Here is a 123882-nt window from a genome sequence, read left to right on the forward strand (position 1 = left end):
TGCCTCCTCCCCCCAGACTATCTTGCTGTTAATTGCCCATCATTGTCCTGCCGCCTGACTCAGAGATAACTCCCTCCGGACTATCTTCTGTTAATGAGCCTCATCAACACTTGGCCTCATGACTCATTACCCCATTGTGAGATGCTCCACCCAGAGGGAGGAACCAAGCATCCCATCGTGGATATAATCTGAGACTCTGAACACCAGAGACAACCTTCCCACTGGATTTCTAGAGGACAGGAGTTACACAGCTCCCACTGGACCTTCTGAGGGGGAACAGATCCTTTTTCTACAGGATCGCAGCTTCGGGAGGACTGCAGCCACCATTCTACCAGACTGCTACCACCACCCTGCCTAACAGGGTGCCAGGTTGTATCCTAACTCTGTCAGTTTAACCCAGTGTTATCCGCCTTTATTTTTTCTTCCCCGCTCCTTTTATTTCCCTATTAAATTGTTATTCTGACTTGGTGTCTCCCACTAGTTTGTTTTCAAACTAGTACAATAGGAAATGAAGACATAACAGGGATGGATGGATGAAGAGAAGGTGTCAGCTGAGGGCAGAACCAGGAGACACAAGATCAGATAACAGGCATAATCAGGTTATCAGCTTGATGGATTCAGGAGTGCCAGGAGGACTAATACACGAATTGAAAACTGCTGCTTGCAATGGTGAGAATGGTGGTTTTGCTTATGAGGGAGGAACCAGTTCCCCTTTTCTGTCTTCCCAAAAGATGTGACAACAAAGGTCACAGTCGTCTCCCCGCAAAATAGCATACGTTCGTCTCTCTGTGGCGAAGTGTATGTGAGAATTGACAGTCCTCCCCTGAATCAATACTCACCTTTGTGAAGGAGAAAATGCTTTCTGTTGAAGTAATGGCTATTTCAGCCAACTGTAAACCATAACAGATGGGTTTCTTCAAACCTCTATGCATTTTTAGATTCTATTTACACTCACTAATCAAGTCTTCTGTCTAAGAGGGGGGGAAAAAAATAACATTCTCCCTCTTTTACATTTTCTCCCTCCCCCTGGTGCTGTGCTTCCCCAGGGCTGCTGGCTGGGTCCTACTCAGCTTCTTTATTGCCTTCTGACTGAGCTGCTTCTGCTTGGAAAGCAGTTATCTCACAGTGTCTCCATTTGGAGGTGGGAGTTCTGGCTCCTTTGGGTTCAGAAGTATAGACTCTGTTACATGGAGTCAAGTACCACATTGGGAAGCAGAAAAGAGTACAGCTGTCCCTCATTTCTCCAGACATAAAATGAGAGTGATGCTGTTACCAACACATGCCACCTCACATAGTAAAAGTGAAGGGGGGGGGAGGTGTTTTAAAGAAAGATGAAACACACTAATTAGTTATCAGTATTATCACTGCTTCTACGACAGGCATCTGCACTCCCGCTATTCTAGCAAAATTTCAGTCAGCAGAGGGTATTTAGTCAAAATGAAACTTCAGTCTGTATGTCTAATAAACGTTGCTGCTGCCTAGCCTTCCTTTTTTGCCAGCAAATAGCTCTGCTACTCTCTCATGTAGCAGCCATGTCCTACCCTGAAGACAGATGCATTTCAGTGGTGTTGCTTTTTTTTTAAATACAAGATAGCAGTGTTTCATAAAAAGCTTTCTTGGTCAGAACAAGAGTTGTCATGCATATGTAACATCATGATTAGCATCTTACAATGAACTGGCTGGCATGCACAAAGTGCTGTCCCCAGGTAGATCACACAGCCGGCTTTTCCTCAGCTGCTTTAGCACAAAGCTAGTGTTTGAGTAGGAAGCCCCAAGGACAATCTGAACGACACAAGAACAGAATCAATTAGGTTGGAAAAGACCTCTGAGACCATTTGAGTCCAACCTGATGGAACACCACCATGTCAACGAGACCATGACACTGTGTTCCACGTCGTCTTTTCCTAAACACCTCCAGGGATAGTGACTTCACCACCTCCCTGTCCAATGTTGGACAACACTTTCTGTGAAGAAATTCCTCCTGATGTCCAAAAAAATTCTGTTATCCTAACACTCTGTAAAGCAGCCGTCCTGGGTTTGCCTTGTGTTTCCGAGGCTGCCTTCTGCCTGAGAGATTCCCCACTACCCAGCACTACACGACCTGGTCTGGAGGGGCCAGGAATGCGCTGGCTCTGCTTGTGGGAAAACTAACTGACCACTTCGGATCTGCCCAGACTGACAGCACCCGAGGGAGCCGGGGTCTTTGAGGGGTGGAGAGGCAAGACCAGGCATGACCAAGAAGTCCCACCTCAGCTCCCCAGCCTGCTGGCTCCCCCAGCCATCCCTCATCCGATACCACTAGACAGGGCAGAGCAGGATGCGGGCAGCACTGGCACAACGCGGGAGGCACCGCTCTGGCTGCAGCTCGCCCTCGGCTGTGTCGGAACCACGCCGAGAGGGCTCGCAGGGCCAGACCCAGGGCGGGGGCCGGTGGCCCCGTCGGAGCGGGCGGGCAGCAGCACCCTCCCTAACATGGCACCCGCCCGCCCCACAGCGCGGCTCCGCACCAGGGCGGTGGTGCGCGGGGCGGCCCTGCGCATGCGCGGCCGGGCGGGGCTGGACCATGGGCAGGCGGCGAGCGGGGCCGAGCGTGGCCTGGGAGGTGAGGGGGTGGGCGGTGGCCGCTGTCGCGGCCGGGCTAGTGGGGGGCTTGGAGCCGCATCCTTAATGTCGGCCTTGAACGATGGCACGTGGTGTCCTTGCTCCCGCCGAGCCCTTGAGCCAGTGCCGGGAGGGGCGGTGGGTGTGTGTGGCCGTGGGGGTGCTACGGCCGGCCGTGGCCCCCAGCCCGGTGTGTGTGTGCGGCGCTGGAAGTCAGCCGTGTGCTGCTGCTTCTTGAGAGGAGCCCAGTGGTGAACCAGCGTGTGAGGGGTCTGTGAACCACAGCGAGGAGAAAGGGGAAAGGCTGGGTTTTAAGAGCATGCCTCCCTTCTAAAGCTGCCTTTTTATTGTTGTGCTTGAGTGTTTTGTCTTTCTCTCCCTCACTGGAGATTCCACCTGTGCCATGTGCTCAAGAATGACTCTTCTTGAGCAGGGAGGTTGGAGCAGATGACCCACTGTGGTCCCTCCAAACCTTACCCATTCTATGATCTCCTGGGTGGCAGGAGGGCTGCTGGTAAGCTCTGTTGAAAATTTGTATTTCTGTTAACAATCTGAGTCGTGTTAGTTAAGGTCTCTGAAGCATACATCTTTCTGGCTCCTGCACTGAACAGTGCTGTCTGGACTGACTTGGAGGAGGCAGTGGAGAGCCCATAGTTCAAGTCCATGGGTTGTGGATCATGTGGGGACAGTAAATCCTGAACGTTCCTCACAAATAGCTGAAATGGGGCAGAATTGATTCAGTGAATCTCACTGGTCACCTCTCTGTCCTGAAGCCTTTTCATGCACAACAGACCAAGGTAACCAGACTAGAAAGGCCAGGGAAATGGCAGGGCTTGTCATATATGTGTCATCAGCTAGTAATATAAAGGTGAGTGTCACAGAATCCTTTGGGCTGGAAGGGACCTCTGGGTATCATCTCATCTAAGCCCCTTGCCAAGGCAGGGTCACCTAGAGCAGGTCACACAGGAACATAACCAGGTATATTTTGAATGTCTCCAGAGGGAGACCCCACAGCCTTCCTGAGCAGCCTGTTCCAGTGCTCTGCCACCTTCAGTGGAAAGAAGTTCTTCCTTGTGTTGATGTGGAACTTCCTGTGTTTTAGTTTATGGCTCCTCATCCTGTCTCTGGGCACCACTGAAAAGAGTCTGGCACCATCCTCTTGACGCCCACCTTTAAGATATGAAATGATGAGATCCCCTCTCATCCTGCTGTGTGGAGTGGAAGTTCCGTTTATAGTTTTCTGGTCTGTTTCATTGGTTAGACTTTCATTAGGCAAACAGTTCTGGGCACTCTAACCCAAATATAACCACCAAAGGGAGTCCAGAGGGGTGTGCTGACTGTCCAAGCTTCCTTTGGTGAGCCTAGCAGGGAGAGTTGAATAGCAATTTTTTTTGTGGTTGTGGTTTGAGAGGTGGCAGACAAGAAGAGTAGAGATGGTAGGGTCTACCTTACAAAAAGAGAGGTGGCAAAAAGGCTCAGCCTGTAGGAACCTGCTGTTCACAGAATGAAAAGGGACTGATTTTTAGGTGCCACAGAAAATTCTTGCAAAGTGTTTGAGGAATTGTAGTAACTTTCGATTAGTTTTGGGGGTTTTTTTTAGAAGTTTTCATCATGGAACATACTAGTTTTGAAAGGATTGTAGAACTACGCTTTTTTGGTGTGTTACAGGTGAAAATTTCTTAGTGCAAAGACACTACTACAAGATAAAATTCTTTCCACTTGCAATGATGAGAACAGTACTGAAGAGGAATTATGGAGGAAGAAAGAAAAATCTCCCTTTAAGCCACAGGAAGAGAGGGCTGTGTTTCAGTTTGCATGAGGACCAAGATACTTGTTTCATAATTTAAACTTTTATTCTGTTCAGTACTACCTTCTGAGCTGTTAGGATTGTAAGGAAAACTTTTCAAATGAGTCCTAATATGACGTGATGCATGACTAGCTTTGAAAGGCCTCATCTAGGCAGAGTCATGCTTGTTTAACTGAAGTCATGATGCTAAATGAATGCAATTTTCTAGATGGACACTTATCAGATTTGCTTGCACTTACAAATTGCAGATGTAATTGATATAATCTGGTTTAAACAGATGTAAATGTGTCTCCATAATGTTGTGGTGGTTCAAGTTCATGCCACTTCTCCTTTCACATAGCTGTAGCCTTTTGATAGGCAGCCCTATTGACAATGCTGAGCTGCATAGGACTTTCTTGAGGACACTCAGCAGGAAAATGAAACTGGCAAGACTGGTCCATTTTGTACCAAAATAGTGAAAATGGAATTAACTCAAGAGAGTGACATGGATGACCAAAGGTGTGGAAAACTTCTATTCAAGAAACTACCAAGCATTCCAGGTCCTTTTAAGTTGGAAAACATGACTGCAAGGGACCCAATATAGGTCTATATCCTCTGCATGCTATTTGTGGCTTTAAACAAACATATGCTATCAATACAAAGTTAGGGCTATCAAATGAAACCAGCAGCTGACAAGCTCAGAACAAACAGGAGGGGTTGGTTTTTCCCATAATCTGCTGTGAGACTTCTTGCCAGAGGATGTTGTAGCCATTAAAAATATACTTGGGGCTCAGGCAACAACTGAAAAAAAATCACTGAGGCAGAAAAGGGCATTAAATGCAAGGAGAACACCTGCACTCGGGCAGTACCTGGGCTGCAAAATGTCAGGTGTGTGTTTGTAGAAACTATTGTTACATGCGTTGCTGCTTCTGACAGGGCAATGGCTGATCAGTGTCTATGACAGAGCATAAAGAGTAGGGGAAAGGCCAACACAGTTTTTACTCACATTCAAAAATCTGTGGGTCAGGTCTGTGTGCTGTCCTGCTCTGGGCTCAGGCAGGACCCTGGTTAACGAGATGGTCCCTGCAAGGCTGAAGGAGGAGGTGCAGGTAGGATCCAGCCTTTTCTCCTTTAGCAACACACAGGGTTGTTCTGCAGGAGTCATCTTGGACTTTGCTGGTGGATCATCCTCTGCTGTTACTAGCTTATCTGGTAAATATTTCCAAGCATGCTGTGGGCGGAATGTCTGTGAAATGATTTTCCAGCATGCAAAATTATTCCAAGAGCATGGAGAAAATGGAAGCGTGTCCATGAACTGCAAGTTAGCTCTTGAATTTAAACAAAATTTGTCTCTGCTGGACTGATTTTAATAATCTAGCCAAATTTGTGGATGCAGGAACCATTAATTCTTCCATGAAAGAACAGCTCAAGTGTGCTGGCAGGTGACAAGGCATGTAAAGACTGCTCAGGAAAGGGTTTTTTCTTTGCCCCCACCTCTTCAGTTGGCTTTGATCTGTTTTATGAGGGTCAGAAGACAAAAACCTCATTACCTAATGCTGTTGGATGTCGACGAATGTGTGATATGGCTCTTTGCCAGTATCTTAATTAGGGAATTCATAAAAACAGAGGGTGGAGGCCAGTTCTTGAAAAGCGCTTTTAGCCTTTCTGCTGGAAAGAAAGCTTTCATTAATTCATTACAAAATGTATTAAATGGGATTCAGCTCAATTCTATAAGCAAAGCTGCTTCTTTTTCACTTCTTTGTCTCTGCCTTTATGTGAGGCATTTTGGGCTCCCTGCCCAAGATGGTCCCAACAAATGGAATCTGTAATAAGCATGTAAGTCAGTTTGGGTTGAAATCCATTCCAGGTCTCTCTGGTTTAAAAAGGTTTCCAGATCACGAGCAAGCGTTGCCAGACTTCAATAAAAATACCTGAATGCCTTGTCATACCTGTGGAGCCAAGGAGGCATCTGGTCTTAGATCCCTGAGTGCATCCAAAGCTGCTGGGACTTGACTTTCTGGAGCGTCTCCTGAGGAGCTTCAGAAGGGCAGCTCTGTGTGCTCAGATCTGCTGCCTGGATGTGAAGCACATTTCACTCCCCATTTTTAACTGGAACTACTTAAAGCTGTTGCTGTGAATGAAGTCCTGTGTCCCTGCTACCATCTGTGTGAACCCGAGGAGTTGTCATGTGAGCTTTCTGCTTGCTGCATTTCAGCTCAGTCCCCGAGGATCCCCTTCAAGGAAAGGAGAGCTGAAAGGAGGAAGGGTTCATCTTTGCAACTTAGGAGGCACTGTGCTGAGATTGCCACTAAAAAGATAAGGCAGTGTGAAGTGCAGGGGTGGTTCAGCTAAGCGAGCTTGGCTCTTTGTTTTCCTGCAGGCTTCCAGTGTGCCCAGGTACATACACCTACTAACCTCGTGTTATTTAGTAGGAGGGGGAGAGCTTTCCATCCACAGCAAGCTCAGATAGAAGCATCTGCTTCTAGGATGGCTGTCCTGGAGAGCTAGCTGCAGCAGGGAATGATGCCAAAGCTCTACAGATTTTCTTGTGCTACAGTTTTACAGACTATGGCCCCCCAAGGAGTTTCCTCAGCAGCCCAGAGAGTAATCAGTAGTTCCCAGGCATTACTCTGATTTTTCCCTGTGCTTATTTTCTGTTTCTGTCTTCCGTCCTGCAGTGAAGAGTTACCTGGATGGCTGAGTTGGCAAGAGACTCCTGGCTTCCAGGAGCAGATCCTAAATGCCAAGCAAGGCAATGGCACTGACATACCAAGATAGTGCTCTGCCCATAGTTTGGGTCGATGTCTGAGGCTTCTTACTCAAATGAGCTGCCTTCAGGAAGCAGATTATATTGTCTTAATTTATAAGTAGGAAAACTGGGGCACAGTGAATGGACAGCATCTGTGAATCCTCACTCTTGTCCTTTCTTAGAACCCCTAATAACCCAGACTAGCCAGAAGAAAAGAAGCAGTGAGATTCTGAAAGAAAAGTATTTTGTTCATTCAGCAATCTGTTCCTCCTTCCTTGCCTTTTTTTTTTTCTGATTATTTTTTTGTCCCTTGTGCCCCCAGCTCAGCACAGCTGATGGTGCAGTTTCAGGGCATGTGTTTTATTAGCAAATTATTGCTCTCCAGCAGGGGACCCAAACCTGGGTTTTGATTTAAGAGCAGTAAAACCAGTTGAAACTTTAAAGTATTATGTGGAATCTGGAGATTTTTAGTCAGCAGAAAGTCAAAGCACTGACAAAGTTGAGCAGAATATACTCTTGTTAAGTCTTATGAATGAGGGAAGTATGGGCAGAGAATGTACAGTGACAGCAACTGCAAACTGAGCAGGAGGAGCAGTTCTGGAGGAGAGGATAGGAGTGCAGTGGCATGGATAATTTAGTGGTGGTGTTGGCAGCTGACTAACTAATTAATTCATTAACATATTATTTAGCAGTATTTTTAAATGTATATCCAGAGCAGCCATGGTGCACTGTAATAAGTTAACTGGCTAAGGAGGAGCCAGCTAACACACCCTGAAGCATCTTTTGCTGTGTGTGCATGGAAGGGCTTCCAACAGCTAAGGGAGCAGAAACAGCCATTTGCAAATGATAGGAACTGGTGAGGGAGATGGTAATTCTTAAATTTGACTGGACCAACACCCCACCTCTGCTCTACTGCACTCTGCTATTAAATTAACTTGCTGATAAGTGTGGTCAGAGCTGGCCTGGGTGAAGTCCTTCCTTGGCCCTGAAGCAGACTGGGGCAATGCATCATGCTGACTGAGTTGTAGTGGATGACATAGCAATGAGCAGCTGGAGTTAACATTCTTAACTGGCGCAGCTGGGAATGGAGGAGGACAACTACCCTCATCCAGGCAAACCCAAGCATTGTCAAACACAGAAGTGCTATTCCCTGAGCTTTGGGATCAGGTGATATGCCTTGGTGCTCCCCTTGGGCTCAGGAAGCTGTGCATGTGCCTCTGGGGAGTTTGGCATCTCAACAGCACTGGCAGAGTTTCCTAATAACCCAGGACTTTGAAATTACTATCTGATAAATCAAAGATTTATTTGAGCTTTCCAATATGTGTCCCCCTCCCCAGCTCTGCTGTGCTCCTTCCAGCCTATTTAACTGACTGGTTAAACTTCTTTTCATGGTCTGCTTTATGTCAAGCCTCTTCTCTCTCGTCCTGCTTAGTTATAATGCTTGCCTGCCTTTCCTGAGCAGAAGGTGTGAGATTGTTAATGAGCTCATTAACAGGAGCTGATCAGAACAGAGCTGATCCCAAAGCAGCAATAATTAGGGATCGCTACCTTTGATTTTGTTTTCCTTATTACTGTTTATGAGTGTGTTTGTGCTCTGGGCTGTCTCTGAGGCTGGAGTCCAGGCAGCTCATTCCACCTTTAACCAGGACTCTGCTCCCTCTTAGCGTCTGGAGAACACTCCCACCACAAAGAGGCCATGCTGCCAGCTTTGGCCTTCCCTGGAGAACCAGGCACAGCAGGAGTGTTGCACTAAGTAGCTCAAAAGAGAGGTCACTGCCACCTCAGTGCACCAAGGCTGTTTTCTTTCAGGTAGGTTGTTGTGTTCATGTTACCTGATTAGTCCCATTGGTTCCCTGCTGGAAGCAAGGTTGAAAGATAAAGTTTTCCTCAAGATGTCTAGGCTGTGGTTGCCAGGCAGAAGAGAGGAATAATTCCCAGAACTGCTGCCCATGGTGGGATTCCCTCCTGGGCAGTCTGTTTGCACACAAGGAAATCAACCCTCTGTGGTTACGCCCCTCCACAGGAAGACTCAGGCTGTTGGGATACTTGATGAAGAGACACAATGAGCTAACCAACGTTTTTCTGCACAGAAATATGTTGCTGCCAACACTTGGTACAGGTTGAAGGAGGCAGTGGCAAATGCTCTCGAGCATACTGTGCAGATTCCTGTGCTGTTGTAGATGCAGTTGGGTAAGAGACTGTAGGTATCCTTTTGTTCCCTCTTCACCCAACCAGACAGCTTTGTAGTCACATCCCATGAATTTCTACATCCATTCACAGGGCTAAATGAAGACCTTGTCCTTCAGGCTTTGGTTTAGGCCAGTGTCTCTCTTTTATCCTCTAATTGTGGACCTACACGCAAAGAAACTAGAACAGCCTGGAACAGGATCAGATCCTAGCAAAAGAGTGCTGGCCAGCCACACAATAGGCAGTGTCAGGGCTGGCTTGGGTGTGTCTGGGATGATGATGTTACCGTTGTCTGGGCTAGAATACAGGCTGATCTGGGAGATGATGAGCTCTCTGTGCTGTGATCTCTACAGAGATACGGGGTTCTTCCCTTGATTTGGGGAGGAAGAAGGTGGAGTGGCTGAGCTGCCACCATCTGAGTGGGAATGGTTCCTTGTAAGCTGGGAGAAGAAATGACAGTGACTGGTGTGTGTTTTTCAGATTGATGGATTGGAGGAGAAGCTGGCACGCTGCAGACAGAGCATGGAAGAGGTGGATCTTAAGCTGCGCAGGGAGAAGCTCAGCCCCGAAGGAAGGTACTGCTGACCAGCTCCTTTCACAGCTCTGTCTGTGCACTTCAGCTAGCTGCCATCCTGCTGTAGGACCAAGCAAGGGCTCTTGAAGGGGTCAGAATGTGTGATTTCCCCATGACAAGACTCTTTTCCCCCAGCTTGGAGCTTTCTTGGGGAACTTGCCCCTGTGAGAAATGCAATAATATAGAGAGCGAGCTGTAATTTATTAACAGCCTGACTCCAGCCTGTGCCACAACCAGACAAGTAGTGCCTCAAACTTGCCAGTTCATTTGCAGACCTGGCTCCTGGCCTGTTACCAACCTGCTCTGTGAGTCTGGCAAAGGTTTTCTGCACACTGCTGCTCAAGCCTTGCTGAAGGCACCCAAATTCAATCAGAGAGATGTGCAGCAACTACTACTGAGGGCCAAACCAGGCTGGGATCCAGCTGCAGAAGCAGCTGAGGGAAAATATCTGTGCCTGCGTTGCTAATGTGTCTGGATGTATTGACACACTGGCTTTTCTTGGGAAAGCTAAGAGGGACAATTCCCCTGAAACCTGTGGCTGCTGTAGAGGCAGCAACTGTTGGCTTCTAGAGCTGGGACTCAAGCAAGGACTTTGGCCTGGATTTTTTGTAGCAAACACAGGCAGAACCTGCTATTCTCTTGAGTATGAAGCAAGAGATCTTTGGTCTCCCACTTGATTCTCAAATCTCTCTGCTTGAGGACATTTTTTCAGTCACTAGCATCCTACTGCTCTGCTCCTCGCAAAAAAAGGCTGGGAAGCTCAATCATAGGCCCAGGGAGTACTACTGATGATCCTGGTGCTTGCTCTACAATACTGTCCTCTAGAACCCCATTAGAAATGATCATAGCAATAGTGATGTCTCCATCCCCTGATACTTACCAGGCTCACTTTAACTTCTTTGTTAAACTCTCCTTTGCACTCCCCTGTCCTCCTTTACAGGAGTTTTATATCCCCCTCCATATTTAGACAGGGTCCTGTCTCCTCCTGCCTCTCATCTCAGCAATCCTTTTCTGGCCTAAATTCTCCTTGTTTACTGTCTGTATTCTTTATCTGGTACTTAGGTGGCCAACAACTAAACCTACAGTTATGATAACTTGACAGGATGGGATATTTAATGGTTTCTGCCTGAAATATAGGGCCTAGAGCAAAGAATTATGAATTGGGATTCTTGGGGCCTCCTATGAATTTTACAGCTTCTATGGAAATAGAAACAGAACTTCCATTGTCCTATCCCAGACCCTTTGAAAAACCCTGGAGGGAAGGTACCGTGATCAAAATTATCAATTCAGTGCATAGCACACAAAGAGGAGCTCTGCTTTCCCACTTTGAAGTTCAGTTGTCATGGTTTCTTCATGTCTCATTCTCAAAGCTGCTTCCCTTGACTCTCTTCACAAGGCAAGTTTCTAAGTAGCAGCTCAGTCATGTTGGTAAATCTATCTTCTCACTTCCTCCTGGCTGCTCTCCACCTTGCCTTTCCCCAGTTTTCTTTAAGAGCCCTTTCCTGCTGCTCCTGACATAGCTTGCTTTCTTGCCCTCCCTTAACTAGCTGTATACATAGATTTGGATCTCTTTCCTCCTACAGGTTGTTCTTGCTGTGCCCCAAGGGGAACAACAAACTCTGGTACACTTGCTGCCTTCTCTGAATGAGGAGATAATTTGTTAGTGCATGTTTATTTATGTGCACAGTCTGAAAAGACTGACTGTGTCCTCACTGCCATAATGGAAACACTGCTGCTTTCAGGAATTTTGTTTTGGGTTTATATTTTATACTGTATATCAATTAATTATCTTGTGCAGTTTAAGACAAGGGCTGGGTTGGCCTGACTTCGTCTTTACTGTTATTATGAGTCTTAAGTCTAATAACTGGTTGGTACTGGGCTTGGATTCAGCTTGTTTTTTTGAGTTCGCCAATTTCTGTAAATTGGATACCTCTGACAAAGGGATCCCAGCTTCAAATGGTGAGAAGAATTACTGTTCCAGCACTAAGCCAGATGTGGTGGAGGGGCAGGATCCTCCAGAGAGCATATAGGGACCCCACCTCATCCCACAGCTGTGTGAGAACTTCCTGCCTCACCTGGGGGGAACTAGAGTAGGGGACTGATCCAAGAGCCCTTTCTAGCTGTTTGCCTACACTGCTCTCCTGAAAGGAGAGATAGGAAGCAGTTTGGGGGAAGGAAAAAATAATCTAAAATGCTGCATCTCTTCTCTTGCACAACTGGGTACTTCTAAACTGTCACCCTTCCACAGGGAGGGGTGAGGGGCTCATTCTGTGAGCAGATATCCCCAGCAGTGGGGACAGTCTCTCTTCCATCATGTAAGCAAAGAAATAGGCTGTGTTGTGCCTCGCAGGTAATGAACTCCTCTTCTCATTACAGAAAGTCACTGGAGAGAGAGAGAAACTTACTAATGACCAAAGCTGACAACTATGGTAAGAGCTTCATTAAAAATGGTCCCTCTGGGCAGGATGGGATCAGTGCTGCAGCTTAGCTTTGTCTTCAAGCTCCTGCCACCTCTGACTTCTGCCTTTGAATTTAGATTCAACCAAAGGGAGCTAGACTAATGGAGATGTAGTCAGCATACTATAACAGGAGGCTGCATCCTCCTACTTGAGCTGTACTACCATAGGGAAAAAAAATAAGCATCAGCTAATGAAGGGGAGAAAATGCCCCTTCCACAGACCCCAAATTACCAGTCTTTAGATAATCATAGCTAACAGATTGGCTCAAGTAGCTTTTAACATCCCTACCCCCAACCTTTTTTTTTTTCCCTAATAGAGGCTTGCTAGGCAAGAAGGTAAGTGCTATCAGGAATGTAGTAAAGCATACCTTCCTTGGGGAAGGTTCTTACTGCATCAATTTATGGGGCCACTCAGCACAAGAGCATAGCAATTCACACTGATGTGCTACCTGCAGTTCTAGAGAGCCAGGGTCTTTCCTTGATGCAAGTCCTGCTGTAGACAGTTAGAGTCCCTCTGAGATACCACACTTGACAGCCACTAGAGATGCTGCTTGGGACATCATCAGGCTCCTGGTATTGATCAGTGTGTTATCTGCTTGGCAGTACTCTGCAGCTGTGCAGGCACCAGAGCTCACACAAGGGGAAGAGGCACAAGTATTCTTTTAGCTCTAGAGCATTGAAACCTGGGGTATGGCCAGCAAATTTGTAATTATAACTCATGTTAGAGGACTGTTTCCAGAAGACTAACATTTACTTTAAACAGCCTGAAAGCTGTTCCCTAAGGGCCTACCACTAGAGACAGCAGAAGACTGAAAATTGCTGCCATCCTTTTACCAGCCAGCAGTCAGCCATCGGTGATGGCAGCAGCAGAGCAGTCTGACAGCAGCTCAGACAGCAGCAACAGCCTCACCTAATGGTGACATCACTGCTATGAGCTCTGATTAAATCTTTCCTTATTCCAGCTGATGCACTGGAGGCCATGAACTGCAGCTGCTGACAATGGCATTGCCAGCATCAGTTTAAGCTGGCACTGCTGTGCATGAGTTTATGTGACCCTGTAATCTCCTTTGTGGCCTTGCAGATTCAAGCAGATTGCTCTGTGGTTGCATGAGAATGCTTGTATTAGGTGAAGAACGGGGGCAGAAAGAACAGCTGAAAGTCTCTTTTTATTACCAACACCACTTGGGGAACTGCTGGAGGCTGCTTGTGCAAACTATAGAGGCAGTAACCTGTGCAGTCACTGCCGATGAACTCCGCAACAAAAGCAGTCTCTCTGGAGACAGTCCACACCCAACCCTGCCTGCCAAACACTTACTGCTGTTTGGCCATGCAGTGTGTAAGGCTGGAGGCCTCACTGCTTGCCTGTACCAGCCAGCAAAGTTTTGTGGAACAGAACTAGCAAGAGTGGGGTTCTCATCTTTGGTAAAGGGAACCAGACAGAAATGGAGATTGGCAAGACTCCACACTTGAAGTAGCCACTGTCTTCCTCTCTCTGCATCTGTGGTTCTTATGTAAAGCAGGGTGAGGGAAAGCAACCTATCTCTAAAAAGCTTCAGACCCCAAGAGAATAAGAGTGTCCAGGTTCAGACCTTTTCCACACTGATCCTTCTGAGGTGTAAGCAACAGAGTCTGTGACATTCAAAGGTGGCCACAGTTGTATTTAAATTTTAGCACTAGAAGGAGCTACCACGCTGTTACATGTAGAAGATAGCAGAAATAGCTCTCTGCCCTCCTGTGTCCTTCATTCTCTTAGGGGACAAACAATTATTCTAGTGACAGTCTGTCCTTAGTAGATGCCTACAGCAATGTTATTTGCCAACAGGAACTGGTCTGGCACTGAAGTATTCCCAAGCACAGCTATGACGAGTGCCAGGATGAGAGCAAATGAAAGGGTTCCTGCTAGTTTGGGTAGTTAATTCCCATTCAGCATATCCCATAATTGGCAGCTTTGCATACTGCTCCCAAAATTTTTGCCTGTGGCCAAGGTAGCTTTGTGCTTCTAAGAGAGTTTTGAAAGGAGATGTAGCTGCAACATGAAGAACCTTCACAGGCAAGTCTTCTGTTTGTTTCCCAGAGAAAGAACTGAGTGTGCTTCGTAAGGAAAATCGCAAGAATGCTGCCCTTGCTGTGGCCATGGCATTGCTGATTGCTCTTATTTACGCCTGCTGGACAATGTGATCGCACTCAAGAATTCTCCCTGCTGCACAAATGACTCCTGCAAGGAGCTCTTCCTCCTCTCACCTTTGTGCCTCCCCCAAGGGTGAGGATCAGCATTTCAAATTACTGTTCTTGTTTGTTGTCTCCAAACCTTGTGGTAGGGAAGATTTTTCTCTGCAAATCGAGGACAGGAGACAAACCAGAAATCACAGCACACTTGGCTTGGAAATCAGGTCAAGCAGAGCTCAAGGTGGTGCCATCTTGCTCAAAACACAGTCAGGACCATCCAGCCTGATCCAGGAAGGCAATACATTCTCCCTTTTGAAGAGGATCTTTGTAATAGCAGACAGGTGCGCTTTCTGCCCAGCCCAGGTGGAATACCCACCATCTTCTTGGCTCCTGTGACACAGCCATAAACTGAAGGGACCAAGCCCTTGATTCAAAGGGTAATCTGTAAGTACTGTGATTTTATATGTTCCCAGAGCTGAGCTAAAGATGCTTCCTCCTCCACCCTGACTTCCAGGATCAAAGGAATCCTACCTCCACAAAAGCAGATAGCATGTAGGTATCTCTGCAAGCAGGTAGCATCCACATTGAGATCTGGGTGCCTGGGCTGTGAGAAGATCTGCCTACCTCTCCAGTGTGTAAGAGCTTGGCAGCCATTTCGTGCCTTTGAGAATCAGTGCTTGCAGAAGAGAATTTACTATCAACCCCCAGAGATAGAAGTGCTTCTGTAGAGCTTTAAATAAAATAAATTTATTTTGACTTTTGGCCTTTTAATTTCCTGATTTGTTTTTTTGGTTGGTTTTCTTTTCTCTGTTGTGTCCTGTTTCTCAGTCACTGCTTTATTCTCATCCAGCTATCTCCCTACTGGCACACGTTGCACCATGGTAAGCCTAGACTGGGTTAGGCACTTAACCCCCTGGTCAGTGAGGTCTCAACAGTGGGTTACTGGTCTGTTGTGGCCTGGAATGTACTTCCTTTGAGTGGAACAGGATCCTAGCATGCTGCAGGAGTGCTAGAAACTGTCCCCTGTAGTGCCCACTCATTCCAATGCTCTAACTTGCCACAAAAACCTTTAAAAGGGACTGCCTTGAAAATTTAACTCTGCCGGGCATTTCTCTGTTGCCGCAATGGCACACACTGCTGGCCAGAATTTTGTGGGAAACAAAGGAAAGAAGCACTGCTGTCAACCAAAGGGCCTGTATTGGTAATAGAACATGAAAGCATAGAATTCAACACAAAATGATACAAAGCCTAATAACAATACATTGTGCAATTAACATACATAAACACACTCCCTTCAGCAAGACCTTCCTCACCTCCCCTTCCCTCTTCCCTTAGCAGGGAAGCAAGTAGCTGGGTGGCTCATGCTTGCCTTCTTGAAGGGAGATTCAGAATCAAGGTTCAGTGCATCAAAAATAAAAGCAAATTAAAATGAGGAACTAGAGACAACTGAGTAAATAAAGTATCCATTCATAAAAGCTAGCCTGCAGACTGACCAGGTTTTTTTGTACCCTCCAAGGTCTACACTGATCCTAGCTTACTTCCTATCACACTTCTGTCTGCCAGCCACCAGGAGTCAAAGCCCTGAGCTGAGGACACAACACTCCACAAAGGAGCCTGGCAGAGGGAGCAGCATGCGTTGCTGGCACTGGAACAGCCTCAAGGCAGTCCACAGAGGTCCTCAAAACTCAAACTGCTGGTTGGCTTAAAAAGCCAACTGTACACACAGGCCTGGACACCAGAGGTTGAGGTACTTTATTGCCCACTGGGAGAGATTCCTCCTCATCCCTCATGGAAGTGCCTTTGTCAAGACAAAACTACCAGTGACACACCTCTTGTTGTTTAGTGGGAAGAGCCACCATTTCTTTCATACACGTTTTACCAATGTTTGAGAACAGAGAGGGTCTACAGATCAGCTAGGAGGATGCATTAGCCTGCAGTCCTTCCACTGCTTCAACAGACCTGTGTCTAAGTGAAAATTTCTGTTTTGCTGCACAGGCTTGTTCAAATCATTCATATGGATGTGGAGAAAAAGACACAGTCTAAACATCTGCTATAGATCTAGAACTATAGCTTTCCTTAAGGCACAGTTCAGACAAACCCCTAAATCACTTTTCTCCCTACTGCCAGTCAGTGTTTAAAAACAAGCCAAGAACAAACAAAAAACGAAACAAAAACAAAGGGGGCTATTTTGCTGCTTGTCCAAAAGCATTCAACTACGTGTTATCTTCTGATTTGTGCGGAAGACTTGGCAAAGTGCCATGGAAGCCAGAAGTGAAGGTAAAACATACAACAGAAGCCAACTTTGAGCCTGGCACAGAAGCGCGTGGAGAAGTCTTGACACAAATGCCATAGTGAGAGTTTCCTGGCTCTGTGCCTTCACCCCAAATGCAGTTCCAGAGCCAAATGAGATACAGAGGATTTCAAAGCCACTCTGATTTTTATAAAGGGAAGTCTGGTAACTTTTCCAGTGGGCACAGTCAGGGGACTGGATTTCTTCTGATTAACCAACATGGTTAAAATCAAGATACCTTTCTACCGAAGCCCTGGGTCTTTTTAACTAAGTTAGACATTCCCATAATTTATTTCTTCCAGAAACTTCAGCATCCTAGCTTTTCTGTGTCTTTCCTCCCACATCCACTTTCCTTCCTGAAGGTTTAGGTAATAATGTTGAGTACCAAGAACCAAAGCACCTTGGTCTCAGAAGTACCATGAAGCACGTACAACAACCATGGTACCTTTTCACAAATTAGTCCCAGGCTGCTGGCTTGGCATCAGTCACTAACCTGGAGAGGGGAAATCCTTGTCACAGCAGCTTGCAGAGGTGTAAGCACATCAGATCTGTGCCAGGAACTCTACTCATCACCTGCATTGGCCTTTGCCCATCACATAAGAACTGCCAGTGGCTAGCTGAGTGCCATGATAAACAGAAGTGTTGGAGACACCGACAAGAATATATAACTTTTGCCCACAGCTCGACAAAGACTTAACACCCTCCACTGGATTGTGTAGCCTTTGACAAGGCCAAGGAGACAGCTGCCAGGAACAATGCAGGGCTGCTTCAATGTGCTGTTGACCAGCTCTGCCATCAGAACATCTCTGCTCCATCCCACACTGCAAGAGAAGCAGAAGCCTGGGGAGTTCTGGCACACACAGAGCTCCACAAACCTTACTGAACGTTTGAACAGGAGCAAAGAAAGCTGCCAGCCCCTTGGCCTCATGCAGTAGGTCAGGACAAAAGGACATTAGGCCTCGGCTCCAGGAGTCACCTTGGGTACCCTGGCACCAGGTGCTACCTGGGCTGTATTCTTATATACACTACCAGGGTAAAGCCTCATCCTGTGCCTTCTGCATACCACCCTCTGGGTTCTATCATCTCCAGGAAATCAGCTCTGGAGAATACCAGGACAGAAGTTGTGGAGCTTTCCCAGTCCCATCAGTCCCCAAAGAATCCAAGCTGGGCTCAGCCCCTCCCTGCACCCTCAAGAGAGCAGGGTTAGGGGTGGTGTGCTTGGATGAAAGACAGGACAGTCTCCTTTGATAGCTTCTCTGGATCTTGTCTTTTCTGAGAGTCGTGCACTTTGACACCTTCCCCCCATTCCCAGAAGAGGCGGCTGTAATGGCAAACACTGTGGGCAGAGAGGAGAGCAAGATTAGTTTGGCAGGGAAGGGAAAGGAAAACACTTTCATCCCAGCCAGAGACAGCTGCCCTTGCAATGGGAGCCACGCAGAAATACTCAAACAGGTGCCTTAGAAAGGACCAGGGCGTTCATTCATTCACCTTACAAACTCTACAGCCCTCAAAGTACAGCAACAGCCAAGCCTAAGAGATTTCCATGGAAACAAACTTGTTAATTCTACCTTCACTCAAATTCAGTTCAGTATTTGCTGGAAGGAGTCAGGTCAGTAGGGAAAAGAACCTACCTCCCCCCAAGTTTCTCAGAGGATGAAACTGTCATTGCAGGCAATGGAAAGGCCTTAATGAAGAATTTAGAAAATCTGCCAGAAGCAGCAACCTAATCACTCACCACATACCTACTATAATCAGTAACAGCTGTCCTATGGAGCTTTGCAAACAAACAGCACTTCCCACTGTACAAAAGCAGCTACAAACATTCCCTCCTTCCCCTCGTGTGAAATAACTGAGCTCTGCTTGGCTGCTGAGAGTTCTGGTCCTACAATACCATCTCCCAACTCCATCCATCAAGGACAGCCCTCCCTAACTGCATCAACACAGTCCCAGCTATAATGAAATCAGAGCTGCTAATTACTTCCAACACAGCAGCCTTTAGTTTTGTACAATTACTGACACTTAATATTCATAGCTTATTTAGTGCTTCTGTTCTAACAAAGCAGTACTAGCACAGCAACAAGAGCACATGTCAGTGGCTAATTATAGACATATTAGTACTCACTAACCACAACACATCCCTTCTGGAGTCCCACACAAGCACTCCCTCCACCTCCTCAGCCATTCCTGTAGGTTCATCCTGGCCTATTTCAGAGTACATAGGCAGAAGTAACCACATCCTGACACATGGAGGGAAAAAGCATCACGTGCCTCTCTTTTTAAGCCTGTTCTGCCATTCACCACATGAAGAAAGCTTAAGGATTCTTGAAAGTGCTGCTCTAAGACAGGTAAGGAGGTTCAAAGTGAGAAAATCAGGAGTGCTATTTCATATCAAGTTCTCACTCAGAAGCACAGTCCTGGGTAATGGTGGTAGTGCAGAACATCTCTACCCAGGAGCCCTGAAGCATCAGACTCAGGATTTGCTGCACTTGGGTAATGCCCTCAGCCTAGCACTCAGTAGATACAGATGGTTTTCAGCAGCCACAATGCTAATGACTGTCCAATGACAAGCCTCTATCCTTTCCCAAGGAGCCACTGTTTTTCACTCTCTTAAAAAAAAGCTCCCAGCTTCCCACAGGTTATTGCAGAGCCTGGGCTAAATGAACTGGAATTTGCTTTTAAATGAGCAACTTCTAACCAAACATGTTAAATACAGAGATGCAGCAAACTACAGCTGCCGGGCTCAATTTCTACTTCCCCATATGGAGAAGGTTCAGTAACTCGTACTCTGCTGCAGACAGCAGAACAAAGTTGTGGGATGTTTGTTATTCATAGCCATTAATTGCAAAATCCATGATTCCACATCAGCAGTTTCCTGAGAACCTGAGAAGGTGCCGGCTCCTGCAGCACACCCTGCTGGCGACCAGCTGCGCTTGCACTGCAAACGACTGCAAGGACACAGCACTCCGGAGCTCCCTTCCCAATACCCAGGCACACACACATACACTCGCACACAGATACCCTTCCATAGCCTCAGCTCGGCTCATACTCACTGAAAGGGTGCAATGGCTTCAGGAAGGAGGTTGTATGTCGCTACATTGGTCATTTTGTTGAAGAAGAATTTCTTCTTGAAATTTTTGCTGTATGCCATTGTCCAGGGATCTAGCAGAAGGGTTACAGGGATCACACAGATAATAAAAGGGGGGAAAAAATCACAGAAGAAATACAGTGCAACTAGGGAGGAGAAATCTATAAGAATAATTGTGATCCTTCCATTACTCCTTTTTCCTTCCTTCCCCCAGGACAACCTGCTTCCCAAGCTGTTCTCTATTCACTGAGAAAAATCCCTTCTCCCTGCATTTAGAAGTTGACATTTGAAATAGGGTATTTCCATGTCCTATTAATCTGGAAAACATCTTGATGAAAAATTATTATCTCATTAAAAAAGAAGGTTAATCAGTCATGTAAAGAAATGGAATTACCCACACAATAGCTAATCAACCCACAACAGAAAAATCTATTATATTAAACACCCTAAACCTTACCCAAATCCAAGCTACATTACGTGCAAACACTTAAGTCTCTAGCCACTGGAATATTGCCATTAATTTTTTACCAAGTTACAAGGTGAGCAAGCCTGGTCAATACTTTTCACTTGGAGAGACAAAGAAAAGCTGAGAGGGAGTGGGGACTCTCTCTTCCTACCGTTCATAGTCCGTACGATGTAGAGTCCTGTGGGCACAAAGTGCCGGTCATCTCGGCCAGTGTAGGACAGCCGCGGCATTCCCCCTGAACTCTTGATGACTTTCATCTCTAACCTAAATATTGAGAGAAGGCAGTGATGGAGATTGGCTCTTCCTTTACCATGTGTGTGCACACATCGCACCACCTGCACCCCTTCTCCAGAGTGTCACAGCGAGAACTGAAAGCACTGCACAGGACAGGACCAAATCATCACATCCTGAAGAATTTGGGTTTTTGCCTTCCCACAAAGGACAAGAGAAACCAGTCAGACCTGTCTAGATCAGGCTGCAAATTGAGTGTTGTGGTGAAAAACCTGTGATGAGCTACCATAATTAATCCAAATGGTATTCCTATTTCAAGTGTGAATTCTTGACCATTCAAGCCACTGAGAAGCCACTGATACTTCTGCACCCAATCTCAAGCACTGTTGCTGCTCCAGCTGTTATGAAGTGCATTGGCCACATCTATGGCATCAGAATGCAGCAGAATGATGCTCTGAGTCAGCAGCATCTCAGGAGCAGCAGCCACCACAAGCTCTCACAGCTCTTTCTTCATGACTTCTCTAGCACAGATCAGAACATCCCTCCCATTCCTGTGCACCAGTGACTGATAACCTCAGTAGGCCCTGATGCTTTATTTGCACCAATTGCTTACCTCACAAAAATCTTGTCCATTTCTTCCAATCTGTATACTTCCTTCACTCTGGGAAGAAAAGTTAAAAACATTATTTCAAAAAAGTTTAAACTGTGCTTTTTTTTCTGCCCAGCTACAGGGAGCAGCCAAATGGTTGATTTTATACAGCATGAGGTAGCCAGGCACAACCCTTCTCTTCTATCGTATGCTTCAGTGCCTAGTTTTTCCTGGCTTGAGAAAACCTGACACCTGCATCCTTATGGTTGGATTGCTGTAAGCAGCAGATAAGCATCCTTGCTACTAAGGAAGCTGTGCATTTTTATCTCAGATTGACTACACAGAAAAGTAAAACCAGTGAAAGTCAAATGCTTTTGTTTTCCCATCAGATAAATTGACCAAGGTCAGTCCAAGGCAGGTTCTGGCCTCAGCATGCTGGCCTCACAGTAAAATTAAACAACCTGATCTTCACCATTATCCTCAGAGATGGCACAAACTTGTTAGTTACCCTGAGGCAAAAAGAACTTCCTTTTTTTTTAATCAGGGAAGATTCTTTTGAGTCATAATTCTGTCATTACATCAAACTGGTTTTGTTGTTCTGAGACACAGAAAAACAATCAGTAAGTTGAAAAAGCACTGCCTCTGATCAGACACCCTAACCACTCATTTCCCACATACTGCTACAAGCATTAGGCTTCAAAGAGCACAGCAGGAACACTTTAACACCTTTCCACAGGAGCAGCAAATGACCCCTCTACAATCCATTTCCCCAGCTCTCCTTCTCACTTCACCTCAGCTTTCCCCAACATTTTGGGCTCCTCCAATTATTACAACTGTCTGTTGTCATTAGGCTGAGATTCCACTTATTATCTTTCATCAGGCCATCAAGGAGAACATCCTCTTTCCCTTCCTCCAAATTCTTTCATAATATTGCTGCACTTCAAGCTTCTGTATGAGAAGCTGTTTTGTCCACAATACATATCTGACACCCTCACAGTGGTGCTCTCATGCTCCACTGCAGTAGAATTAATGAAATGGAAGGCCAGGAGACAACCAAAGCTGAAGGCCTTTATCAGGAACTTTCCTGGGAGTTGTAACCAAAGCCTTGTCCTCACAGATGCTGCTTAGTACTGCATTTACTAACAGTCAGCATCACTGTACTGCTGTTGACCCTTCAGGGCAGACAAGGACATAGAATTCTTTGCAATGATTAAGCTCACTGGTGCTAGACCTACAATCATACATATTTGGAATCAACACCAGCCAATCCACCTATGATGAAAATTTTACTGTTTGACGTGTGAAAGGAGGGCACAACTTCTCTGTTAACAGTATTTACCTTAAATATATAAAAAGCTTTTAGCCTCTTTCCAAAGAACATAACACAACTACGAATTTCAGCCTGAAATGTAACTCCCCTTCAGGTCCTCCAACGCACTGACACCAACACATGCCAAGCTGACGGAAGGAGGTGTCACTCACCGGATGGGGTTCATGTCTGGCCGGCTGGGTTTAGAAACAGCTTTGACAAACTTCTCTGCCAGCCGAATCCTGAATGAACATGGAAAGAGAGCCCAGCAATTTAACGAGGCCTTTGGCACAGCGGGTAGGTAACAGTTTCAACAGAGTAACTGATTAGACAACTCAGGACACCCAGACTGCCTCCACTGCTAGCCAAATGGGTCTAGCAAGACTTCTTTTCACCCCACCCTCCCAATTCAGTGCTCAGTGATACTGCCTATTATCCACTAGGAATGAGTCTCCATAGCTTACTCTAAAAGCCCACATGCTGTTGAACACTGATATATTTATTAGGCTAGTAGGACTAGCAGAGACATCATGTCCCTGAGGAAGGAAACGGAGGGGCTGGTTCTTTCTCCCTCAGCCAGTTACCAACTATGCTCATTTATATTTCCCAGAATGGTCAGTTTACCCCAGCCATGCCTAGCTCATCCTACACCAAGAAAGAAGCTAGAGCTGCCCTCATACACAGAGAAGACACAGTTGGAAAAGCCCATATGTACTTCAGTTCAGAGCAGCTTCATTCACAGTTCATCTTTATAGCAGTGTTTCAGCTGAATGCACTTGTCTCCCTGTGCTCAGCATTCTGCTTTTTGTCTAATCACTGTTTCCCAGTCACTCCTACTCACGTACAAGAAAAAAGCTTCTCCAGACCCTACATACCTCTGGTTGAAATGCTGTGTTCGAACATCATTGCCATTCAGCACCAACACATCCAGGATGTGGATGGCACTGATTTTTCGCTGGGCTTTCCCCTAAGGAGGGCAATACAGAGATTTATTATTCAGACTGTTGATATTTCAGCTTGATTTGGAGCCTGTTTTTTGACAGGACATCTCTTCTAGCAAGAAGGCACCTTTCCAGATACTAGAAACACACAAATTCCCTGCTGCCCATTAAACTGTAGCATGGCATCCTCCAAGAACTGGTGTATCTCAAATACCCAGTTGCGTCTTACGGGAGGGAGAGCAGGTGGGACCACAGCTGCCATCACCAGCTATCTGTGCGTTATCAGGTATCACAAAGCCCAGTGCACTACAGTATCCTCATCTGAAGTGCAAGAAGACAGGGGAACTCCCAGGCAGCTGGGATTTTTCACTTTACACTGTGAATATACCACAAAGGTCTTCTCCCCATAGCCTGCAGTCACTACTGAGCAGTTATGTACCCAAAGAGCCACAGACACATTCAGTCATGGTGGCAATGTCATCTGCCGTTCCACATAGAACAGCAACACATCAGGCCCAAAGTGTTTTCAAAACAGTGTTGAAAGTTTATATCTCTAGGACTGGACAGAAAGAAGGAACTTAATCCAAAATAGTTACTCTAAAGATCATATACAAAAAAGAAAAACTTGGACCTGACACAGATGGAACATATATTCTGCAGTATCTTACAGAGATTAGGTGAAACTGCTCTTTGTATTTGCAGCAACATGGTAAGGGAGAGAGTAGGCTCTTACCTCTCCTTTCAGCTCATGAACAATCTCCACAGAGAGAAGAGTATCTCGTGGCAGCTCAGTTTTCAAATCCAGCTTTGTCCAGCGATCTGACTGGCGACCACCCCAGGTGTAGATCTGTGATTTCTGTACATAAAGACAGAGTCAGATTCAGCCAAGGCTTCCTGAGGGCAGGGGTGGAGAAGAGACCTCTAATGAGAGGTTGCAGAGCAACCCTCAGAGAACCTTTTTGTCCTAGGCTGTCACAGGCAGTTTCTTTACCATAAGTTTTAAGGACGAACCTTAACCTCTACAGCAAAGGAACAAAAACACCAATTCTAATCTGCCGGTGACTTTTCACATCCACACAAAGAACCAGAAACAGAACACCTTTAAAAGGACAGCGAAGATAATTAGAGACACTAGCAGGAGTGCAGGTCTCTGTATAGGCTGAGATTACAGAAACAGGGTTAATTAGTGTGAAAAGCAGTGACATCAGGAGAAAGAAACATAAATAACTAGCAGTCTCAGGTACTACTGATGGGGATTCTTTCAGGCCTTTAAGGACAAGAAAGGATGGGATGAAACTGCAAGGCAGAATAGTAGCACTGAAATTAATCAGCAAAACTTTTTAGCACTTACCCCTAACCCCAAGAGGAACTTCTGCTCACTTCCAGACACCATACACCGGTAATCTAACACTTGGCGAATTTTCTCCAGTGTGCTGGAATTCAGAGGAGTGGGTTTGTAACTGAAGGTATCAATGTCTGTGCCCTAAAGAGCAAAATATGGAAAAGGCAAGACAGACACAATACATCAACAGGCAGGTAAACACAACTTCTACACAAAACAATAATCCAGGACTAGCTTCTTCATCTCTTAATTCCAATATGAAAAAAAAGTTGTATTTGTATGAAAGGACTCTAGGCAAGGTCTCACCTGGATCAGCTCAAAAAACTTGGACTTGGGATCTGAAGATGAAGGAGCAACACGAGCCTGATCAGGAATCTGAAAACAAATCCAAACAATTGATACTGAGTGTTATTCTTTGGCACATTCAAAGAAACACTTCTGGTTTCAATATACGACACAACATCCTGCCCCTGAAACTGCTGCTCTTGGGATTAGAGATGAAGAAGAGATGTCATGTGGCAAATATAGTGTGTCGTGAGTTTTCCAAATTTAATGTAGGTATACCACATCTCACACAAACCAACTGGCAACTCCAGAAAGATTTCATCTAAACCTTTGATTTCACATATATTTTGATGAAATACCTTTTCATCAAAAACACACAATCCACCCGTGAAACTGTCATATCTATGGCCCTACTGCAGTCAAAAGCTCAGGAAACAGAATCTGCAGACTCATAAGACCTTTTAGAGAGCTTTGCTGCTTGGGATCTAGGTGCTGAGTTCACTCTGTGTACACTGAAATATTCCCAACTGCAAAGAAGCCTGCTCAGTTAAGCCATACACAATAAATCAGGGACATCCTGTTTGATTACATGAACAGCTTGAAACAGTTTCTGACTTTCCCACAAGACAAGATATTAAACATCTGTCTAGAAAGGCCTATCTGTACTGCAGCTCCACTCTTCTGTCACTGCACAATCTGCCTGCTTGACACCTTACTTACCCCCCACAGCTGGAGACACTCCTTTCGGATTTCAGCCTGCCGGGGCTCACTCAGTGTTCTAAAGAAAGACAGCAGACTGTTAAGATGGTGAAACCTCCTTGATCTTACAGCATTATATATCCCAGCCCTATGGAATTTGGAACTTTCAGCATCTGGCTTGGGAACAACAAATATGAATTGCTCCACAACAGGTTGTACAAAAGAGGATGCTGCCTTCCCTCCCCACCCTCCAGTTCCTGTGTTTAGCTTTGTTTCATGGTCTGCATTTCTGACTATCAGCCATCACTTCATTCCATGAAAGTACCACTGGGTATAAATATTTTCAATAAGTTATGTATTAGTACAAACTTATGCTAATCTCCAAGAGCTGGGTATACAGCCCTACTTAAGAATAACAGTGAAGATCTGCTGAAGGCCATACAAAAAACAGTGTCAAGGTAGAATCGGCTCTAAGACAATTCCTAACTACCATACGCACTCAGCTTTCCACCATGTATTACGTCTGAATAACACCTGAACAGAAGAGTCGTGGCAGGAGAACATTGCAATGGCTTTAGTTTTATGCAAGAAATTAATGTCAAGCTTTAGGTAATTCTAGGTCTATAACTTAGATGCTTTGAACTGCCCCTGGAAAAACGAACAACTGTGAACCACACTCAACTTGGATGGTTACTGTTGAATTGAACATAATAGCTGCAAGTTTTTCTGCTTACATTCCTGCTAAGAAGCAAGCTCACTTATGGTAACTGGAAATCATGCAATGCAAGGAAGCCTTCTCAACAAGGGTGATAACAGACCATCAATTTTCAGGACTCCTCCAGCCACCCACATGTCTCTGCAAATAACTCAGGTAGACACACAAACTGAGCTACCTAAGAGCACTTTTCACTTTCCTGGCCCCAAAGGCCAAGACAAGTACCAGCTCAAATCAAGAACTTATTAAACAAGGGCAAAGCAATTCATTAATAGTAGGTTAATTCAGTCCTCACCAAAAGCCAGAGGAATATACTCACGTGTCTTGAACAAAGGCACGAATTTTGGCTAGTGCCTTTATCTGAACTTTGCAGTGGCTAAAAGAGAAGAAAAGTTTTAGTAAGGGAGCAAATTAATCACCACCAAGATTGTTCTACTGTTCAAAACAAGAAAGAGTGCTGGGACAACAGGGGGAAGCCAGTCTGATTCACAGAGCAATGAGGGATCTTAGCCAACATGATTCAAACTGACAGGATGATCACTGGAATTAATTAGGCAGTACTTTCTTTTCTACACAGTACTCAGAAGCCAGTCACTAACAGTAATACAGCATTTCTGTCTGCACAGAGTCCCCCTGCTCTGCTCAGCCTCTCAGGGAACAAAAGCAGAGCAGTGTGGCAGCATCAACAAGTACTTCCATGACTGCAGGAAGTTACACCTGAAAGCCATGCTAAATGAATCTGCCCACAGCCAGCAGCCCTCATGACCCATAGTAACTCACTTTTCATTGGATTGGACGATGTAATTGTAGAAATCCTGGTTGTCTTTGATCACATTCAGTGGGACAATAAGATTCACATCCACATCAGAATTGCGCAGCTGGTTGAGTCTGATGTTCACTGTGAAGAGGTAATCCCGCACATCATCAATCCCTGACTTCAGGCCTTTGCATACCACGTACCTGCAGAGCAAGGCAGAGATATCAGGTGGGTTCAGTTCTTTCACACAGCCAACTTTTCTGCCACACTCCCATTATAAAGACAGTTTCCCAAATCACAGGAACTCTTTCCTCCTGGATATCCCTAAGAAGATGCAATCTCACCTATCACTGAGTCATCATACATCTTCTATGCTCTGCAAAGACAGGGAAATGCAACCCTATGTAAACCCCCAAGATCTCCCTCAAGTAGTAAATCAATTCTGCTAAACTTGACAGGTACAATGAAAGCACAGATAATATCACAGAATCATAGAATGGTTTGGGTTGGAAGGGATCCTAAAGATCATCCAGTTCCAATCCCCTGCCCTGGGCATGGACACTAAACCAGGTTGCTCACAAGCCCCTATCCTACCTGGCCTTGAACCTCCAGGGATGAGGCATCCACAGCTTCTCTGGGCAACCTGTTCCAGTGCCTCACCACCCTTACAGTAAAGAGCTTCATTCTAATATCTAACCTAAACCTACTCTCTTTTAGTTTGAATCCATTCCCTCTTCTCTTGTCACTATATGTCCTAGGCAAAAGTCCCTCTCCATCTTTCTTGTAGGATCCCTTCAAGTACTGGAAGGCACCAGGTAGGTCACCCCTCAGCCTTCTCTTTTCTAGGCTGAACAATCCCAATTCTCTCAGCCTTTCCTCACAGGAAATGTGCTCCATCCCTCTGATCATGTTGGTGTTCCTCCTCTGGACTATCTCCAGCAGGTCAAAGTCCTTCTTCTGCTGGGGACCCCAGAGCTGGATGCAGCACTGCAGTGGGGTCTCACCAGAGCACAGCAGAGGGGCACAATCCCCTCCCTCATCCTGCTGGCCACACTGCTTTGGATGCAGCCCAGGATACCACTGGCTTTCTGGGCTGTGAGCACACAGTGCCAGCTCATGTCCAACCTCTTATATATCCCCTGGCTTCACTGAAACCATAGTTGTTTTATGCAAAATAGGATTTGTTATATATCCAGTTCCACAGCTTCCTTCCCATAAAGGCAATTTGGCAAATACCATCTTTACCTTGTCCGTAATTCGCTAAACATCTAAAATGTTTCATCCTCCAAGACAGCTGCTAACTGAGGCAGATCACAAAGCTTCCATGAGGCTTACCCAAATCCATCTATCACTGTATTTAGAGGATGGTTTTCTTTAGTAGACCCTCATGCTCAAGCATCTCACCTCTCCGAGTTAGCAGGGCGGCTTGTCACAGGTTTAAAGATGCAAATTCTCTCAAAGCAGCAATACAGCAGATAAACAAGTCCCACACTGAATGGAGTAAATAGGTCAAAGGTTTTGCAGACAAAATGTCCTCCTGGAAAAAAAAGAGGAATTATACCAATGCCAGCAGATTATAAGGAAACAAGGAGATATCAAGCACCTCAATCCTCCTGCAGAACTAGTAACAGGGTTTTTGTGCAATTAAACAGCATCCAGAACACAGTTATGAAGTGGGCCAGCAAGGCTTCATGAAACATCTTCCCGATGTCTCTGCAGCAAAGAGAAAAGCATTCCCTTGACCAGAATCTAGTCTGTATGTAGGCTGTCTCCCAAGCAAACCTTCCAGGCCTAAACTGTGCCCTACAGCAGGGCAGCATGCTATCCCAAAGCCTCCAGGGAAGAGGAGCCCTGATATATGCAACAAGGAACCATAGACTAGAGGAGAAGACTCTTTGATTTTACCTAAAGAGAATAACTTGCCATCTAGAGAGAAAAGAGTCTGTGTTGCCCCTCTCCTTCAAACAAGATTCCCAATTTCCCCAGGCAAAAAGCAGACATTTTTACAGAAATATCATCCACCCATGTAGGAAAGACTTAAAGAAGGCTGCACCTTCTATCATATCACATTTGAGACTACTACTAAGTAGATCATTGCCTCAGGTTCTTCTAAACATAGGGCACAATAAAAAAAAAGATCATTTTGTTGCCATTTGTCTTCTATATCAGCGCCAACGGCTGACTAAACTCAGTGGAAGAGAGGAGCCATCAAAATCAAACACAGCTGCAGCAATGAGGTACAGCTAAGACAGGGTGAGGCATCATTTGTTCTGATCACACAGATGGCAGATTTAAAGGAGAAAAGCCTTCAGAAGTCAGAGGAAAGGAAGAACTGGATAAAGACTACTCTCTGTTCCAATCAGCTGGAATATTCCGGAAGCTGGTCCAGCTACTGCCATAAAACTCAGACAGACTGTCCAGTTATAACACTGCGTGACCCTACCCCAAAACAGCCACATAACCCAACAAATTAAGTGCTTTAAATTAATGCATTTTAGCTCATGCTTTTAATTAAAAGCAAAATAGGTGAATATTATCTTATTTTTCTTACCAGCTCTCTTAGCTTTGTGACAACCATTTCAGGATTTATGCATACACATCCAATTCTGTGCAACCTGGCCTCACAGCAGAGCAGACTTCAAGGCACTAATAAAAACTGTACAGCAACATTACCCAGAGCCACCCATACCTTAGTGAAGGAGGAAGATTAATGGACAAAACATACCTGTCCGGACAACGGACAGTGCTGTAAGGAACTGGCAAAGCATGAGTTGTTTGCTTAGGATTTCTTGCAGATTCTCCTGACCCTCCACTGAGAAACCCTGCAAAGCACATAGCATATGATTAGTATCTCCACACATCTGTTGGTCAAGCAAAGGATTCTGAGGAACTAAATCATGGAATCATGATCATTTCTGTTTCTTTAAGGTAAAAGAACTGACACCAGGAATTTTAATGGCAAGGCTTGCAGAATTTCACATTGTAGCTACAGACACATGTCAAATACCCTGCTGTATGCAGGCCAAGGTGTCAGTTTTGTCACATTTTTTTCATGCAGGAAGAAAAGAAATTGACCAACCCCATCAGCCATTAAGAAATGCACTCCCTTGTGATCAGTATTGTCCAAAACAAAATTCTGGAAAGCAGTAATGTTCTCTGATCGAGTGATGTCTCCGTCTCCATCAATCCCACCCTCTCCTAAAGAAAAAAAGGAGACAATCAATAGCACGTTTGCAAGTACAAACAAAAGATCAGTATGTGCAGATGATCTACAGTATTCAATCAACATTTAGTCAGAAATTACAAAGACCTTGATAGGCGAATAAGCACTAACAAAGTCCCTTGTTCACCACCAAAGATGCTATTTAATTTAGAAAAATTATTCAGATTGTGTGGTCAGGCAAAAACAAGACCATAAAATAACCATGCTCAAAGGATGCGTTGTACATTAGCCTCAGCAAAAGACAAATTAGGATGATACGACAACATAATATTCTCATCCAAGCAGGAATGGCACATAGCTCAACCTACTGAAAATGTAAGATGCAACCTCACTGCACAGCTCACCTGTTAAAAACACGTTATTACAGACAAAGGAGAATTCTTTATATTGTGCATTTGTAACCTCCTACTAAGAATTCAAATCATTCCAAAGAAAACATAATAGTCTATTTTCAAACACAATGTAATTTGGGCTTTAAAAAAGCAACACCCCCAAAAAAACTGTGAAGAAGTTTAGAAAGAGAGTAGGGACAGAGACGTAGGCTTTGTGCAAAAATACTCATACAGTTCTCCCATATGGCTCTTTTTAAAGAGAGCTACATTGCCCCCCAGCTGGTGTTTTAGAAAGCTGACATAAGGTGTATTCTAGAGCTCACCAATTCTGCCTTTAGGAAGCCTGAACTTCTGTTTGGTATTAGTCCCTGTAAATCTTCTACAACTACAGATTCTATTACCTCAACTGGAGGACTAAAAAGCAGAAGAGATCAGGATGCATGATAGTGTTTTGATAACTAAACTCCTCACCAACCATCTTGTCAGTAAGTGAAGTGACACTGGAATTTGTTACCATTCTTCACAACAGAAATATCATGGCAGGCTACTTTATTCCCATCAGTGGAAGAGAATTTGTACAAACCTCACTAGATTTTATAGCAAAACAGAAAAGGATCAAGAAAATGAATCAAAATCATTGGGCTATTAATTTCTCCAGGTATCTCCTCCTCTCCATAATACCAGATTGCAGTGAGCTATGAAGATCCAAACACTGCAACCATTAGAACAAGGTGCTTATCAGCCTTGCTGCCCTTGCCATGAACCTTCACTTTAACTAAGACCTAATCCTTAAGTGCTACTAACCATTCTCTAAGGGCTCATAGTCAGGTGTCAAGAGTGGCAGCCAACAAGAGTCAGTGGTGGAGAGGAAAAAAACCACACCAGGCACAATGGAAAAGCAAACCCTTTTCTCTACAGGACAGTCACTTTCCAGTTTCTTTCATTTTGTCTGAAATAAGCAGCAGGAATACTAGCAATCCTTGGATTTCCCCTCCTGATCCTAAAGGTAAGGCAGACAGGAGGCTCAAACATATCACCAAGATTAACAAGTTACGATGCATGAGAAGAGATGCAGCAATTGTCTGTGTACACCTGTTTAGTCTGTCTGGAAGCAAGGCAGAACATGTTAACATAATAAATATCCTTGGATTAAGCAGATATTTAGTCACAGTGATTCAGATAAAGCCTCTAGCCCCAATCTGTTTTATTTATCTTTGCTAAGAGCCCACAATCAATTATCAGAGCACAGCTAGTAAGCTCTTATATAGAAACATGCTGACAGTCAGGCAAATGAGGTTTCTATCTCTGGCCCTGCTAATAGATCTTTGGGCACATCAGGAGGCTGGAGCACCTCTCCCATGAGGATAGATTGAGAACACTGAGGCTATCTAGCCTAGAGAAAAGAAGGCTCTAGGGAGTCTAGGCACCCTCCAGTACCTAAAGCAGGCTACAGGAAAGATACGGAGGGACTTCTTATGAGGGAGTATAGTGATAGAATATTGGATAATGGCTTTAAACTGAAAGAGGGTACATTTAAAATAGACATTAGCATGAAATTCTTTACTCAGAGTGATGAGTCACTGGGACACATTGCCCAGACAAGTTGTGGATGCCCAGTCTCTGTTCATGGCCAGCTTGGATGGGGCTTTGAGCAACCTGGTCTCCTGGAAGGTGTCCCTGTTCACAGCAGGGGGGGATTAGAGCTAGATGATTTTTAAGGTCCCTTCCAACCCACACAATTCTATGATTCTATGACAAGTCATCTCATTCACTGTGTTTCAGGCTGAGATCAGTGATGTGAGAAAACCATTGCCAAGCAATCTTAAAACACTCTATAATGTTCAGATAAGCAAAGTACTCAAGTATCAACTACTACAATGAAACACATTCCCAGGCCAGACTGGTAGTAAGTGGAGAAAAATGACTTGATATGCAAGCTCACCAATCTCAACCCGTTTCTCCAATGACAGCCCCCTTCTACCTTGCAAAATGGTTCCCTAGGCTTCTCCTAGATCCCCCTGCTGGTATCAATACCAGCCCTGCCACTAATACAGAGGCTGCAGCATAAGCAAAAATATCAGGTAACACTCATGGGTGCACGACATACCATAATAAGGCTCAAAGAGCTCACTGGAAGCAGAATAGAAGTCCTCCAGTTTAAAATCATTTGGTCCTTTCAAGGTCATGCCAAATCCTTTTGCATGCCACTTCCGCCTCCACAAGACATATTCAGAGAAGCCTCCAGGACCAGCACACACATCAGCAAAGTAGAGCAGCTCTGCATCATACTCCTTTATCAAAGGCACCTGCAAAAGGAAACTGAGGAAACTCTACTGACCCGTAACAGCTCCCATCAGTCAAACCACATACACCATAAACTACACTGCTCAGAGGAGTCTTTCAACTAGCTGTTTTCCCAGCTAGCATCCTAAGGATTCTCCTTTCTTCCCACCTTTCACATTCTCTGAGAAAGCACTGCTCTTTGAAAGTTAGAGGCACTCACCCCTTGGTAGTCCTTAGGGTTTGTAAACATGTAGTCAAAGACATGGTCCATATTTGCCATCTTCATCGCAGCCCTGTGAACACATAAACAGGGCCTTGTTAAGTTTCATCCTTGGCTCCCACAGCTGAAAATGAACATAAATGAGAAAAGGACTACACTACCAGACATTCTACAAACCTGTTCAGAAAGAAAGCTCCACGGATCATCTCATAGGGGTTAGACCTTGTTCGGGCTCGACGCATTTCTTCTCCATCCAGCTCATCAAATACACTCTGCACAAACAGAAACAAAGCTCAGCTGGACATGGCACAGGCTGGAGGGATAGGCAGGCATCAGCATTTCCCATCTTCTTGCTTCTCTCTCCTTAGACAGCAAACTCCAAGATTTGGTTCACTGATACAAAATGTTTTCCTGTCTCATAATGATATTTGCTCTTCTTCTAAGCCACCTCAGCTCTTAAGCAAATTTAATAACACTGACAAATTCTGTACTGATAGCTCCAGAGCCTGATAATCTGGTTAGCCACCTCAAAAGCAGTCCCAGCCTAACGTATTTCTTTCACATATATACACACACACTCTACTGCAATATACAAGGGCATGATAAAATCTAGGAGGGAAGACTGAACAGACAAGAAAAGAAGGGGAGCTCATTTCCTTAGCTTATTCAAGCCTTCAGCCTTTCAGTCAGACTAAGGGCGGGTGACTGTTTTCAATCATCTCTGTGCTGGTTTTGGCTGGGGTAGAGTTAATTTGTTTCATAGTAGCTAGCATTGAGATACATTTTGGATTTGTGATGGAAACAGTGTTGATAACATAGAGATGTTTTTGTTATTTCTGAGCAGCGTATGAACAGTATTACGGCCTTTTCTGCTTCTCATACCAGCCTGCCAGCAAGTAGGCTGGGAGTGCACTCTTGTGGAGCTTGGAGGGGACACAGCTGGGACAGGTGACTCCAACTATCCAAACAGATATTCCAAACCATATCCCATCATGCTCAGTATATAAATCTGGGGGAGGAAGGAGGAAGCCGAGGACATTAAGAGTTATGGCTTTTGTCTTCCCAAGTAACCCTTGTACATGATGGAGTCCTGCTCTCCTGGAGATAGATGGCTGAACACCTGCTTGCCCACGGGAAATAGTGAATTAATTTCTTGTTTTGCTTTCCTTCCATTGAGTGGCTTTTGCTTTACTTATTGTCTTTATCTCAGCCTACAACTTTTCTTCACTTTTACCCTTCCCATGCTCTCCCCAGTCCTGCTGGTGGGTGAGTGAGCAAGCAGCTGCAGGGGGCTTAGTTGCCAGCTGGAGTTAAACCAAGACAATCCTTTAGAAGGCTGAGGTTCAAAAAAGGTTGCTGAACAGATAGTAAAAAACAGGATGCTCAGTCATCCCAGTGACATGGAGGTGACAGAGGACATTCTGAACTCTTGTCAATTACCTAACTACTCAATCCTTTTCAATTATTTATTTCACTTGCTTCTCCAAAATTTCAGTTCCTCTCTAAAAAGGGGGCCCACCTTGCACTGCAGGACACTGCGTAAAAGCTCTTCATTACAGAACTCTGTTTCATCTTCAATCATCAACTTCCTCTGCAACAGGACAAGAACACAGCAATTAGCAAACATGATATTGTCATTTCAGGATGCAGCATGTACCAATAATGGATGAAGGCTGTCAATCACATACTAGGCTGTATCAGCAAAAGCGTGGCAATTAGGCTGAGGAATTATTCTCCCCTGTTAGGCATCTTGAGACCACATATGAAATGCTGCATCCAGTTTAGCACTCCCCAGTACAAGAACAGACATACCGGAACAAAAGCATCAAAAGGGCCACTAAAATGACGAGGGTGAAAAAGCACCTGGTGTGTAAGAAAAAGCTGAGAACAGTTTGTTCAGAATGCAGAAAGGGAGATCCTATTGCTGTACCTAACAATGGGACAAGTTCTTAACAACAGGAGACAGAAAGGATTGACCTAGGCTCCTAAAATGTTCAGCGTCGTGACAAGAAACAACGGACAAAAGCCACATAAGAAATGCCAGTTAGCCATATGGAAATTTTCTTTTGTTAAATGGGTCGTCAAACACTGACCAGATGCCCAAACAGGCTGTTAAGTTTCCATCCTTGAAAATACTCAAAATACGACTAAACGAGGCCTTGAGCAACCTGAGCAGATGTAGTTGGACCTGCTTTAAGCAGGAAGCCGAACTAGCAGCCTCAAGAGGTTGTTTGCAGTCTAGGCTATTCTACAACTATTTGACATGGCAACTGATCCAGGCTGAGTACTCCTGCTTTGTCTTAGGCTGGTAAGTAACGAGATATAAAAAATTACCTTCCCCACAGTCATCCACTCCTTCAGCTCCTCGGCATCTGGGATCTCTGTGGTACACTCAGGGCACCAGTCTACCTTCTCATAGGCACTAGGCTGCAAACACAAGTCATGGGAAGAGCCAAAGATGTTTTTACTAGAAAAACACAAAAACAAATTGCTCCCCAAAAGCTTGCCTCCCAATGCTAGCATAAGGGGTTATGCCATGACTTTAGGGTCAACCATACAGTTTTTTCCTCCTGGACTAAAACATGTCGTTCTTTATTTTCAAAATTAAAACGGACTTCAAACGCCACCTCACCACTTTCCCCTTTATTAGAGTCTGATAATCAAGGCAAAACAGAAGTCTAGTACTCAAAGTACAGTTTAGAGACACTGGAAAAGAGACAGTTGCCAAAAAATTCGATGCTTGTTTTACACATTCTTTCTCCAGCTTTTGCTGAACACAACAAGAGAAACGGGACTTAAAACAGGAAGTACTTACCTCTGGTTCATCCTGCCAATCAATATTGAGCTCCCCATCAAATCCTTTGAGGGTCAGGCCAAAGCCTCTCCTTCCCTTCTGATTGGATGCCTCAACAATATCTTTCCTGCCTTGGCCGTATTTTCCCAGACCTTCTCCTTCCCGGAAGCCCATCTTGGCCTATAAAGGGAGCAAAGGGAGCACACTGAGGCAAGTGAACTTGAGGTTTTGTAGTACTGCTAAGGTCAAAGACTAGTGGGGAAAATGGCACATCACCCTGAAGTGACTTGAAGGCACTGAGCATTTTTAATCTCAATTATAGCTTTCAGGACTTTTGAGTGAGTTCACTTCACTGAGGCAAGACACAAAAAAACTAGATCTGAAGAATGATTTTTGAGATGACAGCAAATTCCAAAAGGTTCAGTAATGCGGGAACAGCCTGCTCAGAGGGAAAAAAGTACTGAGGAGCCTGGAGCCATTCATCACAGGGTTCAGTAAGCATGGATGGTTCATAAAAAAAAGATGCTGGTACAGGAAAATATTCACGTTGTGATGATATTCTTTGTTGTCAACATGCATTCACACACATTTCAAGTATCAGTTAAAACTTCATGTAAAACTCAGAGGAGGAATGCAGGACACACTGCTCCTGAAACACATACACATCTCTTAAGGTTAAAAGAACTATGTTCATTAATTGCTAGTTTTTCAGGCTTTTCTCTTAGTGAATTTTAGCAATAAGAGAACAATAACAAAAAGCAGGGATGCAGTCAATTTCACATATGCACAAGACAGTAAGGAAGTAGAAGACTTAATGAGTGTTTCACTTTGAATGTTATCCATATACTCCTTCCTGTGAGAAACAAAAAAAAAATCACTTGTTACCAATCTGTACGAGGAACACCACAAGAATATCTGACAGGTTTTAAACAAAGGTACATGGTGTTTTCCCATTGCCTTTGCTCTGAATCAGACCTTGAAGTATGTACACCAGATGTCACAGCCACCGAATCTGTTTTACACCAGTTTTCTAAGGACAGAATTTTGAAAATCTAGTAATTAAGGACCATTTTCCTTTTACTTACCAAATGCTGCCAAATCTTTAACCAAATCAACTTTAAACACAAATTTATGAGGGCTTATTAAAAAAAGCCTCATAGATTCAGTAGTAAAGCACCTGTATTGGAGCAACTGAAAACACATTTCCTAACAGGCTCAGGAGAAGTCTCCAAGGACAGACAGTCTTACTCTAGAATCAGCAAACTGCTGCCCAGTGCCAAAAATGCACATGGACAGATTCTGAATGATCAGCAACAAGATTTAACTACAGAGAGGCACAATCAGCAACTCTCAGCCTCTGGATTCCACTGAATTTTGAATTCAGCAAGAAAGTTCTTTTTTCATGTAGAGCTATGATCCTGCTCAGCAGCAGCACTGCAACTCCTTGAGAAGCAGTTCCCACTCCCTGTTTCCACTCCTAGCAGCAGCTATCACTTCCCAGCAGAACACTGCACTTCTAACTTGGCAAAGGCAGGTACAAGCTGGTCTACCACCATGGAAAGATAACCAACTCAAGCTCCTGTGAGTACAGCACCAGCACAGAACAAAGCAGGACCCACATTCAGGCCCTCAGTGAGTCCCAAATTACAGCTATACATCTCATCTTCTCTGCTGCCCTTGGAAATAACGTTTTTGTTTCTCTGTTCTTTCATGATTATGAGATACTCACGATACTACAGAGACAAAGTTTGCATCAGGAAACAAGCATGCATCAAAAGAGACTCAACTTCTCTACAGGCTGCTATTGCCTTAAATTCAGGAACAAGTTGCCAAATTTGGGACTACCATGAAACTGCCAACCATTTTCTCAGAACTTTTTAAAAGCACTTTCTTGCCCATGCTAATATTGTGCAGTCAAGGGGTGGCTGATCACTTTCAAAGTTTAGTTGTCACAGCCACTATCCTTCACAACTCCCTGCCTTTCTAAGAAATTTCCAGCCCTACATAAGGCAGAGTGGTATGACTTGAAAGGGAAAGAAATACCTTAATAACTAAGGCAATAATTCCACAAAAGCATACCAGCCAGCCTCCAAGACCAAACAAATTAAGGGCAATCACGTAATTTGCTATGGCCTTTCTTACAAAGCATTTGTTAAGTCAAGCATTGCAAAAATAACACAATAGGACATTTTTTTTCATGCTCAGTAAGCTGACTTACCCAGAGATCCTTTCCTTCTTATTCACCTCCCTGCTCCTAGACCTTGAACTCAACTTTTTTTTTAACAGATCCACTTAAACCAAGATCTCTCAGCCCTCCCGATTGCTGCTAGTATACAGCTCAAAGATGCAGAGAACCTTGCTACGAAGAGGATCAGAATCAAAGCATTTTTTATAACAAACTGGTCTTTTCACTTTGCTCTCATCAGTTCTAAATAGTTTGGTCCAAAACTATTTTGACCTACCATAAGCTTTTGGGAGACACTGTTATACATTGAGTAGCGAGATGAAGTTCCCTCCACAAGAGAGTCTTGTTTGAACTCATTTCTGAAGACTGGTCTTTTTTCATCGCTCTCACTGTCAGACCCACTGGTGCTACTGGAGGACTCTGAAAACAAACAAAAAAGTGAGAATGAAAATAAAAATAAAATGGAAGAAAGACATCTCAGTAACCACATTAGAATACAGTGTGACTCATTAAACCCTCCGAACACACACATAGAGGACACTTCAGTATCTCAAATGTGCTACGGGAAGCCTGCAGGTGTAATATAAAACACCCTGTGCAACCAACACTTGGTTATCTTCCCTGTTGCCTCAGGGACACACACAACCTCTCTGACCCCATGGATTCCAAGCCCCACAAAGGACTGGGCAAACCCCATCACACCAGCAGAGCAGCCACAGCATGACCACAACAGTACTGTGGTGTGCCTGACCTTTGTAATGATCCTGAGGAACTGAGAAGGTCCACAGGGATTCTCTCCTGAGAATAGTGACAATCACACCTTGATGAAACATACTGAATTTCTCTCCACATCCTACCTAACTACAAGTGTAAATCCATCCCTAACTTAACCAAAAACCCACATCAAGTACACAGGCATCTACCAAATGGCCAACACTGCAGAAAGAAAAGTTAAACTTATTATACTTCAATTTGACCCCCACTATCTAGTTAAATAGCAAGGATCCCCAAGTTCACTACAGCAAGCGAGGGAGTTTTTCACATCTAGAGCTTACTGATACGTACAAACTCAAGTGAAAGCTAAGGTCAGAAGACACCAATCTCTTTTAAAATACCTTGAAAGAGGTTTGAGGAAGAACTTAATCAAGTCAACGGGTCAGTCAAGGTAATAAGTATCAACATACATAGCAGGCACTCAAAATAAACCTTTCTCACCAGAAACTGATGCATCAGAACCTTCATGGGCACCAAACAATGAAGCTCTGTCTGTGCCCAGCTCCCCCTTGGAATGTAGTTGGTAAGAACCTAGGCCTGTATGAGCTGTATAGTCCTCACTGCTGCACTCCAGCTGTGAGATGCCCAAACCTACTCGCTCCAGGCAGGATGTAACTGGGATCTGGGCAGGAATCATGGTAGTCTCATTTGTCTCAGCCTGCTCTGTACCAGCTGGGTGCCAAGGGGAGCCCTACAAAATCCAATGAGTCCTTCTGTTTTTCCTGGGGTAATATCACTATGAGGATGAAGCAGTGGCACAAGTTTCTTACTACAGCTAATTTATACAGACTGCAGGAGCAGCAATCCACAGCAAGCACAGCCATGCTCTGTGTTGGCCCTCTGCCTCTTGAACTCCCTTGTTTGCCAAGTGCTAGAAATCACTTTGTGCTGCTTTGTACAACTAGGGGAAGTTGAACTACAAAAGTTGCCCTGAGATAACACAAAAGATAGTTAGCAGAGTTGATTTTTTCCTGCTTATCACTTAAGAAGGGATAATTTAGCTCCACAGAAGTGTTAAAAAAACACGAAAGATATTTCAATACTTAAAAGGAACGATTGAACTTTTCTTACATTTGTCTAAATTAAGAAAAAACAGACTATTTATCTCTCAACTCACAGATCTCTGTATTTTCCTGTTCTGGAAAACTGAGCATCAGTGAAGTAACAGGAAACAACTGAAAAATTAGCAAAAAAAGGCCATTACAAGAAAGTGAAGTAAAAATGAAAGACACCACAGTGAAATATGCAACTGTAGTTAAAACCTTTTCAACGTGTCCTCAGTGCTTGTTGCTGAGCAATCAGACTTTAAGATTCAGGACTTGTGTCCCCACATAACTACTACACTTGAGTTTTACAGTATCAACCTTTGAGGCTTCCAGCTCCAGACAAGGAAGGCTATGATTCAACTTGTGTTTGCAACATTCTATACCCATCTTGATTTTCAAACATCTGTCCCACAAAATCTATTTCTGTTTCTTTCACAGTTTTTAGCTAAGAACACACTCACAAAGGATTTTTGCTTTAGGGTCAGCTACTGCTTTCTGCTTCTTCAGTTAACTTTGCTACCTGCCTTTGAGCTGTGTCTTATTTTCTAGAGACTCATATAGTGCCTTAAACCCAATACCCACTACATAAGTTTCACGGGAGTCCCTTCACAACTCTTCTTGTTTTTAAGACTTGCTAAGCCATGCTCAGCTGACATTAGATCTCAAATCACTTTTTCCCCGACCTCCCCTCTTTCATTAGAAACCACAGCGGGTGTAATAGACTACTAAACAATTAACTCTACCCAAAATGTTGTCCTTGAACTGTATCAACTTGGTTTTTAATCACTACAGCTTAAAGCCTATTTTGAAACATTTATGAACTGAATAATCAAAAGGTTGGGTGGGGAATGAAAAAAACATTTGTTTGATTTTTTTAGTCCAGACCTGAGTGCACAGAGCATTCCCTACCCGAGCTCTCACATTCTGCACCTCTGACCTCCTCACTCACCTTGGGCCTTGCCAGACAGGTACCCACACACACCCTGCAACTACAGCTACTCCCAACCCACTCATCTTCCACACACAACCCCTTCCATTTTCACAAGGGAAGGCTTCTTTATGTGTTCAGGCTCTTGAACACTTCATGACCGTGGGAAATCCTAAGACTCTGATGTAGCAGGCATGACAGTAAGGCAACCTGAAGTACCATCTTGGGAGAGTTTCAAGTGTCCCACAACAGCAATACCAATTACGTAGGGCACGTGCCTCAACTGTTGTATATCCCAATTCCAGGTGAGAAAGCATACTCCAAGAAAAAGCAGGCAATTAGTTAACTCTGATTTTCCTTCTGAAACAAAACACCTGTGAGCTCTCTCAACTCTGTTCTCCCATGGAAAAATCACACGGAGCCAGCATAAGAGATGGGTCCTACAAAGTTGAAGCCCCAACCAACCAGCCCCTCTGTATTCATCTCAATTTCTCCCATCTGCAGAAATTAGATAAGACTACTGATTTCTTTCTTCCTCTTTAAACAAAATTATGATTATGATGCTTCTTTATGGCATAACACCCACAGTGCCTCAGTACCGAGTTTCCAAACCAGAAATAACTGCTGAAACTGAAAAGACCAATATGACAAGAATGTTTAGAGCTTTGGATCATGCACATGTCATCTGCCTCAAATTCAATTTTCTACATCTGAATTCATACAATTCCCAAACAAAAAAGTTTACATAAGATTTTAAAAAAGCCTAAAAGAATTCACACCAATCCAAGGTTGTGAAAAGAAATAATGTAGCTTTTTTCCTAATGAGAGAGTATGCCCCTGAAGTTCAAGCTGTTAATTAGCACTTAGGAGATGTAGGTTCAGTTCCTGGTTATTATTTACATCCCCTGCAGCAGCACATACCAGATCTCCAACCTTACCTTGAGTAGTATGATTACTATATTGATTTTCATCATCTGAAGTAGAACTGAGGGTTAATCCCAAATCTTCCATCCTCTTCTTCTGCTTATTTTGGGGGCTGCTAAATTCGGGTTCTGTCCTTCTCTTCATGTTTTCCTGAAATGCTAAAAGAAGAAGATCACACTTGGCAAACATTACGCAAATTAACTTTCTGTAAGGCACGGCAGCATGGCGGCATAGATCATGTTATGCTGTTCAGTATTAGGCTTCTCAACTTAAAAATATTAGCTTCTTTTGAACCTGCCTTTTTAAACATCTAATTAATTAAACAGGAAACTGATATGGAAGTTTCCCTGTAACTGATGAATTTCAAATCACTTCTACAATCTACTTATCCCCCAAATGCAAGTAGATGAAGTCAACCCAGACACAGACACTTAGATAACTGAAATATATGGCAGTTCACTACTACTACTGAATCAAAGATTCATTTTATCCAAACACAGTGAAAAAATGTAAGATTAATCTAATGGAGAATATGCAAGGTGGAACAAATTTCTCATGAGACTCCAAACAACTCTGACCTCACCTCTGCAATAATTAATAAAGGAGCTTTTCTACATTACTTGTATAACAGAACTTCATTAAATATGTGTGCTCAAGTTGTGTGTGTTGGTTGTGTTTTTCACCAAGAATCACTAGCAATATATCCAGCTTCTGGATGTGGCTGATAAACTTGGCATAAACCCAGAGAAAGGTCTAATTCTTAAGACAGAGTTAACAGAAGCCAGCTTGGAAGACTTGCAGAAGACAAGAAGCAAGGAAAGGGAAAGCAAGTAAAAACTTAAAGGCAAAAATGCTTAGCACACCAACTAAAACCTCCCTGCTATTGAAAAGAAAAAAAAAAAAAAACAAAAGAAACTGAACCTCCATTAGTGTTTATTATTCTACATAAGATTGTTGGGCTACAAAAGATACCCCACGTCACCAATTCAAACCTTCAGTTATCAAACGTATTTCCACAAACACATACAAGGCACCTTAAGGCCAAATCCTTTTTTTATCCCCACAACTCTGACTGCAGAATGATCCCACAACCTCACTGCTCTGTGGCTAAGAAATCTTTTCACTTCCACCAGAAGTTCTGTTGCAGACAACTCACCTTTATCTGCTCTTGCCTCAGTTAAAGGTTTTGGTTTTTTCCCCTTGTTTATCTCTAACAAACCAGCCACTTTATATTTCTTCTGAGATAGCCAAATGAGAGACCAACACACTTTCAGCTCACCCCTGCCAGCTCCCTGTCGAGACCACCACCCTCCGAACCTCACTAAGGGTCCCTCAGCACACCTGCCTTCCCGACAGATTTCAAGCCATGCAAAATTAGGAGCAAGTTAGGGACACCCAGTCTCTCAGGAGCCTCGCAGCTGCGAGGGAAAGCCCCTCCACATCCCCAGCCATGCCCCACAGCCCCCTTGCACCGCACCACCGGCCTCTCACTGAATCATTTAGGTTGGAAAAGACCTCTAAGGTCATCGAATCCAACACACGACTGAACACCACCATGGGAACTAGACCATGGCACTGAGTGCCACGTCCAGTCTTTTCCTGAACACCTGCAGGGATGGTGACTCCGCCACTTCCCTGGGCTGTCCATTCCAATGTCTAATCACCCCTCCTGTGGAGAAATTCTTCCTCATTTTCAACCTGAACCTCCCCTGGCGAAGCTTGAGGCTGTGTCCTCTTGTCCTGGTTGCCTGGGAAGAGGCCGATCCCCACCTGGCTACAGCCTCCTTTCAGGTGGTTGCAGAGAGCGATTCGGTCTCCCCTGAGCCTCATCTCCTCCAGGCTAAACACCCCCAGCTCCCTCAGCCAATCCCCACAGTACTTACCCTCCGGACCCTTCACCAGCTTCGCTGCCCTTCTCCGGCCTCTTAACCCCGTCACACCGCCCGCCGCGCAGCCCCCGGTCCCAAAGGCCAAGCCGAGATCCCCCCGCAGGCGGAGGGCGTGCGGCGGGGAGACCGCGGGAGCCGCCGGCGGCCGCGCTCCGCGCTGACCCGCACACGCCCGGGGTCGGCGGACAGCGCCGCGCTAGAGCGGGCGGCGTTCACGGCGAAAGCGGGGCAGGCGGGTGGCCGCGGCCGGCTCCGAAGGGCTCCGGCTCCGAAGGGCTCCGGCTCCGAAGGGCTCCGGCTCCCAGGGTGCGGCGAGCAGAGGGCGCGAGGCCACCGCCGCCGCTTTCGTTTCCCCGCTCGGACGCGGCGTCGTCACCGCCCCCGCCCCGCCCCTCGCGCGGGGCCTCCCCGGCCGCCGGCGCGCGGCGGTGACGCACCGCCCGCGCGCGCCCCGCCGGGGCCGTTCCCACAGGCGGGCGGCGGGCAGCCCCGGCCGGGCTGAAAACACCGAAATTCTGTGTAAAGCGCTACGCAGAGTTAATAATTTGTAAATATATGGATATAAAAATGTTTATCGATCGTGTATCGTAGCGGAAGGTGGGAGTGTCTAGGCTGGAGAGGAGAAGGCTCAGGGGTGACCTTATTGCTCTCTACAACTCTCTGAAAGGAGGCTGCAGCCAGGTGGGGATCGGCCTCTTCTCCCAGGCAGCCAGCGACAGGACAAGAGGACACAGCCTCAGGCTGCCCCAGGACAGGTTCCGGTTGGACACCAGGAGGAATCACTCTACAGAAAGGGTGAACAGACACTGGGATGTGCCACCCGGGGAGGCGGTGGAGTCACCGGCCCTGGAGGTGTTCAAGGAAGGACTGGACGTGGCACTCAGTGCCATGGTCTAGTTCCCATGGTGGTGTTCAGTCGTGGGTTGGACTCGGTGACTTCAGAGGTCTTTTCCAACCTGATCCTAGGAGCCGTCTTGTACTTTGCATTAAGCTTGAAACATGGGGACATACATCTCAGCACACAGGACTGAATGCTTAGTCTCACAAAACCTAAGCAAACACGGTAGTATCAAGAAACAGGAGGATCCTACTTGGGAAGCGTAGCTCACGGTTATCTAGTTGCTGTAAACTATGTGTCTAAATAGGTCAAGTTATGTCAGGACAGGAGGATGAGGAGGAAGTAAAACATTGACTAGTCAGAGCATACCATTGGAAAAGAAAACCCACACTTCACTTGGGGGAAGAGGCACACAGCTGGATTATTAAATTGCCTGTTACATGTTCTGCAGAGTTAAATTTGACAGTTGTTGCTAAGGCTCTGTAGCAGGATGCTTGCCTGGAATGGGAAAAACAACTCAATGACTACTGGAAAAGCTATCCGTGGTAAGAAGGGGATCATCATGCTGCTTTTGGTGTTCAATAATGCTGAAACCAGTCTGTCTCATCAGTCCTGAAGTTAAGTATCCTGATAGTGAGATGAAGATGTGGTAGCCCTGGTAAAATACCCAGATAAAGGAACAAACAAGTGATACTATTGATAGTTTATCTAAAGTTGCTGAGCTGACACAGCTGGCCTGCAGACATATGATTGACAATCAATAACTTCATACTATAAAAGCCCAGTCCCAAATTTTAAGGGCAGGGTCTTCTAACATACCCCTTCTTGGAGAGTATGTGTGGAGATTTCTCCCTGGGGATGCTGCTCAAGGTTGCTCCCACGTCTAAGCAAAAGAGATTAGTCCACATTCCTATGGGTGAGTAACATCATCTCTACTTAATTGGTTTTTTCCTAGCTTTAATACAATTGCTTTAAAACAGTTGCTTCAATATTGCATCATAGTACACTGTTACAGCTGTTCTACCTCCCTATACTGTGTAGTAAATAATTCTGATTAAGATCTTTTGGTCCAATCATTATCCTAATAAATCATATATATTTATATATCTGGTTTGCCATCCTTAAATCCTCCAGGACAAAGTTGTATAAAGGTTCATTTACACCTATATAATCCTTTACACATAAACCACTGACAGTCTGGGGCTAAGACTGGATCCAGGCTCCTCTCTGAGAAGGATTTTAGAAAGCAAGGAGGCCCTGTCTGCACCTCATGACTCAATGGGAGGGCTTCTTCAATAAACTTTGTCTGAAGCTCCCACTCTACCTGTGACAGGCAAATTTTTCTTGCGCGAGATTGTCAGATTGGTCTCGGACTCCACAGATCTGCATGAGTTAAACATCCCTCTGTGATGGTTCCATTTCACTAGCACCCCTTCCCAACTCTTCCACTGATGATGACAGTGTATTGCTCTTAAAGTGTTTGATTATCACGCTACCTGACAGCTGTCTTCAAGGCAAAACAGCAAGTCTTGAACCTGCCGTGCATCATCTGTGACTAGCTCAGCTGTAACCTGACATCTGGAAGTGCTTGATGCCATCCCAAGACAGGTAACAGTTCAGGGCATGACATCTCCAAGGGCACATCCAAGTACAACCAAGTAGAAGAAAGGATCCAGAGCTTAGAGCAAAGGAGAGCACACTGCTAGATACACAGGTCTGCTTTTGTCAGTGAAAAGCTTTTGTAAGTGAACAATATTAATACTTAACCTCCCTCTGTGGACGTGTACACACTGTGCACCTACCAGTAAGAGTGAAAATAATTTGGTATACACCACTTACATTCTTTGTGTTCTAGTGAAAAGAGGACAAACTCTTTTCAAACTGAAGATTACCACTCTGTTACCGAGGGAAGCATTATTCTTCTCTGCAATATGCAGAGAACATAATAAAATAAATATGTATTTTGCAAAATGAAATGAGAAGAAAAGCACAGCAATATGGAAGAGTTACAGAGTAGAAGAATTTGCAGTCCTATGGAACCAGAGTATTTTCCTTCTACTCCTCTTCATCGGGAATACCTGTTCCACATCAGCCTATTTCATGAGCATTTTGAGGAATGCTCTTCTCTTGCACATTCTAGAAAGCATCTATTCATAAAAGAAACTTCCAAGAGCACATACAGAAAGTGAACATTAAAAGAGAAAGAAGAATACACAAGATGTAGTGTGTCCTTCACAAAAGAAACCTTACACTAAAGTTTTAAGCAAGTTGCCTGGCCCACAGATCAGGCCTCCCCTGTTTAAATCCTACTGACCGAATTTGTCAGAATGCACTACTTCCTTAGGACAGCATCATCATTCATGCACCTTTTTAATGGGATCTTTCTTGGTGGAAGAAGGCAAGAGGTATGATAGCTATTAAATTGGCATTAGAGTAGTCACAGTCCTGAAGGATTGGGTTGTCTTTTATCAGTTCCTGAATACAAAAGTCTTTGAAATAACTTTAAAGTAGTCACACTGCGTACAGCAATCAAAACGTGACACAAAGTTATTAAATGAGATAATCTGTTTTCTCAAAGAAGTCTAAAGACAACTAGAAGACATTCATCTCAGTGGCTGCACCAAAGAAGACTAATGCAGAAATGGATTTATATTTCCGTTCTTAAACAAAATAAACATAGAAACAAGAAAGTATATACGAACAGCCAAAGGTATATTACAGATGACAAGGGCTTCCCCATCCTCTTCTCACAGTATAACAGTTCTTTCCATGTAACAGCTAAGTCAAAAGCATAAGTCACTGGAATGGAACTTGATAGACAAATACATGACAGGATGAGGCAAGACTTGATCAGTCTCTTAGGAACGAGTGATTTGCTGTGAGGGTAGTACAACCCACAGCTCAACAGTGATGTCTTGTAAACAATAAAATGAAGGGCTTCATTCTATGCCTTGTGGTTGTCTACATACACTGCTTTCCTACCCTGCCAACAGGACATATCAGTGATTTGGACAGCAGTGCACCTGAAGAGGTGGAGATTCCTCTCTTGCTGCTGATTATATGTCTTTAAAGTCACTGCTGCTTCCCAGTTCTAAAACCCTTTATGCAAAAAGCCTGAAGAGGGAACAAACCAGAGACACTACATGAGAAGAACACTAGCTAAAGAACTCTGGAAGATTTCATCTCCTCCATCCCTATCTAACGGAAAATGGGCTACATAAACAGAGCAAGCCAATGGCCAGCAGGTAGCTTACGATGCACTTGCGGCCAACAGTGTCTGTGTCCCACCCTTTATTACCTTCAATGCCAAAGGCCTGAGATGACCCTTGCTGCCATATGAAATTCAAGAAGAAAACCCACACTGGCACTTCTTCCTGATATGCCTATCTCCTGCCTGCTGGTGGGGATGGCCAAGTTCTCAAAAGGCTTGGGACATTCCCTCTTCTGCCTGAAATAAGGGAAACTGGTGTACACATGTAAACATGTAATTCACTAAGGAAAGGGCAATGATGCAATACAAACTATTTCATTACACCAAGCAGGTCACAAGCTATCATGGGAGTTTAGGTTTGTATACCAATTAGCCAGCATAACGGCAGTCTGTTCTCTCACAAACCCAATTTTGTTTTAGAGATCAAGCTTCTGTGCATTCATTTGGAAAACAAGATCCTTCTTCCAAATGCTGCCAGTTTCCAGCTCCAGCCTCTTCACAGAGTTCTTCCAGGTGCCCAGTCCATTCCTCCAGCAGCAGTCAACCAAACACCATTAGGTTGGTTCTGGGTAGCACACAGGCAATGAATCTGCAGTTACAGTGTTCAGATAACATAGTAGCTTTCACTATAGGAAGAATCCTCCTCAGAGTCCTCACTCTCACAACTGCTCCTTGACAAGATGGAGTAGGTGGAAGAAGGGACACCGTTGTCATTGTCTGTGGCTGGTTTCGCCATCACATTCTGTTTCTCTGCATTTAAAACACACAGATGCAAAAGTTAGCTGTGACCACTGTACCCACAAGTGTTAAATTACTACCTGTCCTTGAAACTATTCTATGTCTTCTCACTGTCAGTTTGCAATAGGTCTTTCAAGCTGCAGGACATAGGCCTTTTTCTTCTCAGTTTTCAGCATAAAAGAACAAAGGTATGGGGTTTGTTTTCTTGTTTTCTTAAGTGTTCTAAAGTGTTCTGTATGTCTTTTCCTATTAAGGTAACACAGATGAGGAGGAGACATTCTCCACCCCTTCACAGCACACAACTGGCAATGGAAGTGGCTAACTATTACAGTGCCTTGACAGGTAAGAGAGGGAAAGAAAAAATGTGTAAGGGACTCTCAAACAAGTAATGATTGTTCAGGACACTTACAGCCTCATCAAAAGTTTCATCTGTTTAAGACTGCAAGCTGTCCTTCTGGTGCCGGGGCTACTAAGACTCTTAGAAAGGTTTTTGGAAAGCCATGACAGCTTCTGAAGTGCCACTTGCAACATTATTCTTCTTTCAGCAGGTATATTTCTTAAGAATTAATTTTAAATAGACAGGTAGTTATCTTCATTTCAATCAAAATGTTTCCATCACTGAACAAAAAAAGGCAGAGAAATCATTTCAGCTTCCAGCTGAAGCGTGTCACGGTGAATCTAAATGATTTCCTACAGGTAGCTATTTCTGAAGGTAGGTTGTGAACTCATTTGCTTTTTGCTCAAACAAGGATGAAGAGCATGGTTTAGCACACAATGGGCTCCAATGAAGGCACCACTTCAGCTAGTGCCCCTTAGTTACCTGATGAGACACTTCAGGAGCACTGTGGCACTCTGCAGATGCACACATTGCACAAGGGCTGCCTCAGAGGTAAAAGCAATTCTTGTAGCTGAGCTGGGCAGCCTCTGAGCAATGCAGCATTTCCTGAGGGAATCAGACTGAGAGGGTTGCACAGGTAACTAGGCTTGAACTAGCACTGCTTAGTGATGTCATTCTGTGTCACCATGCTGCATCTGAAAGGTTTCAAAAGCACCTTTCTTTTGGTAAAAGGCTTGATACATTGCAAAATTAAGGATCATGCACTCATCTCTATGAACGGAAAACAAGACAATTACTTAAGGGAACACAGCAATAGAAATTTAAGGGGTAGCAGGAAAAGACATCTACATTTCAGCACCTAGATACCAGTGTCAAGTGCTCTAGAAATAAATTTAGAAGAAAGAAGCAGATTAGGAATAACCCATACTGGAGGTTTTATTAAAGCTATCTCCATCATGCACAGTATTTTAGCAACAACTAGACAAGACATTATGCCCATAAGCCACAGTGGCTTTAATTGCACAAAAATAAACATGTCAGAGCAACTGTCAGTTCAGTCATACATTTACGTGATATACCAGTGTCTCTTTCAGAGATTTCCTACATAAATCTAGCACAGAGAAAAGAATTCAGAGCTTCTTGTCAGGTCTGTTGAGTTTCTGTAATTATATACTCCACAGTTTAATCAGAAGTGCCTGGTAAATTTTTCAAGGACCACTCTATGTATTTTTGCTTTTATTTAGTGATCTCTTTGAAAGAGCATAACCTTTAGCGTGGTTAAATTAAGCTGTCCCACCAGACTGTGGAATTCATACTGAAGTCTTTTCCCAAATTTGTATTAATTTTGTTTTACTGTGCAGTAAAGCTAGTTATTCAAGAAATCTCATTATTACTTTTTTAGTGTTTCTGCAGCATTCCCCGAGCATCTTCTTGGTATATAGGTGCGAAAGAAAGTTGTACAAAATAGATGGAATAAGAGATTGTACTCGTCATGCCACATCCACCCACCTCTCACCTTTCCGCTCTCTGATAAGGGTCAGGCGATGCTCTTTCATTTCCACATCCAGGTTTTCTACCATCCTGTCAATGCAGTTATCCAGCACCAGAGAGCGCGTCTTTGATTTGATCTCCTGCCTGCAGATAGGGCACTCCCCTTTACGTTTCGTCCACTCATTGATACAGTAGGAGCAGAAGCTGTGAGCACAGTTCAGAGTGACCGCCTGTGGAATTCAGCACAAGGATACTGGTCACAGCATGCTCGCACAGGCATTGTCAAGCAAAAACACAGGGAAGTGTTAGATGAATATTTTGTATAAGGAAAGGGACTGGAGAGCCTAAAGCCTTTAGGGCCTTCGCAGGAGTCACACACAAACTCTCCCATGCCAGAGGTCAGGCCATTTTACAAGTCAGTTAATGGAGTCGTAGCAAGTCAGAAACAGACAAAAATGCATTAATTTTATTACAAGTTTCCCCAATTTGAAAAGGATAAATTATGCAAAAACTCACATAACTTCAGAATAGCATCTTAATATACTGAGAAACCAGAAATTAAAATTTCAGCTAGCTCTTAAGCTGTTACAACAAGGCTAACACATCAGGTTTCCCACAGTAAAACATAACGTCATGAAACTGAACTTATAGCAAAATAGAACAAAAATAACAGTCTACATGACAAGCATAGCCTATTACTTGTAGAATCAAATGAAAACAGGCCAATTTCTCAAAGAAAGAGTTTATCTGAATATAAACATCTCAGGACTTGATTGAATACCATACTTCCCCTCCTTTACTAACCTCTCCAAATATCTAAACCTCACACAGTCCAACCCTAGTCATCTTAAAGCAAGGCCCACTACAAAATAATTCTTGCCCAAGTAGCTGTCAGCAACAACTCAGAGCACCAGTTTAAAAACCCACGCAAGTGCTCCAAACTTATGTGCATTCAAGGATTAAGCACTCATGTTTATGCAAGTAGAAACATTAAAGCTGAACCTGCTGTCAAGCAAAGAGTCAGGGCAGACAGAATAGATTTCTGGATCGACTCTTTCCCATAACTCACTGTGGGTCTGTTGGGACTGTTAAGTGAAGTAAAGAAAAAAGCTTAAATATTGCTTTAATAGAACTATGGAAAGCTTCTCAAGTCTCTTTTTTACTGCAAACCCATACAGGTTTAAACATACCTCGATAAAGTGCTCAGAACAGATTGTGCACTGCAACTCATTCTCCAACACATCATTCATCTGATTCAACACCTCTTCTTTTTGGGCTCTCACCTTTTCCTTCTCCTCCTAGTGGAAAAGTACATGGGGTTGTGTATCAACAAAGAACAAGGTTTTTCTCAATTGGCAGAAGTATGTGTGTAGGGGAAGAAAATCATACTGCAAATCTCCACATGTCAAGTGGAGTGGAGATCTATTATATACCCAGATCTGTAACCTCTCTCCTCTTTGTAGTCTCAGCAACATTGAGAATATTCCCATCCACTACAGAGAACTTGGAAGAACAGCAGCCATTACCAAAATTCCCTTCAGCCTAAAGGAACTACCACCTGAGCAATCTTTTCAGAATCTTTTTCAACCTGTTCCTGGCAAGAGTTTGGCTTTAATCAACTTATTTTTGATGCCTGATATAAAAAGGAAAACACTCAACAGACAAAACACCTCAAATGTTTAAAAAAGGAAGCACTGAAGTTTAAAACATTTACTTGCATTTAACAACCCAATAATCTTTTTATTTACTTGTTAAGAGTTAAATTAGGCTGATTAGGCTAGGTACCCGCTCCATCTTCTAAAAATAACAGAAAAATTCTTCTAATTGAAGCTATAGTTGAAACAGCAACAAATTTCCAAAGATGACATTAAAAAACCATAGCAAATTGTCAGTGGTGGATAATGTGGTAATTTCCCAAACTAAGACACAGGAAAGGATCTCCTTAATTATTTTCCACTCATCACTTTGTGTCAAGGGCAGGAAGAACTGTGGCTTATCTCATTCATTATTCAAACTCCATGTTGCTTCAGTCCTACACTCCCTTATAGAATTGCTGACACACTGCAGTTTTATTTGAATGCGCTTTAACTGAAAATGAAGAGCCTCACTTTCCAAACACTTTTGGTTTGTCGGTGGGTTTTTTCCTGCTGTTTTTGGTTTGGGGTTTTTTGTTTGTTTTTTAAAGAAAAGGTGCAGTGGGCCCACTTCTCTTCCACAATGCACAGTTCAGGTGCTTTGGGCTTTCTTCATGATCGAGAAAGATCTAGTAACAACTGTTCAACACTAATTTATGAAAAGGGCAAGGTGCCTCCTCCCCCAGTGCTGGAAACCAGAGTCAGCTGCCACCTCAAAACACAGAAATTTTGCACTATAGGAATCCAGGCAGAGCCAAGGCAAATGTTAAACCACTTCATCTACTGCAGCATATCATGTTTCACTTATGAATAAAACTAAGAATGCAGTTATTCCTTACCTTGGTTTCTTCAAGTTCTTTATTCTTGGCTCGAATTATCTCCTCAAAATCTTTTTTATTACGATTCAGTTCTTCCATCAAAGCACGATGCTGTAATAATACCATTCCAGAAGTTATAAGAACGCCATTATAAGCTATCCTGTTAAAAATACATGGCCATAGTCATAAGGTTCAGCATACTCATTTCTCCTAATCTCCTCCTAGAGCAGCAACACATAGGAGTTGAGGTGTTAAGGCAGTTTATCCATAACTTAAAATTGGAATGTACTGCCAGTTATTTAGGACCTTCCCAGTGCCATCACACTTTGTATTCCCTCCTCCAGGTTAGTCTTTCATTTCAGTTAGGTTTTACAGTCACGTAAGGCAAAGTCCTTGTCTTCTACCAAGAGGCCACAGCACTTGGAAAGATTTAAATATCTGAGTTACACAGTTACACCAAACCTAGACCCATAATCACTTGCCTCTTGCAGGACCTGGGCCAGCTGCTCCTTCAGATTCTCTTCCCCTTGTTGCCACTTTTCTCCCTGGGGGGGGGTAAGAAGTGGGACAAAAAAAAAAAAGACTTGAAGAACATAAGAGACAGAAAATTACTGCTCTGCATACTCTCTTTAGAGGATATGCTTAAAGAAACAACACTGATTTTCAACAAATGGTGAGATGTTCTGCTCCAGTGTTACATGTGTACAACAGAAATTAGAGCTATCATTTACTGTGAAGAGTTAAAATGGATATATCATTTACAGTTCCTTATTTGGAATACCTCTGCATTATTCTAGCTCAAAAGGCACCAGCGTATTCATAGAAGCAAAGAGATCATGAACGGTTTAAAAGCTGCAACTCTTATCTTTGCGCACATTCAAAGAGGTCAGAGATACCTAAAGCTCCACGTAAACTTCCTACTATTTCTAAGGACACAACTCCAAAGTTTCTGTATTTCTGATACTGGTATCTTTACATTAAGGAAGACTTTAAGGAAGTAACTGATAAATCATTAAACTCACTCCAAGACAAATCCTTACTTTCTTTAAACCAGATTTTGAGCAGTCTCAAGTTTGAACAGATTTTGGTCTGTTAGCAAAAAAGCAACTCATCACATACACTTACTGCTTAAAGGTACTTACAGATTGCAAGAAAGGGTTTTTTGGAAGTAGGAAAAGAATCTCCCTCCCTCCAAGGATTAAGGCATGCAGTATTTCATTGATTGTAAAGACAGTGCATTTGCCATGCAAACCGGGCATTATTTCAGCCATATACTGAGAGAAATTCACACTTAAAGTTATTACTTTTCAACTTGTCCTCTTCATAACCATGAGAGATCAGGCAAAGACTTTCATTTTTTATTTAAAAACATGCTTCTTTACCAACTGAAATGCTTTATTTTGCACCTTTTTTAAATTCCCCATGCAGCCAAATCTCTTCTGTCTCTGCACTTTCTTTTGGTACGTGCACTGTGTTACATACTAAGTTACAGTACTTCCACAATAATTTTAGCAGAGGTAATTCACACAAACACTATTTATGTTACTGTATAGTTCAAGAGCTATTTTGGATCAATGCCTTATACGAGGCATTCCATAAATGTGAAGACACAGGCCAAAATTATTACCACCACTATACCTCTAGCTTCTGCTGCTCTTTACAGAATGTCCTCTCCAGCTCTTCCACCTGCTGCTGCTGATGCTCTTGTTCCATGCAGAGTTGGTTCTGCAACTCCTGCAGCTCCTGTTCCATTACCAGGATCTCCTTCTGATCACATTTCCTGTGCTTCTGCTTCACATTTAGAACTGCAGTCTGCTTCTCCTGCACTTTGACCTTTAATTTCATTGTATCTACTAGAGATTTCCTCAGCATTTTCAAGCCAGTCCATGACTCTGCAAGACTGGAGCCTTTCTGGTCATTCTGGGGGACAGTCACAGCTTTCTTGGAGTGAACAGGGCTACCAGGCACTGGACCACTATCGCCCTCACTGGGTCCAGGAGAGGGCAGCTTGACATCCATCTTCTCTGTTAGCCGTTTGGCCTCTTCCACCTGTCCCCATGATTTATCCAAAGGTTCATTGTCACAGGACATTCTGTCTCTTTTGCATCTGGAGTTTGAAGGGCCTTCTGATGCAGATGTCTCCAATTCCTCCAAACTAAATTTACGTTTAGTTCTTGAACTCTTAGCTTTCCCCAGGTCACTTCTTTGGGCTAAAAAGGGTCTAATTTTCTCCCATTCGTCTTGAATTACTTCATACTCATATTCAGCAGTCTCTCTGTTTTCCAAAGGCACTCCCAACTGGATACGGTCTCCTTCAGCAATAGGATAGACTTTTGATGGATCCAGGCGCTGTTTGTTAAGCCAGACTCCATTTAGACTCTGCCAATAAACACAGAATCACCAAAATTTAATATGTAGTTACAGAGTCCTCTGCAAGTTATTTCTGGCAACTGTAAATAAACACAGCCAACCTCTTCAGTGCTTCAATCAGAACAAGCCACCTCTTTAAATAAACCTTGTAATATCCAATTTATTGGCTCAGTGTTCCATTTATTACAGTTACTGCATTGTATTATTTACTGCATATTATTCTTGCATTATAGATTTTGTGTACAAGCACCAAGAACATTTTGACACACATGCTTATGCAGAAGGAAAACAATGAACTCTGAGGGGAAAAACCTACACAAAAACTTCAGGAGTAAGAACTAACTAATAAAAAGACTCCACAATAGATCATTGTCAGGAACATGGCATACTGCAGTAATTATTCTTGACAATGAATGCTACCTGAAATTCCAGGGAAAAAAACAGGAAAGAAAAAGAAGCATTGGTTATACTCCTTGAAGGAAACAAAGTTTTCCATAAATACAAGGAGAATATAAGGAAGAAGGAAAATGTTCTTCTAGAGATAATGTTCAAAGCACAAAAAAAGTTTTAATATTAGCTTAAGAAATAGTTTTCAAAAACAGCAAAACTGGTCTGTGATCATGATGAATTGCAGAAACACTAGGAACTGACATATCTCAACGAGATCCAGTGGAACAAGCTGACTGACTGGTCAACAGTGATGATACAGAGGAAGTGTTAATAGTTAATCTATGGTAGATGTTTCCTATCATGCAGTACCATTAAGTTTTCAAGTTTATACATGTACTACAAGAGGCTTTTGTTTAAGAGCAGTGTAATTTTAATAGTAGCCACTCCATTCCTTTCTGACCAATCTGCTGTTGACCCAAACATCCTTCAAATCTGCATGACGTGTTGAACATTTTTGTTCTACCAGTGCTGTTTTAAAGCAAATAATTCATTTTACAGTTTTCACACTGAATGAGAAAGTGGAGAGATCATGACATAAAAAAACAGATCACTGAAGTCAAAGTGAGACCCAGGTGAGGACTTTGACATCCATGTTTTATTCTAATCAGCTGAGAAGAACTTTCAGGAGAAACTTGTTTGAACACAACATGAAACATGGTTTTTCTAACACTAGATTCTTGTTGAAGTTTATTATAATTAAAGAACATTATCCTTTTGAAAAGATAAGATTTTATGTCAAAATTCATGGGGTATTTTTTAAGAAAGTGACACAAAACAGGTTCACAGACTGCAAAGTGCCCTTGGCAGGGCCACAATGGTCTGAAAAATGCTAAACCAAGAGGTGGGTCTACATACAGAAAGTAATACAGTTTGCATCCCAACTGCAGCAGACTGAAATTTCCTGCTGGAAGTGCACAACAGGCAAGACACATTCCCATGGACTTCTATCACACTTATATCATACTATATCATAGCCCATACATTGCTAGATCCCAAACAATGGATTCCATTCAATGAATCTCACAGTACAGGGTCTTCAACTGGTCTCTGTACCTTGTTATCCTTGACAGTCCACTGCCCTTCTGCATTCTGCTGGAAGACACAGTGTTTACGAGAGATCATCAAGGGACAGGTTTTTGACACCAGCTGGTACGTGATATCTAATCCTCGGCCTATGGTTACCTAAAAATAAAGTAGTTTAGTAACTGCAATCAGCAATGACATGGTAAATTCAGTTTATGTCATTTCAATTTAAGTACAGCAAAAATCTAGATCAACATCTTATGGTTATTTCCAAAAATTCTGGCACAGTATGATTTTCTTTCATTTAAGAGTAGATAGAAAATGGAAACTTACAAAGTTTTAAGTATTATCTTTCTCTCCCACTGAGGAAAATTTGATTTCTCTGAGGCACATTACAGCCTTGGTTTCATGGAAATCTTCCTCAGCAGCAAAGCTGCTCAAAGCCACTCACAAACCATCTGTGTCCCACCTCAGTCATTACCTAACCAAACACCATTTCTTCAAACCAGCAGTACTGCGTGTGGGTCTCAAGATTACTTCTTACCCTCTTCTTTTGCTGGTTGCATCTGTTCAACCGTTTGTGATCAGGAAAGATACAGGGAAAAATAGCCCAGAAAAGTGCCATCAAAAAAGTGCACACTCCAAATTGCTTTAAATACATGATACTTTTGTAAATCCCACCATCGATCTCATGGCTCAGAATCTAAGCTACATGCAGGCCATAACCAGTAGTGAAAGTAATCTAAATAACTGGATTAGACTCTAATAGTATCTTCTGGAAGAAGGCACATAACTTAATTGTACCATTGCACAGTATCTTATTAAATCTCATCTAATTTCAGATTGCCATTTAAAGCACACCCCTGCTCTCCCTCTCTCTGCTGCCTCCTCTGCACACTTCTCTCAATTCATCTGTGCACTGCACTACCTGAGCAGGTCTCACCTTGAGTTTAGAGCAAGAACTCAGACTCCCATGTCATAACCAAAGGCAAAGAAGCAAAATAAGATGACAAAAGCAAACTTAACCACGTTGGTGCCTACCACTTAAATGTTTCATATAGACTAGCGTTCTGTCAACATGGATTGCATATATAAGAGGTACAGAGACTTGAATGGATAAAGACTCCTCTCTTCATAGGGATTCAAACATAAAATCAGCTTTGCACTTGTTCCTGCATTGGCATCCTCAGGGCCCAGTCACACACATCTGCAGGGCCTCACACACCAATACGAGTGAGAGAAAGCAGGGCCAGTCACAGAACTCCCTCTTGATCAAGTTCATTTAGCAAACAGGGGTCCAAGATGTTACCACTCGCCTGCTGGAGTTCAGTGCTGCTCACAGCAGTACTGGCAAGTCAGAGCACACCCCCACACCTCAGCAGTGTCCTTCGGCACCAAAGTGGTCACAGCACCAAGCCTGACAGGGTTCAAGAAGTGTTTGGACAACACTTTCAGGCATGTGGTGTGATTCTTAGGGCTGTCCTGTGCAGAGTCAGGAGTTGGACTCAGTGAACCTCGTGAGTCCCTACCAACTCAGGATATTCTACGATTATGATTTAAATCCCCAGCAAAAGCTGTTTGCACTCTCTGGCCTGGCCACACCTACAGCACCAGAATGCCATCAGCCTCCCTGCTGCCTCTGACAACCACTGTGCAGACAATCAGAGCAGTAACATCCCAAACTGGATTCTCTACACAATTATCAGCACCCTAGCTGCAAGTTCTCTAGATGTGTTACCTCCAGTCCTTCACCGAGCATGTCTGCACACCTCAGGGTTTCAAGTCCATGATGGGAGAGTAACAAAAGTATACATTTGCTTAAGGATGGGTGCCTTTTGCAGTGTGTGAGCACAAAGGCATTGGCCACAGCATCACCACACCACCTAACTACCTATCTGGTTTTGACCACCAGAAGAGCAATCCTTTTACATTGCCCCAACCTCACCACATGTCTTTGCCTGCTAGGTTTCAGGGAAGAATACCGGGGCCCGTTTTTCAATTAAAAAACGCGATCGCTGAAAAAACGGCTATTTCTGTACCGCACCAAAACATAACCAAACAATTTAAATGTGACCTCGTTTACACCTGAATGCCTTACGCCTTATGTACTGTTAACCTCGCCAAAGCATCGCCTTGTTATTTAGGCTACAGACTCCCTTCCTTCTCACTTACGTTACCGTCACACGAACAACTCTATCTAAATGCGACACAGTTTAAAGATATAAACAAGCGAAGGCTTGGCCAAGGCGACCCCAGCACCCTCGGGCGTTACCGGGGCGTCACCGGCGGGGAGGCCGGGCGGCCCCTCCGAACGGCCACGAACGGCGGCTGCTCCTTAAGCGGGACGAGGCGGTGCTTCTTCCTCCTGGGAAGCGCTGTAAGAAACAAGGAGACCCCCGAAACTGCGTCCCGAGAGCCGTGCCCACCCGCCCGCTCCGAGGAGCCGGAGCCCGGCGCGGCTCACCTGCGTGCCGGCCTCCAGCAGCAGCCAGTCGCAGCTGGCCCCGACGCGGCGGAGGCACCAGGCCAGGCGCGGCACCCCGCGCACCGCCATGGCGCCCGCCCGCCCACCGCGACCGGCCGGAGCGATCGCTGCTGCTGCGGAGGCGGCGGGGACGGGACGGGACGGGACGGGGCGGCCGCCCCTGACTGAGCCCGGGCCGCGACGGGAGCCCGCGCGTGCGCCGCAGCAGCCCGCTGGGACGATGGCGCGGCGCTCTCCCACTGTCCCGCGGTGCCCCTCCGCAGTCCCGCCGCCCTCCTGCGTGTCCCGCCTTCCACTCGCACCGCCCCTTCCGGGCGTCCCGGCGCTGCCATCCGCCGTGGGCCGCCATGGCTGCGGCCGCCCGGTTGCGGCGGCGGCTGCTGCTGGCGGTGCCGTGGCGCTGGCGCTGCAGCCCCTGCCGCGGCGGTGCCGCCTGCCCGTCGGCGGGGCAGATCCGCGCCGCCTTCCTGCGCTTCTTCGAGGAGCGCCACGGCCACCGCCGCCTGCCCTCGGCCCCCGTGCGGCCCCGCGGCGACCCGCGCCTTCTCTTCGTCAACGCGGGCATGAACCAGGTGCTCTCCCCGCTCCCGCTCCTCCCCTCCTCCGGCTCCCCGGCGCTTCCGCGTCTCCAGAGGAGCGCGGCCCGGCTTGGGGTGTCCTCTACCAAGGAGGTCTCCGGTGGTGCTTTGGGCTCCCCGCGCCGCCGTCCTCCCGGACGCCTCTCGTAGTGCCGTAGTGCTGTGGGAGTCTCCCTCACTGGCTGTAGTTAAGAACTGCCTGAACACAATCCTGTGCCATGTGTTCTGGAACGAACTTGCTTAAGCAGGGAGGTTGGACCAGATGACCCACTGTGGTCCCTTCCAGCGTGACCCATTCTGTGTTTCAGGAGCCCCAGGCGCAGCCCCCTGCGCTGGGTGGCATCTGTCAATAGCGGATGCCTCTCATTTCCAGTTCAAGCCCATTTTCCTGGGCACGGTGCACCCCCGGAGCGAGCTGGCCCAGCACCGGCGGGTGGTGAACAGCCAGAAGTGTGTGCGTGCCGGAGGGAAGCACAACGATCTGGAGGATGTGGGCCGAGATACTTACCATCACACGTTCTTCGAGATGCTGGGGAATTGGTCCTTTGGGGATTACTTTAAGGTGAGGTGATAGGAGTGAACCCTTTCTAGGGGAAAACGCAACCTTTCTTTTGGAGTTGTGCTGTAGTGCCATAGGAATGTGTGCAGAAGGTGTTTTGGTAAGGTCCAAATTACTTCCTGGGAGCTCTGTGGCCTGGAGCAGAGATGGTCAGCTGATGGGCTCTGTCACTAAATGTGCCCTGCAGACTCTCAAAGCACTCAGCCTGTTAAAGCTGTGACCAACACATAAAAATCAAGGTTTTCTGTGAGAATGCCAGTGTTGACCATTTAATATGGTGAAAAGATGTTACCAGTTCATTTGATGCTTATTACTAGTAAGTTTGAAAAGGGAAGAAGAATAAAGGATGCTAGGTTTTTTAGCTGGCGAATGAATACATTTTTTCTGTGAAAAAAAAAAATATCCATGTAACTCTGCTGGTGAGCACATAGATGCACACCATGCTGAAGGTCTCATAACATTTTAGGAATGTCAGTTTTCTGCTGGCAGCAATGATCTGTCTCACTCTCCTGACCCTCATCCTGCTCTTTGAAATACACTTGAAAATTAGAAAAGGAGAGAAACAGCTGAAATTAACGTCTTTGTTGTTTGACTCCCATTCTAAAGACTCTTCCTGAATTACTGTGCTTCGTTTATGTTCCCTACCTGCTCAGGAGGAGGCATGTAGCATGGCCTGGGAGCTCTTGACAGAGGTCTATGAGATCCCCAGAGATCGTCTCTACGTCACCTATTTTGGTGGAGACCCCTCGCTGGGGCTGAGCGCAGATGAGGAGTGCAGGGATGTGTGGCTCCGCCTGGGGTAAGCGTGTTAGAGAAGAGGTTCTGAGCAGCAGGTGCTGACATTTCACTTTCCACAGTTTTGCATTTGCTCTTTAGTTCATCAGCTATAGGGGCCAGAGATTATGTTTTAAACCCATTTTGTTTCTGGTTTCTTTGGGCTGTTAGAAGGCAGCTGGGCTCTGAGCTCACTGGGTCTCTTGAACTTTTGGTTCATTCTCAGATAGTATTGGTGGGGATGGGTATGTGCCTAAAACTGGCTGGCGTGGATGAAGTGCATACAGGATCTCCAGTCCTTTGCTTCCTCTGCATGGTGAGAGTACATTCTCCTCTGAAAGGAGGAGATGAAGCAATGGTTGCTTCAGTGAGAGGGTGCAGCTGTTGCAGAGAGCACTGCTGTGCTTTGGGAGCTTGTTCCAGGCTGCATGTACCCAAGGCTGCTTTGAACCCAAGACAGCCAGCTCTGTGCCACTGATGGTGTTCAGGTCTTGCCTCTGCTCCAAGGAGCAAGGTGCTCCACAGACCTAGTGGGGAGCCTGTCTCGGTCAGCAGGGTCCAGGCTGTGTTTGCCAGTCATTTTAGGCTGAGGCTAGGGTCCTGTCTGCTTTGGCCCACTTAATCTTGCTAAGGAGAGTAATTCTCTGTGAACAGAAGCAGAGGAATTCTAATGTGTTTGCTTATTGAGTCTGTAGTAGGAAGAAAGGATTCCTTTCTTCCAACTTTCTCTGTGATCTAGGCTACTGTGTGATTTGTGTATATGCCTCAGCACTGCCACCTCTGTTGTTTGCCTTTCCAGGGTGCCTGCCAGTCACGTGCTTCCTTTCTCATTGAAGGACAACTTCTGGGAGATGGGGGACACAGGTCCCTGCGGTCCCTGCACAGAGATCCACTATGACCACGTGGGTGGTGGCAGAAATGCTGCAGCACTGGTGAACCAGGGCAACCCCGATGTAGTGGAGATCTGGAACTTGGTCTTCATGCAGTACAGCAGGTACCAGGCATCTCATCTGAACTCCAGAGCCTTTCTCCCTAGCCTGACTCCAAAATCATGTGTATATTCTCAGACTTACCACTGTTTTCCAGGAGCTGGCAATACCAGGAGCAAGAGAGAAGCTATGGGGATTTGAGCATGGCTCTTGGTCCTCTTTGCTTTATTTCCCTGTCTTCTTCAACCTTCACTGCTAGTACTGTATCCTGTAGCTCTAGGGAGGAGGAGAGAGATCCAGCAGGCAGGAATTGTGCAGCAAGATTGATTTATTTAATTATTTTACAAACTCTTTTATAGACTTTTTTCTTCATAGTCTAATTGGTCAAAGGATCAGCCACCCCCTGGGGTGATTGGCTAGAATCCTAAAACATCCATTGTCAAAATATTTTTCTACTGTACCATAAACATAGTCCTACAAGGTTGCAGGTGTTCATGGTTTACAGAACTCTGCAAATATCTTCATGAGAGAGAAAAGTATCCCACGGGCCTAGAAAGAAGCAGGAAAATTTCTTGCTAACAGCATTTTTGTATCCACACACTGCCTATTCTCCCTTAATGCTGCATTCCAGAGATCTCTTGAGGTCTGCAGCAGCCTGGAGGAGGAGGAAAAGGCCTTTGGCCCTATTAGGGAAGGCCTTTTTCCTTAACATTGCAGCCTATCCTGACTATGTGACGGTCAGATCCTGGCTGCCTGATAGGGCCAAGGCAGGCAGTCTTGTCCCTGAGCTTCCTTATGCTGGGTCACCCACTGTTTCCATCCCCTGTCAGTTTCCCATTCTCTTTGATTCACCTGTTCCTTATTTTTGCCCATGAACTGATCCTTGCTTCTCTTTTACCTTTTTTTTTTCCCCTGCCTGGCTGACAGAGAGGTGGAGGGGAATCTCCTTCCCTTGCCGCAGCACCATGTGGATACAGGAATGGGTCTGGAAAGGCTGGTGACAGTTCTGCAGAACAAACGCTCCAACTATGATACAGATCTCTTCACTCCCATCTTGGATGCCATTCACAAGGTGATGGTGCTTCCCTCAGAGTCACCACCCAGCAAAAGCTCCTTGCACACAGACTGTTTGCTGGGTACCATAGTACAGCCTTCTCTGCATGTTACTGAGCAGTGTTTTGAGACAGGAGATTATGTCCTTCCAGGTCCAGTGCAGCGTTCTAGAAAAAAGGGAGAATTCCAGGTTGGAAATCCGCTGGAATATTGGCACTGCTGATTCGTTTTTCCTTCAAAGTGTCTTAAATTTCTCAGTGCCAGGGCATTGGCTGATCTGTGTAAGGTACAGAAGTCTTGGTCTGTAGTGGTGTGGAAGGATTTAAGGAGTACATCTTAGGTTCAGAGGTAGTTGAGAAACATGGTGTCAGGCATGGCTTGTTGCCTCTTGCACTGAAACTTCTTCTGCAGCCATTAATTTCTGCTGATCTGTCTCCCTACTTTCTCTTTTAGGGCTGCAGGGCACCCAGATACCAAGGTTTGGTTGGGGATGCTGATGTTGGGCATGTGAACATGGCCTACCGCGTGGTGGCAGATCATGTGCGCACCCTGTGCGTGTGCATCACTGATGGCATCTACCCAGGCTTCTCTGGAGCAGAGTAAGGACAGAAGGAAATGGCATGGGGTGAAGGGAGTTAGGTCTAGGAAGGAATATGAACAGCCAGGGAGGAGGTTCTGGTGCGGGCCCAAGATAGGGAGCGCATGAGCTTTTGGGGAGGCAGGAAGATGAGAGCCGGGAGGGGGTTCCAATCTGCTGACTTCCCCTTGGATGGGTGTAGAGTGTTGGGAGCAGCTGGCCTGTGTTGATAAATCAGACCAGAGGAGCTGGGAGATGCTGGATGTGGGAGCTGGACAGGGATGCTCACAAGGCTGTCTGAGGAATCCTGCCCTGTTTTCAGACTGGTGCTGCGTCGGATCCTGCGCAGGGCTGTACGCTTTTGCTCTGAAGTTCTGCAGGCTCCACCTGGGCTCCTGGCCTCCCTGGTGCCTACTGTAGTGGAAGTGCTGGTGAGTAAAACTGCTGTCTTGGGGAAAAAGGTCATCACACGTCCTATTCAGTCCCATGTCCCTTGTCTGCACACTGTCAGGAGTCAGTCAGGAAGGTGTACCTGATGATGTGCATTCCAGCATTAAAAACCTCTTGTCCCCGTATCACTTGGGAGGGAGGGAGCCTAGTGTCATCAATGGTACAGTCAGCACAAGCATGTGTAAGTGTATGCAAGTAACCTCTATAATGTTTGTGACATGCTGTGAGATCCCCTGAGGAAGATGCTGAGGATGTTATCACTAACTGAGGCTCACTTTCACAGGGAGATGCTTATCCAGAGCTGACGAGGAATGCCAACCAGGTGAGCAATGTGGAATCCCCCCTCTCATTATCTTTGTGAGGCACTGCTCTCAGGGCCAGAAATCAGCTCGCCCTTGGGACTTAGCTGGAGGAGTTTGCATCGCCTCCTCTGTAACCACATTCTCGTGGGTGGGCTGAGATGTGCTGGGCACAAGAAGTATCTGTGGCAGATTTCCATGTGGGAGCTCCACTAGATCCTTACCAGGGACTGCATGTCCTGTGTAAGCTGTTGCTCTAAAAAAGCTCCAGTAGCTTTTTTTGTTGAGTGCAAGTACAGCCTGTCCTTGCCTGCATATTCTTTGTCTAAAGTGGAGTGATGATTTAAGGCTAGTCCCTGCTTGGTTCCACTGACAGCAACTTCTCTGGCTGTTCCAGACATACAGTTGTAATTGGGTCACAGATAAGAATGCCCAATAGGGAACATTTGTCAGCTTAAAGCCTCCCCCACGTGGATGGTCAATATTTCCTTGACAGGAATGGTGACAGGAGGCACAATGACTTTGGCACTGTTCAATAATGCATCAGAGCCATGTTGTGATGGATACTTGCAGAACACAAAGGGCAGTTGATATGCTTTGAGCTGACTGAGCAGGGCTGAGCTGAGCTGGGGAACTCCCTGAAATGTTGTGGCTAACCCTTCTTCTGATCCTTGGGCAGATCAAGGATATCATCAATGAGAACGAGGCCGCGTTTCTGTCCTCCCTGGAGCGTGGGAGGCGAATCATCGAGCGGACAGTGCAGCAGATGGAGCCCTCCACAAATTTCCCAGGTGAGGGTCCCTCCTCTGACAAGCTGCACTTAGAGACAGTTTGCTCCAGGTCCTCACAAGCATGGCAGTCAAAACTGGTTGGTGTCTGTCTCCCCTGCATTTTCTGTGACCGTCTAGCCCCAGACAGAGCAGCAGATGTTCCTTTCTCCAGATTGCAGTTGTTTTCTAGTACTTTGTTCTCACAACAACTAGGCATCAGGCAAGTTAGAAACATGCCCTTGTGTAGATACTGAGAAGGCTAGCAGAGAAAAATTCTCCGCTTTTTACTGTCTCATGTGAAAGTCTCCGTTCTCACGCAAGCTAGCTGTCTGACGGTTTGCTATTTGGTAAACATTTCCAGGTGCAGGGCTGTTGTGAGAACATAGTGGAATTGTTTTTTGGTTCACTGGGAATAATATTTTGAAATGGGTGGTTATACTGCTCAGCCACTCACTTTGGTGGGTGGCTAGCCAAGGGGCCAGTCACGTAATTTCTCTTTTGCGACCCATGCTATAAAAAGATGGGGTTTTGGCATTAAAGGGGTCGGCTTCGACCATACTTCTCTGACCTGAATCTATGTTGTTTTTCACTGTCCCTGTGCGCAACAGCGACACCCTTGCTGTTTTATTGACTGATAACTAGGTCCTTACAACACACAGCTGAGAGGAGTAGCACAAGACCCAACCAGGGCAGCTGCCTGTCTAGATGTGCTGCACTGAATTTTAGCAGGAATGGGGCTGTAGAGCATCCTTAGTACTCAGTCCCATGCAAAAAGAACTGCATGGCTTCTCTTCCCCTTTAACTTTTGCACACAGTACAGGTGGATCCAGTTACCAAAGCACACACTAATTGGTCCCATCCAGACAAATCTTGAGATGCCTTTGCCTTCTGTGTTCACACAGAGTTCTTGTCCTTCTTTTTGTCTTACAGCTGAAGTAGCCTGGTCTCTCTATGGGAGTTTGGGATTCCCTCGGGATCTGATTGACTTGATGCTTGAAGAGAAGGGAATCAGTTTGGATTCAGCTGCTTTTAACGAACTTGCTCTGGAAGATGCAAAGGTAAGAGGGAGACCTGCCTTGTCCGAGTCATTCAAAGCCTTACCTATCTCCTGTGAACATGGAAGCAGGCTCCCTTTCACTGCTGAGGCTCTTTGGAGCACCACAGGACTACATACCTTCTCGCTGAAGGGGAAGTGAGTCTGAAATAGCAGTGTCATCACAATCCTCTTGTTTCTGAATGTGGGACTGAAGTACTGGCTGGCGATTTTTCTTCAGGTATTTTATGATGCTGACTGCTGCTGGAGTGAAGGTTATAAAATACTTCTATAGGTTAGGAGACTCCTCTGTCGGTCATGTAGTCTAACTTCTCACACAAGGTAGAACCAGCTTAGACAGCCCAAGAAGCAAATTATTTGTGAAGAGTTTACAAAATCTCCTTGGTCTCTGTAGTGCTGAAATACTTGCACTGCCCACCAACCACCACCACCCCCCAGTGCAGTAATTGGTTTGAGGCCTTGCTGTCCTGAGCTTTAATGACCTGGGAGCTTCACAGCTACACAGCAAGCTGTGCCAGGAGCAATGTGTTAACAGTTGTGTATGGCCTGGCTCAAGGCTAGCACAAGTGGTATTGAGTGCTTGTGAGGTGTGAAGGGATGGGGTTGGTTAGCAGTAGCCTACATCAGCCTGGATCTGAACAAGCCTTTTCCATGAAGGTGGAAGAAATCATTCCTAGCCTTGTAGCTCCAGTTACGTTTGCTTGCCCCCAGGTATCTCCCATCTAACTGTGCCTTTGCTCTGCTGCAGCGGAAGGCTGGTGGCCCACAGGCAGGACAGCCAGGCAACACAAACACCCAGCTGGATGTGCACTCGCTGGCTCAGCTGCGGAGCAGCAGCGTGCCTGCTACCGACGACTCCCCGAAGTACGCCTACACGCTGGGGCGGCACGGGCACTATGGTGAGTGCCTGGCCTCCTGCAAGGCAAGCTCTGCTGCAGTCCCTCACATGACTGCTTTTGCTGCCTAACCTCATGCATGCACAACGTGTACTTCGTGGTACAAACCTGTCCACCTTGCTGCCGCAGCTTTTCCCTACCGCTGTAGCTCATCCCAAACTAGGTGCTTTTCTTAGTGCTGTTGGTATGTCCCTAGGAAGGCTCTGGGCTGGTAACAAGGCTGAGCTCTGCATTGGCACCACCTGGGTGCAGTGGTGAAACAGGGACTGTTGATTTCTTCCGGAGAAAAGTCTGTCTCCAACAATTAGGCTTCTGGGTGTGTGCGCTCGGGAGAAAGAAGGGTAATTACGCAAAGGGATTATGTAGTTGTGTGAAACCATGCCCCTGCTGTTTCCGTGGCACACCACTAGGTGCCAGCGCAGGCTTTTTGGCATCCAGGGTAACTGAGGTTGCTGGTGCTCTATGGAAGGCATGAAGTTAAGCCACGGGGAGCAAGAGGTGGTGTGGCTGTCACAGACAATTAGAGATGGCTGTGTACAGCCAACTCCCTTTTACCCAGTGTGCCGGTGGCAGCCCACGCTAAGCAGAAAGCGAGGCAATTCAAGCTATATATACTACAGCAAGAGCACAACAGAGGAAAAAAGCCTAGCAGTGACATTGGCTGAAATCTCCAAGCTAGAACTGTCCCACCTTCTCAGCTTCTGAATTATGGAATAATTCAGGTTGAAGGGGATCTCTGGATGTCCAATTTCTTGATAAAAGTAACATCAGTTTCACAGTTGTATCACCTTGCTCAGAGCCTTGTCCATTTAAGTTTTCAGTATCTTCGGGAACAGAGATCTCACAGCCTCTCTGTTCCCTGTTCTTTATCACTCTTAGAGTGTAAAGTTTTTTTTTCTTTACACACAGCCAGAATTTTCTGTACTCTAGATGTAGTCTCCCAAATGCTAAATAGGGATGAATAACCTCTTTCTTTGACCTGCTGGCTATGTTTGTGTTCATACAGCCCAGCAGGCAGGCAGCCTTCCTTGCTGCAAGGGCACCCTGCTGGTTTATGTTCAGCTTGCTCCTGAGAGCCTAAGATTTCTGTCAGTCCATTTCTGTAGACTGCTCAGATACCTCTGTAAAGCAGTCCAGTTCTTCAATGTATCAGCCAGTCCCTGCCAATTAAGTGGGATATGGGTACATCCCATTTTGTCAGGGATAGTCACTAAGGAAGATGTTGAGTGGTGTTGTCCCTTACAGCTACCAAGTAGCTCTACTAGTAGCTGAATATCATTGAACACTGAACTACTGAGCAATTCTCTCTGGGGCCCCCTGCCCAGCCAGTTACACACCCACCTTATGGTCCACTTGTCCATAGGGCCCAAGTTTGGGTTCAAGGATCCTATGGGAGAGCATGTTAGAAGCTTGCTGCATCCAGGAAGGTGACATCCCTGCTGTCCCATATCAACAATGTCTGTCATCTCTTCATAAAAGTCAGGTTTGCCAAGCTTGCAGTGTAGCAAGATGCAGATGTGTCTGTGCCACATTTTCTTCTACCAGGCTCATGTGGAGCCGGATTGGGTGTCCCTGCCTGCTTAGCTGCTACTCAGCAGTTCTGTCATTAGGTAAGTGAGGGGTGAAGTAGTTCTAGTCCTTTGTCCTTTCTACCAGTAGCTGTTCCTCTCCTACCAAGGCAAAGTGCCAGCTTTCAGTATAGCCCGGGTGTTGGCAGGGTTGGCATGGGGAAGTGATCCCTCCTTTCCTGTTGCAATCTGACAGGATGTGTGCACTAATTGCTGCTGTCTTCTTTCCCCTGACAGAGTTCAGTCCATGCCAGGCCACTGTCCTGATGCTGTACAGAGATCAGTCTCTCCAGAAGGAGGTTGGGGCAGGGCAGCGCTGTGGTGTCATCTTGGACAGGACTAACTTCTATGCAGAGCAGGGTGGGCAAGATTCTGACCAAGGCTACATGATACGTTTAGGACAGCAGGTAAGGCCCTTTGCTGCCTAACCCAAGGCTGCTACGGGTTCTGAGGCCAGGCACAATTCCCCAAGTGATGGGTTTACTGTGTTCATTCGCAAGCTGCTGTCTCTTGACAGTTCCCTTGGCATCAAGGTGGGGTGAGGCAGAATCAGCAGTAACTTCACAGAGGTGTACTTGCTGCTCTGGTTGTCTCTCACAGCTCTTTGCATTTCATCTTGCTGAGGAAAACTAAAGTCTTCTCAGGTCTTCCTTCAATGTGCTGCATTCTTGCCAGCTGGGGTTGTAATGCTGAGAGAAGGCAGTCATTGACCACAGAGTCTGTGACTTAAGTAACTTACCTCTGGTCAGTCCTGGACAGCTGCAAGCAGTGCCCAACCTGACATCCAGTGCAAAAACTCATATTCCCCCCAAGAGCATCAGGGAGGACCTCCACTTCTGCAGCATGTTCCTTCAGCCTTGCCAGAGGGAGAGCTTTGACCCTGTCCTGGGAAGTTACATGAGGTGCAGCTTTTTCTCCTTTCCCCATTCCAGCTCTTGATAATCACCCCTGGGCCTTTTTAGCCTTGCAGAATGTGACAGTGCCTTGCTCAGCACTTCCCCCCAAGCCAAAGTGGTGGTCCAGTTTTTGTTTCCATCCCATTGAGGCAGAAATGGTACCTTGGATGCCAGAGACAGATGCCTTGGGAGATGCTGTCCATTTTCTCATGGATGAGCATACTTGCTAAGAAAATTCATCAGCACGGGTGGCATTAGTGCCCCTCCACTGCAAGCTGGCAACCTCAATGTATGTGTGTAGTGAGTGGCTGGGTACATGGAAGGTCTGAGACACTTTGGTTATGTTTGCAGTAAGCTTCTCTCTGCTTTTCCCACCCATCCCTCTCTTTTAGGGATTGGTGGGAATTGTGTTTGGGTCAAGCAGATACATAGCACAGGTATTTGGATCTTCCCTGTGTCCTAACTCATCTTTCTGTCTCTTTTCTCAGGATGTACTCTTCCCTGTAGAGTCAGTTCATCTCTGTGGTGGCTACGTGATCCATGAGGTCACTGCTGTGGAAACCCTGCGTGTTGGTGACCAAGTGCAGCTCTTTGTGGATGAGGTTGATAAGCTAACTGCTCTTAACCTTTTCCTTGTGATGTCCTGAGTAACCCGGGCACAGCAGGTCTTTGTCCATTGTATTCTTGACACTGTTCTTCATTGTAGTGTGCAGTGGGAAGGAGACATCACAACTGACTCTGTAATCTTTGCGAGCCATTGGTCTGTCCAAAAGTATCCAGCCTACCCTTTACTGTTTTTCAAAGATGATCCCATGGAAAAAGAAGTTAGATCTGCCCTGTCATGTAACTCATCTGACAGCTGTGTTACCCGTTGGTTTTCCTCTATCTTCTCCTATCCCCTCACATGCAGCCTTTTCCTTATCTCTTTGTGCCGTGCCCTGCTCCCCTGAGCTGTGGAGAACCAGCACTCCTGCTGACTGGTGTGTGCTTTCAGGCGCAGCGCCTGGCCTGCATGACGAACCACACCGCCACGCACCTGCTGAACTTCGCGCTCCGCCACGTCCTGGGTGACAGCGCCGAGCAGCGGGGCTCCCATGTGACAGCAGAGCGGCTGCGCTTCGACTTTGATGCCAAGGTGACTCTGAAATCCAGTTTCCTAGTTCTCAGCAGTACCACCATTCCAGTACTGCTCTTCTCTCCAGGGATTTTTCCCCTCTTGCCATAATCACTCCTTCAGAGACAAGTCACATTTTATCTGAGTAATGAAGCTTGGTCCTCTGGATGTGACTGCGTCCGCTTTGCGTTGTCCTGGCCCTGAGCAGGGCTTGCTGAGGGGATGAATGGGGGTCAGAAGGGAAAGGACTTAGCAAGGCCAGTGGTCATGGGACTGACACGAAATAGTGTAAAGGGGTCTTTCAGAGATGGTGCTTGGCTGTGGCACATATCTGATGTCAGACATTCAGGCGAGAGCATTTGTGAAGCTTTGGGTCAGGCTGAGTGCTGGCCCTGGTAACCTGTCACTCATTCTAGTATCTCTCTTGAGGGCTTTGGCTGATGCTCTTGCATCAAAAATCCTTATCTGTCATGGGAGGAGAGGGTGGGAGGGCCATGATGTTCACAGTTCCTTTTTACAAGCAGAGAAGATGAGATGCAGGGGAAGAGTGGTGTGCCCAAGCTGAGTCATCTGGTGGCTCTGCCCCAGTTCTCCCTCCTTCGTTCTCTACCTCTCAGGAGCCTTCTCCTGAGTGTGGCTGATTTCCTCAGGGCCATGTGACCGTGGAGCAGCTGCAGCAAGTGGAGCAAGTGGTCCAGGATCTGATCAAAAAAAACGAGGTGGTGCATATGGCTGAAGTGCCCCTCACACTGGCAAGAAGAGTTCGGGGGCTCCGGGCAGTGGATGAGGTATGACAGGATGGCAGCACACATCTTCGTGAGCCTTCTCCTTCAGCAGGAATCAGCTGGGACACGAGATGTTGACACAACATATTTCTGCAAGGGAATTGTCTCCCAAAACTCCTAAGGGAAAATAGGACAGAGATGAGATTCAGGACACTGTGTTGTAGAACATGGAGACTGGTGATGCACAGGCTTTCTGTTTATGCCTGTGGACCAAAAGCCTGTCATGTCACCAATTGTTTCTTCTCCCCATTGGTGGCTGGTTGTGGAGGAGAAGTAGTGCCACCCCTGACTCAGGGGCTGCTCTAGAATAGGGGAAAAATGAGGCAGACACCTGAAGCCATGTAGTCAGTCTGTAAGTGCCCCTGAACAACCATGTTGTTAGCTGCTGATCCCTATCTCCTCTGTCAGGGGTATCCAGATCCAGTGAGGATAGTGTCCCTGGGGGTCCCTGTGGAGAATGTGCTGACCTGTGACTCCAAGGCTGCAATGCAGACCTCTGTGGAGCTCTGCTGTGGGACGTAAGTGACTTTTACTTGCAGCCAGAAGGCATGTTTTTGGGCACTGGTGGCTGAGATAGAAGCATCACTACAAGCTCAACTCCCTGTCACTGTGAAACTAAGTTTCCTCACTGAAAAAATTTTGTGAGGACAGGGCTAGTTACGAAGCTTTGGAAGTTCCAGGATGAGCAAACTTTAATGAAATGCACAGCATTTTTCCTTACTTCATAGTCTGAAAGCAACCTGGAAGCCACAGCACCAGCAGAGTGTGGGAAAGGTGTGTGTGACCTGTCACACCAGGGTTGTGGTGCTTTGCCTTTGGGGTTGTAGGAGGGCTGGGGACCCAGCTGGAGACTCCCATTCAGCTGTGAGAACTTGAGACTGCTCTGATTATTTTAATTAATTATCTTCACCCTCTTCTGCTTTTAGCAGTAATGAGAGTAGAAGAAAAGTTAATCAATCTTAGGGCAGTGCTGACACAAAAAAAAAAGAAGGAACAAACTGGTCTTAGAGCAGACAGAGCTGAAAATGAGCAATTTTCTAGCCGTGAGATCTTGTTGGGAGTAGTGGGACAAGAAACTGCATGGGAGAAGAGATGATCAGTTCTTGTGAAGCTGTCTGGAATGATTACTTGTGGTAACAGAACCCAAGACACTGTAGTTTTCATACCCAGTGTTGAATGAACAAGAAGAAAAAGGGAGGTTGTCAGTGTCCTGAGACTGCACAACTATCCTTTGTCTGGAGTCTACTGGCCGGGCTGTGAGCTGGCCTGACAAAAAAGTGGTGGAGTAGCAGCTGAGTAGAAGAGAAAAATGCCAATTCATCTCACTGCTGAAGGAGAGGAAAGGAGGACAAAACTTGGCTGCACCATTTGACTGGAGCCTGCTGGGCAGGTAGCACAGAGGTTCCTCTGGAGTAGCTTCAACCCTGCTATCTCTTGCCTAACAGGGTACCATCAGGATTTTAGGGATGGGAAAAGAGTCAAGGTATTGGGATTAGGAAAGAGCTGGTGGACTTTAGAGTTTTCTAAAAACAAAGCAAACTTCCTGATTTCTGTTTGTGAAGAACAATGTGCTTTCTTTCCTATTCTCCGCTGACTTTTTAGGCACCTTCTCCGAACAGGATCTGTGGAAGATCTGGCCATCATCAGCGAGCGCCAGCTTGTCAGAGGGATTAGCCGTGTCATTGCAGTGACAGGGGGACAAGCCAAAGAGGTAAGAAAGAGGGAACTGAGATTTCTGCCCATGTCAAGGCAATGCCAGAAAGACCAAACTTTGTAGGTTCCTCATAGACAATTAGCTCCAACTGCTTTGGTTGGAGCCTCCCTGCTGTGCCTCATCTGGCTTCCTGCTTCACCCTTAGACTCAGCTCTGCTACTGAACCTCACTATTCACCTCCTTTCCCTCCCATCCTAGTTCTCTGTCTCCTTGACCTTCATTTCTCCCTTCAGACCCTCTTTTGCAAGATAAAAACTTGGCACAAAATATCAGGAAGCCTCTGGTCTATAAATTTCAATCCCCCAGTAGGTATTTAAAGGTGTAATTCTTTGTGCATTGATTTCACCTCCTGCCTATCACAGCTGGATTTGCACTTGATGATTACAGGGCTTTGGCCTCATTCTTACAGCCCTTTTGCTTCCTTTCTTTAGTCCTTCTCCTGCTAAACTGTGATTCTGGTCTGGCTGGGTGTGTATAAAAAGTAAGCAACCTACTATTGAGTTTGTGAGATCACTCTGTCCTTTGAGTATTTGGAAGTGTCAGGTGCCCCGTAAGCCTTCGCTCTTCCTTTAAGGCTGCTGTCAGAGGAGAGTGACTCATAGTCAGTGGAATTGGGAACACTGAAGGCAAAGCCCACCCCTGCAAATCTGTTACTTTTTGGCTGGCCGTCCCCTGTGCATCTGTGTCCCAGAGAAGCTTTTCTTCATGCAGAAGAACAAAAAGCTGCAGGGCACATCTGCATGCTTTGCTGGAAGTGCTGACCTGGAGAGCCCTCGAGAGGAGCTCTGTGCAAGTGTTACTGAGACAAGGGAGGCTGCAGGCATGAGAGAATTACTTGAAATAAGGGTTGTGTATCCTAGCTAGGCAGAGCAGTCCTCTGCTGTCCTGCTCTAAAATCTCACAGGACCATCCTGGGCACAGACATCTGGCAGGGAGGAAATGCTCCAAACCATAAGGATTGGCACTGGTGAAAAAGGCTTGTAATAGCTTTTTAAAAACTTATTAATAGTAGCATTGTTGGTGAAAACAGTAACAAATATACCAGGATACCTAAACTCAGGAAATATGCTTGAACAGCTGATGAGGTTTCTTTCAGCTTTAGTGTTTCTCTTGTTTCTTCAGTCACTTGTTTCAAGATTGCATTTGCTAATGAAAAAAGCTCTAAGATGCTCCACAGAGCTCCCCAGTTTTTCCTCAGTGAAATCCTGATGATTTTGGTGCAAATTTTTAAGGAAACATGAATTTTGACCGTAAATACCACATAAAGCTCGACAGCTTGGTCCTCGTGAGTGTGACTATCTAGTGCTGGTTGCAAATCTAGAGAGGAATGTTGTATTTCAGAGTCTTGTGGGAACAGTCATTCCTAAACCATCTGTAAGTGTCTTCTTACTGGATTCTGAGCAGCATTTCAGTGCTCATGACTCTGCTGTCTCCCCCCTTTCTCCATCCCTGTGGATTGTCTCTGTTGCTGCATTTGAAGCATGCATTCCTTCCATCTCTGCAGGCCCGGGAAGTAGGCCAGTGCTTGGCTATGGAAGTGGATTCTGTCTCTCTACGAATGCAGCAGAGGATCACCTCTATTCCTGAGATGCAGAACCTCTCCAAAGAAGTGGGCCAGTTGACCCAAGTAAGATTACAGTCCTATATAGAAAGAGTCCAGTATGGGCTTTATCCACTTGAGACACTTTTTCCCTACCAGGTTCACATCTTACCATGGTCAATAGCAAGGGCAAGTTGCTCACTGCTGTTGCTTCTTTGGTCATAAGGATTTTTGCCAGTGTCCAGGTGTCTGTGTTGCAGATGGCGAGCTGAAAAGAGAAAGCTGCTCACCACAGTGACTGGCTGCCCTGATCACATGGGTTAAAGCAGGGTCTGTGAAGAGGCCATGCTCCAGCCTGACCTCCCAGAGAACTAGCACTCTATGTCTAGGTACAGTTTAATGTTCTTACAGAGCAATTTGTCTTGCAGGTGGTGGCCAGCACTGTAATGCCCCAGTGGCAAAGAAAAGAACTACAGACCATCCTGAAAGCACTGCAGCGAACGGCCAACACAGCTATCAAAAAACTGGAGCTGCAGCAGGTACTGAGGCAGCAGCACGCTGACTTGCAGCCAGCTGATAGCACACACCAGGGCACCTGGTGTCTCTGTCACACTTCACAGCCACTCAGTTACTAGGGTCTCATTAGAAGGCTGAAGAAAGCCCATACAGTCACACACAGTGCAACACAAGCCCTGTGTTGGGTTGATTTCACTGGCATTATCCAGGGCCATTGTTTAAAATGCAGAGAATGAGTGGCTGGGCTTTTAGCACCTGCAGAATTTCCGTGTCTTCCTGCCTGTGAGAACAGAGACCTACCCATACAAGCATTTTTGGCCAATACCAGTAGGCAGATGGGCATCACCTCCTTGTTTAGGCATGGAGAGGATGAGATGGTCCTCACAGTGGGCTTACCAAAGTTATACAGTCAGACAGTGACGGGACAGAATCTTTCCTTCAGCTACATGGATTTTGCTGTGCTTCCCGCATGTGTCTGTGTTCTGCCAATTTACATGAAAAGAGATTAGAAATGCTTATTGGTAACTTAGAGATCTCAGGAAGAACTATCCCTTTCTTAAAGTAGGAGCATCTTGCCACAGAAGCCTTCCAGAGACATGTGGCACTGTATAGGTCCAGGAAAGAGGCTGGGGACTGAATGAATCACTCTCTATTCCACTTTTGACAGAGGTTCATCTCTGCTTGCATTTGGGGAAGGAGGGCTGTACAGGTGTCCACATGGAGATTTCAGTCCGCCAGTCTTACTTTGACTTCTGCTATCAAACATCTCCCATCTGTCCCACAGAGCAGCGCTTGGCATTCCTTTTGTGTGTATATTGCATGCATATATCCCCATCTAACGCAGTTCTTGTGCTCGAGGCACGAGCTCTGGCGTGCCCCCAGTCAGAGAGAGTCCAGCTGCGTTCTTCTGTGCGTCGCTGAAGCGACTTTGGCATCAGGATGGGTGCTGCTGGCTGGGCTGGCTAGCTGGCTTCTCGGCAGAGGGAACACGGCAGGAGCCGATGGGACCGGCTCACGTTAGCTCGGAGACAGAGGAAGAGAGAGGCTGTTCTGGTCTGGCTCCTAACAGGTTTATTGTCAGAAGTTTCACAACCCGAACAAGCTCGGAAGGGATGGAATGCTATGGGATCCTCCCCCGAGGCTTGTGCTCAGTTTTATAGGGAATTTGAAAACCGCGGTGAAAGGGGAAAACAACCAATGAGTTACAGGCCAGGGGGAGGATACAATTTAACAAGAACCACTGGCGTAAACCGAGAGGCGGGAGTTCTAACAGAGAACCAGTGAACAACCGAGTAACCGGGAATTTTCCCGAACCGGGGGAGGCGGCTTGGACCCGGGCACCGCCCAGGGGGTGCAGCTTAGGCTTCTGAGCCGCCCATCGACCCACCTTCTGAGTCTGCCTCTTCGGGAAACTCGGTCCGGGGGATGGGCTGGGATTGATTGGCATCACGCTGCCCCAGCCCCACAGTGGGGGGGGGTCACCGCAACACCCATCCAGCCCCCCCCGTGCCACCTGTAGCCCTTCAAAGTGCTGTTTTTCTCCCTCCAGGCTGAGAAGAAGGCGCAAATCTTGCTAGCAAAATACTGCAACCAGCCTGTCATCATTGATACTGTCCCAGCTGATTCCCTCTCTGTGAGTGATCCACATTCTTTGTTGGCCCAGCAATACCTCAGGTGCTGCAAACAGCAAGAGGGAATTGCTGGGCACATTTGCTGCTGGATGCTAGTCTCCTTTGCTGTTGCCTGACCTGTCTTCTCCCTGCCTCTCTTAGATCCTAATGAAAGTAGTGAACCAGCTGTGTCACAAGTCTCCTGGCACATCAGTGCTGCTGCTCAGCCCTCAGGCTTCGGGTGAGGTGCTCTGTGCCTGTCAGGTGTCCAAGGTAAGCAGAACCCTGGTAGAGACAAGGGGAACCTGCCTGCCAAGGGGGCTGGACCCGCTGCTCAGCAGGTCCTGCTTGAGGCTTTTCCTGGGGCTTTGTCCAGTGTTGGTGGTTAATCACACAGGGGCAGAACCTGAGATGACTGTAGCAGGACCAAATGTGCTTTCAGTCTCTGCTGGGCACGGATATCCCTGGATCCTCCAGGCTGTGTTTTCCCAGGGGCAAAGTACAGCATTAACATGTAAGCTCAGCCTTTATGGTCCTCACAGTCATGACTGCCTCAGGCTGCGTGAGGAGAGGGTGCTGTTACCTTTCTTTATTCATAGACTGCAAATAATGCACAGTACAAATAAATTGTCTGTGTCTCTTCCCCAGAACTGCCTCCCCACGTTCTCTGCTGCTGACTGGGCCGTGGCTGTCTGTACGCAGATGGAAGGGAAGGCAGGAGGCTCTCCCATCGTTGCTAAGGGCAGTGGAAATGCCAAAGGCATGCAGGGAGCCCTGACTACTGCACTGGAGTTCGCTCAGAGCAAACTGTGATGCTTTAGTGCCAGGACAGCTGTATGCACCCAGCTGGACACTCGATACCAAGCATATACTCTGCCCCTCTGAAAGGATTAGCAGCTGAACATTGCTGCAACCACTGCTTTGGAGCACTTGACTTCTGACCGTCCAGGATCAGCAGAGACCCCACTGACAGAATGATACTGCTTGTTCCCAGCACAAGCACATGGGGATGGAGCCTTGGAAAGCACTAGTTGCAACAGCGCATCCTGCTTCTTGTGGAACAGCGCAAGTCTTGCCACAGGATCAGCACTGAGATTTTGTGAGAACATGGGGAGCTGGCACAGTGTTATCCTAAAGCCATTAAAGGGTAGAGAGTATCCATTCACCTGATGTTTCTTGTTAGCTGCACCTTTTTTTTTCTGCTCTGCCAGAGGGGTTCATTCTGCCCCTGCAGCAGAAGTCAGCACATACTCTTGTCTAAGCAGTTCCGTCCTACTGCAGAACTCAGGGCACCCCTCTGATTAAAAATGCTACTCTAATTTAGAAATGGAAAGAGAAATCCCACCTTGCTTGTGGGCTCAGGCTTGTTAGGCTATGCAATGGGTAGTGCTGAAGCCAGTCCTTAGCACGGAGGGAACAAAATTGTCGCCCTCTCCACCTCTTTGCTTTGGATGAATGTTCTTATTTCAGTTTCTTCCTGCCACTCCCTTGTAAGTCCTTTCTTCTGGCTTCTTACCAGCTCCTACCTAAAAACCAACAACTGATCTTACGAGTTGTGAGAATGGGAACTGTTGCTGTGTTGCAGCATGGAAGTGCCTGCAGCAGGACGCTTTGTCTTGAGGTGAGCAGGTCTCATAAACTGGTTATTCTTCACAAGCAGTGGTGGACCCAGTAAATTCAATTCACAAAGACATTTCAGACTTCAGTGTTAGAGTGATGGTCAGAGCTCCTGGCTAAAGCATCATTATTTCAGATACAGTATTGACCTAAATAGAGATCACAAATCTTAGCTGAGGCAAAAGTGCAACGGTATAGTAATACAAGCAGGTTTTCACCCTGTGAGCAGCAACAGCAGCCTGACACAGATGAATTCCACCAGCAGGTAGGGTTGCCTGTCACTGTGAAGGGAGGTGGAGGACCAGTAGCTGCCTGCTTTTAGAGAGAGAGAGGGAGGAGGGCAAGAAGCACAGTGATGCTGATGGATGGGTAGCAGGAAATGGCTGTCACACAGATAGAGATTAGTGAAGAGGAGGTAGTGGGGAATGGCCATGTCCGAATGAGAGGCTTCCCGCTTAACTGTCTGCCTGAGGGAGGGTGAACAGCTGCTGTGAGCAGAGCCTCATTTCCCTTCTCTTCAGTGAACAGCTTACCTCAGGGGAAAAAGGAACGTGGACTTTGCGGGGCATCCTTAGCAGAGAAGGGGTTTTCTTCAATATCTCAGTGGTTGTCCAGCCCAAAATCTCATATGTGGTCCCTATGGCTTAATGTGGCTCCTACTCATCTTTGCCAAGTGCCAGCAGCTGGTTTTGCATTGGAAAGTGCCAGATACAAGTGTGAGGGCTCAAAGGCAGAAGGAATGTGGAGCCTTTAGGGGCTGGTGGTGCTCCCAACTGTCCTCCCCTTCTCCCCCAAATCACTGACAGCTACAGCAAGAGTGCAGACCTTAAGCCTTTGGATCAGTAAATGCTGCTTCCAGACAGGAAGCTTAAAGCAGGGCTTATTGCAAAGGGATCTGTGAGCCAAGGTCTCAGGGCATCTGCCCCTGCTGCCAAGAGTTCAGCCATTAGAGGGGTGCATAGGCCCCTTTCTTTCATCACTGCAAGTGGGGCAGGTTGCTGCTCATCCCAGAGCCTGCCTGCATTCCACTGTGGCAGAGCAGCTTGGTGTCTTCTCAAATTTCTTTCCATTTCTGGATGCAGTGGTGCTACTGGTGCTCTTAACATCCCTGCATCTGAGCACTGGGCAGAGCTGGAACACCTAGCCCAGTGCTTTGGGTCCCTTGTGACAAGGCTGGTAGGGTGCTGGAGAGGGTGTGTGGAGTCCCAGAGGATGGCTCATGCCATCAGCTGAAAGCAGCATCGGTGCCCGGTGTTGCACAGTTCCTGTGTTTGACTCAGGCCACAGCAGCACCAGGAGGGGGTGGGAAAGGGCACTCTGTGTTACTGGGAAAGCGCTTTCCCCGCGTGCTGTTGTGTTACTGTATTAATAGCTGCTACAGGAGATGATGTCTCCTCTAGGTGTTGGAGAGTAGGTGTGAGGAGGAGGAGAGGAATGCTGGCTTGAGCTGCTCCTGCATGATGCTCCAAAAGCAGAGCCTGAGCTTGCCAGCAGCAGCCTTGTGGAATTAACTCACTTTGGCTTGATTGTTAGCTTAAAAGCCACTGACCTCATAGACTTTTGCCCAACCCCTTAAGGGGCAGAGGTCTGGGTGCTGCCCTTACTGAGCCCCTGACATCACTCTCCTGGAAGGCCAAGGGCTGCTGCTGGAGGTGCCACAGAGCGGTGGCTCTTAGAGCTGTTGGAAGGAGATCCATGTCCACTGTGGGAGCTGCTGAGCTCTCAGCACTGTGTGGTGAGTGAGCAGCAAAGACCTGATGCCTTGGCACTCCAGGTCTGTTTGTCCCCTCCTGTGTTCCATGGGAAAATGACTCTCTGTTCCCAGGGTATTTGCAGCAGCCTCAGCACCTAACACACCCAGGGCTGCTGCATCCTCTGCACCACCTTCCTATAAACCTTAAAAACCACCTGGTCCGTAAGCAGGGATGCAGCTGCTGCAATGGTGCTCTTCTGCCTCAGCTGGGGCAGTCTTGGGAACCCAATTTTCTTCCTCCTCTTTTGCTGCTCTTGGCTTTTATAGACATGAAATTTAGTATTTCCCGTATCCTTTCTGAGCTTGCAAGAATCAATGACATCACAGCATAACCAAATCCTGATTCTGTAAGTCCAGTAGCACTAAAACTGCTCTGGAATTGAAGGAGAAAATGGATCTTACCCTACCAAAGAGTGATTCTGTGGAGGCATCCGTGGTGCCCATATCATCTCAGGCTGGTAAAGTGGGTCGCTGCAGTAGAAACGCTGGCGTTTGTGCTGCAGCCGTGCCAGGCTGCTGCTGATCCTAGGAAAGGCCATTTCCTGTCGTTCTCCCGGTGAAGTCCCAGTGTGCAGACTTACATCCCATCCTCCTCTTTCCCTGCTGCAGGAGGACAAGACATTCACATCCTGTGCTGCAGCTGCAGGAGCTGCCACATTTGTGTCTGGTGTGCCCTGTATGTCAGCAGCAGGGCAGGCAATGCTCAGCTGGGAAGGCTTCAGGAAGTGAAACAAGTTTGAAATAGAGTTCTCTGGCCAAAATTGCAGCCTGCATTCCCTTACAAACATCAAAGAGCTAAGGTGCAAGCAGCATCCTGGGCATACATTTGCACCTCCAAACACAATGCACACAGAAGGGACAGCAGGAAGTGGGAAACTAATTAAAAGATGATGGGGTTTTTGCTGTGAGCGTGTGCTGTCAGGTTGGCAACACCTTCATAAGGCCAGATGGACCCCGAGGTCCCTTAAGGGCACCTGCAATGCAAGGGCTTGCCAGCCTCAACCCCAAGCAACTACCTGACATTGGCAAAAGGGGAGCAGAAAGTACTTGCACGTCTCTTCTCATGCACTTGGTCCAGGAGCTTCATTCTCAGTAGCCTGGGCTGAAGAGTGGGAGGTTGGCGCACAGTGTCTGGGAGAAGCCCAGCTCTCTCTAGGCACCTCTGCCACCCCAAGCCCTGGGACAAGCTGCTTGTCCCAAGGGCCTTGACATGCTGCACCTTGGGTGCCATAGGACTCCCTTCAGGAAGGTCCTGGGATTGTGGTGGTAGTATCAGGGCTGAGCCATGTTAACAGCTTGCTGAGCCACGGGCTCAAAAGCTGTGGGGCTTGGTCCCTCACAGCTGGAGCTGAGCCGTCTCCCAGAGACACCAAACGTAATGTAGCGTGTCCAAGCTGAGCCCTGCAGGGAGAGAGAGCACTGCAGGGGCAGGGAACCAGAGGTGACCTTTAAAGGCTCTTCCCAACCCAAACTGTTCTATGATTCTGTGATTCTGCCTGCGTAGTGGTAGTGTGCACTGAGCTGGTCACATCCCACATGTACACGTGTAATCCAGGAAGCCGCACATCCACGTATCTGTGGGATTCTGGGTTATGTTTGCAGGCTCTCACCCTCACGCTGCCCTGCACTGTGAGCTCCCTGCTCCTGCAGCAGCCAGCACCCACTCGTGGGCAGCTCCTGCACAGCACACACGAGGCTGCAGAGGGGAGCCATGGACTTGGCACCCACGGTGAGGCGAGAGTTCCCATCCCTTGGGAGCAGCTCAGGGCTACGTAGAGCTGGTGCTGCGGCTCACCTTCCACATCCCAGATGCTTGGGAAAGGAGGGAATGGCTCTGTGCTAGAGGAATTCAGCTGTGGGACAGGCACCATGGGCTGGGCAGGGACAGGCCCATGGCTGAATCACCCCTCCAACCCTGGGTCCCCAGCTTCTGGGGAGCATTTTTGGGGAGAAGGAAGTTTCCACTGCAGGAGAACGCTGTCCACAGCCACATGCTGAGTGCCCAAGGAGGCAGGAGAGGCATTTCCTGGGGAATCCCAGTAGCCCGCCTTTGCAGCGTGCCCTTCACGGCCAGCTGGTTCCCTGCATGAGAGCACTGGCACTTTGCATTCAGCTCCTCAGCCTGGATTGCAGCTGGCGTTTCCATGCCACTTGCAGGGAGGCGTGACTTGCTCAGCTGCATCCCAAACCTCCTCTCTCCTCCAGAAAGCACCAGGTAAACCCCCAGGGCTGGGAGAATGCTTCTGCTTCCCCCTACATCTGCTCCCCATCACCACCCTAACTGTTGTCAGGAGCACCCTGCTACTGAGCCCGCCCTCCTGACAGGGAGCAGCCCATTTCCATCGAGGCCTCAATTTTGATTTATTGATGTCATTCTGCGTCACTGGAGGGTGGCTGCGGGGTCCCAGGGTGTCAGCACAGAGGGAATGCAGAGAGGCTGCCATGGTATTACCCAGTCTGCATCCAGAGAGCCACGTGCTGGTGCATCTCCCGTGCACTGCAGAGCTGCTCATCCTGCAGGTGTGCAACCATGGCAGGCCCCAGTGGAAAGATGAGCAAAGCTATACCCAAAGCTATACCCACAACCCACCCCAGGCACTGGGGTGCTGCTGCCCACCACATGTAATGGCTCCCTTGAGACTGGGTGGGGGGTGGAAGGTGACCCTGTAAGGTCTGCTGTGGTGTAGACTAGAAGGAGCTCCATTGTGCCTGAGTCCCTATTGCACCCAGTGCCTGTGTGTTCACTTTTGTAAGCTGGGGAGTTTCTGGAGTTGTGAAGCCCTACCATACAGTCACTTAAAACTCCCATGGGGGCTGTCAGTCTCAAAGTACTGCTGTAATTCCAGTCCAAAATCCTAACCCAAAACCCCTCCTGTGTTTTCAGCTGGCTGTGGGATCCCTATCCCAGAACTATTGCCATCAGATGGTCTGGTTTTTCTGGGACACTCCACCCTGAGCCTGCTGCAAAAGTCCCTGAGGCTATGCAGACACTGGGTTACTATTCCAGTCCCCAACCAAGATCCCTGCATCTCCTTCTAGTCCCTGCCCAGCCTCATGTCACGCACTTTCCTCTTGCTTTGCATCAGAGGTTGCCTGGGCTTGAGCTCCAGGAACAGGAAGATAAATCTGAGCCTACGTAGACCTTCTTTTCACATGGTGAAAAATTATTTACACTCGGGTTGGGATTTGCTGCTCTACTAATTTTGTTGTCTCCTCGTTTGCCTGTTTGTCCCACATTCCACACAGTGTTTCCTCCCTTCCTCCCTCCCCCTTCTTTCTCTCACTGCTGTCTTTCCTCTCTCCTCCTCCTGGCTGGCCAGGTTAGGCAGGTGCAAGAAGAAGACACCCAAGGAAGATAATCCACCGACTCAAATATCACTGAGTTTCACAGAAAAAAGGGGAAACAGAGGCAAAACTAAATGACCTTTAAAACAAGCAAGTTCTCAGGTTCCCTCCCCCACCCAGAAGTGGCTTCTCTGCTCTGTTATAACCTTCTCCTCCCTGTCCCAGCATTTATTTATAAGCACCATCAATAATTAAGAAGCTGCCTGCCTGCCTGCTTGTTTCAGCTGCAGTGTTGACAGAGGCATTTCTGACATTTCCTGGCTCAGCCTGGCTGCTTTGCTCACTTGGGCTTTTAATTTTCTTCCCCTGCCTTGTTAAAAGCACAGGAATCACCCACCTGGAACAGACCGGACATCCAGAGAGCCAGGAGAGTTTCCTGCTGGAGCTGCTTGCCCCAAGAGTGACCCAAGAGTTGCTGGCTTTCACAGCACTGCAGCAGCAGGATGAGCTGGGATGTCTGGGGTGTCCCCACCGTGGGCACCACCACTCCCTGCCAGAGGGAGGGTCTGGGAGAAGAGACCCCCCTGTCCACATCTGAGGGCCATGGAGCTCGCACACTGGCATTTCTTTGTTGAAAAGACAGCAAGTGAGGGCTCTGCAGCTGGGGTTCCTGCCCCTGGGGGAGCAGCATCACCCCGGGCACTCAGCCAGGGAGATGGAAGAAGAAGAGACCCACCAAGCAGTGCAGCCAAAAACCACAGCTGAGCAGGATGAGTTGGCCCTAGCAGGCAGAGCCACAGGCCTTGCAGTAGAGGGGGACAGCTGGACTTAGAAGCAGGGATGGAAAGGAGGGAGGAAGCACCACAAGGCATAACCCAGGGACAGACGAGGCACAGAGGCAGCAGCTGGGCTTGGCACATTGCTGGCACTGCAGAAGTCCTTGGGAACACTCCAGGTTGTTCCTTGTGGGTTCAAAAGCACCCTGCAGGCATCAGGCAATCTCTGACCCCTGAACAAATCCTCAGATGTAGGGTTTCCAGACAGCCTGGTTCAGCAGCTGCAGGCACAGCCTGCAGCATGTCAGCCCAGCTCCTTTGCCAGTGTAATCCGGATGCAGCGATGGGGCACAAGAGGGAAGCGCAGTGATTCTCCCTGAGCTGCCCTGCAGTGCTGCTGGACACGGCAGAGACTTTCAGGGAAGCAGTGGCAGAGAGTTGGAGCAGGGGGCATCTGGCAGCGGGCACCCAGCTCCCCACAGCACACAGCAAGATGCTTTGGGGCCCTGCTCCACCAGCCTCGCCCTGAAAGGGAACACCAAGGGGACTGTGGCTCTGCCATGGCCCCCAGCCCCTGCAGTGAGGCCAGGGAGTGCCCGGGAGCTGGGTGCAGCAGCAGGAAGCAGATCTGTCACAGAGCATGGCTCTGGAGGGACAGTGATGGCAGCTGGCAGCTCCACAGCTCCACCGGTGCTGGGCTCCGCTGGGTTGGGAAGAGGGCACCAAAGGACAGTGCCGACTTAGCAGCCCTTGGCTGTCCTATCCCATCAGCGTCCAGCTCCCACCACAGCGACCGCCCCGACATTGTTCTCGCTGTGATGGAGTGAACAGGGCCCCCTCCTGCTCCTGCAAGTTGCCCTACACCAGGCCCTGCAGTTCCTGATACAAGATACATGGAGCTGCTCCTGGGGCACACCAAGGCTCTGAGAGATGGAAAATGTGCCTCCTTCCCCAGGTGCCCCCACCTCCCCAGCCCACGCAGCCCAGCTGATCCCCTTCCCACTCCTCTCCTTCTGTGGGTCAGGATCCAGGGAGCATCCCCAGCTCCAAGGGAAGGGGTCTCTACCTGTGAGGCATGTTGGTTGTCTCTCTGCACGGGATATCACAGCCAAGCTGGCCTTGGAGGTAAATAAGGCAAGCAGGGATGTTGCCCTCATTTCAAATATAACCAGGACCGTAGACCTCTGAGCTGCTTTCTGGTGGCCACACAATGGAAGGTGGCTGCACTGCCTGCCCTGGGGTTTTCATGTGCACTGCCTGTGCTGTAGGACCCGATCCTTCTTCACATCCCTCTAGAGCACCTACAGGCTCACAAGCACTTGGATTTATCTAAATACAGCACAAAAAGGAAAGGTGGAAATTGGGGTAGGGAAGGGAATGACACAGAGTCACAAGTTAAAATGCAAATCATGGACCATCCTGTGGAAAAAAGGGACCATGCAAAACCAATGGATCATCTCCATGAGAGTGCTGGGAAACAGCCTCCCACTAACTCTCATCCCCAGCCTGGTAAGGGAAAAGCTTCACACCTGCTCTGAATGTCGTGAAGTCTGCAACAAGCCCAGACAGGAATAGAACTCACTAACTAGAAGCTTTCCCTCCTCCAATCAAATATGCAGCCAGCTCTCCTCTCCCGCATGGCACCCCAGCCTGGCTCACGCGCCCACTGCCAGGTTTGTCGAGTGCTGATGCCTCCATGTCACAGAGCCCTGCAGCCAGCAGCCATGTGGACAGGGCAGGGCAGAATGTGACCAGCACAACTGAGGGAAGCTGGCCACAGCAAGGACACAACAGCACCCCATCCACCAGGAATTGAGGAGGAGGGCTAGCAACATCTTGGCGTTTCTGTATTAACTACCTCCCTCATGACCTGCCCTCTTGCAGCATGATGCATCTCATATCTTCCGTGCATGTCTCCTCCTGGACTCTGCTAAGGGATGTGTCTTCCACATCCCCTCCGAGGAGCTGAGCGACAGCAACCTGGCAGCGAGGAGACACATGCTCCAGGGACAGGACCTGTGGGGATTGCTGTGACACAGTAGTGACAGCAGAGACCCTAGAGCCCAGGCATTGCTAATGGAGATGCCCATCCCTGAGTATCAAGAAGAACCAGGAAAAAGTGCCAGAGTCCCTCCAGGAAAGGAGGGATTACTCAAGGGGCCAGCCAGTTCTGAGCCAAAAGCAGCAGACACTGTGCTAATGCAGCTATCTGAAGCAGAAAGGCTGGGAATATCTGAGCACATCCTTCCCAAGTTCCTTTTGCTGTCCAAACACAGCCCCATGCTCCCAGCAGAGCTCACAAACAGGGTGTTTCTGCTGCCCACAGCCTCTGTGACCCACTTTCTGGTAGGAGAGTTGCTCTGCTTTTCCCCTCCTCCTCCTCATTTCAATATAGGGGGCCTGGGCACTTGTCCTGCCCAAGAGGAGCTTGCTAAACTTTCAGACCTGCAGACCTGCACCTACCCTTGAAGCCAGCTACCCAGTGCTGGTGAGCAACCCCAGACAAACAAGAAATTTTCCAACAAGAAAGGACGGAAGCAGGGCCAGGGGAGCATGGAGGAAGCAGTGGCTGTGGCTGTGTCCCTGGCATCGGTTGTTAGTTATAACACAGAGCTGGGCACAGAGAGGAGCTTCAGAGTAGGTCCTCTCTTCCCTGGCACCCCTTGCTCCAGGGTTGTGCCAGGATGTCCCATGTCAATCCCACCACAACTGGGGCTGAAGACCACAGAAGCTGGCACAAACACGGCAGCCTGAAATCTGGCAGTGCTGGTTCTCTGTCTCTTTTCCGTAGATTGAAGGGTGGAGAGAAAGGGAGGGGAGCCTGGCACAGCTCCTTCCTGAGCCTAGAGGGCCATCTGGCACTTGGATGTAACACAAGGGGCTGAGTGGGAGTCAGCAGAGGGACTTGGAACTTCTGGTCTGACGTTGGAGGGATCTCAGAGAGAGGGAAAAAGAAAGGGCTCCAGAAGCAAGGGGCAGGGGTTTGCAAATGGGAACCAGTAGGACCGTGGGCACAGATCCTGCCTGCAGGAAGCTTTTTTTGATTCAGTCAAAACATATGATCTGGAAAAAAAAATAATTAAAAACTAAGAGGCAAATAAACTGTCTTGCCTGGGAAGTTTCAGCTTGGCAAGATGGCACAGCCTTTTTCCTCTCTCCCTGCTGCAAGCAGCAAGGGTCGGTGAAGGGAAGGGGTTCCCATGGTGGACAGTGTTACCAGCTGCTAAGCCGAACCAAGTGAGGAAAAATCTAAGTTTTCAGGGAGCAGTACGGATACACTGAGGCACTGTGGCTGTTCAGGTGGGCAGGACAGCACAGAGGTGGGGTTAGTGAAGTGCAGCCTTAGCAAGCATCTTGGGCAAACACTAATGCAGAGGATGTCCTGCCCAGAGCCAGAGTCTGGGATGTACAAGAAAGATTTAACAGCCATCTACATTTGCTTCCATCTACTTGGAGGTGATTCCTAGGAGGCACAGTCTCCCAGTAGATGGAGAAGACCTCCTGCACTATTTATGCAGTGTTTTTGAAGTAACCTGAATGGAGGAAACCTTCCACCTTTAGAGTTCAGGCCAGAGGTGCAGTGGTGTGAGAAGAACAAAACCACCCCCCTCGTGCAGATCATATCCTGATTGACCCTACGGCAGCTAGACTGTGCCCTGTGGGAGATGGGGGCAAAGTCGAGGAATATTCTGGGACTGGTTTTACACCAGCAAGGGAGGAAGGATACCTCTTTTCACAAACCTTGGGGTGATGCATGATGATGGGGATGCCAACCATAGCACAGGCCAAATCCCCTGATTATTCCCCCGTTTTGTTTCTTTAATTAATCTCAAAGAGAGAGCATCCAAGCCACCTGCACCCTCAGCCTGGGGTGGGATCCTTTATCTCACCCCCCACGGGGCTCCTGTGTGCCACTGGAAAGGCCAGGCTGAGGGGAGCTGCTGCAGCCTGTCAGCTGGTGGGTTCTGCCTCCTGCCCTGTGCCCAGCATCCACAAGCAAGGCCGGTGGGATGTCCCGGGGAGATGATCCTCCACTCCTGCTGTCAATCTTTGCTCCCCACAGAACCAGTGCAGGCAGCAGATGGGTTGGTCTCTCCCTGCCAGCACAGGCAAGGGGGCTGGAAGGTAGGAGGTAGAACCAAATCCAGTCTCATTAAGGGTAATTACCATTCATCCCAGGAAGCAGTAGGAAAAAGAGCCCACGTTCTTCCCATCTATTAATAGCTGTCAGCAGCTGCATGGTTCCTGCTGGGACCCAGGGAGAGCAGAAAGCTTTGGGAGAGCAGCAGCACAGAGAGCATCCTTCTCACCCATCCTTCAGCACTGGCTGTACAGGGGCAGTTTTCCTCCTTCCAGGATGTCATTTGTTTTGCTGCTTCCCCCAGGACTCCAGGAACTGCTAGCTGCTTGTAAGCAGTGTTTTTCAGCAAGAGCTGCAGGGAGCCAGCCAGAGGAAGGCCTGGAAATAGAGCTTTGGAGCCAGTTCCTGCTCCTCAGCATGCTCAATTTTCTGAGTCGCGCCCAGTTTTGGCAATTTCTGTGCTCCTCATTGAAAGGGTAGAAGCCATTCATGAAAGAGGACTCCACCAGTGCCAAGGACAAACCTTGGCTCCTACCCTAATGAATCCCTTTGGTGTCAGGCAGACATCAAACACCAATGGGCTCCTCTCAAACCTGACCTTCAGCTGTGCCCATGGTTCTTCCCCACGGAGAGATGAACCACATCTGACAGATGGAGGTTACCTTGCTAGGGGCATCAGCTAGAGAGGCTGCCCCACATGGAGTACAGGACTCAAATGAAATTACATCCTGGACTGGTTTGGTGACTTCTGGCCAGCATGGTGTGATGTGAGGACACAGGGGGCTGCAGGAGATGCTCTAGCAGAGCTGACCAGGAGGACATGTGCACAGAGAGGGGTTTTTTCCACTCCTTCTATCTCCAGCTGCCACTGCAAACAAACAGCCTGCTACTTGCTGTGGGCAGAAAGCTCACCAGACATGTTCCTGCAGTCCCTGAGGAGACAGCTGGTGCTGGTGCCACTGGAGAGAAGAAGAGAGGGAGAGAAGGAGAGAAGAAGAGGGAGAGAGAGAGAGAGAGGGAGAGGGAGAGGGAGAGGGAGAGGGAGAAGTGCTTGGCTGCAGGGTGTGTTGGTGGCTGGGCAAAGCCAGGGAGGATAACGTTTCTAGCCCATCATGCTGGGACACTAAAAAAGGTTGTCACCCTACAGCCATAGCTCTGTTTCCAGAACAGCACCTGAACCTTCACATTAGCAGCAGAAGATGCCCTGTGGGATATGTTCCTCCGACACAAGGCACTGCAGGACCTGGCTTCTGTCCAATTTATTTGTTGTGATATGAGGTTTGACTGTTGTTACACTGTCCTCCGACTCCAGGCAAAGCTGGCAGAGCTGATAATGCACAACACCATCACAGGTGCTCTCTGGGGGAAATCTGAGACCTGGCAGCTGGAGGGATACGGAGGGCACCTGGGGTCTACTGGTAGGACATTGCTTTAGTCACTAGGACCAGGAAGCAGCACCTTCCCTCATCCCCACTCTCAGATGTCAGCAGTGGGGATGGGAATGGATGCAGTGTTTTACGCTGCATCCCTACTCCACAGCATTTAAGGAGCAGCTGCCACTGCACACCCCACTGGGAACAGCACTGATGTCTACACTCCTTTTGACAACAGACCATAATATTGGGCACTGTTGTCTCTGGGAATCAATGACTGGGCAGACTCCATGGGACCATGAAGTGTCCAAAACATGACATTTGCATTATATTAGCTGTGAGGTGGGCTAAAAACCTCAGTGTTGATGGTTTGCTGAAGGCTCAGCTCAGAAATTGATCATTGTTATGCAGGCAACTCAGGGGGGCTATTTCTCTGGATCTGGCTTGGCTATCTCCTTTGCAGTTCAGGAGTCTGGCCAAATGTGTACATGGAAATCACTGCAAGAGAAAATATCTCTAGTTTTATGTTGCTCTCATTTCTGCTTTTCAAGGTCTCAAAAGCCCTGGAGATGTGTTCCCAGGAGTAACATGGCCAGTGTGAGGCCAGCGTTTGTGAAGGGCTTTACAAGGCTTCTGACACCCCCACTGTGTTCAACACCAGCTTGACTCACAGGTGCTGTCACTGTCTTCTGGGGAGCTGAGTGACAGAATCAGGCCACACCTAGAAAAAGAAGTACATTGCTGCCAAGGTCTAACTTCCCATCTTTGAAACTCACAAAGGAAGCCTCAGAGTCTTGACCCTTTTTGTTTTCAATCTATGCCTCTTTGCATTTACTGTTTTGTTGCTGAGCCTTTTGGGTGATCTGGGATCATGTTTTTAGAATCTTCTTCATGACCAGGAGGTAAATTTTATATGAAAGTCAGCACAGCTTCCTAGAACTGCCAGCTATTATGGGACTTGCAGGACTATCATGAGAGCTGGCACCAGTGTTATGTATGCTCCCACAGGGCACAGGCTGGCTGCACTCCTCTTGTGCCCACTACTGAGTGCATCAGCATTCCAAAGAAGTAAAAGAAAGACACGTTTCAGGCTGGCAAATACTGCAGTGCTTAGATATGGGAAAGAGGAGATGCATGTTTTCATCCCTTTGTTTACTCTGTATATTCCACAGTACGGTATGTGCCTTGATGAAGGTTCTGGTCTTTCCCCACCTCTGTAGAGGATGCTCAATGGCAGAATGAAAAAAAAAACAGGTCAAGGAGAAGAGACAAACATGCAGCAGATGGACCAAGATCTTCTTGCCATCAGTGGAGTTCTCAGATTTGCTTTCCTCCCCCTCAGACCTGCCTATGATGTCATTCTGCTACAAAATATGAGGCCTTGAAGCAAGCCCATTTTAGGCACAGACAGCGTACCTTTAGCAATACAAACATGCAAGGAAACAGGTATCTCGAGGACAGCGATGTATTCACCCTTTGAACACTGCCTGGTACCGAACCATTCACAATACATACCTTGCCCCATTCTTTCCATGATGCCATGGTGTCACAGCAGCTGCTGCTGCTGCTGCAGGAGCGTCCGGGACTTCGGCAAGTGCCCCCCCACCCCGCCCAGCACTCGTGGAGCGTGGTGGTGAGCTCACACATCTCCTCCGTGCTGGAAAAGGGAGCCGGCACTAACTCTCAGCAGCTGCAGCGGGGCGTGGTGACGGGCTGCGCCATCCCAAATCCCGTCCCTCTGCCTTCCTGGTGGTTCTTGCCGCCCCGCAAGCCCTGGCAGCGGGCAGGCCGTGTGGCAGCGGCCGCGGAGCACCGCGCCCTGCGTGGGCTTGGCCCGGACCCGGCCACGGGCCCCGCTCGCCACGGGCCCCGCTCGCCACGGGCCCCGCTCGCCACGGGCCCCGCTCGCCACGGGCCCCGCTCGCCACGGGCCCCGCCCCGGCAACGGCCGCGTCCGTGGAGACAGCGGCGGTGGCGAGCGCGGGGGCCGGGCTGGCCCTGGTCCCGTTCCCTGCCCCGCAGCAGCAGGACAGAGCCGGCAGCCGAGTCCCCAGGCCCAGGGGTCGGGAGGGACCCTCGCGTTTGACGCCCCGGTGCTCTCGCCGCGTTGCCGGGACTGGGGGCACCCAGTGCCGGTGGCCGGGCTCTTCCCCCGGCAGTTCGCAGGTCTGATTCGTAACGAAGCGGCCGCGCTAAGGGGTTTTCTTCCCTCTCGGGGTCTCTGGAGAAGAGCTTGGCTGGCAGGGGGGAGCGCAGGGCCCGCATCCCATGGAGCTGGGCTGGGGGGGCTGGCGGGGGCCGCGGCGTTCAGCAGCATCCAGGCGTTCTCCGCGGCCGGGGCGGTGGGCAGTGCTCAGGCCCAAAAGGGCTTTCGTTTTTCTGACATCCCACTGAGGCAGTGGCTCTTCCCAGATCATGCTAAGAGAGATAGATCCAGGACCAGTTTTGGCCCTTCACACCGCCTGGATTACAGCAGTGACATTAACCAAATTCCCAAATGGCCAGCTGGCCTCACTCTGCCCAATCTCCCATTACAGACAAATTTCATTATATCTGAAGCTAAATAGATTCCTCATTTGGTCTTTTTTTTTTTTTTTTAACTCACTTAAAGCTCATTGCAGTGTCTCAACCCCTGGATTAGCCTGCAACATGGTGTCCTAATGCACACTTAGCATTAGGCTTTGGAAGTGCCACAGAGCATGGCAAGTCCCCACAGGTGTCAGTGGGATCAGTGGTGTTAGCCAGACTCAGGCTGGCTTGCCTGGACTGCAGGTAACAGCACAAAGGCCAGCACACCTGCAGAACAACTGGCATTTTCAGGGTGCTGCTGCAGCGGCATAAGAGCTTCCTCAATTAATGGGCAGATGGAGCTTCAGTGCAAATGCAATCTTGGCTGGAGCATAACCACCCTCAGAAATAATTTATCCTGCTCTTACAAACTCTCCAGTAAACACAGTGTTTACAGTTGTTCCATTTATTGGGTCTCTGTAATGCTGGTAGGAGCATCAGCCAAAGGTCACCAGTTTCCATGCAGCTCTTCTTTTTTGGTCTCTCTGGGATTTGGTGTTAATGAAAAGAGCAAAAATCTTTTAGTTCCAGATCAAAACAAGTTCAGCTGAAGAAGGTTTGTTAGGCATGTTAGTAGCAGCATAATTTGATTGTGTCAGTAGGTTTCTGTTCAGTTCTGTTCAGTTTCTGTTCAGTCAGTTCCTCCTGGGGAAAGGAAGTGTGATTTCCTTTATTTTTTTAAGAAGTTCTAGCATTATTTACTTTTCAGTCTGATCTGGGTGTTAAATGACAAAACCTGGGAATTTACTACATGGTTCCATTCATTGTATATCATCTAATAAATCTTTTTTAGGATAGGTGACTGATAGAGCAGGTGGGAAGGAGCGTGCATTAACGCTGTTGGCTTGGTTTATTGATAGTGAATTACAGTGCTTCCCGGTGTTTAAATACGTGCTTAGCAAACCTGGCTCTGGAAACTGGCTTGGTGTGTCAGCTCTGGCTGGGTGAGACTCCTGCAGCCAAGGCAGAGAGGGTGTGCAGTGAAGGAGGCCCTTCCACTGGTGGTGAGAGCACCTGGCAGGTGTGTTCACCATGCTGGCGTGGTGGCAATGGATATACTGGGAGCAGTGGCTCAGTGTCAGACTTGGCACCACAGACATGGGGTTGATCTGGATGCTTTGCAGCCTTGTTCCTGTTGGCCTTATAGTGAATGACAAGTAGGGATGGTGGAGTCAGCTGAGCTGGCTTGTTCTGGGGCTCAGATCAAGGGAAAGCTTCTCAGCAGCCTGGACAGCTCTGCCTCAGGGCAGCTGTGTCTCCTGCCTTGACTCTTGGAGCCCACTCAGCAGCCCTGCATGTGCCATGGGTTACCTACCCTCTGAAAATCAACCTGCCTTCAGTAAACAGGCAATCGGATCATCTGCTGGAACAGACAGGGAATAATCCTAGGCCACCAATGCTGCACTGGCTCCCCCCAACAGCTGGCCTTTAGTGATTGTTTCCAAAAGGTCAGGAAAGCCATCAGAAGCTCCAATTAGCTGTGATTGGCCTGGGGGACAAAATGATACAGATGCTTTTTGAATAGGACAAAGGACTGAGCAAGGAGAAAACAATTTTCCCAGTCACTTCTATTAATGCCACCTCACTGCCTTCTAGCTGTGTTTTGCCCTTCCACTGAAGTCCATCAAGCACCAGGAGCTGGTTTTCAGCTGTGTTAATGTGCTGTGGAGAATCAGGCCTCTTCTCTTCCCCCTGAAAGGTGGCCCATCGTTGTAGCACCTTCCTTAGGGCATGAGGAGCTTTGCAGGGAAAGGACTCCCAGTCTATCCTCACAGCTGCCTATCACTCATTCCTTCTCCTTCCACATCCACCCTTCTTCAGATCAGGCTCCCTTTTTCTACAGCCTTTACCTTTGTCATCTGTACACCACTGCCTCCCAGGAAATACAGCCTCCCTGCCCTTGGCACCCTTCCTCCTCCTGCTCTAGGCCAGAGAATGCCCTGCCACTGCCATCTCCACCCTTTCCTGACTGTCACTCTCAGGCCTGCCTCAAGTGCATTTGAAGAAGCCTTTGCTGACATATTTGCAGCATGAATCATTTGCTCCTCTCCTCTAGACCTCAGCATTTCACAGATCTCCTCTCTTTCCTCTTTTGCAGGCCCTTCCTCAGACGCCTTTTGGAGGGGGAAGGAGCAGAGGGAATAACACTAGCAAAGCCAGCTCCAAAGCTTTCAGGGGGAGAGAGGGCAGTGCTGACAGAAGCTGGGAAGGCAGAGGTGAAGGGAGCAACCTTGTGCAGGGGAAGGAAGGACTAAAATGGTTCGTCTAGGGACCACTGTGTGGGTCACATCCCTCACAAAGGAGCTGGTTGGGTTCAAACCATCCTTCAGGTGAGGGATATGGTGGCCAAAGATACTACATGGCAGTTATCCTTCCACAGGATCCTTTGACCCTATGGTGGTGCAAGGCCACCACTGCCCTGAGGAATCCTCTTGGTCTTTCAGGAAGGTGTTCTCACCTCTGACATTGCCATCCACCTCTGTCTCATGATTCTTTTAGGTCTCCTGCGGCAGGGCAGGGCAGCTCTGGTGAACTGCCCAGCCCTGTGCTGCAGCCATGTTAAGTCCAGTTAGCCCCAGTAAGGATCAGTGTGGGTCTGTATGCCCTGGGGGATGCTCACCAGACCTAAATGCTCTTGTGGAACCCAGAACTCACGTGGATGATTCCTTCCTGGTGTCTTTTCTGCCTCTTTCAGACTGGCTGGTTAGAGAACCATTAGGACTTCCAGGCAATAACCACACATGTGGGATTCTGATGTCTGAGAGTGCAGGCCTTGAGGCTGCAATAGGAAACAGCAAATGGAAAACTTTGGTCTGGGAAAGCTCTGCAAAGTTAATAGGACCAGGCATCCTTCCTTCTGCTCCAGGCTTTTAGCTCATATCTGCTTAGGCTCAGTGTGGTCTGAACAGGTCTGAGCCATCTCATCAGTTAATGGATATTTGGAAGGACTTCAGCTGGAGAATAATGAAGAAAGCAGGAAAAGAATACACTTATAATGTATTCACCTGTAAAGCATCTGTCTTTAGAGAGTCATTAGAACAGACATACTGGATCAAAGCAGGGGATAGCTGGCCCAAACACCCATGTCTGACAGTGGCTAGAAACAGACACCTAAAGAAGAGTAGAAAAGCAATGCAAGTGTGTGTTCTTTCCTCCAGCACTCTCCCCACCTCCGGCTGTGTTCAGCTGCTCACTCTGAGCCACATGACTTCTGTGCATTTCATCCTTCTCAAAGGGTTTCTCTTGCATGGACTTTTCCTAGAGTCTGCACAGACTCCTAGCATCCACAACATCCTGTGGCAAGGAATTCCCCAGTTCAGCTGCAGCCTGTATGAAGAACCCTTTGCTTTACACCCAGCTCCTGCCATCTTCCCCTATTACTTTTATTGGAAAGACAGTAAACAATCAATTCCCGTCCATCCTCTTCAACAACACTCTGAATTAGCACCACGTTATTATCTCCTTATTGCATGTGGTGCCTAGAGACCTCTTTGCACAGGGCAGGGTATAAAGATGAGGCTGAGTAATAGTTGTTTGGCTGCAGTGCTTCCAGCCCAAAGCAGAGGAGGCAGGCAAAGGTCAAGTGCGTTACAGGACAGCAGTGTGAGCTGACCATTCTTATTGCTGGCTTCTTTCTAAAGCTGCCTTTTTCTTTTGCAGGCAGACACGTGGTGGTGACTCTCTCAAGGAATTTTCCCCTCGCTTCTCCTGAAGGAGAACTACGTCCTGAGCAGGATGCAGCAGCCAGCAGCTGGTGACAAGAGCACAGCCATTCCCCCATCATGTCCACCTCAGGCCAACCTCACTGATGGCTCATTCTACACACGCCGCTGCATCACTGAGGATCCCAGTTGGTCCCTGGTCACTGTCCCCCACCTCACTGAGCTCTGCATCCAGCACATCGTTCACAATTTCGAAAGTAAGTGGGAGCACATTTACTCTAGGGCACATGGAGAGAGAGAGGGTCAGTCCCAGAGAGCAGAGGGTCAACAAGGCAGGCAGATGCATCTGAAAGGCAGAGTGTGGCACCCAGCCCTGCCGAAGGAACAGATGGGGAGAAATATCCCCTTGGGCAGCCAGTTAAACAAACTGTTTAGTTGCTAAGTATGCACTTGTATACTCCAGTGATGGCTGTAGTCCTCTGGGCTGCTGTCCAGAATGGGACTCTGTCCTGACCTTGTTCTATCACATCTTCTTCCATCCATGCTCTTTTGGACTCACCTCAACCATGACCGGGGCTGTGGAGTTGCTGTTTCCTGCTCTTGATTCATATACATATTAGGGCAGCGCTCGAGGATGGAGCCTTGTACTGAGTGCTGTACAAAGAGATGGAGAATTGCTCCCTGCCCAGAGGAGCTATCATCTCAGTATTGTACTCACAGGCTCAGCCCTCCTCCATGGCTTTTGGTGGTGATGTGACAAGTTATATCCTCAGGCAGGGAATGTGCTTTTGAAGCAGGTGGACTGATGAAACACAGCAAAACAGAAGAAGCATATCTCGTCTGAGAACTGACTGGGAGGGGGGAAAAAAGGGCCTACCTGTCTTTTTGGCTGACTCAGTGAAGTGGCAGCAAAGACCAAAGATAGTTTTAAGGCAATGTCCACACTGGGACTGTAAGACAGTACAGAGGAGCTCAGTGCTGCCTTATGCCAGGAGCTGATGGTACTTGAGGGTCTGTGTGGAGGGCTGGGAGCCCTTAGCACAAGAGCCCTCTGCTCTCCCTTGGAGAAGAGAGGTCTGAGGGCAAGATGATCTTCCCCAGAGATAAGCAACCTTCCTCTGGGTCATGGCGAGAAAGTGAACCACCCCCAGCATGCCTTGTTTCTATATGGTGATAGCCTGAACCCAGTTGACTAGTTGGTTTCTACCCCACCCCCTGCCTACCCCATATAACCTCTGCCCCCTAGCCCTGATGTAGGCAGCCTTGTCCCTAGCCACCCCTTCACAGGGGCTGCTGGACAATAAAGGCTGCCTCTGGGGAACTGCTGTAAAAGGCTCCTGTCTCTCTGTCCCCGAGTTCGCCTTGGGTGATTTCACAAAGAGCTGAATCACAAGAGCTGGAATCACTTGTAGCTGAGAAATCGCTACACTTGCTGAAATCACCTGCTGCCCAGGGAGGCCTGCCACCACTCCTGGAAGAGTTGTTCCTTGCAGGACACGCTTTCTAGGAAGGTCGTGGCACACCGGGTTGCCCATCCCCCGGTCTCCTTGGAAGCAACAGGTCTGAGCTGGGACACCCTTGCAGCCCTATCAGCCTGATCATTCAGTTTGATGCCAAATGCATGGGACCTGCATTGTGCACGCATAAAAGCAGTGTGCTCATTGTCATGGGGACCCTCGTGCTGTTACCTGAGCTGTGAGGCTGCACCTTGCCCACAGTGTGGCCTGAGGGAGCCCGAGTGAAGCTAGTCCAGCCCTGCCCATATGTGTCCCACCTCTGCTTGTGTCGTGGGACTCAGTAGAGAAGGTCACTGCAGTGTCAGCTGTAGGACACTGAAAAATAGACTCCAGGAAGAGGCTGTGGTAAAACTGTCAGTGTTCTTAGGAAGGGAATGCCACAGAAACAGAGGAAATATAAAGCTAACCCCACTTTGTGTTTCATAATCTGGTTTCCCATGCACAGACAGGTCTCTCCACTGATGATTTCTGTTACTCAACACAACTGTGTATACGTAACCAGATATTCATGGTGTGAGTACAAGTGGTTTTCTCTGGCATTTCTTATCACAAAGAACTTCTACCAGAAAAGACATCTGAGATTTAGGGCAAGCACTGGGAAAGAGACTCAGGGGAAAGAGTACCTGGGAAAACAGAACTTTTATTTAAACAAGGGGGACCTAAAAGCTAGGAGTATGCCTCAGCAAAAAGGAACAGGAATCAATTTGAGATGAGACCAATGCTTTAGTTAAGATAAATAGGCACAAGGACCTGCATGCAAAGCACACAGTTGTTTTCAAATACTGCTCTTCAATATGCTTAGAAATCAAAAGGGAGAAAGTTCAGCAAATGGCAGGCCAAGCTCTCCCATCTCTGTAAGGCTGAATTAGTTCTCTTGGGAGCAGAATTCCTGCTCTGAATACAAACTGCATTCAAACTAAGTTTAAATAGGGAGCTCGGTTTCTGGCGCAGTTCCCAAATATTATGAGAGTAAACTCAATTACGCTGATGTTTCATTGTAAAAGTTAGAAATCGTATATGGAGATGTACAAATGAATCCTACATGTCTTCTGCCAGCTTAGCTCTATACTCCAGCCTCTGGCAGCCGAGAAGAGAGCCAGTATCAGCAGAGGGGAGGGCATGGCCACACAGCTGGGGGCCCGGGCAGAACCATAGTGCCAGCAATTGTTCCTACACCCAGACTAACCTCTCATTCTTTTTATCCCTTCCAGAGAACCCTATTTTGAACTATCTTCTGCCTGAGCACCAAAGGAAGGTGGTGGACAGGCTCTCCACCAGCCTTCCACTCACTGTGACTGCCAACATAGTAAGCCATGAGGACTACTGGAAGAGGTGCTGTATCGAGCGCTGGCAAGTGTGTGACGTCTCCAACTATGGAGACAGCTGGAAACGGATGTTCTTTGAACGTCACCTGGAGAACATTCTGAAGTTTTTCATCCCCAGCACCACGGACCCCAAAAAGGTCCTAGAGCTCGTCCCGCTCTGCAAAGGCTATGTGCGGAAACTGGAGATTGATCAGTTCCTGCCACCTGTGCGGGTGGATGAAAAGGAGGAGAGCAATGACCTCGCTGACACAGAGGAGGATGCTAACTTTAATGAGGCCTACACGCATCACTACGACCTGAAAGATCTCATTACTGCTCTCCCTCACCTTGAAGAGCTTCATCTCACTTATGGTGTGAAGAGCTGTGGCATGAACTTTGAGTGGAGCCTCTTTAACTTCACTGAGCAGGACTGCTTCAGCTTGGCTGCTGCCGTGAAGATGTGCCATAACTTGAAAGTAATATACCCCAAACTGAACCTAACTCCCTCAGCTAGATCTTCAAATTGCCTGTGCATAGAAATACAGGGACCAGTTTTGCTTGCTGGTAACACCCTTCCTTTTGCAAGTTACAGAGTCTGTCAGAGTGCAGAGATGTTAACCTGCTGGCCTGGTGCTGAGTATCTTGTTCTGTCATGTCCTTGTTAGAACAGGTTATCAGAGGATCAGTGAGAAAAATACTTGCTCCCACAAAACTTGTTGCTTGTAGCATAAGGGACAGCAGCACTCCACTGTGCTAACTCCTCATGTAGTTCTGGGAGGGAGGAGAGGAGAAGTCCAGAGGGAGCCTTTCATAAGGAATTTTTGGTAGTTTTGCTCAGTAAATACATGTCAGCCTCTCCCAGAGGAGCAAAGACCCCCAAGAAGAGCATGGGGAAACACTCACACTTACCTTAGAGCAATGAGGGGTTTTCCTCCTAAGCACTAACAATATCTTCAGCTCTGTGGGAACTGCAGTGCAGATACTCAGCCCCCCCAAAACAGCAACGGGCATTGCTATCCAGAGTGGAGCCAGAGTGAGCTGCATGTACTCCCCACAGATCAGCAGGCTTTGGGAAATATGTCTTCACGGCTTCCAGAAGAGAAATTACCTCTCTTGTGACTATTAAGATGCCCTGGCCACACAGGACATTGCACTGTGGTTACCACTGGTGCACATGTTCATTCAGACAGGTTTGACTGTGAACTGGAGTGGGTTCTGCTGCTAGTTGCTGCAAGCATTTGGACAGCTTTATCTTGCTTTAATTTAGCCCCCAGTGAGAGATCTTTTGCAGTCAGAGGAGGGGAACACGCATTTCCAGGAGACAAATCCTTTTTCCCTAGAATAGGCATGGGACATCAGTGGCATGCCCTGCTTGCTGGAAGTATCTCCCCACTAGGAAAGCGACTACTTGAGCCTGCTAGCTAAAGGTGTCTGAAGTGAAGGGAGATGAATCCTGTCTGGTGGACCATAGGTTTAGCTCCCTGAGGGTTAGGGACAAAGCTCAGTCCAAAGCAAGTGCTTTAGTGACCCTGGGTTTTATGCCCACAGGTTTTCAAGCTGACACGAAGCAAAGTGGATGATGACAAGATCAAGCTCCTGGCCCGTAACTTGCTGGATCATCCTTGCCTGTTGGAGCTGGACTTGTCCCACAATCTCATCAGGGACAACGGGGCACAAGCTCTCGGCAAGCTGATCAGCCACAGCAGATTAGAAACCCTCAATCTGTGTAACAACCAGATCTGTCACCTGGGAGCTCAGGCTCTTGCTCAAGGCCTGGCTGAGAGCTCCACCCTGACCTCCCTGAATCTGCGCCTCAACTTCGTGGAGGACAAAGGCGGGGAGGCGATCGGCCGTGCCCTGCTGACCAACACCAGCCTGAAGTCCCTCCATCTGGGAAGTAATAACCTGTCAGAGCCAACCACTGCAGTGTTCTCCCAGGTCCTGGCTCAGAACACCACTCTGACAAGCATCAACTTCTCATGCAACCACCTGGGGCTGGTAAGAGAAGCCTCTTCTCCCTCCCTCTGTGAGCCTGCGTGGTGGCCTTGCAAAGCAGATGCTGAGCCTGTCTCAAAGCCACAGAGGCAAATGCATCCCTCACTTTGCATTCTTGCTAGGATAACAATCAGTTGTGAGCAGGGAAGAGACTAGCAGATGTGAGGAAGGAGAAGGACATCTTCTGTGCATGAACATGCATTTACCTCACTCGTTACATCTAGCTCTGTTCATAGGGCTGAATCTGTCTTTGAGGCTTTGGGCTTTTGGGCAGAGAGGGGTTTTCCCCCCAGGAAACTGAAAACCAGGAAGCATGTCTGGGAAGAATCACAGACGCTTCGAACACGTGAGCGTAGTTAATGATAGGCGGCATGAGATAAGGGTCTCACGCATATCCTCTGTGCTTTGGATCTGCTGTGCCATCTGTCACTCAGCAGCACACAGATAGTGTCACCCTTCCCAGAATTTCTCCTGTCCATCACACGCTCAGAGGAGACTGTTAGAAAATTGGCTTGGTTGTTGAGCTTCTCTAACTCACCCTGCGGCCCTGGAGCGGTGCGGTGGGTCAGGGGTGTCGTGTCTGTGTGCTTGTAAGTGGCTCCTAAAACACAGGCTTACATTTTCTAGACAGAAGAGCATCCACAGATCTTACTACATCCCTAAGAGCTGCAGTATGCAACATGCCCACAAACCAGACCGCTTCTCTTCTGCTGATTAAAAAGAGCTTTAGAAATCTGAAACTAGACAGCCAAAAGCAATCATGCTGGCTTTTAAACTTTCTGCGCTGCCTCAATTATTCTCACTGTCAAATAAAGAGACAGCAAGACCAGCTGTCCCTGCTGGCAGGAAGATTGGCATCAATGTGTTTGACAAGGGTTTTAAAAGGATTTGATGGCAGAAAACCTTTTGTGAGTTCTGAGTTTTATGGTCCAGGATGTGGAAAACCATTTGAGTCTAATGATACAAGGGGGCAAAGGTTGGAAAGGATAGAAGGACTTTTGTTTAGTAAATAATAATCTCTGTGTTTAGCATCTTCCTTCTGATGAGCTCTCCTGTTACCCATTTGTGAAGTTTCATGGCAGCCCAAAAGCTGGCTGGTAGTATTATCTTCGGGAAAATTGGGGGTTTTGCTAGAGATGCATTCAATTCTGACCTCCATACCCCATTAAAAAGAGACCTCTTCCCAGTCCTTTTTGCTCTGCCCTTTTTGGCAAAAGGGCTAAGAGGCAGGGTGTTGGGATGAGGGGACCATCTGGATGGAGGATATGGGGCAGGAGATGTATTTGGTACCTGAAAGAGAACAGCAACAGTGGGAAAAAGTTCAAATTGTCACATCCCTAAATACAGTGCTTCATGGAAGGGGGGGGGAATGTCTCAGAGCGAGTTGCCTCCCTAAGGCTACATCACATTTTCTGTCCCATGCAGGTTGGTCTTAAGTTACATGAGATATTCCCCTCAGGAAAGCCAACCCAGCCTGGGAAATGGCATCCAGGCAGAAAACTGCCAGTACTGGGCCTCTCACCACTGCCAAGATGAGGAGCAGCCCTCTAATCCATTTGTCCCCAGCCAGCAGTAAGCTGGGGGAGCAGACTCCTCTCAGGTTATCATTGCCAGACGTGCTATTAACCAGCCTGAGCCTGAGAACTCCTGACATCGTACCCAGAGGGACTCATTAGCATGTGTCATATCACAGAGAGCTACATAAGGTTACACTCCTCCTCTGCACTTCTGTGAGCAACATTTTGGACGTGGGTGAAGGCCTTTATCCCTTCTGGCACCATCTCATGCACTTCCAACTGACAGCAGCAGAAGTTGCCCTGGGGAGGAGGGAAAAGGAGCAATACACTTCTTTTTTGGATGTCCTCCTTTAACCATCCCCTCTCATCCTTTTGCAGGATGGTGGGAAGCAGCTGCTTGAAGGGCTGGCAAACAACAAGACTTTGACCAAGCTTGATCTCCGCCACACAGAGGTGGAACAGGAGACTGGTTTCCTCAGTCACCAAATTGTGTGGGCCAATCGGGAAGCAGCGAGGCTGGGATCTCTGCAGCACCCCACTGCTGAACCCCTCTGAATAAAATGCTCCAGGGAGCAATGAACTTTGGGTGTGCAGTCTTGGAAATACTTTACTTCAGGGTCTTGGTTTTGTTTTTCTGAGAAACACTTAACTTGTGGCTGCCACAGCAGCCTTCCCCAGACCCCCATCATCCAACCTGAGACTTAATTGGAGACAGACATTAGATCTCAAGACACTGTAGTGGCACCACAGAGCAATCTGCCCCTTAAGCCCTCTCTCTCACTGCGCCCTAAATCTCACCTCCTGTGATGCTTTTATATGCTCCAGCAGCAAGCTTTCTTCAGGCAACTGAATATTGTTCCACCTGTAAAGCAGCTAAGATGAAGTCTCTGCCACCTAAATGGTCTAGTCCAGACCTAACTTTAAGGTTTTGCTGAGGAGGATGTGAGAGGCACAGAGGATTGAGGGAATGTTGTTTCTAGTTCCCCAGCAGCTTTTTCTGGCTATTGCTCTGCTCAATAATCTATTTGTATTTATAGTAAAATCTGTCTGGAGTCTGATATGGGTGGTGAACAGTAAATAGAAATAAATTCAATAAATCAAGAGGTCTCACCACCATGGTTTCCTGCTTTGGGTTGCTCTGCTTTTGATCAGTGCTAGCCTGCTTTGCAACAGGTGAATTCCTTACAACCAGATGCTTACCTTACCTACTAGTGCTCTTCTGTGCAAACCTGTCCAAAACAATCTCTGTTCTGCATAACTTCAAGCTAGAGGGGTCCTTTCAGGACTGCTGGCCCACATAGCTCACAAGTTTGAAACAGTGCAGCTTCCTTGGGCTTGGAGCAAAACAGAGCAGCTTCCTTTTGCTCTACAGGCTGTGGTCACCTGAGGATGGGACAAGGCACATGCTTGACTGAGTCGGTCCTTTGACCACCCTGCTCAGGAGATATCAAGGAATTAAGCAAGTGGGTAGACTGCCATCCTCTCCTGCTCTCTGAGCAATGCAGGAGCTTCCCATGCCTCCCAGCCCGGCCCAACACCAGTGCTCACAGACCCACTGCTGGCAACCACCTCAGTGAATCATCTGAAACTTTTATTACACCGATTTGGTTTACAATCTTTGTACTTTGATATTTCCAACAAAAAAGGCAACATTGTGATATACTGTTTGTACATATATAGAGAGACAGACAGAGCTAGATCATATTGACAGAGTTGAAAAGTAAAAACTGTTTCCCAGTGTTCACAAAAGAATTTATTCACCACGTACCCGCTTCTGCCTTGCCCTGCCTGATGGATACAGACACCGACGGTGCCACCGGCCCCTGGCCAACAGGACCTTTACCTGCACTGTGTCACGCCCATATAGATCAGAAAGGATGGAGTGCGAGGCTGCCCTGACAGCAAGGGCCACACAAGGGGTGCTGACAGGGCTCAGCCCCAAGCCCTCACAGGTTTGTGTAGCTCCCTTCCCAACTATTGATGGATGCTCCAGGGGCTACGTCCAGAAGAATTCCTAACCAGCAGTAGCAGCTGTGAAACCTCCCTACCTGGGCATCTCCCACTACTTGTTTCCCATCCTCGAGACCGAGGTATTGAATATACTTAATTTATTTTTATTTGCATTTACAAAATATTTTCACTGGATGACACACCTCAATGAGATGAGAACTCATGTTCAGAAACAGCAGAAACGACCCAGATCAGCATCAGGCTGATGAAGCAACAGCTCCAGCAGCGAGGGTGGGGGTTTCATGGGGATGGCCTGGTCCTAGGCAAGCCTGCCTGTAGCTCCAAGGACAGGGCTGCAGCTGGTCAGCCAGTTGTGCAATGAAAGCTCATGCTTGGAGGGCAGCAATGAGATCCTGCAGCCATGCTAGCAGACACATGAGGAGGAATTGGCCACCAAAGCCAGTCAGGACAAGGGAAGGAAAGAAAACAGCTTGGGAAAACATGTCATCACCAGATAAACTGCTGACTTGCTTTCCAGGATATTCACTGCTCGTTTTCCTGCAAACAGCTGAGACTATTAACACCACTTAAGCACCCTTCAAACCCACTCCTGGGCTGCCACACACAGGAATGCCTGGACAGATAGCTGTTGCCTGGAGAACTCTTTGCCCTCTCTCCCATCAATCTCTTGGCCAAAAAGCAAAGTCCAAACCAAGCAGCCTGCACCACTTGCTCACACCCAAGAGCAACAGTCAACTATCTGCCAGTCTGCAAGGGTTGAAACCATTTCAAACGCCACGCACTCTGGCCAGACAGCAACAACAGATTGCTGGAGTGTGAACATTCCTGCTGTTGGTGCATCACTTGTCAGCTCCAGGTCCAGTTACCACAGGGTGGGCAACTGGTAACTCTGTGCTGAGTACAGGGCCAGAATGGATCCCTTAGCTCTCCCATGAGCTTTATCTCCAAGGGGCACTGGCAGGCTTTGAGGAGGGGGGGGTCATTTGTGGGCCTCCATCTAGAGGAGGTAATGAGCTTGGGTAGTGCCACCACTCACCAACGCAGCATGAGCAACACTCAGAAGAGGGACCCCAGTCAAGCTGGGAGCATCCCCCCACCCATGGGTCTGTGCCAGAGAGACCAGGAGAGACGGGGTGGCCGGAAGGTAAAGAGGGGGAATGACACGAGGGCTTGCACTTGGGCTGTGCCGGTGGGTGTCCCACTGGGCTGGAGCAGGGGCACCCGGCTGGCTCCCTCCCGCAGCAGATGGTGAGGCTGGCTTCTGCTGCTCTGAGCAGAGTGCACACGGCAGCAGGAGACAGTGGCCAGCTTCCCAAGCCTGGCGGTTTCTGCTCACAGAGACGCAGGCATCGATTCGCAAGGTGTCACACTGGCATATGTCACAAACAGGATGGCAGGTTGATTTCCAGCACCGACTGGGGGAGGAGGAGCAGGCTGCCACAACGATGAGCACAGGCTGTGCACAGAAATGGTTGCTGTGTTCAGCCTCCCTTTGCTCCCATGGAGCTGGATTTGTCCAGGCTGAGCTGTCCCTGCCTGTTTGGAACCTGCTGGTCCTCTGCACAGTCAGCCAAGGTGCTGGTGGATGGGGTTCCACAGCACAGGGGAAAATGGGGGTCCTGTGCACTGCCTCTGGGACAGCATAGTGGGGTGAGGAGGAAACAGCACGCCTCTGAAACACAGTGCCAACCACTCCTGGCCTGAAATACACCCAGACAAGTGACACAAGCTCTCCCGATCGCTGGGGACCCAGCGCTGTATTCATCAGCCCTACAGCACCCGTGCCTGGTGTGCAGCAGCTTCCCTCCAAACTCAATCACCAGCTAGCCCCATGTACCACCCTGCTGACAGGGCACTTTTGGCTAACCTAGATCCTTTCATTCTTCTTCAGTTGCAGTGAAGAGGGATGAAGCCTAAGCTCACGTGGCTGGGAAGACGGGAAGTGGCGCAGAGCCAAGCCCTGCATCGGCTTCCCTAGGTGGAGGGGACGGCTCAGAAATGAAGCGCTCCTCCTCCCTACAGGGTACGCCTGAAATAGCCAGGCTTGTCAGAGCCCTGTCTCTGGCTGTGATGGATTAGCCTCTCCAAGGCACAAGGCAATTTATTCATTAGTGACATTTACACCTTGTGGCTGCATTACCATCGTGGTTGGTGACACGTGCTCGAGCTGTCAGCGCTGGGCTTGGAGGCGACATTGCTGCTCCAACAGTGCAGCGAGACATGGCCTGGGCACTTCAGCTTAGGAATACCTCCTGCCCGTCTCCTCAGCCAGAGCCTGCACGGATTGCTTTGAAAGCCCACTCTGTTCCTGAGCTTCTCCATCAAATGCCCTGCTCCGTTTCCTCCCCACCCTCTCTCCTTGCAGCACCGTTGCTCCAGCACCACATCCTCCTGCCCCATTTTGCCTTCTGTCTCCTGTAAAAACCACTGCCTTTGCAAAGCCTTTTACAGCTGTTCTCAACCAGCCCTCTTCTTCCCGTGTCTTGCCAAGCATTCACATACTATTCTGCCCTCTATCAGCTGCCCTCGGCCCCAGCAGAGAAGCACAGAGCCCGTGTCTGGAGAGTTCTCCAGCAGACATGCTGCTTTCACCACGATGCTGTCCCCTGTCCTGCACTGCCACAATAGCTGACCTGTCTCTCCTCTCCTCCCTGGTCTGGAGACCAGGACCACCAAAACACCAAGACCTTCTGTTTTCTCACTTCAGACAAGTGCCGTGAAATTCTCTGGGAAAGCAAAAGTGATGCCAAAGTGAAGCCAGGATGTGCTGTGGTTGCTCTGCACCAAGCAAGTGGTGGGCATGCCAGGGCAGGGAGCACTGCTGGAAGGCTGTGAACAGGCAGGGTAGGGTGAGGTCTGGCCACCAGCATGCCTGTGGTCATCATGCATCTGCTGGCATTTCATGGCTGGCCCATGGCACCCAGCAGGGAGGGGACCAAAATGATGTGAATGCACAGCCTCAGAGGAGTTCAGGCAAGGGGAGTGCTTTGGCTAGCTCAGAGGAATGATACTTCGCACATCGGGTTTGGGGAGAGTGAGAAGAGCTGGAAAGCATTGTCCAGGGAGCAGATCCGGCAGCTCTCCAGTTTCAGGCAGCCAGCAATGGATCAGCTTGTTCTCAAACATAGCTTGCTCCATGCTTTTATCCCTGCTGCCTGCCACTCGCTGCAGCAAATGTGACACTTCACACCATCTCTTCACAGAAACCAGGTCGGGAGTTTCCTCTCATGAGGAACAAGCAATGCTCTGTCACCCTGAAAAAGCCCTTGCCCCAAGGCTGGGTGGGTGTCACCACACCAAAGCCACAAACATATCACCCCTCTGCAGGGCCACAGATCCCAGCTGTGCAGGAGCACGCAGAACCCCACCCTGCCACATGCGGGTGGATGGCCATGTCACACCTCCAGGGGCAGAGAAAGATCTTAAACTCCGGCCTCTGTTTCTGACCAACCTACCCCACTGCAAAGCCACAGGGCCACCATCCTGATCTGCCTTGAGCATTCCTTCTCTACCAGCACAGCACATTACTAACAGAGATGGATAACCCAGATAACCCACATTATCACCAAAAATCCTTTTTTTTTTCAAGCAAGGAAGAGCAATGTCTCGCAGCTGTTAAGGCCTTCTAGTTGCATTTCAGTTTGAAAAAGCTGTTGGCATTTCCAAAGTGAAATCCTGTTATTTTGGGGTCTAGTTGTCACCACTGTTTGCCCAGTCAGCTGAGCAGTGCTGCTCCATCAGACAGACTGCTACTCTCGCTCCCCTGTGCTCAGCCCCTGGGGACAGGCTCTTCCTGGGGGCAGGTGCAGCACAAACAGAGCCCACCAGCTTCTGCCAGGGCTGAGCAGGAGGTGATGCCTGCTTTCAGCTGATCCTCCCTCTGCATCTGCTTCTGGAAATGTGCATAGACTCAGGCTTGGGATTTCCCAAACTTTCACCCTGACTGGTCCATGGGCTGCCATCCAAAGTCTGAATTCATGTCACGGCAGCTGACGGTGCTGCTAATGGACGTTGGGACCATGGGACTGATACAAAGTACTACATCACCTCACCACATTCTAGCTAGGCTTTTTCTTTCACTAATGTGAGTAGCTAAGATCGCAGAAGCAGCTTGTGCTGATGGAGAGTGAAAGAACCTCATGTGTCTGTATGTGAAGTTATTTTGTTCTACAAAATCCACTAAATTATAATCACAGTAGGTGATCCATCCATTCACAGAGTTCGAAGGACTGGGGAGGGTTCAGGATGGGCACCAATTTCTCACAAGCTTCATTTCCCCCAAATGAAGTTTATAAAAACCAAACAAATGAACAAACAAAATGGCCCAACAAAAAGAGTCTTCCTGGGGAATGGGGGAGGAATAAAACCCACTTAGCTTTCCAGCAGCCACTGTGCTTATTCTCAGTGCTGGATGGCCATGCTGCACATTGTAATGGGCTCCTGAAAATCTGGCAGCTTCTGGAAGAGTTGCATAGGTGGATGATATACCTTTTAGTAGAGCCTGTTTACCAGCCGCAGGAAGAGGAGCTTGTTGAACTCCACAGGGAAACTGTCCCTCCCCCAAGACAGACATGAGGTAAGGAGGGAAGGAGGAAGGGCAAGCCACGAGGCCATGGGTCTTGCAGGTTCAGTTCTGTCCTTGGGACCTCTTTTCCCTCAGAGATGGAAAGGCTACGGTCCTGTGGGAGAAGGCTCCTCTCCCAGTGCTGTGGAGGTACTGTGGAGGTCAATTTGCTTGTTAGCTTGCTTTTGAGGGAGTTGATGAGATCACATCCATAGGCATAACGTTCCCCTTGGTGGAGCAGCTGTGATGGAGGCAGTAGAGCAGAACAATTCAACCCACTGCTTGTAGAAACTACAGATATTCAACATTCATTCGTGTTGGCTAAGTCCCAACACAAACTCTATGCATCAAAGCAACACTGTGACAGACCAATTTTTCTAGACTCAAGGATGGACCCCTCGGAGGAGCTGCTAAGCCAACCTCACATTAGTATAGTACCACTGGCTTCAGTAAAATTACACTAGCAATGAACATAGCCCATTAATTTCTACCTGAAGTGCGACTATGCCCTCTTTCCACTTTTTCCAGAATGCCCACAGGGAAAACAACCGTAGGCAGGCTCAGCCCCAAGTCCCCACTGGAGTCCCAGGTCCTATGAACCAGCCTTTGGTCCCATGCATACCTGGTCCAGTGGAGAGTGTAGGCCCAAGTGCATCACAGGAGGCAGCAGCACCAGACAGAGCTATCACTTAAACTGTGTCTCATTTCTGACATTACCTGGATCCAGATCACATTGCTGCAGACTTTATTCTAACCACTGAATATAAATGAAACATGATCAGAAGGACACATCCCAACTTGAGACTTACAACTCTTTGGCAACACAACATCTTGGTGGTGGTGTAGCATTTCAGACCCAGTCCCTGCAGCGACTGCAGCAGAGTAGGAGCACATTGCAGCAATCTGTATGCTGCTAAAGGCAGCACCCTGGTGACATTAGACAGCAGTACTGAAGCTGTGGTTGGAAAGGCTGGAAGGAGACCTTAAAAGGCATTATTCGTCCCACCTGCTAATCAGCAGGTGCTGTTTTACTGGCATTGGATGCTACATAACTTTCTTAAACTTCCACTTAATAAACCTTTACCTGCAGTTCTCTCTCCATGGGCATCCATCAGTTATTAAACATCTCTGCAGCCTCTTGAGTGAATGGACAACAAAGAGGGCAGAGACCAGCTGGATCCCTAATGTGCATTTTATAGGGAGTAGAAAGGAAGGGGGGTGCACTTGCTTGACAACAGATGAACAGCAGCTTCCTCAGCCCTAATACTGCGCATTTGCCTGGAAGGCCTGGCCTTGGCCATAGGCTCAGATCTCCTCTCCCCACCCTAACAAATGCCCCTACAGCTGCTCACCCTGACAGGCCTCTCTGAAACCTCCCTCCTTGGTGTGGAGTGAGACATGACACACAGTGGGCTCAAAGAAGTACCACTTGGCTGGTTGGTGTCATTGACAGGTTCTGCACAAGCAAAGGGCTAGGCACTATCTGGGAAGCTTCCACGGTGCTGAAAGATAGATAAATGGGTGGTGATGTGTCTTGATGATCACCTAATCCAGAGCTTCTCACACACTCCTCTCTCTCTTTCTCTCTCTCTCTTTTTCTCTAGTTCAGAAAAGCTGGAGAGCTTTTAAGTACCTGACAAGTATACCGACAGCAACTGGAAACACCAAATAGCCCACACTCATTGTCCAGCCTTGCAGCAGTAAGGACTCAGCCCTCTTCTGGGTTGCATTAGCACCGTGAAGGGCCACAAAGAGGAGCTGGTAGCATTCCTGCCTCCCTTTTGGTATGTGAGGAAAGCCTGCTGCTGAGTGCAGTGCTGAGCCTGACTCTCAGCCCATGGAAAGCTGCAATGTTTGAATGATGTCTGGAAAAAAACAAAGCCATCTGACTGCAGAGATCCTCCCAGTTATTGCCCCCATCATACTGACAAGCATCCAGCTTTGACCTTCCCAGAGGGTGATGTGTGCTGCCCTGCTTTCCTTGTGTAAGAGGCCAGCAGCTCTGTATACTCCGCTCACTTTGAGAGATCTTCTGCACCAGAAATGAGGACACAGCCACCCTGACAGACCAAGGCATTGCTTGCACCTTTGGTCCTCTCCCCTTGCCTGGGCCAGGCTCAGAGCAGGAGTGACATACTCACTACACAGTGAAAACTTCTGCATCACCACTCAAGCCAGGGTCTGGTGAGGGAGATCAAGACTCTGGGATTGGTGAAGAGAAGGCTACAGATAATAGGCTTGCTTGTGTCAGGAAGGCCATGAGAAAAAAGAACAGAGCAAATTAGACTCACCAGTCAAAGGAGGAGAAGTAATGGGATTAAGATACAGCAGGGAGAACTCAGGTTAGATATAAGGGAGAAGGCTATCCTGAGAGGAGCAGATTGGGCCATCGAATGACCTGCCAAAGGAATCATCACCACCAACACGGGTACAGCAGAGAGCAGACACAAGTCTCAGGAAGAGCAGACACCTGACCAGTGCTGGGTGGCGTGTATGTGCCAGGAGATGGGACCACTCCACCATGGAGAGGCTGTGCGCCAGAACAGGGACAGGCCATCTCTGGGTATCTGTGCTCATAGCCTGAGCCATAAGGAGAATTATAGCAGCTGCCCTTGGCCCAGGGCACTACGGTCTCTCACCAACCCTTAGGAGGAAACCCTCTTTGCCAGCAGTGTCCCATGCCAGGAGACAGAAGGGAGAGCCCAGTTTTCTGCTCTGAACTTTCCTGCCTGACTAGACATGCCAGGATGAACCCTAGTTTCAGTCTCTCCTCTTCAGCTCCACCACTTCTATGTCAAGCCACCAGGCAGCTCCTGTTCCTGTTGCCCAGCTCCCCTACCATGTCCAAGTGCACCATCCCCCTTTCCTGAGCCTGATGCAGGGCACAAATGTCTTCCCCCTTGAGAGAAGGGAATTGGATAGACCAGGGGGGCAGCTCTACCAGGTGCATTGGGGTAGCAGGGCCAAGAATATGAGGGAGGGGATCTCTGAGAAATCCTGGCATGCAGTGGGGAACACTGGCTAGAGAGGTCCCACTTCTCAGGGTACTGTGGGTCTGGAACAGCCACAGACAGCAGCATTGGGACTTCAGCTGGGACCACAGCTGGGACCTGGCTGCAGCTGGCACCATGTACATGGGGAAGGTGTTCAGCAACAGGAGGACTGTATGGATCCTTCAGGTCAGAACAGCAGCTGTGCCTCAAAGATCCACCTGGATAGACCACCTCCAGAATAAGATTTCATAGGTGAAAATGGGGCCAGAGGAACAAGGCAAGGCATTCCCATGGAAAGCCCCAGAAAGAGCCAAGGACACAGTGCCTGAAACTCTGCTGCAGGTGCTAAAAGCCGGGGGGGCACAGAGACCCTGCTAATCTGTCCCTATTGTGAAGACTGTCTGCCCCAGGGAACTAAAAGGCCTGCCAAAACTTAGATAAATCCATCTGTCCATGGCACCTTGGAGGCTGGAGATAGAAAGATGAGCCATTACAGCCTAATTTAAGCAATGTGCAGGAGACTTCAAAGAGAACACATCAGGAAGGACATGTGGGGATCTCATTCCTCACTAATGACCCGTTGCAGCTCCACTGTCTCAATTCACTGGGACATACAGGCACACGCCATTATCTCCCCAGAGTCACGAGAACACTGAGCATTGGCCTTGGCTTACATTAGGCCCTTGGAGAGAGAAGCATGAGTGCACAGCAAGCCAAATGTCATTACTAAGCATGGAAATCCCAGGCCTGCTTTCACCCAGTCTGAATCTGTGCCAAAAATAATGAGAACAAAACGCAGAGAGGGATGTGCCCACACCGGAGACCTTATGCTTCTCTGTCCTCCAAGGGACCCTCTTCTTTAAGCCAGCATCTAGCTCTGGTAGTGAAAGTACGGGCAGATGCTAAGACAGAATCATAAACACAGTGAGATTTTAAGGAACTTCAAACCACCGCTGTTTGTAGTTCAGCACCTGAGATCCAGGAGGACAAGGTGACTCGGAGGGCAAGAGACACTAACCAGGATACGCAGGGCATGAAGAGCAGAACAGACTGCTCTGGGGAAAAGACAAGTGGAGCCCTACAACGCCCACAGGTGCTGACCACTCCAGGCTTGCCAGCAAGACATGACTTTCAGAAGAGGACCAGTGTGGTACACGGGGTGCATTTGCAGCCTCCTCAAGACCTGGGAGGCAAAGCAGTACAGCAGCACGATGAGAGAGACAGACTCCTCATTAATAGCTGGCAGGAGGAAGACGGCTGGACAAAATACAGTGCCTCACTGTTTGCCCTTCTGCGACAGATGGGGAGGCAGACACCAAGCTCAAATGCCCAGGTGCCAATGGACTTGCCCTTGTCACCCAAGACCTGCTGCTCTTAGCTGTTGTTCGCCCCAGCTGATGAGGGAAGCGGGGTGAGGCTGAGGAGTAGTGCTGTCTGGAGAAATCGCTGCCCGATCTGGCATGCACTCCCACAAAGAGCTGACTGGAAAGGAGACAGCTTTTCTGAGAACAAGGACACGAGACCTGGGGATGTGTTGCTGAAGGAGGAAAAGCTGGGTGTCTGCATGCTGCAGACACTGATGCAGCTTCAGTGACACAAGGGCTCTTTGCCCAATGTCACTGAGATCCTTTCCATCAGGGTGGAAGGGACAGCACAAAGCTCAGACCAACCTGCCCTGACAAGAGCAAGGCAGAAGAATCCAGTAGCTAATGAGCTACACAGAAGTCACCTCACTTCTCACAGCCTGACACCTCCCTGCAAAAACCTCTGTCATGCAAAATGTTGAGTTTTAATCAGGTTCTCCTCTAATGTATCCCTGGCCTCTGTTCTACAGAGCAGCCCTCTTGGCAGATGCCTCCTGCACAGGTTCTGCACCAATAGTGGGGTCCCACAGAAAGGGAATCCTTGTGCTGCTCCTCCTTTCCCAAGCCCAGGTTCCCAATGCTCCAGCATGCTTTTGCATTTGTCCCTCCTATCCCCTCAGAACTCTCTGCCAAAATGAGGCTTCCAGGAGCCTACAGCTCAGAGACCCCAGCCACAGGCCCAGCTGGATCTCATGCAAAATTCACTCCTGCAGACATGCACCAACCTGCTGCTCCATTATCAATAGGTGAACTGCAGCTGAACCTACCAGAGACTTCCTTGATGCTTGGCTGAACCAATTAGCACTCACTTCAAAGCCAGGAAGGGTCCCCAGCCACTTGATGTGCCACCTGATACCACGATGTCTGTCCCAGTGCCATCCTCTTCCCCTTCCCCAGCTCACCAGGGGCCTCCCATTTTCTCTTTCCAGCTGAGCCCTTCTCCAGCAAACACACCAGCAGCACTGCAGATCTTTGCTCTTTGCTCCATCTGGATTTGCACATTCATCCCTTCCCCGGTGCTGCATGCCCAAACAGAAAACCCTTTACCAAGTGGATGCTGACTCACAGCTGGCACGCCGAAGCTTCCTAAGGAGCTGAGCCTGGGATCCTCTGGAGGCAATGCCATTCCCAGCAGTGAGAACAAAGTAACAGTCGGAGCATGGTCTAAAAAAAAAGTGGGGAGGGTGGGGAATGGTCAGGGGGGAAGGGGAAGAGCTGGATTTGTGGCTTTCAGCCTTTGCTCTAACCTGCCGCTCAGCTCCATGCGCCTGGGTACCCCTGACCTTCCGTCACAGGCAGCGACACCCTGCTCCCAGGGACCCGTTCTCCTCCCCTCTGTGAGGGGTCTTGCTCCAGTGTGGGAAGCAGGGTGGGCAGAGGTGCAGCGAGGTGCTTTTTGGTGGCTGCTGGTTCCTTGGAGCACGAGCCAGCCTGGAGCCAGGGCTGGGAGCCAAAGCCAACCCCCTCCCTGCATCGGGCCTGTCATTTTATTCCCCCCTTTGGGTCTTGATACCATGAATTACGGTTCTGCGGTCGGTTTGGTTGAAATTTTTTTTTTTTTTTTGCATGTGGTCTAGAGTTCTGTGCCGTGTCAGGGGAAGCATCAGCATCCAGCCCTCTGGGAGGTCAGAGCCACAGCGGGAGAAGCTTTTGCTGGCTGCTGGAGCAGGATGCCATGTCCACTCCATCCTGATGTCCTCCTAGGCTACCCCCCTGTGCTCTGCTCCCCAAATCCTGCACTGGCTCAGGCCAGGCAATGGACAATGAGATCTCACCGCCTTCTGCTTTCACAGTGAGGTCTCCACGCAGGACCCATTGCGATGGAGGTGACGGTGGTCGTGGTTCAGGCAGCCTTCGTTGCGGTGTACAATGAGGACGGGGAAGTAGAGGGCATCCTGATAAGGAGGGGGGTCTTCCTCCTCCACAGTCACCTGGCTGGAGAGGCGTGTCTGCTCGGTGGGGCAGCTCTGCTCGTTCAGGCTGCCACTCCGGCTCTGCCACAGGCAGCTGCGGCGCGAGCCGTACAGGCGGCCCAGGGAGAAGCGGCTGCTGCTGAAGGGAATCCTGGGACTGCCATTGCAGATGCTCAGAGCACTGCGGGAGAAGATGGAGGAGCTGCTTATAGTCCTGTGGCACCGCTCGCAGTTCTGCCGGTAGCCCCCGTAGCGGCAAGCAGAGTAGCTGGTGCAGCTGGAGAGCCCCACCAAGTCCATCAGGACTGCTTCCGAGTAGCTGGGCACCAGCTGCTGGTTGGATCGTATGTGCCACTCCAGCTCGGTGCTGTCCACCGTGTTGACACGGGGCATCCTCCGGCAGAAGGAGCGCTCCTCGGCCGGCGTCACTGCCACATAGTCGAACCCAAAGAGTTTTTCCACGTGGTAATGGACATAGGAAGTGCGGTACTCATTTAGCACCCGCAGGGGCCAGGATAGGGTCAGCAGAGCTGCCACCCAGAAGACGTAGTGAGATACGTACCAAGGCAGGTTGTCTGGGTCGGAAAAGGCCACCATGTATTCCTTGAAGTCCACATTTTTGAGGTGCATCCCCTCCCTGGCCTCCATGTAGTCATCTAGGCCCTCGTTTTCCGTGAAGAAGCGGGCCCGCTGGGTCAGATAGGAGTTCTCGGACTCCACATTGGCAAAACTGAAACACTTGGTGAAGCGGAGCCGTGTGGCTGGGTAGCTCTCCAGGTCAATGAGGTCCTTGGAGATGTCCTTAACTCCACAGTTGGAATAATCAAACTCAGCCTCTGCCACGTGGGTGTTGACTCGCTCGTGGTACACTTGGGTGGTGGTGTAGGCGTCCCCGTTGCGGTAGCGGGTAACCTGCCGAGTTCTGCGCACGTAGTGGTAGCTGATGGCCTTCCACCAGATGCAGGGGGTTGCCTGCTGCATCCGCTGCACACGCTCGTGCACACTCTCCACGTCTACCTTGTACTGCAGCTCGTTGCGTGTGTAGCAGTGCCAGCACTCCACCAGGTACACCACATAGAGCATCACCAGGAAAGCCAAGGGGATGTAGACGTAGCCGTTGGAACAGGGGCTGTCGTGGTACATCATGGACTTGCCCTTGTAAGCACTGTCAAAGGTCAGCCGGGTCACCTTGGTGACATGGCACCAGGTCATGGCTCCCATGCAGCCATACATGAGGAGGGACAGCAGCAGGCATTTCCAGTGGGACTCTCGGCACAGGGACTTGCTGAGAGACTGCTTCACCGGCCGCTGCTGCTCCGGGGGACCAGGGAGAAGGAGAAAGAAAACAAGAGAGGAGTCAGTAGGCTGCAGCGGCAGGGGAAGGGGAGCAGGCAGCAGGGTGCTGAGGTAGCACCTATAGCTCTGCGAACAAACAGCAGATGCCGTGGGGCTCCCGGCCTCGGCGGGCAGGGCAGAGGCCCAGATCTCTCACAGGATGACAGTCATGCAGTGCAGGCAACTGTCACCCCCACTTCCCTTTGTGGTGTTCTGCCCCTCCCTGGGAGACAGAAGGAGCCCAGATGGACATGGGGGAGAGTGGCAGAGGACAGCTCTGTCAGCCACACCCTGGGCATCCCCCTTCTTCAACAGGGAGTAACCCCTACCATCGCCACTTCCCAGGGAGAGGTCATGGAGCACAAGAAAAGAGCCTGGGTGATCTCCTCCACATTCCTCAGCTTTTGCACCCACCCCACCAGCACAGGGTGACGGGGGTCCCCTCTTCTACTGCCTCTGCCCTGTGCATTGAGAATGTCTCCTTTTGCTTCACAGCTGGTTGTGAGTCGTCCCCTCCATCCCTCCCCATGCATCCCAAGCAGCAACTGCAGGTGTGAGCCCCCATTTCCGTTCTCCTCAGGGGCAATGTCAGAGGCTCCAGCTCTAACTGATGTCATCCCACCTAAACCCCTCACCACAGCTCATCCCACTGCACAAGTGTCTCCCCTGCTTCCCAGTAATGACCAACAGCAACATTCCAATTTCTCCCACCGGGGCAGCACAAGCTGCCTGGGGTGCTTGTAAGATGGAGAAACAGACCTTCTGCAGCTGGGAACGTCTGTGTTTGGTAATGACAATTCCCACTACAACACTTGGCAGCCTAAGGAGCTCTGAAGTGCTTCTCAAGTGCTTCATAAACCACACCAATGAGAAAGTACTTTTCCATGATTGAAATGCAGTCACCTCTGGTAGGAGAGAAAGCAAATATGGAGTAACATCCTAAAAAGTGTCCAGGCTGGAAGAGAGGAGCATCATACCAATCTGCAGCAGCAAGGAGGGCAAGAGGCCACTCACAGCTGCTGGCAAATATCCCTGCTTGCACTGGGATTCAGCTGTGACAGCCCACACTTCTGAAAAAACTGCTCTCAGGTCTTTCATGGTGAAGAAAAAGCAAAACTTCAGCAACAGGACTTTTTAAAGGGATTGCACTGGTGCCTTTACCATAGGAACAGTGCAGAGTTTCACACAAATCCATGAAAAAACTTGGTTAAGGAAACCTCTGTCTCTCTGCAACACTCTGAGTCTCAAGTATTGACCCAGCTTTGTCTGTGAGACGTAACATCTCACCCAAAGAAAGAAGAAGCAAAGAAACTATTTGCTTTCTTACACAAAAGATTTCATCCAGCAATCTCCAAAGGTGCAACCTGAGAGAGGGGGTCAAGAACCCCAGCCTTGCACAGATGCCACAAAACTCACTCAGAGGCTTTGAGCTTTGCTCTCCCTCTGCACCTGCAGGCAGCAGCAGCTCCTGAGATCACCTCCACCGTGGCAGGGGCCAACACCAGCTGTAATGACACCACTCAAGGTGCTGCAGTCCAAGCCTGGCTCCATTATTCTCCACTCCTGAGCACGCTGGGCTGGAGAGGTCTCTCATCCAGGAATCCCAAACAACTGAATGGGCTCACACTGTTAGAAAGTGGGAGGGGCACTTTCACTCTGGCATGAAAAGGAAAATTAAAGCAAGAACCAGAGATCACAAGGCCACCAGCAGGTCTAGGGACAGATCTGGGCCTCTTCTTTCCTTTAAGAAATGCATCTTGCTCTCCTGAAGAGCCCCTCATTCCTGGCTTGGTGCTCTAGAGCCCCACAGGCCAATCTTTCCTCCCTGTCCTTGTCAAAGCCTGCCAGTGGGACTTCTATCACTGCACTCAGCAGGGCTGGATCCAGCCCAAATCTCTAGCAGAGGTTTCTCTCCTAGAAGCATGGAGCTCCCCTGCCTGCCCAACCCAACAGCCAGCCTGTGATGAGAAAAGCAGGTGGCACATCCAGAGAAACCACTGTTGGCAAGGGGAACGGTGGTACATCCCACTGGCAGTCCCGAGCATCAGCTGAGCTCCCCTCTTTGAAGCCACCAGCTGAGAGCAAGAGCTGGAGACAGACAGAGCCCAGGGCTGGCACACGGGGTCGTGCTGGTCTGCAGGCAACTCAGAGAGGTGCAGGGTGGCTCTGCTGGCAGTGCTGGAATGAACACACGTGCAGCCCAGTCTTCCCAGTGCAACTGACCACTGCAGCAGCCTCACAGTCATGGGGCAAGAAGGGAACCCCAGCTAAGAGAAAAAGGAGTGAGGAGAAAAAGAGGGGGCCTTTCAGGAGACAGAGCCAGCCAGCTGAGCTGTGCTCTCCCTCCTGAGGTCAATGCTGCAGTTACAGGAGCGAGCTCAGATCCCTCTGTCTTTGCTTGGTTGCAGCACAGCTCTCCCATGCTGGAATACTGTACCACTACCCAGGCAGCTAAAGGTTTCCTCTCTCACTGCTGCCTTCTGCGTTGCAGGCTTTCCCTGGCAGCAGCAGCTCTGACTGTGAGGATCTAAAGGAGCTGCTCAGCCAAAGGAGGAGCGTGGGGAGGGTCTGAACAGGGGCCTTGGAGTGGTACACACCAAACCCAGGGTGTCTGTAGGGTGTAAATGCTGAGAAACAGCATCTTGTTCAGGAGGCAGCTCTGCAAACGGAGCACAAGGAATAAAGCAAAGCATCCAGCTCATTCATTTTCCAGCTGAGGAAGGGGCACCGGAATGACAAGTCTTTGGACACGTCTGTCTCAGAAAAGCAAATTCCACCTCACAGTCGCTCCCCAGCCCTTCACATTCCGCACTGCCTGTGTTGCGGGAGAAGGGCGATGCTGGCTGTCACCCTGCAGAGATGTAGGCAAGCCCCATTGCGGTTACCCACCCAGGGCAGGGAGCACGATGCAGCCCAGGCTTGGTTCCAGGAACTGTGTTAGCAGGGCTCTAGTCCACGCATTACTCTCCTCCTAGGACTACGCAGTACTTAGATACTGCGGTGCTTTTACGGGGTCACACTAACCCCTGCTGTAAACTGTTTACAACCCGGTTTTGTCCTAGGCTTTTGAGGTGAAACACATACACCTCAGCGACACTGGTGGGGTTTCCAAAAGCTGATCAAGTGCCAATGACGGGATATAACCACAGCAGAGACGGAGGAGGAGCCAGATGCAGAGTCTAATCCCAATAGGAACTGCAGCATCCCTGCTCCTCTCCCAGGCTGCATAGGGCTCACAGGAGCAAACAACCAGCTCCACAGATTTCCCCACAGAAGCAGCTGAATAAGGTTGTCTCCTTGAGCTCTTAACCAGCCTCGGATAAGTCCAGCATAGCAAACAAGCAGATGAAAAAGCTGGGGAAAGAGAAATCTGTCTCAGAACAGTGTCACTAGGAGGAGAGCAGGCACTGATATAAATGCCATCGTCATTTGCCATTGCTGCAGTCTGATGGAATGAGGCAAAAGACTTGTCCTACTTCACCGCAAACAGGGTTTCCCTCCATCACCGGAGCCTCCCTCACTGCTCAGGCTCCAGCAGTGGAGAGTGGTAAGCAAATCTGCTACTGCAGGTGCACTGAAACATCCCTGCAGTGCTAGGGGGTAAAGCTGGCCATAGCTTGGCTGAACCTGTCGTGGGATCTCAATCGGCTCCCTTCTCTGTGCTTCAGTTCACCACACAGAACGCACGGGGCAACCCTTAGCAGGCGCTAACTGTGACACATCTCGGGAAAGGCAAGTAGGCTGCTGCTAGGGCCTCCCCTCCCTCCTGCCTGGCACTGGCCTCTGACATTGCCCCTGAGGAGAATGGAGATGGAGGCTCACACCTGCAGTTGCTGCTTGGGATGCATGGGGAGGGATGGAGGGGATGGAGGGGACGACTCACAACCAGCTGTGAAGCAAAAGGAGACACTCTCAACGCACAGGGCAGAGGCGGTAGAAGAGGGGACCCCCATGACTGCTTGTGCTAAACTCCTTTGAGATATGGGGGATCCTCTTCTTAAAAAACAGCCTCAAGGGGACCAACATGCCCAGCACACCAGTGGTCAAGCTCATGGGTCAAAATCCCTTAATCACCCCTGCAACCTTGATCCTGCAACTTTGAATACTGAAACCCTTCAAGTTCTTCAAGCTCCTCTCTGTATCATCAGCCTGGCCCAGGTCCCATCCACTGTCCCCTTTTTTAACATGTGTTTCCATGCTATCACCTCCCATGCCTCTCACCCGCCTCTTCCTGCAGAGACCTCCATGAAATCTCCGATTCATCCCCAGAATGCTAATCCTTCATTTCCCGAGATGGCCTAGGGTTCAGAGGGTTAGGTGTCCTAGAGACAGCCCCTCTAGAGGGCTGAAAAAACAACCAAAAAAAGCCCCAGAGCAGCAGCCCAAAGGCCCAGGTAGCTCCCGAGTGCCAGGTGGTGGCAGCAGCTTGCAGGGGACTCCAGAGGGACTCCTGAGCATCAGTTTCCATGGCTCTTCCCTAGGATTCACTTACATCATACAAGAAATGAGTAAGCCCTGATCCCTTTGACCTCAAATCCCCAGAATAAGGGAGGTAGGGAGGATCCAGTCATTTCTAGGAATTACCACTGTCTTCCAAGGCTCTGGACAAACACTGGCAACTCCTGGCCAGGATGGTCCCAGCAAATACCCACATCACATACCCCATGCCTACAACCCCGGTTCAGGAACTACCTGCCTAGAAGAAAGAAGTGGCTCAGTCCCAGGCTGGCAGTGTTGCCAACTGCAGAGGACAGAGGAAGGCTGAGCATCTACAAGCCAGGGAATCCTGCCAGCAGTCAGCTCCTGCAGTGGTACCAAGGTCTCCATTTTACACAGCAACTTGGAGGAGGACTGCTTCCTTCTATCAGATCCCACCTGAGCAGCAGGACAAGGACATATTTTTGCTTGTTCCCAGGCTGAAGACCTTGTCCCTTGACATTTCCTACCCTCCAAGTACGAATTGATGAGTAAAATTCAGTTCACCACCACTAAATGTAGGTGTAGGCATGTGATGCCAAGAGGGAACAAGGGCTCAGTCAGCTCTGGCTAGTAGCTCTTGCTACTCGCCTTGCTGGGACAAGCTGAGGAGCACCTGAAGCCCTGCCTGGCTTCCTGGCTCCTAGACACAGCAACCTGAGATATCAAGATGAGGCACCTTCAAACAGGACAGAGCACATTTCCCATTTTCCAGACATCTCTTCTGGCTTCCCACTCACCCTGGCCAATGGACCCTGACATGTGGGATTCAGCCACACTGCAGGGACATTCAGCAGTGCTGGCACCAGCAGTTGGTTCTGATGGAAATGAGGACATTGCACAGCCTGTATGGCATTACATAGGAACTAGAGGGGAGGAGGAACATTCTCCCCTCCTGATAGTTCTGAAGACAAGAGGATTGCACTAGTCAGTCCATGAATCCGAGCTCGCCACTAAAATCTCTCCTCATTGCATCAGATGAGATGCCAGCAAGCATGGCACTGTCAGGAGAGGCTGCAGCTTCCCTCTCCTCCGTCAGCTGCTACATGCAAGTCTGCAATAGCTTCTGGCCACAGGAAGGATGCCCTTAGCCTCAACAGAGCAGGTCATGGACTACAGCCTTTCTGCCTGCTCCCATGGAGTATTACACTGACACCATAGTGGGCAGCCACCACGGACCAACCGAAGCCTGGACAATCTCATAATCCCTGCAAGCCATGGGGCACTGTAGGTGAGGGAAACTCATCTGTGTGCTATCCCTGCTACACTTCTTTCACCCAAACTGGCTCTTGCTCTGGCACCCTGAAAAGTCTGTGCTGTCTTCAAAGTAGCACCAGCACTGCCAGAGCAGCAGCAGTAAGAGACCCCATCACAGCATGGCACAAGCATATCCTTGTGCTAAAAAAGCACCTCACAGTTTAGCTACCCTCATCAGGATCTGTTTGAAGAGCTGGGCTCAGGTCATCAGCAGTTGTTGAAAGGAAGCAGGAAGAGAGGAACAGACACAGAGCAGAGTATACAGTATTTGTACAGCTTCACAGTCCTTGAACTTCAGCATTCCTCTCATGCAATTATTTATATCTAAATATAAATCTGTATATATAGAATAACTGTGCATGGGTATGCATGTTCTGCCCAAGCCAAGGAGGCAGAGAATACCAGGATTATGCAGCACTCACAAACTGCAGCTCCTCAACAGCAGAAGGGGAAGTGATGCACCAGCTTCTGAGTACCCCCCAAGCTGCCCTTTGAGCTGTGGTCTCACCAGACAGGACAGCCCACCACACCAGGAGAACGCTGCCCTTCCTACACTGCCTAGCTGCTCTCCATGGGTCAGCAGCCCCATGGCATAAGGTGAGTCTCACTAGTCAGTGCAGTTGCTCTCTTCTTGGGAAGCCCAAGCTGTAAGCAGGAGCTGTAGAGGCAGACAAAAGGGCTGGCACACCTGCCTCCCGGTGCTGCTCCTGAGGCACAGGACACCCCACTCGTGATCCTGTATGGCATCTACTGCCTAGACTCCAGAAAAGTCATCTGGTGAGGGAGACTGCAGCACACCTGGAGGCCAGGCTGCGCTGTACCTGGCCTGCCCCAACCTGCACCTTCCAGTTTCCCTAGATAACCTCCAGCTGGGAGCAGCCACCAGCAACAGCCCTTGACTTTGCCATGTCCCCAAGCCCTCTACCCTGCTGCCCACCGAGTCTTCCCTCACAGTGCCCCAGGCAGCTGTGCCACATCCCGGATGCCCCCAGAAGCCAGCACACAGCAAGGAGCGGGTCTCCACGTCCACTTCTCCCAGGCATAACAGGCTCTGCCCGTGGCAGTAAGCCCAAACGGTGCCCCGCGCTTCCCGTTTGTGATTTTCTCCCTTCCTCCTCCATCCCGGCCACTCCGGCCCCGGCCCCCGCTCCGGACGGCGCTGGCTGCTGCTTCCCTTCCAGCCCCGGAGGCTCCGCGGCGATGCCCAGGTGACGGGCGAGCGATAGAGAAGCGCCGGGGCAGCCCATCGGCTGCGGAGACCGACGGGAGGGTATCCTCGCCCCCCAAAGCTCCCCCCCGCCCCGCCCCGCCGGCCCGCACCGCATCCCCGGGGCCGGAGGGGGGCGAGAGGGGCTCTCAGCGAGCGGGTCCGTACCTGTGCGGGCAAAGCCCGGCCCGGCCCGCGGCGGGGCGGTCAATGAACGCGCCATGCAAAGCGGGCGGGGAGGGAGGGTGGTAGGGGGCAGCCCCGGGCGGGGGTGCGGCCGCTCTCCTCACCTCCTCTCGGGCCCCCTCCGCCTCCTCCTCCGGAGGCACCGGCGTGCTGCTGCCTCCCTCGCTGGCGGCGGCCGCCGAGGCCGGGGGGGACATGGCGGCGGGGGCGCCCCGCTGGCGGTGCCTGCGGGCCGGACCCCCGCCCGGGGCTGCCCCCGACCA

The 123882-nt window shown here is 48.2% G+C and overlaps 6 protein-coding genes across 14 annotated transcripts; 3 read left to right on the forward strand and 3 right to left on the reverse strand.

Annotated features, from left to right (window-relative positions):
* Positions 1–2510: 2510 nt before the first annotated feature.
* Positions 2511–15277, forward strand: CCDC167 (coiled-coil domain containing 167). The gene is made up of 4 exons (XM_042022946.1): positions 2511–2602; positions 9804–9898; positions 12274–12326; positions 14430–15277. Exons 1-4 carry the CDS (start codon positions 2564–2566, stop codon positions 14531–14533), a joined length of 291 nt encoding a protein of 96 aa, XP_041878880.1. The 5' UTR covers positions 2511–2563; the 3' UTR covers positions 14534–15277.
* Positions 15278–15699: 422 nt separating this feature from the next.
* CMTR1 (cap methyltransferase 1) lies at positions 15700–44181 on the reverse strand. The gene is made up of 24 exons (XM_042022945.1): positions 43823–44181; positions 41954–42097; positions 38545–38687; positions 36104–36262; positions 35623–35715; positions 34808–34879; positions 33466–33560; positions 33289–33361; positions 32893–33091; positions 30310–30428; positions 29956–30052; positions 28635–28767; positions 27254–27433; positions 26793–26849; positions 25780–25837; positions 25081–25149; positions 24784–24915; positions 24166–24288; positions 23367–23458; positions 22665–22733; positions 21207–21254; positions 20514–20626; positions 19862–19970; positions 15700–18147 (listed from the first exon to the last, which is right to left on the reverse strand). Exons 2-24 carry the CDS (start codon positions 42081–42083, stop codon positions 18015–18017), a joined length of 2496 nt encoding a protein of 831 aa, XP_041878879.1. The 5' UTR covers positions 42084–42097; positions 43823–44181; the 3' UTR covers positions 15700–18014.
* A 2836-nt stretch (positions 44182–47017) lies between these two features.
* Positions 47018–68968, reverse strand: RNF8 (ring finger protein 8). Of its 2 annotated transcripts, none has more exons than XM_042022950.1 (8): positions 68504–68968; positions 56769–56897; positions 54534–55274; positions 53378–53440; positions 52917–53006; positions 51634–51741; positions 50469–50673; positions 47018–48627 (listed from the first exon to the last, which is right to left on the reverse strand). In XM_042022950.1, exons 1-8 carry the CDS (start codon positions 68594–68596, stop codon positions 48482–48484), a joined length of 1575 nt encoding a protein of 524 aa, XP_041878884.1. In that variant the 5' UTR covers positions 68597–68968; the 3' UTR covers positions 47018–48481. The 2 variants fall into 2 exon arrangements, with proteins under 2 accessions (XP_041878884.1, XP_041878885.1); XM_042022951.1 differs by lacking the exon at positions 68504–68968 and adding an exon at positions 59203–59337.
* AARS2 (alanyl-tRNA synthetase 2, mitochondrial) lies at positions 59429–78075 on the forward strand. 3 transcript variants are annotated; one of them, XM_042022948.1, is made up of 22 exons: positions 59429–59795; positions 60110–60363; positions 61014–61159; positions 61934–62128; positions 62991–63135; positions 63570–63715; positions 64016–64124; positions 64427–64465; positions 65122–65233; positions 66143–66270; positions 67015–67165; positions 68968–69137; positions 70115–70228; positions 70621–70761; positions 71391–71528; positions 71934–72043; positions 73128–73236; positions 74744–74866; positions 75208–75318; positions 76845–76928; positions 77068–77178; positions 77554–78075. In XM_042022948.1, exons 1-22 carry the CDS (start codon positions 59444–59446, stop codon positions 77716–77718), a joined length of 3153 nt encoding a protein of 1050 aa, XP_041878882.1. In that variant the 5' UTR covers positions 59429–59443; the 3' UTR covers positions 77719–78075. The 3 variants fall into 3 exon arrangements, 2 of the variants coding, with proteins under 2 accessions (XP_041878882.1, XP_041878883.1); XM_042022949.1 differs by having other exon boundaries at positions 59539–59795; positions 60175–60363; XR_006015190.1 differs by lacking the exons at positions 71934–72043; positions 76845–76928; positions 77068–77178; positions 77554–78075 and having other exon boundaries at positions 75208–75249.
* Positions 78076–91737: 13662 nt separating this feature from the next.
* On the forward strand, positions 91738–103454 carry TCTE1 (t-complex-associated-testis-expressed 1). The gene is made up of 5 exons (XM_042022955.1): positions 91738–91956; positions 96019–96277; positions 98749–99317; positions 100390–100839; positions 102732–103454. Exons 2-5 carry the CDS (start codon positions 96094–96096, stop codon positions 102906–102908), a joined length of 1380 nt encoding a protein of 459 aa, XP_041878889.1. The 5' UTR covers positions 91738–91956; positions 96019–96093; the 3' UTR covers positions 102909–103454.
* A 469-nt stretch (positions 103455–103923) lies between these two features.
* TMEM151B (transmembrane protein 151B) lies at positions 103924–123857 on the reverse strand. Of its 6 annotated transcripts, none has more exons than XR_006015194.1 (3): positions 123724–123857; positions 114493–116469; positions 103924–109129 (listed from the first exon to the last, which is right to left on the reverse strand). XR_006015194.1 is itself a non-coding variant. In XM_042022953.1 (3 exons), the coding sequence occupies exons 1-2, from the start codon at positions 123814–123816 to the stop codon at positions 115033–115035; spliced, it is 1530 nt and encodes a 509-aa protein (XP_041878887.1). In that variant the 5' UTR covers positions 123817–123857; the 3' UTR covers positions 103924–114409; positions 115021–115032. The 6 variants fall into 6 exon arrangements, 2 of the variants coding, with proteins under 2 accessions (XP_041878887.1, XP_041878886.1); XR_006015192.1 differs by having other exon boundaries at positions 114312–116469; XR_006015193.1 differs by having other exon boundaries at positions 114293–116469.
* Between the last annotated feature and the right edge of the window lie 25 nt (positions 123858–123882).

This window comes from Corvus kubaryi, unplaced genomic scaffold (assembly GCF_017639235.1).
Source record: "Corvus kubaryi isolate FWS band 111438036 unplaced genomic scaffold, C.kubaryi_AGA036_p1.0 37232, whole genome shotgun sequence".
Classification (NCBI taxonomy): Eukaryota; Metazoa; Chordata; class Aves; order Passeriformes; family Corvidae; genus Corvus; species Corvus kubaryi.

Coding starts and splice junctions, on each gene's coding strand:
- CCDC167 (XM_042022946.1), top strand. CDS start 2,564: ATGGGCAGGCGGCGAGCGGGGCCGAGCGTGGCCTGGGAG. Junction 2,603..9,803: donor GGCCGAGCGTGGCCTGGGAG/GTGAGGGGGTGG, acceptor TGTGTTTTTCAG/ATTGATGGATTGGAGGAGAA. Junction 12,327..14,429: donor GACCAAAGCTGACAACTATG/GTAAGAGCTTCA, acceptor TTTGTTTCCCAG/AGAAAGAACTGAGTGTGCTT.
- CMTR1 (XM_042022945.1), bottom strand. CDS start 42,083: ATGAAGAGAAGGACAGAACCCGAATTTAGCAGCCCCCAAAATAAGCAG. Junction 38,688..41,953: donor TAGTAATCATACTACTCAAG/GTAAGGTTGGAG, acceptor GTTTGTTTTCAG/AGTCCTCCAGTAGCACCAGT. Junction 33,092..33,288: donor ACCCTAAGGACTACCAAGGG/GTGAGTGCCTCT, acceptor TTCCTTTTGCAG/GTGCCTTTGATAAAGGAGTA.
- AARS2 (XM_042022948.1), top strand. CDS start 59,444: ATGGCGCGGCGCTCTCCCACTGTCCCGCGGTGCCCCTCCGCAGTCCCG. Junction 59,796..60,109: donor TCAACGCGGGCATGAACCAG/GTGCTCTCCCCG, acceptor TCTGTGTTTCAG/GAGCCCCAGGCGCAGCCCCC. Junction 62,129..62,990: donor GTCTTCATGCAGTACAGCAG/GTACCAGGCATC, acceptor CCTGGCTGACAG/AGAGGTGGAGGGGAATCTCC.
- RNF8 (XM_042022950.1), bottom strand. CDS start 68,596: ATGTCACCTTCCTGGATGCAGCAAGCTTCTAACATGCTCTCCCATAGG. Junction 56,898..68,503: donor ATGGACAAGTGGACCATAAG/GTGGGTGTGTAA, acceptor CTTTATTTTTAG/GTAACCATAGGCCGAGGATT. Junction 51,742..52,916: donor AAGAACTTGAAGAAACCAAG/GTAAGGAATAAC, acceptor CTTTTCCACTAG/GAGGAGAAGGAAAAGGTGAG.
- TCTE1 (XM_042022955.1), top strand. CDS start 96,094: ATGCAGCAGCCAGCAGCTGGTGACAAGAGCACAGCCATTCCCCCATCA. Junction 96,278..98,748: donor CATCGTTCACAATTTCGAAA/GTAAGTGGGAGC, acceptor TATCCCTTCCAG/AGAACCCTATTTTGAACTAT. Junction 100,840..102,731: donor CATGCAACCACCTGGGGCTG/GTAAGAGAAGCC, acceptor ATCCTTTTGCAG/GATGGTGGGAAGCAGCTGCT.
- TMEM151B (XM_042022953.1), bottom strand. CDS start 123,816: ATGTCCCCCCCGGCCTCGGCGGCCGCCGCCAGCGAGGGAGGCAGCAGC. Junction 116,470..123,723: donor CGGAGGGGGCCCGAGAGGAG/GTGAGGAGAGCG, acceptor CCCCCGGAGCAG/CAGCGGCCGGTGAAGCAGTC.